At 42.3% G+C, this 135,357-nt stretch overlaps 7 protein-coding genes and 1 non-coding gene across 14 annotated transcripts; 4 read left to right on the top strand and 4 right to left on the bottom strand.

Annotated features, from left to right (window-relative positions):
- Positions 1 to 10,240: 10,240 nt before the first annotated feature.
- Positions 10,241 to 11,485, bottom strand: MAS1 (MAS1 proto-oncogene, G protein-coupled receptor). The gene has a single exon (XM_052785900.1). The coding sequence runs from the start codon at positions 11,452 to 11,454 to the stop codon at positions 10,465 to 10,467; it is 990 nt and encodes a 329-aa protein (XP_052641860.1). The 5' UTR covers positions 11,455 to 11,485; the 3' UTR covers positions 10,241 to 10,464.
- Positions 11,486 to 35,400: 23,915 nt separating this feature from the next.
- Positions 35,401 to 48,056, bottom strand: PNLDC1 (PARN like ribonuclease domain containing exonuclease 1). Of its 6 annotated transcripts, none has more exons than XM_052784831.1 (19): positions 47,957 to 48,056; positions 47,372 to 47,429; positions 47,177 to 47,250; positions 46,178 to 46,211; positions 45,931 to 46,054; positions 45,131 to 45,219; positions 44,739 to 44,839; positions 43,359 to 43,435; positions 42,354 to 42,491; positions 41,351 to 41,420; positions 41,010 to 41,095; positions 40,727 to 40,782; positions 39,586 to 39,650; positions 38,663 to 38,716; positions 38,404 to 38,446; positions 37,730 to 37,829; positions 37,073 to 37,248; positions 36,802 to 36,900; positions 35,401 to 36,230 (listed from the first exon to the last, which is right to left on the bottom strand). In XM_052784831.1, the coding sequence occupies exons 1-19, from the start codon at positions 48,030 to 48,032 to the stop codon at positions 36,158 to 36,160; spliced, it is 1,593 nt and encodes a 530-aa protein (XP_052640791.1). In that variant the 5' UTR covers positions 48,033 to 48,056; the 3' UTR covers positions 35,401 to 36,157. The 6 variants fall into 6 exon arrangements, 5 of the variants coding, with proteins under 5 accessions (XP_052640791.1, XP_052640792.1, XP_052640795.1 ...); XM_052784832.1 differs by having other exon boundaries at positions 39,586 to 39,647; XM_052784835.1 differs by lacking the exon at positions 47,957 to 48,056 and having other exon boundaries at positions 45,931 to 45,998; positions 47,372 to 47,426.
- Positions 48,057 to 48,763: 707 nt separating this feature from the next.
- Positions 48,764 to 51,575, bottom strand: MRPL18 (mitochondrial ribosomal protein L18). Its single transcript, XM_052784830.1, has 4 exons — positions 51,409 to 51,575; positions 50,490 to 50,670; positions 49,233 to 49,467; positions 48,764 to 48,973 (listed from the first exon to the last, which is right to left on the bottom strand). Exons 1-4 carry the CDS (start codon positions 51,470 to 51,472, stop codon positions 48,902 to 48,904), a joined length of 552 nt encoding a protein of 183 aa, XP_052640790.1. The 5' UTR covers positions 51,473 to 51,575; the 3' UTR covers positions 48,764 to 48,901.
- Positions 51,576 to 52,367: 792 nt separating this feature from the next.
- On the top strand, positions 52,368 to 60,955 carry TCP1 (t-complex 1). The gene is made up of 12 exons (XM_052784828.1): positions 52,368 to 52,538; positions 54,092 to 54,177; positions 54,912 to 55,040; positions 55,334 to 55,431; positions 55,775 to 55,885; positions 56,581 to 56,762; positions 57,400 to 57,526; positions 57,858 to 58,033; positions 58,781 to 58,904; positions 59,744 to 59,936; positions 60,251 to 60,414; positions 60,654 to 60,955. Exons 1-12 carry the CDS (start codon positions 52,466 to 52,468, stop codon positions 60,865 to 60,867), a joined length of 1,677 nt encoding a protein of 558 aa, XP_052640788.1. The 5' UTR covers positions 52,368 to 52,465; the 3' UTR covers positions 60,868 to 60,955.
- On the top strand, positions 53,387 to 53,522 carry LOC128141671 (small nucleolar RNA SNORA29). The gene has a single exon (XR_008235137.1). It is a non-coding gene; the product is annotated as a small nucleolar RNA SNORA29 (small nucleolar RNA).
- A 185-nt stretch (positions 60,956 to 61,140) lies between the features above and the next one.
- Positions 61,141 to 69,671, bottom strand: ACAT2 (acetyl-CoA acetyltransferase 2). The gene is made up of 9 exons (XM_052784829.1): positions 69,522 to 69,671; positions 69,282 to 69,416; positions 67,828 to 68,009; positions 66,832 to 66,949; positions 65,914 to 66,057; positions 64,718 to 64,840; positions 63,839 to 63,993; positions 62,011 to 62,121; positions 61,141 to 61,384 (listed from the first exon to the last, which is right to left on the bottom strand). The coding sequence occupies exons 1-9, from the start codon at positions 69,568 to 69,570 to the stop codon at positions 61,217 to 61,219; spliced, it is 1,185 nt and encodes a 394-aa protein (XP_052640789.1). The 5' UTR covers positions 69,571 to 69,671; the 3' UTR covers positions 61,141 to 61,216.
- An 8,239-nt stretch (positions 69,672 to 77,910) lies between these two features.
- WTAP (WT1 associated protein) lies at positions 77,911 to 107,118 on the top strand. Of its 2 annotated transcripts, XM_052784826.1 has the most exons (8): positions 77,933 to 78,131; positions 82,126 to 82,163; positions 82,246 to 82,301; positions 90,129 to 90,187; positions 91,954 to 92,081; positions 98,821 to 98,999; positions 103,828 to 103,982; positions 105,895 to 107,118. In XM_052784826.1, exons 2-8 carry the CDS (start codon positions 82,134 to 82,136, stop codon positions 106,476 to 106,478), a joined length of 1,191 nt encoding a protein of 396 aa, XP_052640786.1. In that variant the 5' UTR covers positions 77,933 to 78,131; positions 82,126 to 82,133; the 3' UTR covers positions 106,479 to 107,118. The 2 variants fall into 2 exon arrangements, with proteins under 2 accessions (XP_052640787.1, XP_052640786.1); XM_052784827.1 differs by lacking the exons at positions 103,828 to 103,982; positions 105,895 to 107,118 and adding an exon at positions 99,211 to 100,076 and having other exon boundaries at positions 77,911 to 78,131.
- Positions 107,119 to 110,482: 3,364 nt separating this feature from the next.
- Positions 110,483 to 120,777, top strand: SOD2 (superoxide dismutase 2). Its single transcript, XM_052784824.1, has 5 exons — positions 110,483 to 110,620; positions 111,767 to 111,969; positions 116,285 to 116,401; positions 118,739 to 118,918; positions 120,261 to 120,777. Exons 1-5 carry the CDS (start codon positions 110,592 to 110,594, stop codon positions 120,404 to 120,406), a joined length of 675 nt encoding a protein of 224 aa, XP_052640784.1. The 5' UTR covers positions 110,483 to 110,591; the 3' UTR covers positions 120,407 to 120,777.
- The last annotated feature ends 14,580 nt before the right edge of the window (positions 120,778 to 135,357 follow it).

Here is a 135,357-nt window from a genome sequence, read left to right as displayed (position 1 = left end):
AATAATGAATCAAAGTTGCAACACAGCAAGGATAGCTATGGAGCTGCATAAATACTGAAATATACATTGTAAATACAAATACCTTTAAAATAAAATTGTAAAATAAAAGTTTGCAGATTCCAATCCTGTGCAAAGCATGCAGATTCCAATCCTATGACTGTTTCCATTTCCTATATATTTTCCTTAATTTTTGTAATCTGGGGGATTCAGTGGTTACCTCAAGATCCATGGAATTTCTCCCATGTTTAAAGCTAAGTACATGCATAAAAAATGTCAGGAGCTATGTGTCAGTCATTTTTGTATCCTAAACTATGTTTTGCAAATAGGCAGGAAGGAATTTCGTTCTGAATATCGTTTATAAATAATAATTTAAATATTTACCACCCATGTTTAATGATATCAGCATCTCAGCTAGCTGGATACTGTGGGACAGCGTTAAAATATTCTGAAATGTAATCTCATAATCTTACCTTTTCCTTTTCCTCAGGAGGGGCTCAGCATGATGACTGCTAGTTATGTTGCAGTAAATCCCAGTATACCTGAAACTCATGCTGAAACTTCCAAGTTAGGGATGGTTTTCAGTAGGCAGTGTATCATGAATAGGTAATGAATACGTAGGTCCTCTAAGATTCTTCCTTGCAGCTTGCCAGGTGTCAAATGTCACATCATTTCGTGTTCTTCTGATTCACAGTCTTGCTTCATGTGGCCAGTATCAGCTGTGCAGTACAGGCTGGCTGAGAGGCAGCTCGTTTCTACTATTACTGTCTCAGTTCCCTTAACACTCATATCTGATCTCTGTCTTTTCAATAAATAGGAACAAAAACTCTTTCAGAATCCAGAGCTGGTTTTACATTTGATTGTGGGAAATTCTTTGTCCAGTGAGATTTGGACAGTTTATTTCTAGCTGTCTGTAAGCTGCACTATAATAAAATAATTATCTTTATACTTCGTGAAAACTTCATAAGGCTCTTCCATGGAGCCGTGCTGTTCTTCAGAAAGCACAGAGGCACTGCTCACTGGGTTGTTCTCTCTTCTTTCCCTTTTTCTTGCTCACTACACCTAAACTTTAGTCTTCCTAATCTTACACCCATTGCCATTATTTGTGAATGCTCCTTGTTCTTTTTGCTCCTCATTCAGTCTTTCACCATTTCTCTAATTCTTTCTGCTCCTTTTCCTTCCTTTTTTGTTCTGCTTCTACTCTTCCCTGTTTCTTTCTAGTGTTTTTCAAAGGCAAGCTCTTGATAAGAGCTACCTCCTGATTTGTTATGATGAGTTATCCTGCTGTATAACAATTTAAAATAAGACTGTTGAGGCAGACAGTGCCTGCTGACCTTGTTTTGCAGACTTAGGTTTAGGCTTCCCTATGCAGTTAGAGATATAATGACACTTCCTAATCTAGCTGATATTGTTCAATGAAACTGTAAAAGAATATCAACTTTGTCTAAACACATTGAGCTTATTTGAAATCTTTGTCTTGTTGGGGAAGTCCTTACATGTTGTACTCAGTGTATGCGCTGAAAAGGGCACTGTTTTGTACTGTGGCTTAGAAGATTAGAAGATGGCCCTAGTCAAGGCCGTTCCTGAGTCATTGCCTGAGCAAGTCTATAGCAGCTTTTCTGTATTTCTCCATTTCTTTTTACATCTTTGGTCTAGTTTTCAAGGAATATGACTCTTGGCTATTTATGCTTGGGTCAGAACTCAATATTTTATAATGGTGAATGATCAGATTCACCAGCTAGGGCCTAGGTTACTTGGTGGACTTGCACCAAGTAGAGCAAGAACTGTAAAATACAAACCACTTCACCAGAGTAAACCAATGGTACTTTCATTGGTAGTCAATGAAATTTCACTAGCACAAGTTTTTTATGTCAGAGGAATATGATTTGATTTCTCTGCTAATCCTGTTTCATTTGAAGCACCTACTAGAAATTTATCACAAATGATTTAACCTCAAAGCACCTTACCAAGGCAGTAAATGTGGAGTGAAAGACTTCAGTGTTTTAAACCGTTACCCAGTCCTGGGCGCTTTTACTTCAGTGTCATTCTTCACACTTCTGTCTGTTCTTCCCCCAGGAGCTTTTGTCTCTGTGGTCTCTTGTTGACAGCCATCTTTGAGCTAGCCACCATCCTTTGGTTCTGTGACCTATGCTGATGCCGGACGGGCATCCAACATGAACTTGCTCTTGCTGACCTCGCTGTGTTCCCAGAGAGCATTCTGTCAGATGAACAGATGTAAGTGTGGTGGTAGCAAACACGGCCCCCACTTGCAAGGCAGGCTTTGGAAATGAAAATGTCCCCAAATGTATTTGTTATTTCGGAATTATTTTCTGACAGTTCCCTCTATCCCCCTCCTGACTTACATTTGTCAGCAATCTCCCAGGCTGTTATCTGTTGTCATTAACCATGTACTCCAAAAATATCACCAGCTCTTTCCAAATATGATAATCTGTCATGTTTTACTCTCCAGTAACTTGATTTTTCCAATCACTTTTTAACTTCTGGAGATGAAGTGTTTCTCTTCCCTGCATCTGGGACCTCATCTGTAACATAATTATCACAATGTAAGTTGCAGCTCAGCACAGAAGGATGTGATAATGGGAAAAGATAACCTCCTACTCCCTCACCTACAGTCGCTGAAAACGGTCATGGTTCATCTGCTGTGAGAAGTGCAAGCTAGTATGAGATATGTGAAGACCACTTGCCATGGCAAAAACCTGCAGGTATCTCTTGTGGAGCTGAAGTGAATAAATGAAACTTCTTACATCTGGAAGACTTACTGCTCCATCATGTTGTATTTTTATTCTGAGACAATAAGCAACTTTTTCTAATTCAGGAGTTATTTCACCTAATTCATGAGTACTATGTATGGCAATAAGTTGTCATCTGTTCCATCTTGATTGTCACAAGGTAACTGATTGATAAATTTCTGTTTTGCTTCATTTTTCCTGGCTCTGTGTAGTGTGACTTCTTTCCCTTGTAACTGAAGGACACTAAAATGAGAATGTCATCTTCAGCATCACACTTAAAAACTGACAAACTTCATATACAGCAGAGGAATGACCAGATCAGTTTTGTTTAAAGCATCAAGGCTCAACCTACATTTTCTTTCTTCATATTCCTCTACAATATGTGGTATACTTTATTCAGTTGATTCTTCTATCACCCTGTCTTGCTAGAATATATTTATATATTCTGAGAATATATACTGTCCATGTATACACATTTGTTTTCATAGCCACATTCATAAATATGTTTAGGCCTATATTAGATGTCTTCTAGATATGCATTTTATTTCCATTACATATGTCTGTAAAACATTTTAAGATAACTGAAGTAGAAGAATAAGAAATAAGGTTACATATAAACTCATTTAGAAGGAAAGTAACAATCTGTTTCTTTGATAATAGATACCAGATTTCCCTGTATATTTTATATTCACAAGTTGTTGGAGGAGATAGTGTAGAGAAAAATAAGTATCAATAGCAATGTATATATGAAGGCCCAGTTAAGCCATTACAGGATTAACGCCAAATAACAATATTGTATAAATGGTTCAATTAAAGAGTCGCATTAGATTATAATAATAGATTGCACATGTAGATCACAAGACAAGAAAGAGATCTCCAAACTGCACTGTTTTGAATCTATAATATCTCCACCTGAGTCAGTGGAAGTAATCCAGATTTTCCTTACCTTTTTTCGGTCAGAACCTGAGTTAAATGAACAGAACACATGTAAATAAAATAATGAATGTACTGAGAAATATGCATCAGATCAACATGGAATGATGCTTTGGGAGGTGACATCAAATCCAGATGGGGAAAAGTACAGATACAATTTTCTCAACACTGAAGACTGCTAAGAAACAGAGGCTAGTGTTGTGCTTAAAAAGATACATGCTAACAGATAAATGAACCAAAAGAGAGCTGATAATGAAGAATATAGTTAGTGAATAGAGCTATATTTACAGAGGACCTCAGCCATGCCAAGGTTAGCAATAAAGACGTCATTCATTGCTCCAACACTGGCCTCACTGGCCCAGCCTGTCCCCTGGCTGGGGGCAGGTGCCTTCCAGGCCAAGCCCAGGGAAAAAATTATCAAAATTAGCCAAAACAAAGATTGCTGGTTATATATATTTATTTTCACCAAAATAATTACACTTTGCTGTAGTATGTAATTGAGTATCTTCAGTGAGCTTAGAGTATGTGTTCATCTGAAAATCTTCGCTTGTAATAAAGAGAACTTTTTTCCTATAAATAATATTTAAAAGTTGTATCTGAAGCACATATGTCCCTCTTTGAGTCAAAAAATAAATCCAGATAGACCAAAGACAACACAGAACATAAAACACCCTCCTCCAGTGCATTTAAGCAAATGTTTTCTTCTTCTGAGATAGAACAGTGACAGTAGGGTGTTCACTCCATCTTCTGCACATAGCTGTTAAAAGTTTTACGTCTCTTTGTAGACTCTTTATACATAAAAATACTTGCTTCTGTAAATATTTTAATTTATTCTTTACCTCAACAATCTCTTACCTTTTATCATTAAAATTACTGTTTATTTGCTATAATGTCCAATTGTCAAGGCCCATACTTGTCTTAAAGTAAATTCTTAATGGGATAAATAAATACTTAATTTAAAGATACTCCTGTTCCAGAGACAAACCCCCCAAAACCAAACCAAAATTAGTTCCTTAGTGTCACTTCGTGCTTAGTGATGTTAGAATGATAGAATTAAAGTAAGAATTTAGTTCTCCTACCCTTGAGGACAATCCTTCGGAGTGACCATTAAATACTAAGATACAAACTATAGAGGAAAGATACGTAGACAGTGTTAGTGGTGAAGTAATTACAGCAAATTGGAGAAACTTTAGGATAAAAATCACTGTGACGAATTAACATGTTAGTCTAGATTTCAAACCTATGGACTAAAATTCCAGTTGGAATAAGAAAAATACATTTTTTCTGTTTTCTATATCACTGACTGCCTAGCTGAGGTGCTGAGGGAGGTCAGAGATGCTGTGAAGGCAGAGCACGGGGCAGCAATGTGAGGCGGGGGCTACCCCATGGGAGAGTGACTGTCATGTCAGAGCATGGGGCTAAGGCAACTGTTTCAGATGGTCAACGACTCCTGGTGAGGAGAAAAGCATCCCCTGACTTGACTAAGTAGCATATAGGACCTGGTTCAAAATGCCACTGTCAAAACATTGCTGCGCAGTAGCTACTATAATATATCCAGATCCTTGCAGGAGTAACAGAATTGTGGACAATTGCACTCAATGCCAAGAAAGGAGCTCCTTAAAAGTGAGGAGGTTTTTTTTTTAAAGAAAAAAGTTGAAGGGGAAATAGCTAATAGGAGGTACAACAGAAATCTGTTCAATCACAAGTGGCACAGACAGGCTGGTTGGAGCAGATTGTTCATGGTTTTTTTCCAATATAGGAATTAGGGGCATTAAAAGGTCTAGAACGTGGCAGCTCAAAACAACCTGAAGGAGGATATTTTTCAGGAAATATTTAATTAAGCTGTGAAACAGTGTCAAAGACATAAAAAACTTGTATGGCCTCCAGTGGAGGTCATATGTATTTGTTGAAGAGAAATCCATTGAAAGTTACCAAATACAAAGATTTCTAGACCAGGAAGCTGCTGAGCTGATAACTGTTGAAGGCTCAGAGAGGACGAGAAGGAAGTGTGATACGTATTTGCCCTGTTTCTTCTCCTCTGTAGGCATCTGCTTGTGACCACTGCTGGAGGTAGGATTTGGGGCCAGGTGGACACTGCCACATCCACTCCCTGTCCTTTCCTACCCTCCGTATTTCTGAAACAACTGAAGCAAGGATTCGAGAGATGCCTACTATACCAGCAGCAGGTCCAGACTGTGTATTTAATTAGGCAAGAGTCCAGTTTGGAAAAAAATAGCTTGTAATCATATAATTAAAAATTGAATGATTATATGCAAGGCAGAAGTATTAGAATCATGCAGGCAACCTCATCTCAGTACCTCTTCTGTGAATTTGGAGTTTTGCACCTACAATAATTTTCTTTGAATGTGGATCCCGGTGCTTTATCTTTTAGGCTTGTAGGACTCAACTGGAAGAGCAAAATAATTCCATGTGGACATCATGTAAGTGCCTGGGCAACCAAATGGAAAGCAAACTTGCCTTCCTGTTGCATAGGTATCTAGAAGCCCCAAGTAGTGGATTTTAATAAATGATTTCTGCACGGAGTTAGGAAGAGAAGCACCAAAGTACACACATGGCAGGCAGCATATTGTGGCAGCTACACACAAGCTCACACTGATTTTGTGCTTTCCCTTGACCGAGGTATCGTCAGAGAATATCCTCCGCTGACCAGTGTCTTCACTGCAACATCAGCAGGCTGTGAATGCCGCTGCTCGAACTAAAGGGGTAACTGAAAGCTGCAGGCAGCAGCTGTCCTTTCTGCTGGAAACCAGACAGTGCTGGGGAAGGAGAGGTGGGCATACAGCTAGGTTTCACCCTGATACCTACTGGGGGTACCAAAGGGGTGCACACCCCACCACCAGGACTGGAGTACGCAGTCCAGGTCTAGCATAAGAGGCTAAGGGCTGTGGGTATTTGCAGGTCAAGAAAGCAGCGCAGGGGAAGAATTGCAGAATGTAGAGGATGAAAGTCAGCTAAGGATTCAAACCGTCTCTCTGGGCGCCATCTCATCAGGCATACATGATGCGGGGAACTCAAGGAGTCATGTACGATCCCTTGTACTGAACCTCTCTGTTCACAAAAGCCGGCGTGTGGATCACCTTCCCCCTGAGACTGGCACAGCAGGAGGACTTGGGAAGGAGTCTCTCCCAGATGCACACAGAGCTGAGCATCACAGGCTCATGGAGGATGAAATTACCTAGGACCTTGCTGGAGATCTATCTAGGATTTTTTGGAGGACCCTGCAACTGAACTGTCCCTTCTATCCTCCCCTCAGAAAGCGACTTGAGACATTATACCAGGAAATGCTGTGCACTTGTAGGTTGTTCTCATGCTAGGAAAGGGAGCAAGGGGAGGTTTTCTTCTACGTCAGCAAACAGTACAACTGGGAAGTATTTCAGCTTCCCTTAGAGGATTTCCCAGGCTAAGCTCCAGGCTAGAAGTAAAACTGGGTAGTATGTTCTTCCTCACCCCTCTGCTCTTGCTGTTACAAGGATCATTCACAAAGTCTATGAGTTATAGAGGAAAGCTGCTGCATAAACTCATTGCATCATTTTGGACCTGAACCTGTACAGCAACCTGCCCCATGTCATCCTCTCCACCCAGGGGGTAGCTACAACAGCAAAAAACCTCTGTGCAGTGCCAAGGGAAGTGACTTCCCTCTCTGCATTTCTGAGCACGCTTTTATATCCCACAACATTCATTAATATCAAGTAGATCAGAAGTGTGGTAAAGAGCGTTTTAATAAAGTAAGCACTATACTGGGCATTTCTTCCCCAAATAATTCCTTGTCTTGACTGCACAGCAAAACTGAGTCCTTATTGCCCTGGACATGACAAGAGATAACCAAGAGAGAGCTGCTGTTCTGAAGTGTCTATAGTGTAAATGTGAAGGCACAACACTGGAAACAAAATCATCCTCATTTTATAGGAAGGAAAGGGAAGGACAGAAAAATTAGATGCCAAGACTGCATTAAAACAGAACCCTCATCTCTAAACTCCATGGCTAGTACTTTACCCACATGACAATCTTTCCTGTTCTGCACCACTATAAAGTGCCTATTAACACCACCTGATCTGCACACGGTTATTTCACCCTCTCCCACAGGTGCAAATCATTTTTAAAAATGCAAGCTGGTGAAGAATCACATTCTTGTTGTGCAACAAATGGAGTGTCACATTTTTCCTGTTTTTTTTTAAATCATGGAATAATGTGCTTATCAGTTCCCCTTGTACTGCAGCCTCTCTGCACAGAGAAGAGTCATCAGGTGCCGTGATAAAGAAGAAAGAACATCCCTAAGATATTTTTATCTGTGGATTGGGAAAGATTAATCATTTTTCAACTGCTAGCTGCTCATTTTTATTCATCCTTCTGGATGTCCATCTCAGGCTGAATGTTAATTTTGTCTGCTCTGTGAACTGATTTATGGACAGTTGTCCAAATTCTGAAACATTTGAGGGCACAGCCAGACACAGGTGAAAAGGGGTAAGAAGCTAAAAGTCCTAGAGCACCTATTCAGCTCACGAGCATCCAAATTGCTGTGCTGCATATTATTGCCTCTTCAGATCTACTGCCCTGGCTGCATGCATAATGATCCTTAACCCAAACCTGTCATAATAATCTGGGCATGTTTAAGCACTGTAAATAATATGCCTTGTCTCACCTGTATCACTTTGAGAGAACTGGGTTACGTGCATGGTTACTGTGGAAGCATGTTTTGAACATGCTTCCTGCAACTTCGCCCCTCTCTCTGGTTCTCCATGTGATTATTGTAAAGGGTCTTGAGGTAGGGGTAGGGAATGGCTTTAGAGAAGAGTCTGGGGTTTTCCTGGGCTATTATCTACTCTAGTATTCAAGTTTATGGCATTTATCAGTGTTGACAAATTCCCCGTCAGCAGCCCAGCCCCCAGCGGGTGCATGCACACGTGCCACACATATGTGGACATCACACACGCTCATTCCCCCTGACCATCCCAGGGTGTCCACAGACCTGCTTGCCATATCCTCCACTCACCATCGACAATGGGGAGCTGCTCTGCTGATTTGTCGTTCCAGCAGTACAGTAGATCACTGCCCTAAGACAGAAGCAGACTGCACTCATCTACCACCTGAATCAATAGAGGTGACTAGCCTGGGACTGGAGCTTCAAAGACAAAAACTGGGACAAGTAGAGGGGCTGTCATCGATAAAGGTTTTGATGGAGTGAGGTAATTAGGAAGATAAAAGGGTAACCTGTTCCTGAGTGTTTTCTGCAATGACGCACTGCAACACTTTAATGTAAGGAGAAAGGGGCACGTGTGGAAGGAATATTTATCCTTCTGAGATCTCTTCTCTATGTGAATTCCCATCCAATCCTCAGTCATAACCTACCATATTCCTTATTCCAGGACTGGCAATCTTTCAACAAAGGAGGGGTACGTTGTATTTTTCTTTCCCCAGTTAGCTATTAAGTGTGCCAATGGAAACTTGGCGGGAAGCTGAAGATGCTGCTTCTGCCTGTGGCAGGAGGTCTCAGTTCCTGCTGAATTTGGAGCTCCATGGGGGCCAGAGGCAAATGCATCTCCCAGACATCTCTTTGAAAGTGCCACAGCTCTCTGACTGCCCTGACCTCCCATATTCTGTGTCTGTGTGATACCTGACCTAGCCCCATCCCCTCCTTGCTGTTGTCTTCCTCTGTGGTCTGCAGCTTGGTTATAGTTGGGCAAGTGGTCCTGGGAATTAAACTGCACAAAATACCAGCCCCGGTACCCTGGCATACAACAGAAGGAGGGAGTCAGTTGGAACGGGGTGGCTGGGGTGTAGCCCCAGTCATGCATTGTGTGAGGCACCTTTCTTTTTTTCTGTTTGTCCAAAACTGATTGTTATAAAACAGAGAGACCACATGGGGAATATATGTTCTCCAAAGAACAGGTAAATAATAAGGAAGTGGCTGGGACAGCAAGTGTTGGGACTTTCTCATAGACTCCTTGAACAACTAAACCTACAGGAACACTGACATTTTGGGGATGAGCCAGCCCCACCCTTCATAATTAGGGCAAAAGCCCTCTGTGAGTTGACAACATCCCTATGCTGCCAGCTACTCCTGTGTGTCAGGTACCGAATTATCCAAGGACCCAGAGAAATGTTGATGTCACTGCAAATTATGCAACATATACTTTGAAAACAGACTCTGAAGTAGCCCGTTAACAACAGAAGAACTTGACCATTTCATATACACTTAAATGTCTTGCTAGACCAAAGCTACACCATATGTTTTTGGGTATGTATGGGGACTTACTCTCATACGTGGATTTCTTCCTCTGTTTCCCCCAGGGAGCAGCTCTTTTGCGCACTTAAACAAGCTGGAAACAGTTGAAACTAAATCCCAGTATGTAACACGAGTCCTACGTTTAGTGGGTTTGACTTTTAAAAATGCAAATACACACAGGCCCTGATGACTTCAATAGCATTTATGGGTGCTCAGTGCTTGTATAAATGTCACACTATTTATAACATATTTCTGTGTCCTTTTTTTATATTCTCTGTTGGCCTGTCTCTTTTCCACTGTGGTATCTTTGACTGACATAGTCACATCAGGATGTAGCATGTGTTTGAATAATTAAGAAAATACAAATAAAAGTTATCTTTATTCTAGTCCATATTTTTCCATTGCTCAACCACCAAAGATAACAGTACCATTTCACCACTGCTTTTTACATTCTATGGAAGAAAAATGCTTTTAGTTTTGCAGTGGTTTATTAAACCTTCCAAGTCCAATTATTTGCCCCTAGAGTTTCCCCCCTAACCTTTAGAAAATTGTTTCAGCTATATCCAAACTCATGCCAACTTCCTGGCTTCTCGGCCGCAACCCATCAGCGAGTGCTCTACTAAGAACCACTTTGAGGCTTTCCTTGAACCTCTTCTTCTTGCTGCTTCCTACGAAGAAGTAAACAAGGGGGTTGATGCTACTGTTAACAGTGGAGAGAACAACGGTGACGTGGTTCTGCTGGCTGAGCAAAGATGACCAGTGGTGGTAATTCAGAAGATACAACAGCCTCATAGGCATGGCAAAGATGAGGAACACAATGACTGTGGCCACAATGATGATGTAGAGCTTTGACGAATGAGGTCTCAGGGAGTTACGATGAATCCTGATAACCAAGATCAGGCTGGACAGAATCATTAGAGGAATGAAGATCATGAAAGTCAGGATCCATGTGAAGATAAGCAGTGCTTGGCAATGGTTACCGTCGTCGAATTGTTCCTTCGTTGAATCATCTTTGCATGTTAAGTATTCGGCTACTGTCATCAGAAAAGACAGAGTCCACAGAATTGCACACACAATTGCCGATTGGTGCTGTGACCGGTGGCATCGGTACCAGATGGGGTAAACAATAGACAGACACCTCTCAATACTGATGGCTGTCAGGAGATAGAGACCAGTATTATATCCAAGAAGGAAGACAATAGATAGTGTGGTGGTTATATAATAGTAAAAACCATATGCGAATCCAAAACCAGCAATGTACTCAATTGACAGAATAAATGTACAAAGCAGTAAGGAGAGATCAGCAATGGACAGGTGTGTGATGTACGCAGTGAACGGGTTTCTTTTGATCTGGAAGCAGAGGCACCAGAGGACAATTCCATTTTCACAAAAACCCAGGAAGGAGATGATCATAATTACCCAAAGTGGGGTCAATATCTCCCAGACCCTTTCCTGTGTAGAAATGTTTCTGTGCATTGAGATGTTCTCTGTGCCTTCGCTGGGATGAAACGTTATGTTTGACTCATCCATGGGGAAAGCTCAAGTTTGGATAGCACAGCTCTTCCTTCTGTAAATATGTATAAAAATATACTGTGAGCATTGTGTGCTCCTCCCCTCCCCCTTTTCTTTCTGTTTTGTGGGCCCTCAATTTCTGGCCATATCTGAAAGCCTTAGCAAAAGGAAAACCAGCTTTGATATACTGATGCTAGCTGAAACCCAGTTGTGACTACTCTTGGCAGTGTTAAAGATTGCTAAGCCCATCATGCTAGCAGAAATCCTGAGCTTTCTTCTCTATGGGGTTCAGCATGTAAGTGCTAAACCGCAGCTAAAGAGGTACTCTCAAAGAGCTCTTGGACAAGCAATGTCTCCATCACATTGCAAAATTTCATGATGTAGTGGTCACAGATAGCACTGGTGGTTCTTGTTAGAGCCCTATAATGATCCCAGACAGGTCTATTCAGCTCCCCCTGAAGCTAATGAGTAATGAAGCTAATGAATTCTAAGTTAAACATATGTATTTCAAATGAATTTGGCTTATAAGTTTTTTGTTTTTAAAAAAAATTGATACCAACATCACTTTTCCAGGAAGGGCTTTAATTAAGTAAGTAAAAATAATATGTAGTTACTCAGCACTGTATTCCCTCCAAGTACAGAGGTGGAGGGAAGGCGAAATGCCACTGTTTTGAGACAGTCATTTTTTACCAGCTTTAAGTGTCATTTATCATAGCGTAATATAATTTAACCATGGTTACACACTCTGAACACTTAGCACAACTGCAAATATCCTGCAAACATTACAAATCCAACCCATCGCAAGGAGTAGATGTTCAGGTCCCCTGCCATTGTTATAATGGTTTTAACTGTTGTTTTGCTGAGTTATGGAACGAGTTCTCCTTTTGTATGTCTCCTTTTATCTCATAACAGAGAATTAGCAGCATTGGCTTCAGCTGATTTTCATAGGAATATTTCATGCCCCCTTCCCTGTTTACTTCCCAGCTGCCCCTGTGATGATACAGAGTCAGGACCCTTGCTGATTTACTGATGTTAACAGGGACTGTTGACAATAAGCTTGCCCAGCTGACTTGGTTCATCCATATAAGCAGCCTTGTTCATTAACATGCCATAATGAGAATTTACCCATATGCTCAAGCAGTTAACAAAGTCAAATGCAAGGTAAAGAAGTTTTACTAGGACAACTTTTGCAATGATGACTTAAACAGAGCCATTCACCCCAGTCATAAATTTCTTCGCATGAGCCCTGGTTTTCCTGGGTTCAAAACAGGTTCTTAACACAGGCCATCACAGTCTAAAAAAGAGCATTCAGTAAACAACCTGGGAAGCCTCAGGGCTTGCTGGCATTTGAACCTGCACAAAAATGTTAATGATGATCCCACCTGCATGTTGACCATGCCACCGTCTGAGACGCAGTTGGAGGGAACAAACAACATAGCTGGAAATGTGATAGAGAAGTGAGTGTGAATGCAACAAGTAAATGCAGTGACCAGAATGAGTGGCAAGCCTCCCAAAAGCAGTGTTCTGCAAAAACTGCAGAGAGAAGGTGCTCAAACACTGTGCTGCTGGAAGTGTAGTAAAGCTTTGCAGGAGAAAAGGAGAGTAGAAGCTATCTACTTCAAGAGTTAAAACAAATAGGAAGGGAAAAAAAGAATGAAAAGATTCAAGTATGAAAAAAGGACTCAAAGTATGAAAAGACTCAAGAAAGTTCTTGATTTGTATCTCTGTATAAATGGAGTATTTCTCTCTGGAGAGTAAAACAAAGAGGAAAAAGTTTTGGACTTACTAAGGTCATTCCCACATGAGAGCATTCAGAGATGAGAATGGAAAGAATCCTCTTCTTCCAGATACATCCATGGTCTGTTCAGATTTCCCTGAAGTTGTTGAAGAACTTCCTTGAAGAAGCTGAAGGTTACCTTCTCCAACCATTTGCCTTTGGTAAGAGGGGGAGCAAATAGTGACTCTGACCATGACTCCCTCAAAAAGAAGTGTGCAATTCTCCCATTGCTCCAGATGTCTGAGGCATGCCAAATAAAGGGCCCCAGGCTCATCATCTGAGGCTGTGCTTCAAATGGCATCACTCAGTAACTGGCAAGTCATCTAGCTGAAAGCCTGGGAGTTAACTCTTGTGGGAACTGAATGGCAGTATATGGAAAGTTGTCCTGAGCTGCTACAATACCAAGAGACATAGTTTAAACAAACAAATGTGAAGTGAGTAGGAAATCTATTTGCAGATGATAAGATCTGAAGGAAAAATCTCAATTTAGAACTGTGCTACCATGTGCCATCTAAAATAATGCAAGTTGATTCGTAAATTTTTCTTACGTTTGTTGAAATGAGAAAACAAGAAAGTGAGAAGGACAGAGAGGGAGAGTGAAAGATAAGAAGGAAAGAAAGAAAGGAAAGAAAGAAAGAGAAAAGATAGAAAGTGAGAAAAAGAAAGAGAAGGAAAGAGAAAGAAAAGAAAGAGAAGAAGGGAGGGAGGGAGAGAGGGAGGAAGGAAGGAAGAAAAGAAAACTAATTCACAGAATGAAGAAAATGGACAGAAAGAAAGAAACCACAGAGCAAAGAAAATAGCCACATTATTGTGTTAGTCTCGTACATCCATTCCTCTTGGTAAAAACCGTATCTTGAGATTACTCTACCGAAAAAAATCCAGCAATGCGAACCAAAAATCTGTTCTTGAGATTTAAACAGTCTCCCCTGAAGAGTTCAAACAGGCCTAGGAGCAGATAAACTCTTTGAAAAGTCCCCTGAGGATGTCCCTTGCTTTTGCCCCAAGTATTAGGTTGTTTTTATATTCAGATATTAGCAGAACTAACATTCTTAGCCAAAAAAGGAGAGAGTTTACTTGGTCTTCTCCTTTAGATGTTTCACTAAAACTACCAAATCCCCAAATGGGAAAAACTACTAACTAATGTGAGAAATAAATGACCCCAAAGGGAGGGTCAGAGTAAAGTTAGGAAAGAAACAGAGTGAAATAAAACAACTTCTAATTGCTTTTTGTTGGCTTAAGCTGTAATCTACCTACATTCAACAGCTATGGGACCAAAAGTTTCAAGCTACCTCTGAAAAAGAAAAACACCCTGTTCCTTTCCCATAAAATGAAATATGCATACAAGTGAGGAGAAGAGTCATTGCAGGAATACATTAACATTTCAAGATTGACCAGGTACGTGGGTTCGTAGCCCACTCAATCTGTTGCGCAAACACAATCCAAAATCAGGGAAGCCCCGGCCTCCATGTCTCCATGGAGCGGGTGGTTTCTGACAACTTTCTCCTACGCACACAGCACCTCCTTCATGACTGGTCCCTGGGGCACCATCAGTCATCACCTACACGCCAGGGCAGCAGAGCGAAACCTGGTCTTGAGGGGAATAGGTCACAAACACAGCTTATCCTTGGTGACTTCAAGAGTAACAGGAAGGTTGAATAGCACAGGGTGATCCCACGCCTGCTGACTGTTAGAGTGTTTATATCAGATGCTGCCAAGAGATGGAGTGGCTATTTCTGAATTGGTTTAACTATTAAGACCTTGAACAAGTGGGCTACAATAACAAAGCACGGAACCCCAACAGATCTTGGGACTAGAAGTCAGTATCGACAATAAAGATGTGATGGACAATATGGATACTCTCTTAATTTCACTCTAAACTGAATATACAGCAAGATGTGACATGAATGATAATTTACCCTAGAACTTTTCTCTCTGACACTAACCTGGTGGGAGAGAGCAGCTTTGCAGTGGATGTAAATTGAATGTGCTAACACTTTCAAATATCCTGTATGTACGAAGCTAGCAGAGTTACCTTTTTATTATTTTGCTTTGAGCCTTTGAATAATTTCATGTTCTTATATCTCCAGTTCCTGGAAGTAGAAGGGAACCTGAAAAGAACTCACAATTCATTCTTTAAACACAACCCAACAACCTAGGATTTATAAACCCAATTAGAGGGGTTTATTGTGGTCAATACAGGTGCCAGTATATAAAAGAGCCTCTGTGTACCTGGGAGTCAGATCGCCTAATTATATACTTACACAAGTCATAAGAAAAACCCCTAAGGGATGAGCTTTGGCAGCACTTTCAGGCAGTGCAATTTTTCCTGATGGTCATTCAGTCATTACTGCTTTCCAGCTGAAACTCACTCCATAATTATTCAGCTCAAACAAAGGTTAGGAGTTGTGCTTAGGTTTCAGAGGAGTGTGGACTGAAGAGTTGGGCTCAAACAACTAACAGAGGGCTGAGTGGCATGCTGAAAAACAGAGAGGTTGTAAGATGACCAAAGCCCAACCGGAGGGCTCTAGGGTGCCATGGAGAGCAAACAGAGGACTCTGGGGCACACTGGGGACAAATGCATGGGTCACAGGTGTCTTAAGATCCATTAAGGCTCACAGATACTAGAAGAACCAGAATGACTTATAGTTACTCCTCAATAGGTGATATGAGAATATCGTTAAAGTAGGAGTTAGGCTTAGGGTAAACCTTAGGGTTAAGGTTACCCTAACCCAAAACCGACCACAGAACTTGCTAGACATTTTTACCTTACTCGTATCAGCCATGATCCTAGCATATGCCCAGTTCCCTAAAGGGCGGTAACTGGGGGATTTTGTTTTATAGGCAACAGGCATGAGAGCTGGATTTATTGTTGGCTTCTGCAAAGCAAGGTGAAAGTACATGTCACCAGCTAGTTTTGAGGCCAGCAGGGATCATCTGTTCATAGTTAAAAGTAAGGTTATGGTAGGAGTTAAGATTCAAGAAAACAGAAGATAAAGACTAAGAAGACTAAGTCCAGAATCAGGGTTAGGATGAAGACTCCTTGGCGGCTGCTCAGTTGTTGTAAGGCCAGTTGTAGAATCCTGTTAATGTTTTGTTGAGAACAGTATGGAATAGCAGGCTCCAAAAGCAAGGATTGCTGCATAATCCTGAGATCCTACTGAAAGATTTTGACAACTAAAGTTGGTAGAGGTGAATTAGTGGTATTTTTTTCTGGGTGGTTAAGACCTGCTGCGTGTTGTTTATGAAAGTGGATTTAGGGCCTGTGGCAGAGGGCCTGAAAACTAGGTGTGCTCTGAGAACCTGTGAAGAACCTTACCTGAGGTGAGAATAAGGCAGCCAGTGAGAGATGGGCAGTTTATGGTTACTGTTGGGGCCATACAGGCCCCTAAAATAGTTTGGTAAAGCCATTTTCAGATTACTTTTCTATTCTTTGTCAGAGATGGTTTTGGATGATGCGTGCATTTTAGGTTCTGCTCTGAAATGGCTGATGAGAAAAGGGTAGTTAACGGCAGACAGAAAGCTAGGGGTAGATGGGCCCAAAACCAGTGTGCAGGGCTCTGGAAACCTGCGGAAGCAAAGTGAGAAGTCTGGCCCGTTACCCCGTTGCCCAGACTGGTGGCAGGTTAGAGGAATTGTTTACAGGTAACTTCACGGACTGACTGTCCCGTGAGCATGGGAGGCTTCGGAGGTGTTCCTGCTCCTGGCTTGCGCTGCACCTTCGCTTTCCCCACCGGCACGGCTGCGGGTGGCACGCCAGGGCCCAGCGCTCCGGGGCACGCCGGGCGGCAGGAGGAGCAGAGCAGCGAGGTGTGTGCTGCCCGGGCATGCTTCTGCCGGGGCTGGACGACTCCAGGCTGGCTCCGCTTGTGTAACCCCACAACCGGAGGGGGAAATTGGCCGGTTTGGGGACAGAGGCTGTGCAGACGCATTCAGACGATACCAGGTGGCCGCGTTTACCCGCCTGGCTGGGGCAGAGGCGGTGTTCTGGATCTGAGCTCGTACCTCGGTGTCCTGTCACAGTGCTGGTGAGGAAGCAGCCGGGGGGCAATTGCGGGGAGTTTCCCAAATCAGAGGGGTGGGGAGGGGAGGGAAGGTACCAGGAAGTGAGGAGCTCTTAGTGATGCTGTGAGCTTGGGAGAAACTAATATAAAACAACAGGGTTTTCTATTGCCCATCTTTCTGTGGTTTTTGGGGGGGGGAGGAAAAAATACAAAATTTTAAAAGTTATAAAAAATTAACAGAAAAAGTATTCCTCTGCAAGGAAAAGAACACATATCTTTACTAAAACCCACAAGTGTTCACCTCTCAAAGAACCTCCACAACATATTTCTGTATCTGTTGGTTTAGAAGAAGTGTCCTTTGCAAGAGGTAATGTGTTCCCGCTCTCTGCCTGCCTACTGCCAAGTCGTGGAGAGGGGGAACCTGGGCCTTAATGAAGTACAGAGCAGCTGTTGTCTTTCTTCGCAAACCAGCCTCGCTTCTTTCTGTACTCTGATCTGCTCTTGGTTACGCTTCACCTATCTGAGTCTTTGGCCATTAGCATTCAGTTCCCTGCAAAGCCTCACTAACATTTTGTTCCCTATCTCCCTCTTCATGAGAATTGCCATGAGTCCTTTACAAAATCTCACTTATTCAGAGAGCTCCTATCTTCACACTGAATGTGAGGAGGTCTCCTCTGTCCTTCAGTCCTAACATGCGTCGCAGGTGGCAGCTCTTACCTTGGGGACAGTGGGGTCTGCTCCCAGCAGAAATCCACCCTTGCTAAAATCATTCTGAGTCTTATTTGCCTCTCGGGCCAGTCACCGGTGGTACAAACGCTAGCACCAAACCTGGCATCATCACACATCAGAAGAGAAAATACACTGCACCTGCCTGCTGGCAGCCCCAGCGGCTACCAAGCATTAGGGCCACCACTGCTGTGCAGTGTAAGACAATACAGGAAACTATTTTCAGTCTACATTTCCATTTTATATATGTAAGACAATACAGGAAACCACTGGGGAGAGAATAAGATAAGAATGGAAGTAATAACTTGGCATTTATGATTAACTAGTATAGGCAGTTTAGACCATTTTAGCTTTAGTTGTGCAAAGCAGAAGTTACAGGATTAGAAAATAGGAGAGATGCATGACAGAGATGAGTCAGAGCGTTCCATGACAAAAGGTTGGAAGAAAAAGTCTGAGTGACAAGTAGCCAGTAAACTCAGCTTTTACTTCATTTAGGTTGAGATAAGATCGTGTGGTTATACCCAGCTACCTCATATAGACTAAGACATTTTGTATTACTGATAAAGTAATGAAAGAAGGGTCTGGCACCATGGTGCTCTATCCTTCAACCTGTGTTGTTTCTGGAGGTTCCCATCAACAGATGTCCAAATCCTTCTCAGAACAAGAGTTGCTGGTCAGACTAAGTTATGAGAAGTGCCTGCCATAGTAAGAAAGACTGCCCTGAAGTAATCTTTACTCCTGATTGTACTAATCTGCCTGTCTTCTTTCTTTTACCCCTCTTTTTATTTTTATTCTGTATCACATATTCATCACCTACATGCATTTCCAACCTATCACAGAAGTTAGCCATTATTCTTTATTTGCTCTCTGCACTGCAGGGATAGGTGGTTAAGTAAAATCCTTGATGCCTGTTACTGTGAAACCTTACTCTCTGGTTGGGTTCACTGAACACTCATGATTTTTCAGCTGAAGTCTGGTGGTCCACCTATCTCCCTCCACTCTGCTCCTACACACAGGAGAAAGAGCTATGGTGCTGAGGATCCCTTGTACTGGAAAATTATTTAAAAGGATGATAACTGCTGTATGGAGGCACCAGTACTTCAAAAAATCAAGGTAGATGACACAGGAATTGTTGACAGCCTTTTCTGAACAGTCTTTGGACTCAGCCAGGGTAAGTCTGTGACTCCTTAGGGCAACACCTTTACAAGTCATCTAATGGCATGCTTGCAAATGTAACTTCTGTGTATGGATGTAATTAGATAATAAGCAGTAAACAACAAGAGCTTTGTAGTGACATGACTGAAAGAGCTGTATATTGCTATATGATGCTGGGATTTCATAAAGGAATTTCCATCTGAACTGTGAAAGTGGTCTAAAAGTCCATGGATTAATTCAGTATTTTAAAATCAAAATTTCATTGTGGATATCACATTGGGGTTCTGCAGGGAAATTGTAGCCCAGTTTTCTCATGTCTCATTTGTCCTTTATTGGACTGAACCTCCCACAGTGCACCATGGAATAGGGCTTTGTAATACAATCCTCTTTTCTCTTGCTGTCCAATTGGGAGCCTGACTGACAGAGATGAACCAGAGCACACTGCATCAAAACATCATTTCAGAAGGGAAATGCTTCTTTCTACTTTAGAATTTTTCCCAAATGTTGAATTTTTAAAATGAAGAATCTCAAGTAGCCAAACATTTTCCTTTGAGTCAAGTTTTTCTATTATTTTTAAACTGCTTCTAATACTAGTCTCTTTTCAAAGACAAAATATAGACTCAGAGATAATTTGTATTTTTCAAGGTGACCCAGCTTGAACGCAAGTGCAAAACAAGCTCATGCAGAGAAGGTCACTGAATGAAAACAATGAACTGTCTGTCTTTTCTATCAAGCATATATACCTGGAGTGGATCTAGAATCTTAAAATATCAAAAAAAGCCATTATATTTTCTGCAAAAGGATATTTCTGAAGTGTAGCAAGAGTACAAAACAGTGATTCTGAGGGTAGAAATCATGAAGCCTGTGTCTACTCTGTCTCAGACTTCCTTATCCTCATCAAAATTCCTCCTCTGCAAAATGGGAGTAACATGGGAGCACTGGGAGGATAACTTCAAATCTGTGAGATGCTTAGCTAGCATAGTAATATAAATATTAAAAATACAAGGAATTCACCTACTACTTCAACCTTACTAATACAATAAGAACAGAGTTTGATTCTATTACAGAAAAAACAAGTGGTCTTGGCTTTTTTTATTTTTCCACCTTTTCCAGCTTTCTCCTTTATACCTCTAACAGAAATGGGACAAGATGCTCAGCTGTGGTAATTCATCACAAAGCCATGGAAATCAGTACCAGTAAACCAGGTAACAATTCAGCCTCTGCCCATGAACAAAAGCTGCTCTTCAGGACTCCAGGTTCTGGATTTCTAGCTCCCACAGCGATGTGGTGGTACATCTTGCCAAAGCTTCAGCGTGGACATTTATATTGGCTGTGTCATCAGTTTGCTTCCAGAAACAGTATTGACTTGTCCTCTTCTATTCATAGGTTGGTTTGGTAACAGCATTTGCTCTGCAGAGTTGAGATAATGCAAAATAAGTTAGGTAGTGAACAACAGCCAAGTGAACTGCAGCTGGAGATAAAGAAACTGAAATTCTGCATTTTTTAGGAATTCTACTTCTTCCTGCATCAAAACATCAGGTTCCTTCTTCCTCTGAGGTGGAAAGGTTAAAGACACCACTGCATTCTCCCTCCCCGTAACAGGGACTTCCAGCAACTAAAATGTGTTCAGACTCACTTGAAGTCTCAGTATTTTGTTAATAAAAAATATTTTCCTCAGAATTTAGATGCTCCAGGGACTATTGCTGCCTCTATTTCCTGCTGAACACATTTCCTAAGACTATGGGTTTTTTCTTCCTTGTCATGCTTTCCCTTTATCTTTTGATGTCAAGGACACACGATTTTTCTTGCCCTATGAGCAACACACCAGCATTTCTGTGTGGCTCTTGGCCATGCAATATGTGCTGCTGGCCACAGTGGAGCCAGCAGCAGGAAGGGCTTCAGGGCACGTCCCAGGTGGGCAGTCGTGTCTGCTTGTGCACCCACGGTGGGATGGAGTGGGGCTGAGCTGGCTGTGCAGAGGAGAGCCGGGGTAGCACAGAACATTCAGGTTACCACCAGCCTCCTAGCCAACACAGTCCCAGTAAAAACCACGGGATATAGCCCTGGCAAGGAAGCACTTAACTGCACTTTAACTGCTCACGAGGCACTTAGGTTAAAAAGCTAGAAGCTTGGCAGCTCTGCATCATCTGTCCTGTTTCTCTGCCTCACTGTCCTATATTTTTTTCTCCCTGGCCTAATCTTTTAATACCTTGTTGTGGTTTACATGCACCCACGTTCCCGCTGATAGGAATATACATTCTCATTTAGGAGCAGAGTTTACAAGCACGACTCAAGGCACACTTAATACCCATAACATTGAGTTTTCTCCACCTACGCTGTCATGTGGACTGTTCTGCCGTGGTACAAAGAAATCAGACTCTGATCTGAGATATATTCTCAGCGAAGCTATTTCCTTAGTACTCCTCCAAATATGGATCGATGGAATGAGTTAACGAGGTGTCAGTCACAGAGCTAGACAGTGCCTCCTCATCAGGCTGAATGTACCAATACTCCAGATGACTGTATAGTATAAAATATGCATAATATTTATACATATACACATATCTTGCCAAAATTAAACTTACTACTCTCCCGGGTGAAGAAGGGCTTAGTTTCTGGTGGGTTTTGGGGGGGGACAGTGATGGGGGAGGGAAGAATCAGTAAGAGACTAAAATATAGTTGATGGTATAGAAACCATATTAGTCAATTAAAAAAGCAGGTAAAGAGATTAGTAAAATAACTAGATGGACTGTATCTCTTTCTTTCACTGTAAAGTTTTGGAGACATTGTGATAGCTGAAGACCAAAACCAGAGCTGTCTTTTGACACTGCGGAGAGATTGAGTGCCATCCTTCAGAGCTGCCAGGTGATTCCAGGGACAGAGTCCTGAAACAGGTGCCAGAGGGGTAACAGGCTGACCCTTCCTTTTCTCACAAATGATATACTAGAATTAATAGGGGAGGAGCAGAACTGCAAAAGTACAGAGCAAGGAAATGGTCTCAAAGCCGTAAGCCCCTGGCAAGTCACCACCGTTCTGGACCAGCAGCACCTCACTGGCCCTGCAGACAAGGCGCAGACGTCCAGCACCAGCGCAGAGCCACCATGGCATCCTTGGTGTGCACTGCCTGCCCTGCGTGCTACCGCCACGGCTTGCCTTGGTGCCGGGGACCGTGCAGATGGATGACTTTCTAAAGCTGGTGTTAAAGGGTCTACCAGCAGTCGTACCCCTGCACAGTGATGATGAGGGAGGTCACGGCACTCATCTTCTCCTGCCTCCATGTGCTGGTGATGATCTGTGCGTGATGGGGAGCTCCAGGAGAGCTGCAGAGGCAGTGGCTGGTTTCCCCAAGAGCCACACGTAGCACCATGTCAGGACAACGAGGCAGTGGGTTTCATCCCTCACATGGCAGAGGAGTCACTGGAGTCTGTGTCTCTTGGATCATGACCATCGGTTTGATGACTGAGCTGTGACAGGGGAGGCAATATGGGAGGATGCTGGCCAGGACCTGTAAACATGCATTTTTTGTTCCTGTCACCTGTGATAGTCTCCACGTGCATCTACTAATCCTATTTTGGCAGAGTTTAACTACGGTACAGAATTTGTGAGCCTAACAACAGGGAATGAGCCGCAGGCTATAGGATGCTTCTTGATCCCAGCTAACTAGTTTTACAGGGGATTCTTGCATCTTCTCAGCATCTTAAGCCAACTGGTATGTGTACCTGAGGATGGGATCAGGGTGGAGCCTCTGAATAGGAAAGCTTTGTATGGTATACAAACCTCTAACTCTTCCGAACGGCAAGCTCAATTCAGCACGGTGTGAGCGCATGGCTTAAATCACATCACCTAAATTCAAGCCTGTGTTGAGGCACTTTATTCGATCAAGGCTTAAATGCTTCAGTCTTCACATTTTCATCAGCTGGGAGGAAACAGCTGAGGGGGTGGCACTGTCTGTCCCATAATTGCAAATGCAAATCTTCCTCGTGACGATCATTAAACTGTAGGTGCGGGTTTCCTGAAGGCATGTCGTGCCAGGCAAAACAAGGCCAGGCTTTTCAAGCATTCATCCCCTTATGTCAGTGGTGAAACAGACTTCCCGGTGGAAACATGTGATTGAGTAAGCCTAATTATACCTTCTGGCCTCCAAGAACAGGCCTTTATGTTAATGCAACAGGAGATACATTCTCTGCCCTAATTCACAGCCGAGAGCACTCCCTGACTGCAGTAACCGGGATGATCTTCCAGAGTGGCAATACACATATGTTCACTTGTTCCTCGCTATCTCAAATACACGCTTGTATCACAAGCAGATAGCCCCTTGTATAGCTCTCGGACATGGCTGTTGTAGCCATTATGCATTTGTGCTTTGAAAAGCCTTCCTTTCCATACAAAACGTTGCATAAGGGTCAAAATTCTTCTGGAATAGGCACAGGTGGCCCCTCCCTTCTAGGGTCATTTCTTTCTCATATGCCAACGCCAAGTTGTTTCTTTCAGATGAGGATTTGGAAACACTTCTGGGGAAATGAGGGGAAGCATTTGCTTTTTGGGCCTCTGCCCTGGTTGCTTTTACTCTTGGATAACTTCACAATCTAATGGATGTAGAAGCCAGAGATACCCTCCTGGGGCTAGGCAAAGGCCTGGGCTGCCAAATTGTCTGTTTGACAGCTGATTTGAAAACAAACAGACCTTAAAATAGTATTTCTGCCATTGCATTGGCTTCAAACTTTCAGCCCTGTGTTGAATTGGACCAAGCAAAAGGAGCAGAATAAGCAGCGCTAAAATGACTGTTGTGCCTCCTTTGTCCACAGCTTTTTTTTTTAATTTCCTCTCTTCTTCCTTTATGCCTGTTTCTTCTTTTTTTTTTTTTTTTCTGGTCTGCCCTTTCTCTCATCACCTATGTGCTCTGCAGCTCTCCCTTGAGACATTAACTTCCTTCTTGTGACCACCTGAAGTGCCAGACAAGGCTTGAGAGGTCGGGAAATGAAAAGAGAAGAATGATGGAAGGGAAAATACCTCTAAGGAAAAAAGCCACGTACTTCTTCATTTACTTCAGTGCAGACAGAACCCTCAAAGCACAAGTAAAACTAGTATGGAGATGGCGCATCTTCAGTATCTCCCTGCGACATCCCATCATTGCACTTCTACCCAGCAGGTCTCCACGCTCAGTCTAATCACAACCTGCTTCATGCCTGTCTCCTGTCACACCACCAGCAATAAAGCTCTTCCCTCACTACACGCTCATTCCAAAATCTCCCACTGGCTCCAGGGGGCTGCCTTCACCCCCTCTTACAATGTGCTCCTTCTACCTCAGACAGACGATTTATTTTTGTCTGATTATTTACATGAAGTCTTTATTTGGTACAGGTCTTCCAGGACACAGAGATACACATGAAACAGGGAATCTCAGAAGTTTCTTTGCTTTCCTAATTTAGGCAGAAAAGAAAACCTTCTCTTCCATCTTAACCCTTTAGATTCACTGAGCATTGAGGAAGTGTTACCTTTTCGGAGGCTTTGTGCTGTCCCTCTAGTTACGACGTCAACCCTGGAGCTTGTCCGAGCGCACGTGGTGACCCGCTTCGGCTTTGCCTTTTGCTCTTCCTCCCACACGGCTCATCTACAGACCGTGGGACGTCACTAACCTGCTTGGCGAAGAAGTCATGAGCTGGATTAGCCAGAGTTCCCCTCGCCACGAGCATGGTGGCTGCCACTGAATGTGTGCAATTCTTCACAGGCACAACCACCCATATTCTGCAAAAAATTAGCATGCTGGCATTATTCAAGATAAAAGTAATTATTTTTAAGCCTGTGTCTTAAATATTTTAATTACCGCAGCAGCTCCCATTGAAACCTCCAGCAAAGCACACCCCTTGGCCTGACTGGGAACAGGACCCAGCCTGAAACTTGCTTGAATCTTGACTTACACTTTTGTTCTGAAAAACTGAGGAAAACTCCCTGTGAAGCACATTTTTTTCCTCCCGTTAGGAAATGACATGGTTACTTATGTCAGACATTATCTAAAAGTGTCAGAGCACCTTGGCCTGGCTGACAAAATCATATCACCTCTAGCATGATAGTGCATCTGGGCTGGAAACTGATCTGGTCGTCAGAGTACCACAGTTTCTGGACAAGCTGGAAGAAGAATGGGCAGAAAATCCTGCATACTTTTAGGAAGGAGTATGATCAGCTTAAATATGGGATTTTTATTGTTATTACATAACAAGAAATTGGGCTTTGGAAAGTAAGACCTCCCTTCTAGTCCTGCATTCCCACTTACTTCAGCACATTAATGATCTCACTTCAGTTTAGTGCAAAAAAAATCAGTATATTCTCCTTTGCATCTGTTCTGCTCTTGGGAATTCTGGATTCAAGCGTTGTTTCTGCAGCAGTAGTACTAATAAAGTCTGCTTATTTAGCTTTAATCTAGTTCATGGGTATGTCTGGGACTTTCCATTCCTGTACAACCAGTGGAGCCTTCAGCATCCCACTTGCTTCGTTTTGCAAGTCTTACAAGCAAGACAGTTGTCTGAGAAAGAAGGCAGCCATCTCCTGTGACTCCCTGGAGACCAGAGCAGCTTTAAACAACTGCAATAGCAAGTGTACGCCCTTGTGCCTGCAGTTCTTCCTTCAAGGGAGCCGAAAAAGCATGTGAGGCTGCCACAAGGCTCACGTTCTGCCCCAGCAAGGACAACATGGGGATGGTAGGTGTGGGTGCTGTAAGCGTAAAACAAGAGTCTTAGCAAATGCCTCCTGGCCTACTTTGCTTATGAAAGAAGAAAAGCAATTTGAATTGTAATACTGGTTGGCTTATTGTTTTAAATCAGTGCCATCTAGTACTCAAATTTTTCTGGGTCTTTTTAATTAATGGGGTATACAAAGAAGTATTTGAACAGCCTAAAGGGTTTTTGCCATTTCATTCAAAACTCAGAGATCAAATGCACCAGAATAAAGATTTCATCCCAAACTTAAAATCTATCTTCTTTTTTTTCAGTTTTCATAGTCTCATTTTTAAAGAGCGATGGTAGGGTTTTATTCTTATTTATATACTTTTAAAATGCCCCTGGGCATTCCTTGTTAGCTCTCTAAAAGCAGACCGATAAGGCGGTGCTTCGCCTTTGTTGACAGGAGATAACCCGGGACACACTGGGGTAGGTCACGGTGGCAGAGCTGAGCACCCAGCCCTTCCTCACAACGGCCGTATGGAGGCTGTGTCTCAAGGCAAGGAGACACAGCCTCAGGGAGCACAAGCCTGTGACACAACCAAGCTCTCCCCGTTTTCTGTCGCATATAGGGAACGATTGAAATCCGGACACCAGAGCTGGAGGGATCAGTGGTGCACTCCTGGTTAGATCCTTGGAGACAAATTACAACGAAGTTTATGACTTGTGAAAAATGTAGGCCCTAGTCCCACAAAGCATGGAACATTATCAGCTGTTATTACCATAAATGAGGTAAAAGATGCTTGGTACTTTGTACTTGGTACTTTTTTCCCAAGCCTATACAAATATGAACAAACTGTACTAGAAAGCAAAAGGTGCAAGATTGAATGATACCGTGAGTTATGTATATATACTTGTGTATATTTAGGTATTAACACAATGCATTAATTGCCATTTTAACACAGAGGGACATAAATAATTTTGATCAATGACTTTGTGCTCTAAAAAATTACAAACTTTTTGGTTACATAAACAAGACTTCATCTAGCTGTGGTGATTTTTTTCTTTGTGATAGTTATGATTTTATCAGATTGGTTTCCATGAAAAGTACTTAGTAGCTGACGAAGCGCATTGTAATACAGATAATTTGCTAACATGGTCACATTTGCTGGGTCTTTATCACAAGAGAAGAAGCATCCTTCATTGCTTTGCGGCCGTGGATTCCTAATACTCATCCACAAAAGTAAGATCCGTAGGCCCACATCATATTTATTTTTTTCTAGTTCTTTCTTTGCATGCAGTGCTATTTAAAAGAGAATCTCTGCTGTGCCATTAGCTCAATACTGTCACCTTGGACGTTTGCAGAACTTGCAGAATTTTATTTCTAACCTTTGCAGAAGTCCTCTCCAACGAGCAGCTTTCTCTCTGCAAGAAACTATTTTTACCTTCCCCTTTTCCTGCCTGAGCTGAAATCTTTGTAACCTTGCTGTAACGGGGAACTGGGAATCACTCAGTAAAAGAGCTGTGGTTGATAGAATATGCAGTACAAAATGTGTATTGGCTTTAAGCCGGACGTGTCTGATAAACCCATTGCTCTTTTGGTGAAGTAGTTTTTAATTAAAGTAACATTCAGAGACTATTCTGTTCCTAATACGTTGGATTCATGAGAAATTAAGTTATTTGCAATGTCTCTGAATTATAATACCTATGAACTTTTAAACTATTTGATAATAATATGATGATATTTTTCCATCAGCTTCAGTAGTACAAACGGCAGAACATGTCCCACTTGCTGAGACAGAAAACAGCTCTCGGCTCAAGTGACACCATGACAGAGTCGAACACCATGTTGTCCCTCCTTACAGACCCAGCAAAGCCGAACGAGACCGAATCCAAGGGCTGAGAAGATGGCATGTTATTTCTGAAGGCATTCTTTGTCAGGTGAGTACTTCCCACCACCACTTTGGGATTCAGCGGGAATGGTATCATCCTCTGGTTTCTGTGCTCCAGGATGAAGAGGAGCAAATTGACTGTGTATGTCCTAAACCTGGCCATCACTGCTGTGACCTCCATGCCAACACTAATGACCTGCAGTCACCCGCAGTTTCAGGGGAGCTTCTCAGCTATCTCGACTTGATGCTGGGCATCGTTTTATCTGCTGGGTACAATGTTGGTCCCTTCCTTTTGACAGCTGCCAGTGCAGCTCGGTGCCCGAGGGTCCTGTCCCCCACACGGCACCGGCGCAGTCAGCCTGAGCCCCTCTCATCCCACGCGTGTGCTCTTCTTCGGAGCCCTGCCCACTCAGTGGCATGGGGGATTTCACCAAATGAAGGACTCACTAGTTCTGCTCGCCGAGGGCTCTGGGAGCACCAATGCAATAACTATCTTCACTTCTGTCATTAACTACCTCATTTTTACCCCTCTCGTGGTTCTCTCTGGTTTGATCTTGTTCATCACTGTCCAAAAGAGGCCTCCGCAGCAGGGCCCCCAAATGAGGCCTGACGTCCCCGTCGTTGTCATTGTCATGGCATTCTTCATCTTCGCCGTGCCCGTCAGACTCGCAAGCACTGTGAAACGCAGACTTCCTACATCGCTGCCGATCAGGCTCGTTTACATTTCTGCTTCATTCGACATCACCAACAGCAGTGCAAACTCCCCCCGGTCTCATTCTGTGTCGAGGGATGGAGGAAAATGAGACTCGGGGAAGCTGTTCAGAGAGCACTTCGGAGAGCCTTAAAGGATGGGACAGGGAGGGCAAGGTGAGAGCAGAAACAGAGCCAGGACAGGTTGGAAACCCAGGAGTTCAGTCACAAGATCCTCTCGAGGGATGCATTCTGCAGGTGGACAAGCTTTTCAGACTTGTGAAGACTATAAAGACAGCAAGTCACTACGTGAGATTACCGAGGAAGACTTTGCTGTCCTCAGCACAAGCGGATTTGAAGGGGAGGCAAAACAACCTGCGGGTGGTGTTGCCAGACCCGTAGTGTGACAAAAACAAAATATTTTTCCATTGGCAAAGAAAAGCAGTTTTTGAAAAGTTAAAGTGAACTCTCCATATTATTTGTTTTTCAAAAAATTGCCCAATTTTGGTGGTGAAAACTCCATTTGTAGGTGAATTTGGGATTTCTTGAAAAAAAAACCACTAAATCCTCAAAACTTTAATGAGGCAGAGCATTTCACACCTCAAAAAATGCAGCGCAAGCGGCTACAGGACGGAAAGCTGCCACTCAGGTATTGCAGGAGCGAGGAGTGAAGGAAGCAAAAAACATTGAAACCACCCTACCGTTCAAACCACCCTTCCCCTGGCTAGAAAATTAAAATCACACAGGGTCCCTGCCAGAGTGATTCGAGGGAAATTTCCTCCCAGCCTCCCAACTGAACAAGTGAGTCACTGCGCAAGATTACTGAGGAAGGAAGACTAAAGGGGACAGGGAAACCAGCTCCAGCACAGAGGGATGAGGACAGGCAGGCTGCCCAGCACCGGGGCACTGGCACGGGTCTGGGCTGGCTCTGGTGCCCATGGAGAGCTGGGTGCAGAGTGGGGCAACCGTGGCTGTATTCAGCTGGCCTGGGACACCCACCTGGGGATAAGAGACCTGCGAACAGAGAGCAGAACACCAGCCCGGAGCATCATCCCTGTGCTAGAAAAAGTGTTGGAGGCGGGGGAAATCCATATTTATAAAGAAAGCTGCATTTATTTTTGTACTTCGGAGCTGGAGGAGGAGAGTAGCAGGAAAGAAACACTGACCCTTGCTGCAGGTTGCCAGCTCCTCGCGTCGGCTGCTCCAGCCCTCTTGCCCGTCTCTGGTGGGCTGCGTGGGCTTCGTGCTGATGTGGCAGATTAGAGGGTGAATGTGCAAAACCCTGAGAGAAGTGGTAACCTTCAGCGAGGAGGAAGTGATGTGCAGGTGAAAGTGCCAAAATCTCCAGCCTTGGGCTGGAGCCCAGTTTCACCCTGCAGATCAGCAGTAGCAAACCCTTGTGTACCACCTCCAGCTCTCAGTACTCTCCAAATCCAACTTCTTCTCCCATCTCCTCTCCCCTGCTGAGGAGAAGCAGAGCCCGTCTCTCTCCTACACTTGCTGACCCTGGGACCTGTTGGGGGCCAACAACTGGGAAGAAAGTGCGGGACCAGGGTCCTCTTGTACTCTTGCCTTGCCAGCAGCGAGGCTGCTAATCCTGGCACGTGTGCCAGGAGTTCATGACCACTGCTCTAGCACAAATGCTAATAAAAATAGCTGACAGGCAAGCACATCCTCCTTGGGAACCGCCTGCAGCAAGGGGACGGAGCAGCGCTTTGTGCAGCAGCAGCCCTGCCTCCTGCTCCACTGACACCACCCACCGTGGGCCAGCAGCCACCAACAGACATGGTTTGTTCCTCCAGGTGCCTCCTCCTGCAGTACCACCACTGGAAACACACAGGTAAAGGAGGCTAAGCTCTGTAGGGAGCGGGTGTGGGATCCGAGGTGCCAGCCAGACCGTGCAAGTATTCGCGAGTCTAAAGATGGCAACAGGTGCCGTGGGATTAGGAAGAGTTCCAGTCGCATTTCTGTCCCCCATCGCCGTGCCTTTCTCTTGGGCTAAGTTATGGGTAGGATATTCATCAATGCAAGCTGTGGAGCAAGAGCATCCCCCTCCACAGGGATGCCTCTGGCTGCAGACAGCCCCCGGACAGCCCTCGCTGAGCGGCCAGCCCCAGCCCAGCCCTGGAGGCTGCCCAGCTGCTGGAGGCTGCAGGACCGCAGGGGAGGCCCAGGAGCCCGGCACGTCTCCTGTGGCATCGGTTCCCATGACCCAGCAGCCCTATGGAACAATTACATCAAGCTGCTTCAGTCCCACATCCCAGGGGAGGGGGCAAGCCCTGAGCACTGCGGGCAGCTGTGGGAGCCTGTGGGTTTGCAAATCCTCGTGTTTATGTAGGAATGGCAAAGTCCGCTGTACACATTTCATGCGCTGGACGGATGAGTTCCAGTGGGTGAGTGAACGACTGCCTGTTTTGGTTACGCTGGCTGCACTTGTAAGCAAACAGCTTGTTAGACAATGAGAAATTAGAAATTATAGACAGCATGACCTTTGGTAACCAAAAGCTGGAGGCAAAGCAGAAACTTCTAGCAGCACCTTTTAGAGCAAGCTCAGAACATGCCACAGCTCTGTCCGATCACTAGTGCCAAGTTTTATGGGAGAAATAAAATAGTTTGTATTACTTCAAAATACAGACTGAGGATTGCCAATTACTCTTCCACTGCTTAGAAACCCAGGTGAACTCCAGCGGTGTCAGTGGGCTGGACTGGGTCCAGACTTAGAACTACTTTAGGATTTCCTCATTTTGTGTGTGCCTGGGTGGTGTTGAATAACCCATTTTCATGTTTTAAATAGCACTTTTTTTTTTTTTTTTTAACTGGATGTGTTTCTGCCAGGACACCATGCATTTCTCCTCCGTCGTAACCATTACCTCTTGCAGATTTCCATCTCACAGGTATTTTAAAAGCAAGCCTAATTTACAGAACTGGCATTAGGTTCTTTGCCAACAGACTTGCTGTTGCCATTTTCTTTTAAAGCTTGGCTGCAGAAGGTCTTGTATAGGTCTGTGGGTTTACACACTTGCTCCAGAAACAGGAGAACCAGTATCAATCACTCCTGTGTCTGGCGGGGGACCTTGGCTGTCCTACGTGAGGAGAAGGGGATGCAGGAGCCCCATCTCCATCTTGCCTTTGGTAAAATATCTGTCTCTTCATCTCTATATGCTCACCTGGCTGGGGAGAAGCTGCAAGAGGATTCGACTACTCGCCTGTTTGTTAGGATGCCAATGGGAAAGGCACATCTGAATCCCCCCATGCTGAGTATCTGGGTCTCATTCCCCTGCCGAAGCTGCAGGACAGCGGTCTGAACGTCAGGCAGGAGCGCTTCTGCATGCAATGCCTGCGCTTAAAAGTGAGCAACTCCGGCCCAGGAATCCCTCAGAGCTGGGACCGCCCCGTGCTCTTTCCCTGAAGATAAGCCCGAAGGTGCTCACACAATACTTGAAGTACTGGTTTTGTTAAAACCAATTAAAACCACAAACTTGAACAAGGTAGTTTCTGCAGCAGGGAAAGCATAGATGAGCTGGGTGAGACACGGCATAAACTCTCCCCACACATCCTGGCAGCGCGACTCTTCTCCACTTTTCATGGCCTCCTGCCTTGCAACAAACTCACAGCTCCTCAGGGCCTCCAGAAGAAAATCTTCCTTTCCATCCCCTCTGCCAGCCTATGTTCTCCATCATTGCTGAACCTCCCCTTTCTGCCTGCCCCAGCCTGTGCCCTGCAGCCACCCTTGACCACCTTCTGCCCCACGAGCTCCACGTGTCTCGGGGGGCACAGGTAGGGCTTGGAGGCAGCTCGCCTCCCTCCCTGCTGCTCAGCCACAGCCTTTGTAACAAAATACACAGTGCTTACATATACTCACCTGGGCATCTCTCCACCAGTGCTCCTAGGGATGGGTGGGCTAGCCCAGGCAGCAGCTCTGCGAGCCAGCCATCTCAGTTGTCAGCCGTCCCCACCACGAGACACGCCACACCTCCAGCGCAGCTCTAATCCATTGCTTTTGGGCTCCTCCAGCAAACCAAGAGATAGACATTTGTGCTCTCCCCAGCATCGCTGGTCTGTATCTCCTTAACACACCTGCCTTACAGAGACCGGGGCCGACTGGGCCAACACAACACTCCCCTTCTGAGGGTCCCTTGTGTCAGACTGGGTATAATCACCCCCTTTCCTTAAGTGTAAGGGTTGTTGGAAGAAATATGGCCACAGCATTTCATGCACTGCTCCCTCAGTTAGTCTTCTGGGCAGGTGTTCTCCAGTGGTAGAGACTACAGCAACCACTGGAGAGGGGCTGTTGTGTAAAGCCATGGGAAAAAAGTGAGATAAAACCAGAAAACAAAAGTCAGATCTGCTGCTGCATATGGAGAACACCACAAAAATGTGTTAACAGAGCAGTTGTACAGCAGGGTTTTCCCACGTCAAAGGCATATGGAAATTTCCTCAGTCGCTTCATCAGCACACAAAGTTCTGACCCAGCTGCGGTGCTGCAATACAGCCAAAGCCATTCTGGCTTGTTAGGCTACCTCACATCAAGGGGGTGAGCGATGCCACCACTTTGCACCGGGCTGTTTCACTTGATTTGTCCAGCAAAACATATGCAACTTCGCCACTCCAAGATGGACCAAGGTTTTCAGCTATGATGTATTTTGAATGAATGCATAATATTAAGAGGAATCGATGATTCACACCATTAGAAAACACAGGAGTATATAAAATTTTCTTCTACATAAAAAGAATACCTTGCCTTTTAAGAGAGGTAAATCCTGCTCTCCTCCAATGCCAGAGTATATCTGGCATATCACCACTGAAGCCACGAGCAGTAAGAATGACATTTGAAGGAATATTTAGAAATAATTTTGCCTTTTCCATGTATAGATCCATAGACATTTTTGCATAATTGAACAGTGTTGTTTGTTGGGTTTGTTGTTTTGTTTGTTTGTTTGTTTTTTTAAATTAATGATAAAAATAAAATTTCTCAACAACAGTCTGGTATGACAGTATTTCTTTTAATCTGAGACAATGCTGAGCTCCTCCATTGCAAGACTTCCACTCTGGCTTTCAGCAACAGGAGGTGCCCTGAGAGGCTTCCCACCAGAGTAGAGATGTTATCTCAAAACCCACATATTTAATCTTGAACATGTAGAAAAAAAAAAAAAGTCAATGTATCAAAAATCAAATTGTTCGTGGAAATAGATATATTCTGATCTGCAGTGCTTCATTTGCAGGGCTATACTTTTAATGCACACCTTCACAACTTGAATTCTAACATCTTGTTTCATTGATGGTTGGAATTCTCCTTTCAAGCCTTACAGCTGAAGTACAAGTTTCTCACAGTGCTGAGAAGCAGGTGTGCTGTAACTGCTGCTAGGGACTTTGCTGTGGTTTTATCACTGTCTTAGGGAGCCAGGTTTGGTTTTCTAAGCTGCCAGCCCTCAGAGTCACTCAGCAACTTTGACATGCACCTCTTCAGAGCCAGAGTTACAAGGCAGGTTGCACCACCCTGAATTGGCTTCACAAGAATCAAAAGCACCCCCCACTCCTTGCAGAAGACATGCAGGAACAGGCATAACCTGAACTACTTTTGATCCTTCCAACTTCAATTAATAACAGCTCCCTAGTCTGGAGCAAAAGCAACAGCTGAGGTCAGAATGGCCAGATTGGCATGTTCAGAGAGATTTTGTCTTGATCTACAGCCACTCAGAAAGACTTGTAAATCTGTTCCCACAGCTAGAAGTTGCTGCTCTGATTTGTTAGACTAGCCGCCAGCTAACTCATTTCATGGGAACTGACTGCTAGTACATCTGATTGATCTCTTTAAAAGGCTCTGAGCAGCGAGTGACCCTAGGTTATTACAGGCAGGCAACTTGTTTCTGTAAATTCTCCCCTAGGAGGGAGATCAGAACATACTCAACCCTCTCTCATTTCTTCTTCGTGTATTTACTCTGCATGTAAACTTACCTGATTTATAGTAGGAATATCTAGTAGATCTACAGCAATTGTAGTTCTCCCAGCTCTAATGCAGGCAAGCCAAGTCTCTCATTTCACTACACTATGTTGCTACATGAGGTCCGTCTGTCCCTTGGAAAGGGGGAAGGCATGGTCAGACCCATGGGATATTTCTCAAAAAGGGGTGAAAGGATCTCTGCTGTCTTCCGCAGGGAAGTGTTTTCTCTAGAGGATGAACCAAGAGACTAGTACTGCAGGGAATTAATTCATTATTTGTCTGCGTGCCACTTGAAAAAAATGGGAGGAAGGGAGCAAAATTTAAAGACAGAACAATTTTTTGGCTCCTTCAAAGTGCATGCTCCTTTAAAAACTCCTGTGCTTCTCAAAGGTAACAGCATCTGTATCTTCACGATCCCCAGATTATAAAGATTAGATGCAAGTGAGGCTGCACCTCCCCACGTTTAAGCCACTAGCTGAATATGGACCCCAGGGAACAAGGGTATTATGTTTCCCAGGTCATAAGCCAAAAAGAGGGTTTTTATGGGAAAATGCATGCTACTGCATGTAACACCCAGTGAAGATATTCCCAATCTACACCACACACAGAGCCTGTGCTCTCCTTGACACAATGGGGGTGTCTAATGATGCTGAAAGACAAAAAAACATTACAGAATAAACAGGAAGATAGTTACACTGGTATTTGAAGCAACACTGTGACAGAGAACCCCGTCACTGGAAGGGGTTACCAAAAAAAACCAAAAAAAAACCCAACCAAAAAAAACCACCCATCATCAAGAAGTCAGTTACTTAGCTGGCTTATGAAATAAGAGCTGTTAACCACAAGCTGCGCAGAACTCGAGAACCACATCTGAAGATACACTGCCCTTTTCTCCTAAAGAGCAACAAAGCAGCAAACCGTTAGCAGCAGAGAGCATGTGATCTTCAGGCACAATGCAATATTGTGCTGCTGCTTTAAGGTCCCCTGCAGCAACTCCCATTTTACAGCCCATTTAAGGCAGATTCTACATATTAGATGATCATGGGCCCCATCCAACTAGGTCTGACTGATGAAATCTAGGGACCATTGATCAGCAGGTTGTTTTTAAGAAGAGAAGGAAATTAATGAGAAAAATTTCTGAAGACCACAGTCCCTGGACTGACAAATACTCTAGCTATATCAGAGAAAATGATCAACAAAGCATGTCTTATGATATTTTTGGATAAAGGACTGCTCACATGCTGTGCGCTAGAAGCAAACAGAAATGCATGCCAACTCACCTGACCTGTGTGTATTCTACAAATTGGAAGCTGATAAATTCTGCTTATCTGTGTCTATCCTCAGCTCCACTGCCACTGAAAATACCACTGCCTGACACTGATAGCACTGCAAATTATTTACTATTCCCCAGAATCCTTCATGAGCCCCAATAGTGGTTTCTCCATCAACTCTGCCCATTTTCATTTGGTAAACAGTGATGTTTCCCCTGCTCTACAACTGAAGCTGAAAATAGCCTCTTTCATTTCATAGTTTCCCGAACTTCATCAGAAATGTGTGTTATGCAGCAGCACAAGCACTGGGAACAAACAGGGCGTTATGAATCGCTGTGAGGAACCAAGAGAGGATCAAAGTAAATTAGGCATTGAAAGAGCCATCTCTCCCTCTTCAGGAGGGGACTATGCTTTGAAGAGATTACAAAACACCACAAATTGGAAACCAACACATCCTCTTTAAAAAAACACATTTCCAAGAAAGCATTTAAAAACACTATTCATAGCTTTTTTTTTTCCTTCATAATTTATTGAATGAAATGAAACAAAACAAAACATAGACGAATACAAAAAGTAAGATCTGCATTCCTCATGTCTCATCTGTAAGGCAGTCCTTTAGAATGAACAGCAAGGAGCTCCTCCGAGTACAAAGGCCAAGAGAGACCACAGTGCCACAATACTAGAGACTCTAAAGGGCAAGCATAATAAAATGCAGTTAGGCTACCTATATTTAGGACTTAATTTTGTTCTTATTAAGCACTGAGATTCTTTTCCAAAATGTGTCAGGCCAGAAATTCACCCTTCATGAGCATTGCTGTCACCACCTCACAAGAGGGGTGCACTTTGAATCTGGAATTCTCTCCTACTACCAAGCCTTTGACTCTGCTGTACAAAAAACACATCCATCCCACACCTGGGAGACTCTGCCTCTCTCTCCTCAAGCTTATTAAAGCTAGCATTAAAGCTCATTAAGATAACCCTCTGTCTGTTATAATAGCACATACACAGTTTTGTGCTATCAATGGGGTAACATTTCCCAGTTAATCAGGATCAACATTAAAGTCCAGTTGCCCAGGGCTGAAAGCTCACAAGTAGCCACCCAGCAGTTGGCAAGTGAACCTGCTTCTGAACCCCTTGCTCTCCTGAAGGGGTGGCAGAAGAACATTGCAAAAGAGCAGCAGACTCTACTGTGACAGGGCCAGGCACGCTGAAAGGAATGCTTTTCCCCCCCCTCCATTCCTGTGATTTCCCTAACTCACTGCAGCAGGCAGTTCACGTGTGGAGAGTGTCTCCAGTGGCGATAGACAGAAATCCGCAGATGAGGGTGATGCTTATAATCTCGCAGAACAAGCCTGACACTGTAATGAAAGCAGATATCACAAACCATGGCTTGCAGGCTGCTTATAGCATCCCACAGCTCGGGACAGGAATCTCTTTATATAAGAGTTGTCACAGCAGAGGGAGAGTGGGATGAAGACTTAGACCAAAGAGGATCAAGGGACAGGAAATTAAGACTTTCTGGTGACTTACTGCTTAAATTTATTGGACAGCAGAATGAACTGGTTCTTTGAAAGCCGTCTGACATCAAAGCGACAAAGAGCTTTAAACTCTTGGTAAATCTGCCTTTCATTCAGCCCTGGCCAGCCTTGGACATGGACAACCAAGAGAGGGGGATGTCGGCAGGGAGCATCTTCCCCAGAAAAATTCTGGAAAATGTACAATACCAAGACATATCCGAGTTCGGAAATACTACAGAAGCACTATTAATATAATCAGAAAATATGCAAAACATAACATGTAAATAAGACAGGTTGTACAACACAGCTGTTGGTGTAAAATTATTTTTCTTTTGACCCAAGATTCTTCTAAACATGAGTCATAAAAGCAAACTGTCATGACTACCATGGAGAAACCACCAGAGAAATAGCAAGCTCTCTTACAGAGCAGAGAAAATTAGGGCAACATAAACTGACTAATGCCATCTTACAGAATAACACTATTAAAACATTTCACAAAGCAGAAATTCAACTCATTTGCCATTTCGAAAGGTCAGTTGTGCCATTTGTATGAGCTTCTCCCAAGGTGGGCTCAGGCACTGGTGGATTTTTCTCCTCTCATGAAGCCATCTACTAGGCTACTGACCTACACACCCCACAAACTGGTCACAGACCTGCAATTCATACGCACAATGCTTGAAACACCACCTCGGATGAAATTCACTTTGTTCAGATACTCGGCTAACACGGTGAGATACTGAGAGAAAGAAGGATCAGCCTCCACTGCATCACTACATCAGAAAACAAAATGGAACAAAGTTTTGTTTCTCCAGTGCTGCACTGATGCACAGTGTCTCAGGAGCAAGAGCTCCTGAAGCAGCTCTTTAACTAGTGACAAAATAGGTATTTCAGCTCTTGGTATCTTCTACAGAAGTCAAAAAAAACTGCAAGCAAAGGGAAGGGATTTCAACAGTTGCCTCTTAGGAACTTAACTGAAGGCACTGAATCACACAGATTTCAAAAATGGAAACTAATGGAAAATTATTTGACCCTTACCCAAGTGAACTGAACTTGAGAGAGCTTGTTCAAGGATAAAGGAGTCATAATGCCATTTCCCAACCTCTGAGCCATCGCATGGCCCCCGATTTCTTTTTTTTAAATGTCAGCTTTGACATAAAGCTACTACTTTCAGATTTATAAAATAAAAATCTAATTAGAACAGTGACCTTTCCAGTAACACTTTCTCTTATCCAAAAGGAACGCCAGCCTGCAAAACAAAAAGTCACCCAGAGCAAACTGACGACTGTTTTCTGTAGGACCCATCTATGTAATGTAATTTTCAGTAAACATTTAAACATCACTCACTCTGTAAATCTGCACAGTAGCAAATGAGCTGATTTCAGAAGAACTAGAAGGAGGAATAATGAGGTGGCATTAGAACAAAGCTAAAGAAATGTAACTAAACAAATGGAAAGCAAAAACTCACTAAAGTGCAGCTAAGTTACTAAGAGCAACAGACTGTATATAAACAAATATTTCTTAACATCAAATAGAGCTACAGAGCAGGAGAAGAATTGCCAAGTCCCAACACAAACTCTGAAGAAGTGTTTAAGAAGCATTTTACCTGACCCACAGAGAAATGCGTCATAGCCCGCCTCGTGAGGAGATTTCTTCTCAGCTGTAAGTGTCCAACACAGTCAAAAAGGAGTAAACACATTCAGCACGCTGTGGAAACTGCTCCACTGCAAAACCCTAACATTCATAAGACCCACTGTTGTGGAGTTTCCCCCCCCCCCCCCCTCAGCTCTATTTCCTTCCTCACCCTGAAACCTTTACAGCCCACAGAAAGTCTATGCTTCTACCATGCATTTTAAAACGATACCAACAAAAAGGCAGCAGTTAAACAGATGGCTGAAAAGCTTAGTGAGATGCACATTAAAAACTTTTAACTTTCATGAAGATCTAAGCCAAGTTGTGTTGTATACGTTATTGATGGTACGGGAACCATTTCAAAACACAGGAGGCCCTGCACTGCAGGACACCATGCTGCCAGAAGCCAGGAAACATCTGCCTTGTAGCCAGTATCGCACCATGTACTGAACACACCCTCCTGCACACACAGCACCACTAACCCTGAACATAAGCCACTGAGCTCCTGCTACTTTCTGCGATGTCACTGCCACTAGCTCCCACTATTTTCCATTCTAGGACCACTGTTTCCCACCTCCCCTTGCCCCTTCCAAGAGCTACTGACTCTTCAGAGCCCCAAGTCAGGCTCAGTTCAACCCAACTTAGCTTAAATGTCATTTGTGCTAGCAGCCTGATGCAAACCTGCCCTGCGTTACCCTCGGCAGCTACCAGGGACATGCAGAACACATGACGTTTTGGGAGCCCAGGCTCTGGGTCTGGACAAAAATGTGTATTGGCAGCTCAGTGGAAATTCAGCAGACCCACTGGCACTGATCCGTGCTTTGCATGTGGACATCCACAGAGTAAAACAAAACCCTTTTGAGCTACCTGACTTTGAAGATTTGCTTACGAACATACCATATTTTGAGCAGTCACTTGCAAGAGCTATCACGGGGCACGTTGGATCTTTGGGATCTTTGCTGCTGAAGACAAGTGGATGTGTAAGATTTTTGTCTTTCCTCATTATGTTAGAGACAAGTTACTCTTCTCTAGTGACCTGGGGCTTCATTTCAGAAAAAGCTACTGAAGACTTTAAAAGGAACTTTGGTAGTATTCTATGAAAATGCTACGATACTTAGCTGAATAGTATCTACCAGTTTTCTTCCTGAAAACTAACTCCTAAATACTTCCTCAGTCTCTTCCCCCAATCAAATCTTCTAAGCAGCAAGTCTGCTCTAAATGCATACAAAAAATGCAAACAGAACTAAAAATCAATGGAAAACTCCAAGGAAAGGGGTTGACTAGATTGTTCTATTTGAATGGGGAACTCTGGAGGGCAGATTAATAAACATATACCCATGGAATGACTGAAATAAAAGACAGAACAAACAAGTATAAAAACTTGTGAGAATCTCCAGTCTGAAACTGCTAAACCAAACAAAAAAACCCAGAATCCCAGTACTGTTTTTATAAGCACTGATTTTGCATCTCCTTCTTGGGAGCAGAGGGTGAGGGGAAAGAGGTGAAATTTTCCTTTTCTTAGCAAAATTGACATGAAAACAATTTATCCACAGAAGAGGTGTAAAAAAAGAGAACTCTTCTACCACATCATGGCTAAGCTCATGAGATTTGGTATCTTCTCGTGTCCTCCATTTGAACATTTTATTTAGTTACCGCTTTGGGCTCAATGCAGCTCTTTCTTGGGAGCCAGCATTTGAAGTTAGGGTATATTTTCACTAAGAACTGAAACTCACTCATTTCGTAACATGACATAAGCAACATACAACTCTAAAGTTGTATGTAAGGCTGTCTACAAGCCAAACTTGTGACCAGTGAAGTAATGGTGGTACAATATGAGAAGTGACTTAGAACAAATAATTTACTGCACAATTACTTTATAAGATGAACAAATCTTTTGCTCATAAATTTAGAAAGACAAGAGACCAGCTGAAAAACATTTGGGAGGAGGGAAAGTATGAACATAAGAAGTGACTGACTTTGAAATATCTTTCCCAAGAAAACAAAAGGATTGCTGAAGGCTTTATAGCCCACCACTTACCTGCACAAAGCTGCATATACCTCCAAAAGATTAGATACTGGAGGAAACTGACATTTCTATAAAAGAAGAACATGTTAGAAAACCAACCAAGACAGACCTCTTGGTAAGTGAGCTCATTTACTGATACTACTGATTCATTAAATGAGATCTAAAATCAGAATGTCTCAGGGCAACACTGAGAACTGGTCACAGTTCTGTAACCACAGGGCACTGAGGAAAGACATCCTCTCTTTTGGGTGAAAGACAAGCCTTAACTCCAAACAGAAAGACCTTTGCATCTCACCTTCCAGATGGATTTTGTTACAGTCTTGGTGTCTATGAGGACAGGAAACAGGTTGTGAATGTTCCTTTTAAATTCCTCATAGCTTTCTGAAAGCAAAACACATGTGGAGAAAGACATCGTAAAACTGAGGAAAAGCCAACGGTATTTCAAATTAATAAGAAAGACAGTTGAAGTCAGAGGAACGATGCACCGCTCCAGCAGTTAGAGCTCAGAAGAGGCTACCAGCACTGCTGCTTGCCTAAGCACTGTGGGTGGCTGGGGTGGCAAATGACCACTGTGCTTACTGTCCCACCCCACTGCAAAGGTAGCAGCCTGGGGAAAGCAGCTATGTACAGCATTACCTGGAAGGGGCTTGTAGAACTTGTCATGAAGATGCATAAGGTCCATAAGCATGTTGTGTCCCACCAGGGGCTATGGGAAGAATATAAACATAACAGCCCATTGGAGCATATTTTTGAAGAGAGCTCAGAGATAACCCAATTTTAGGCATGCTCAACAGCTGTAATCCTTTCCTCTGGTGGACAGCATCCACACATGCTCACCCAAAAGTCATTCAGGCTGCAAAGCTCACAGGAGGACTACTTCTTTCAGAAAATCAGACTTGTGGACTCTCTGACGAGGGTATTTTTTCAGCAGCATTCTAGTTTGAGTGGACCTAAGGAGCTAGGTGGATTCTCAGTTCAGCTGAACACTGGTAAAATCTTCCAGCGATCAGATTTATAGGCTCACTCACAAGGGGAGGGACAGCCTTTGCCTGCACATCACCCATAGTCTTCTGAAGCTGAAATTCATTCAATAATCTGCATACAGAACATAGGAATTTCCACGCATAATCAGAACAATGGTCCATATGGTCCAATAAACTGGTCTGTCATATGCTGAGAAGCATAACTTGCCCAAAAGGCAAGAGTCTGCTCAGCTTTCTTAGATGGTGACTTATGCTGTGTAACACAAGGATTTTCAACATTGCAGACTCCTGCATTTTCTCAAGTGACGTAAGAAACACGTTGCAGAATGGGTTCTTGCTCCCTCTCCCTGGGCTGCACTTGGTTTGTAGGAGTAATAGAAAAGTAACACAGGGAAATCTAGTGTTTGGATCCATAATTCTGAGCATGCTTTGGGACCTGGTCAGTAAGAAGACGTAATGTTTAACACTCATTTTTTCTAACCATGACTGCAATCTAAGAATTCATCTCATTTTTACTGACAACCAAACAGGATGATCCCACTGAATGAGTCAAGTCATTTAATACAAATTACTACTTTATCTTTTATTATCCCTCTACATCCAGTGTAGCAAATCCAGAAGAGATGAAAAATGAGAGGAGGGAAGAGGCGTTTTACCTTCTTGGCTTTAACAAGTGTCTGGAAGAGGTTGGTGAAGCCCCGGGCAGACAGGAGAATGAGCTCCTTCTGGCAATGGTCATCAGGGGAGTTCTCCAGAAGCTGACGATGCTGTGGACTCACTTTTTTCACCATTACCTGAAAAGAACAGTCATTGGGTATCTCAGCCTCCCATGCTAGTTGTATGCACATTGCTTACTGGGGTTCAGTAATGCTGAGGACATGTTCAGCTTCTAGGCTATGAAGGATGAAGAAATAGTGCATCAGGATTGTCTCACTTCTCTTCCATATGGAGATCAGTGCTCCAGTAACAAGAGAGACCTGCTCTAAGGGTGTCTTATTAACGCTTCTCTTGTTAAGAGGATGGTTCCTACCACAGGTTTTTTCAGAGCACAGATGGACACAATTCAATTTAACTTGACACCAATATGCTAAGTTCATGTCACCAAAAAACAGAAACAAACAGCAGTCACACAAACTGAGTCCCCAAAGGCTATGCCTCAGGTAAAAAGGCTGGGTAAATACATTTAATTCAGAAAATATTGCGCCAAATGTAAAATAGCAGTAGCAAATAGCAAAACAGCAAGCCATGTAACAGACAGAGTAGAATTCTTCAAAGCAACTACATGGCAAAAGTCAGCAAAGGACAACCACAAAAAAAAGGCTAAAAACTGTACATTCTTGTGGAAGTATTGAAGGAGAGATCTAAAAGCCTGGAGACACAGAGTGCGCCCCTCCGGAAGTGCCCCAAGGACAAGCACTTCCAGCTCAAGGTATTTTGTGGCTACAGGACAAACAGAAACCAAAGTTACTCAGTTTTCTGGATCCCTTTTCTTGGGATCCCACAATCAACACTCCCCAGAACATTCCTTTGTCATTGTCTTCTCCTCCTCCTGGACCCTATCATTAAAAGTACAAGCAACATTTCAGAGTCCCTGCAAGAATGCCAGTCTTATGTGTCTAGATACAAACTCTCTTTTCAAAAGATCCACATTTCCATCTCACCTTGTCTCCAAGAGGCTGTGTCCAAACATTTGGGAGGGCCTGTCTCAGAACCAGCTGAACTTCAAACATCTGAGAGCCTGAGAAAAAAAAAAAAAAAAAAAAAAGTAAAAACTTCAGAGGTGCAGACAAGCCTATTTAGGAAAACATATTTTTCTAGACAGAAGGATTGACCAGATGTTTATCCCCCAGTGTACAGAAAATACTCCTGAATGTATGATCTTGGTACATTACCATACACAATGACAGAAAAAAAAAAAAGGCAAAACAAAAAAAAAAGTCACAGTGAGAACTTCAGGCAAATGAGCTTTTGTGAAGACACAGAGAAAAGGAAAAGACTAACTGAAGAGGGAGAAAGGCTACTATGAAAAAGACTGTCTGTGGTTTTGGAAGGTTTCAGAGCAACACACCCAGAAGTCAAGTATAGGAGAGGTACCAATGCATTTTCCCCCACAGCTGATAAGGAACTAACCCAGTCCTCTTCTGAACAGCATTCAAAAAAGACACCTTAATCAGTCTTATTGCTTACTTAAATAAATGTCTGTCTTGTCACAGGTGCTCAACCATTGCCAGACCCTGTTAAAGTATCAGTATCATATCTACTACAGCTAACGTAGCAAATACAAAACACAGCACACTCCCCACCCCCTGTATTTCACACTCTGCAAAAAAGCATCAACAGACAAAGGCTTAAATACTTTCTGTCCTTCCTAACCTTCTCTGTATTTTACTCCCTGATCTAGAGGATTAAGATTTGGTTTCTGTGAGCAAACCTAAAAACTATTCTCTGCTACAATTCCCTGTCCCTCAACTCCTCCAAAGCACAGAAATTCCTCAGCTCTTCTATAGTGCTCCCAAAAGCTAACACTGTTCATGGCCTGTTCATCCCCACTGGCATATATATGTGTCTCTATGGGGCTCCTTGTTGCTCCACATGAGAAGAAACAAACTCTGAAAGGAGACCCACCTTTCCCTTCTCCAAGGGGAAGAAAACAAAAACCAGATCACTCAGGATTTAAAACAAGTCAAAAGTTGTCCTTATCCAGTGTAACTACAAATTCTCCAGCTGCTGCTCTGAAGCAGCACAAAATGGAAGTCAGTTACCACAAAGCACACTCCAAGCACCTAAACATCCACTACAGAAAGACCCACCACCCCAATGGAGCAGCAAAGCAGAGTCCAGAGATGAATGCCTGACAGGAACTGAGGCGTAGACAGGGGCAAAGAGTTGTAAAGGCAGGATGGGCACAGATGGTTTCACTCTCAACAGAGCAGTTTAACAGAACAGGCAGCAAAGGACAGTAGCAGCCCCAGAGGTTCAAGGGAAGTGATGAAGTCACTCAGAGCGCACAAGGTGCCTAAGGGAGATACCCTGTTTCATACCACTCAGATCCTGCAGAATCATAGTCTCCTCTTCCTCTGCTGCACCTATCCAACAGGTCACTTCATCAATAGCCTTCTTCAGCACATCCCTGTCCAGGGCACTAAAGCAGGATCAGGGGGAACGAGGCAGAGTGTGAGAAAAAGCTCTTTACAAATGGAGCCTTGTGCCTTGCTGTGGGAATGCAATAGCATCACTTCCCAACATTCACCCAACTCTCCAGATTGTATCCTGTGATCTCAGTCTTCTTCAGACAGACCACAGCATGCTGGAACAGCTGGCGGTGAGGCATTCAGACCAATACGCTTTAATATTTCGAAAAAATGTGATCTGAGTGAAGGTGAGCTGTCAATACAGTCAGTACTGAGGATCCACATCTCTGACTAGTGCTCACCTGCTGACTTTCCAGCTACCCTCCAAGAGATGCTGGCTAAGGATCTTCTCCTGTACCTCATTCATGTATGGGATTCCATCTTTGAGGAACTGAGGGGGGAGGGGAAAATGCCAGGTTAGTTACTCTCCTCTAGACTTTCTTGCAGCAAATTAGGGAATAGCAGGTTAGCCAGGTTCAAGACTAGCATATACTTAGAAGATGCTGGTGTTCCTCATTCTCAGAATATCCTCTTCAAAAATACAACTTGCAGGTAACGCAAGATGCGTTCTTACATAAGGGAAGACGTGTTTATGTATGGAGGAAAGAAAAAGATTTTTGTCAACTGTAATCAGGTTTTTTTGCTCTGCTTTTACCTTTCCTTTAATGATATACTTCAAGTGTAAGGATATCACAATTCCTGTCCAAAATTGCTAAACAGTGCTCTTACGCGATGACATAGTCTGAATTTTATAGGAAATGTGGCAATACATAAGCTGCAGGTAAACTTCCCCACCTTCATGGCTAATAAAGACTCCCACTGGGTTCTGTTTAGTAATGCCTCAGCTCACCAGAGACAGGTTTTCTTTTTTTGAGGTGGGGAAATCTGTCTTAGGCTGACAAAGATGTGGTTATCACCTCTACGGCCGTTCAGAAAAACCAGCACTCGCTCTCCCTGTTGATAATGAACCATATGATGCATTCATGCTTTAGTAAGATGCTATTTACCCCGGAAACATAGCATTTAGGGATACTAATCCTAATTTCTCCTGTAATTGCACAGAATTCCTCTGTTCTAGATTTCTGGCAGAGAGATTACATACCTTATTATAGTCAAAGCCATAACGAGACAGGAACTGAATGCTAGATGCAGAAAGGGTAAATTCAACATCTGTAACTCCCAGCGTTGAGGGAAAGAGAAAAAAGTTGTATGAATGCACCACATACCTACAATGAAAAGAAAAATCTCTCTAGAAGATAATTACAAGAAATAACTCCTCCCAAGAGAATTCTGCATAAAATCTCAACTGCACTGTCTTCATTATAACAGAAAACTGCTTTTTTACTTACTTGTTTGAATTTTCATTTGAGAATATTGCCAGCCCTGCAAGACAGAGAGAAACCTCCATTGAAATGGCAATGTTTAGCTGGGTATCTACAGATACTGTGAAAATTAGGTAAGGGATGTAGGGATGCCCTGATGGAGTATGTGTTTTCCACTCACTAATGCCACAGTGCAAATCTTAACAGCAACTGCTGGACCACTCCCCAGCTCCCCGAGAGCTGAACAGGGACAAGCTTCTAGTGCCAAGTGGGAAAAGGACTCAAGCCTGATTAAATAGCAAATGGATTGAGCAACAGGTGAGAAGAGGCAAGTTGGTGACAAAAATCTCCAACTATGCATGCACAGGTCTGTGGGTCCAACTACACTCCAAAAGCATTTGGAAGGAGCTAGGCACCACAGAGGACTGAAACATGTTTTTTACTACGTAGGTTCCTTTTTTTTCTATTAATCCCTAAAAAGCCTAAGGCTTTGAACAATATTTTGAACAGTTTTGGAGCTGGTTTCTTGACCTCTAACTGGTTCTTAACTGTCAATAGCCCTCCACCACCACTACAGGCCTGTTCTTGCATTGATTTTTTTATTATTTTTGGAATATCAGAAATACTAGCCTTTGTCTCTCTGATAGTCACCTTACTCATACACTGTATCAAATGACACAGCCATGAATAGGAGCTGCTGTCACCTATTTCTTGCTTGCACCCTCTGTTTTAAAAGCCCTGTATTTGTAGCTGCAATCTTTAAATATGAACAATTTCAGACCAGCAAAAAGTATACAGCCCACCTGACTTTAAGTTATTTAAAATACTAAAAAGTTGTTAGTATTAAACTTCAGAGGGGGAAAAAAACCAAAAACCAACAACAAAAAAACAAACTACTACAGCAAACAAATGGCTCTGTAACGAGTGAACCAAGACCAGAGCTACCTGCAGGGCTCACCAGCTGGCAAAACGCCAGTTACCACTGGGACCTTGGGAAATTTTTTTCTGTGTCAGAACAGCACTTACCAAGCTGAGTAACAGTGAAGCGCTGAACGCTCTGCCTGGCCTTCAGGTACCGCTCCGCAGGGGAATCAAACAGGCTATGAACAAAACCAGAATTGGGGGAAAGGGAATGGAAACAAGAAGGTTTGCAATGCACAGGTTGTTCTCACAGAGCTAGAGCAGCAAGTCTCCCCCACATTTCAAGTCCAACAGCTTTACCTGGGCTGGTTATTTTGTGGGAAAGTTGAATGTAAGCCAGTAAACTCCATATCAAGGGCTGTTGAGGTGGAAAGAACACAAAAAAACCTTAAATATGAAGCATGCGTTCCACCAGCATCAGGACAAGGGTTTCCAAAACACCTCTGTGTCAAACCCAGCGGTAGCAAGCTCAAGAGAAAAGGCAACTGACCGCTGTGGAGTCTCCTGCTCCCTCATCCCTGTGGCAGGGTGAGGTAAGCCAAACATCCCCCCGGGAGGGGCCCGACCCACCCTCTGCAGGATGTGTGTGCCCCCCCGGCCCATAACTAACACCCAGAGCCCCCAACCCGCCCAGCCGAGGCCAGCACCGCAGCGACGGCTGCCTTTCCAGCCCTCTGCCGCCCGTGTCCCGCCTCAGCCTTCGCTCTTCTGGTGCGCGCCAGCGCCATCATCCGCTACAACACACCTCAACGCCCGCTGCCGCCTCGCCCCCTACAGCGGGCAAGGGCCTCGCCGCCCCGCCTCAGCCACCGCAGGGCGGGCCGGGGCCAGCGCTAACGGCCCGCCGACCCACCACCGGCCGCCCCCCACCCCGCCGGGGCTCACCCAGGAAGGCGGCGCGGCGGACGCGGCCCCGCAGGCGCGGCAGGCCCCGCTGGAAGTCCGCCGCCCCCACCTCCATCGCCGGCCCCCGCGCTGCCCTGTGCGCGGCCCCGCCGGCGGCGGGTCGTAACCCGGCTTTAAAAAAAACCAACACAAAAACCCCCGGCGTAATTAACGAAAAAAAAGGCAAAATAATAAAAAAACCCCAAGCATGGGAACCCGCGGTTGACGGTAAGGGGGGAGGGGGCAGCGTCAGGCCGCGCGCGGGGACGCTGAGCTAGCAGCCGCGGAGGTTCGGCCCCGGAACAGGAAGGGCTGCGGGGGGCAGGCACCGCGGGGCTCTGCCCATCCCTCGGACAGACGGACGGACACACGGCTTCGGTCTGGGGCCAAGCAGCAGGCGGAGGCAGAACGAGGGGAAGGGGCACCTCGCTCCCTGCCGCCGCCGCCGGCAGTTGCGCGGCTTCCCTCCGAGAGCTGCGAGGGCGCAGTAGTTCGAAGGTTAGGGTTGCAAGAAAGCTGCAAAGGTGGGTTCGAGGAATTTAATTTTTACCAGGTTTGGCGCGTAACTTTGTTACAGTTCTAAACGTTCACCTAATGACTGCACTTTGCTAAATTAGATGGGCAGTGTACAGGGATCAAATGTCTAAGCATTTCCAGAGGTCAGGTTAGAACAAACACAAAATCAAATATTAAAAATAAAATATACCTTAAAATTACTGAATTTTGAAGTAAATGCTGTTAACTATGGTAACAATTTATTCTAGCCTTAAAGGCGTTGATAATTTTAGAATCAAGAATATGACACACTTCTGTCCATTTAAAAATATTTTATTGTAAGATGCCACGTTCCACCTTTTTCCAGCTCTGGACCTTCACTGTGCCGGCACACACACACCTAAAAAAGCGATCGTCGTGCCTTGGAAAGCTTTCCCAACGGTCTCCATTTTACTGATAGATTCTTCGTGGCTCACGCAGAATGACACCACCCTCCTGCACAGCTTTTTCAAATTCCTGAATCTTGTTTAAAAGACAGAGAGACAAGAGTAAATACAAAGAAAAGCCATCAGCACCGAAGTATCAGTGGGGACACGTTATGTGGAGGGGCAGAGGTTAACAGCCTCACTGAAGCACAATGCCAGGAACTGCAGTTTGTCAAAGCTACCCTTTTGAGTGTTGCAGGAAGGGATTGTCAAGCCACATAAGAAAATTAATGGTGAAGAGGAGTAAAATTAATGCTTAAAAAGGGCCAAATAAGCGTAAGGAGATGGGTACTTGCCGAGTCACAACGATATTCCCAGGGGATAACAGCTTTAAAGTTCACAAAGTTGATTCCTGCTTCCAAACAGCGCTGTGCCATTACACGGCCAAGGTTTCTGCATGCTGTTACTCCCTTGGGACTGTAGAGATGTCTCTTTATGGCCCACTCTCGGGTAGAGGCAGATACCACAACATCCCCATTACAGCGCTCAACAAAGGCTTCTACGTAATGCTGTGTCTGCTCAAGCCGTAATCTGAGTGAAGGAAAGAAAGAACACGGGATTATGATGTCTTTTCCAGTTGTATGGAGAGAACACATTCAAATGCTTAAACATGTAAGTAACTCACTTTCTGAAACAAAATTGAATGTACTAGAACTATTAATATAATAATGAATTCTGGATATTGCTTTTATTATCTAGGGTTTTGCTTGTCAGGACATAAAATAGGACTCATATTACCAGTTCAGCAGAGTGAAATTCCAAGAGCAACTTTTCACCAGTTACTCAGGTGCACAGTCCTACCCTGCCTCATGCCAGCACGCGCACCAAACCAAGCACTGTCCACCTGCACAGTCCGGTACAGGTGCTTATGAGCTAGGCCAGGGGAACGGCTCCAGCGGAAATGTAACTTCAGGTTCGCTACGCAGTCTCTGAAAGGCTTGTGCTTACACAGCAGTTAACAACTTGTCAGGATCAGCAAGTGGTCAAGCAGTACTTCATAAGCCGTAACACATAACCACAGAGTACTAGGAGCAACTATTTCTTATCACTTGAGACAAAATCAGAGTTCCAGGTATGAACAAACTGGATGTGGATCTCCCCTCAAGAACAAAATAATGATTTTGAATCCTCAGCTTAAAATGAACTTATTTTCCAGATGACAAGCAATCAGCATTTTCTTAAAAAACAAACAAAAAAACCCCCCAAACTGACTATTACAGTGCCTCAAATAAAACAATGATGCATGGTCAACACAGGACTAGGAGAATCCTAAATTAAACAGCAGTTGCTTAAGCAATATTACGGCTACCTTAACAATAGACAGAAAGATCTTCAACATGTATGCTAACTTTGACACGATGCTAGCCTACTGTTCTCTGAGCACAAAAGATACCTGTTGATTAAGAACAACTAAGGGGGCAACTGATTCAACAACTCAAAAAGTGCACTTTGTAGACATTCCACCTGGTGGGTTTCTGGGGTTTGTCTTTGTCTTGTTTATTTGTTTGTTTTCTTTTGGAGTCTTCATTTGTGCTGGTGACTTTCTGACTCACCTATGCCAGAATTCACGCTTTGGCCATGTTGTCTTCCAGCCACGCTCCTTCCTAGCGAGGGCCAACTGCTCCAAGTTCCGAGGATTCCTGTTAGTGAAGTCTGGGGCAACAACCTCATTTTCGCTCGTGTCCACTTCGGTCTCAGTTTTGGGAGTGGCTGTAGTTGATGCAAAACGAAGACCTTGGGGAAAAACAGAACATAAAATCCCCCAGACTTAAAGAAAAAAATATAATGCAGACAGTAGAACGAATACAAGACAGAATGATGCAGCCTGTAAAAGTTAGCAGGGCAAAATCTGTTTTTGTTTTTGGTTTTTTTTTTTAAACACTTAATAGATAGATTACCAGAGCTCAACCTGTTTCTGCAATTCATGAAGTGAACTGTAAGCTAAAAATGAAAAGCATATTAACACTGGTTCAAAACTCACACATGAAGTATAAACTCATGCATGACCAGAAGATCCCTAGGATTAAGGCTTTACAAAACACTGGAAGTACAGAAAGAACCAATAACAGCGCTACCAAATAAGAAGGTAAAAATCCTCTATGCTGTCAGCCTAATCGTCACTAATTAACCTAACAAAGAGGAATCTGGAGTTAGGCTCGCACACTCACTCTGCTACACAACTTTTCAGTCCAGAGAAGCAGCGGGAACCGCTCACCAGAGCGACGGGCAGTGTGTCTCCTTGTCAGACCGCCCGCCCCGGCCGGAGACGCCCCAGCAGCGGCCCAGTCCCACAGTAACCCGAACGGCTATTACAAGCGGGAGCCCGGCACCGACTGGGGCCTGCGCACGGCGGAGCAGCCCTGGGATCACCCCGGGATCACCCCTCCGCCAGCAGCACGGCGCGGGGGGGCGGCGCGGAGCCTCCCTGCCAGGAAGGGCCGGCATGGCGAGCCGCAGAGCGGCTGAGCTTACCCGCTCTGCGCGCCTGGAGCCCGCCGGCCGCCAGCAGCAGGCGGCTGCGGCTGCTCAGCGCCATGGGGAGCCGGTGCCCGCCACGGCCTCGGGCGGCAGTCACCTCCCCCCCGCTCACGGGCAGCTGAGTGCCGCCATCTTGGGGAGGGCGGCACTTCCCCCGGAAGCCGTCCTCAGGGACTTCCGCCCGCAGTCGATGAGGTCAGGCAGAAGCGCCCGCCTAGCTTCTCCTCGGCAAGCTGCCCGGGGAAGGGTCTGGTTGTGTCTGATGCGTTTTACAGAATAAAGTGGGAAACTTTTCCCCGACTCGGAGATGGTATTTGATTTTCCCGTTGGAAAAGGGGCGCGAGGAGACACCGAGCTGCACAGACCGGGGCAATGTGTCCTGCAGCGGGCCCAGGAAGCGGGCTCCCGGCTCCTCTCAAAAGCCACGGGATGAGAGACCAGAGCCGCTACAAAAAGCTGCCTACTGTTATTAAAAGCAAAACTGCGCCTTTTGCGCTGCAGACTAGGGATCTACCGCTGACTCGGGCACAAGCAGCGCCGGAAGGTGTGCGATACCGCGGAGCCCCACGGCGGCGGCGGGCGCTGAGCCGCCCAGCCCGCTGCCCCTTCCCCGGCCGCTGCAGGGTTATCCCGACCGCTTACAAGCGCGGCACCCTCAGCCGAGGGGAAGGCGGCGGCAGCGGCCCTCCTCCGCCCCGCCCCTCTGAGAGGAGAGAGGGGCGGGGCGCACGCGCGCGAGCCCGCGCTACCTTCTAGAACCTGCTGGAAGCCTTCCTGCCCCCCCACCCCACTCCCCCGGGGCGTGGCGGCTTTGTTCAACCGCACCCACCAATCGCGGCTTGAGGCTGGGCCGCACCGCGCGCCTGGATTGGGCGGGCAGGGCATGGCCCCGCCCCTCGTGCGGGCGGGGCCGTCCCCTCTCCCTCCACCAGCTCCCGCGTGGTGGGGGGTGGGGCGGCGTGTACCCAGCGTTCCCTGCGGCCTTTCTGGCCATTCCGTGGCTCCGCGCGCTGCCGTCTCGCTGGGCTTGGCGCGGCGGCCGGGCGGGAAGATGGCGGCGATGGAGGGACCCCTGGCTGTCTTCGGCGAGCGGACCAGCGGCGACGCGATCCGCACGCAAAACGGTAACGGCCGCGAGCTGCCGGCGGGGGCTTGATGACTCGTGGAGGGAGGGGCGGCAAGGAGGTAACATGGCGCGGCCGTTCCCGCCGCCATGTGCTCACCCGCCTCTGCCCCCACCCGGGAAGGGTCTCGCCCTGCCGCTGGCTTCCCTCAGCCCCGAGCCGCTAGGAGCCCGGGGGGTGGGGGGGTGGCACTGCTCTTTCTCCGCAGCGCCCTGGGGGAGAGGAGAGGCTTGCGCCATCCCGCGCCTCTCCCCAGCGTCTCGGTGGCGAAGTGATCCCGCGTCCCCCCTCGCTTCCTGGGGAGAAGCATCCAGCGGGAGGGGGGGCGGCAGCTGACCAGAGGCCGGCTCGGTTCCGTCCCGAGCTCGTAGGGCCTGAGCCGGCAAGGCCTGCAGACTGGTTGAGGAGGCTTGGTGGTGAAGGCGCGGCCGGGGAAGCTTACTGGTCAACAGCACAGGGAAATAATCTCTTTCTGAAAGTGGGGACCGTCCTCAAGGTGGGTGCTTTTAACTAGTTCTCAAAAACGTTCCACGCTTCTCAGGGTTTTATGCCGAGTCCCGGGGGAAGGCTGCAAATTCCGAGACTGTTCTCAGTTTTTGAGTAGATAAGAGACAAAGGAAGAAGCTGAAGACCTGCTTCCTGATGATCGCGACAGTCGCGCAGCTCTGATGATACTTGAGGTGGAACACTTAGAACGAGAATTACCTTAGCCTACGGTTGAGATTCTACTTGATAATGGCACCTTTGGTACAACGGTTATTTCTTTCAGAAAGCTGCCATTACTTCTCCAAAGCCAAAGAAATAGTTACTTTTGTTTGGAGTTCAGAGTGAAGGTCTGAGTGGTAACTATTCCCATTATACTACCACTTTTTCAATTTCTAGATTAAGTGGCTATGCTTGTGGGATAAAGGAAAACTTGCCATGGTCTGAAGGAAAAGGTTGATTGTATCTTTTTCCTATATGAAATTGGCAGAACATCCTTTATAAAAGCCACTGTGTTAGATGTTTTATGTTACTTTAGTTGAGACTAAAAGGTCTTTTTTCACTTCCTTGATTTAGTTACAGAAGAAGTGTTTTATTTCAGTCACGGACCTGGTTGGGACAAAAAGATATGTTACTAATTGATATATGGTGATACCATTGTTCTGTATCTGCCTAGAACTGAGGAGTAAATAAGAGTGAAGTTTCATGCCATGAGTTGCTGCTGCCAAAAGAAACAGTGCTACCAACCTCTACTGAGCTACCACCACTGCTCTTCTGACCTCAGTAGTGTCTTCCATCTTACCAAGCCAGCAGAAAACTATTCTTTTTTTCTGATGAGTTAGCGTTGCCGGCTTAGTTAGCTGAACCAGCTTGGAGGGAAGAGTGAGGTTTGGCACAGATTGTATTTTTGAGTAGCAGCAAACTATTACTAGCTTAGCTAGGCTGAAACCTAATCCTAAATTAGGTCACTTTATCTCAAGTTTCTGAATTGCAGGTTCTTGTCATATTTTCTTGTAAACCTGAATCACCTTCAAGTTGGAAAGATAAAACTTTTTCTTTCATTTATTCAGTTACTGCTGCATCTGCTATTGCCAATATTGTGAAGAGTTCTCTTGGGCCAGTTGGTCTGGATAAGATGTTGGTGGATGATATTGGGGTAAGTAAGCTTTCTTTAAGAAGTGTCAGGAGGACTTGTATTCCTGTGTAAAAGTGCTTCCGCTTAGTGTGCTTCATAGGTTTAATGTGCACATGCCTGGTTTTTAACATGGTTCTGAGACAGGGTAGGAGGAGAACTTTGGTAAAATTGAGCATTGGGTAATGTGCGCTACATCATTTTAGTTAATCTGGTACTGTAGTTTATGTGGTACAGTTTTTTCTTTTCTGCATGTAAGTTCTTGTCACCACTTACAAGTATTGGCCAAATTCACAGGAATTAATATCACCATTAAAGTCAGGCCTTATGGTGGTGTTGACTTGTATGTCCTGGTCTCCACATTAGGAGAAATAATGAAAGAATTAAAATAATCCTATAACAATTTTAAAGCAGTATTTCGTATTTTAAAATATTTCAAGCAAATGAGGAAAGTTTGCCATTTTACAGGCTGTTGTAATAAAATACTGTGTTAGAGGGTACGTGCAAAATGTTTGATGAGTTTCTGTAACAAAGACTTTTCTGATAAAATGAAAGTGCAGGTTCTGCACTGGTAACATTTCTGTTGTTAGAATGGGACTCCTGTTTAAAGACAAGTAGTAAACATTTGGTATAAATAGTTATTTTATGGACATTTGTGAAGAATAATTAACTTTCATTTGTATGAATCTTATGAAACACACCAGTCAAAACATGATAGAAATATACTTTGTATTACACATTTGATTTCTGAAAATTAGGACGTGACCATTACTAATGATGGTGCAACCATTCTGAAGCTGCTAGAAGTGGAACATCCTGCTGCAAAAGTTCTTTGTGAGCTGGCAGACCTGCAAGACAAAGAAGTTGGCGATGGGACAACCTCAGTGGTACGTAGAAAGTTTTACAGGCAGGTACACCAAAAGTCAGTGTTTCATTATCACAGTGCCGCTTTTGATTTATCTGTTATGAATCTTGATGCAGCGTCGAACAACTATACATACAGAATAAAAAAACCTTGCAGTTGACTGAATGTAAGCAGGTATAATTCTAGGTTGCAAGTACTTGTTTCTGCCAAGTAGACGTTGGACAACTATTTGTGATTCTACTTTCTACTTAATGGCAATAGATAGTTATTTTGCTTGTATGGAATACATGTGTTTAGTGTTTGTATTTCAAACAGGTAATTATTGCTGCAGAACTTCTAAAAAATGCAGATGAGCTTGTGAAACAGAAAATTCATCCTACCTCCATTATTGGTGGATACCGACTTGCTTGCAAGTAAGAAACTAATACAGTTGAAGTACATTGCATTTTTTTAAGGTACAATAAGTGCATGCTTTTTGTTTATTTCTGTATTTGTGACTGCGTTAATACAGGCTTCTTGGTGCAAAGTGGATATGGTGTTTTGTTTTGGGGGGGTGTTGGTTTGTTTGGTTTTGGGGGGGGGGTTCTATTTTGTGTTTCTGTAATCCCATAAAAATGTCACATTCCCATCCTAGAACCTGAATTTATTTCATCCCTGTGTTCCTTGAGGTAACATTTAGAAGGGCTGAAAACATGTAAGATTTTTGTCTTTTTGTGGGGGTGGAATTCTTTACCAGTTTTTGTCTTTATTCTACAGGGAAGCAGTTCGCTACATCAATGAAAATCTTATTATTAACACAGATGAATTGGGCAGGGAGTGCCTAATTAATGCTGCTAAAACATCAATGTCCTCTAAAATTATAGGAATGTATCCTTTAATTTGATCAAGTTAGTTAGGTGAGAGGGATTGGAGAGCTTGAGTAGCTAGGCTAGTTTCCTTCACAGCAGTTTTTATGAATGGGGTATGGTATGCAAGCTGTTGTTTTTATAACAGGGGTGTGAAAAATACTTCACAGATACTATTATGTGGCATGGGAAAACATGTTCAGACTCATCCAATTTATTTAAACCTGGTTAGGCACGTAACAGCAGCTTTAACAGTATATTGTTTCTTAAGACATGGTGTGTTAGTGAGGCTAGATAAGGAATTGTGTGAATGGAAGAAGCTGTTAGAAATGTCAAGTACCTGGTGAGTGAAACTAGAGGAAAGAAGGTTGCATTTTACTCGATAGTCACAGAAAAACCTGCTTTTTTTAGCTTTTGCACTAACAAGGGAATGCAGACTGACCATAGGATAGGTGTATTTGTTAAGGAACAAAAGGTGCGTAAAATGCAAACATCACGTTAGCCTGTCCTAATTTTCTTACCAGTGTTTCAGCTTTAAGAATTACTTGTTCATTTAAGGCAATGGTAAAGAAAGCTAGCACTTCCATGCCTTTCTGGAGTTTGTTTTTGGGAAACAGTTTTTTACTCTTAGTTTGGGCACTATCAGTGACTTTTTTTTTTTTTTCTTCAGCATAATACTAGTTTTCTTCTTCAGTTTTAACCTTAACAGCATTTTAGTGATGGTGATTTCTTTGCTAATATGGTGGTGGATGCTGCATTGGCAGTTAAATATACAGACCAGAAAGGTCAGGCTCGGTATCCAGTCAACTCAGTTAATGTTTTGAAGGCACATGGTCGCAGCCAGAAAGAGAGCATACTTGTGAACGGTTACGCTCTGAACTGCGTGGTGGGCTCACAGGGTAAGAACGTGCTATGTTTCATAAAGCTTTTATGTGAACTCAGTCCTCTTAGTCTTTCTGCATGGATCTTCTTACTGACTGCATTAGTAGCAAATCATGTGGGTTTTCAATTCCAGAACAATTAAACAAAACCACAAAAAAACCTTACTGCTTCAGCAGTGGTTTCTCGGCTAGGTCTGCCAGCTAGTAGTGATCTGCAAAGTGTTGGTGAGTGACTGTAGTTTCCCTAGCTCAGTTGCAGCATAGTAATGCTGTGATCTTCTGGAACATAAATGCCTCCCTTGTGGGGAGCCAATGTCAGGTTTGTAGGGAACAGTTAACGTTTAGCAGAGCTGTGTTGTGATTAGGTAACCTAATGGATGCGAGGCTGTCAGCTTTACGTGGTCATTCACGTTTTGGGGGTGGGGTCTGTAAAAATGTAACAGAGGTTACAGGAGAGACTTTAAAAAAAAAAAAATCCTTTCTGTGAAAGTCTATTAGGATTTTTCTGTTGTAGGGCAGAACTGGAAGTGAAGAAGCAAACTGAATGGAAACCTGAAATGTGAAATTAACGTTAGTTTTAATCTCTAATGCTAACTTGATGTTCTGTTAACTTGATTTGACAAAATCCTTTTTCTTTCTTGTTTCCTCGCATCAGGTATGACCAAGAGAATAGTTAATGCAAAGATTGCATGCCTTGACTTCAGCCTGCAGAAAGCCAAAATGAAGCTTGGTGTTCAGGTTGTTATCTCAGACCCTGAGAAGCTGGACCAGATAAGGCAGAGGTGTGTGGAAGCTTGAGTAACTGAGACAGTGGGGTTTCACAGGCTTGTTTTGGTCTCTTCAGTTGAGGTGGCTTGATGTAATTTTTGCTGAGTGCAAGAGGTAAAAATGTCTTAAGTGTTAACATTTCCCAACAATACCAAATATTAATGGTAGAAGTCTTTAATTTCTGGAGGCAGAACTAGCATTAAGTGAGTTTTCAAGAAATCCAAGTATGTTTGTGCAACGGTCCCTTCTTGCAGAGCTCTGCGTTAAGATTTCAGAAAATGGGTTGACAGAATGTGATTGTAGATTTTTAAATACATTTTTATAAATTTGTCTTTATCCTCTCAGAGAGTCGGACATTACCAAAGAAAGGATCCAGAAGATTTTGGCCACTGGTGCCAATGTTATTCTCACCACTGGAGGTATTGATGATATGTGTCTGAAGTATTTCGTTGATGCTGGTGCTATGGCAGTACGAAGAGTTGTAAAAAAGGACCTTAAGCGGATTGCTAAGGCATCTGGAGGTATGTATATATGAAAGTATCTTTTTCTTTTTTTTTTTTTTTTTTTTAAGTAAAGGCTGTTGTTAGGGTATTAGTAACTAATTTTCAAAATATGGCTTCTTAACATGCAAGCCATGCAAGCGGAGGATGAGTAGAGCTGAGCCACTCTTCTAAGGTTTTAACTTCACTGTTGCTTTTAAGGGACTTCTGTCAAGGTAGATGAGTACTGTAAGAGTTGACTGCTGAAGATTTACAGTGGGGAAAAAAAAAATGGTGCCTTGCACTGGGAAGACTGTCCTCTTGTGGAAATGGGAGCCAGAATCTGTAGTTACTTAGGAGTCTTTATTAAGCATACATTGATAAGCCTCTGTTTGGAGAGTTGTGTTAAGCACATTGTTTTAGGAGTTCTTAATTTGTCTTGAACTATGTAATCATTAAATACAAACTGAAAAAAATTCTGGTTCTTGACAGATTTTATCTGTCAATTCTTAAATTTGCAAGAAAGCATTTTCATTACGGTAAAGCACAGGAGCTTGTACTAGCTGTGGAAAACTACATGCTGTAGAAGTTGAGCAAAAAGAGCAGTATGGATTATAAACTGTGGAATATTGAATTGCTGAGAAGTGCTGTTGAATGTAAGAAAAACCTGCTTAGGCTGCTTTTATTTCTGTTTTCAATTCCTATTTTTCTTCCTGTGTGCCTGTTCTGGGAAGTCGGCAAAGGATGTGCTGTAATTGAATGCTAATTTCACTTTTTTGTTTGTTAAAGCAACCATATGTTCGACCCTTGCAAACCTTGAAGGTGAGGAGAGTTTTGAGGCATTAATGCTGGGACAGGCGGAAGAGGTGATTCAAGAGAGAATCTGTGACGATGAACTGATTCTAATCAAGAAGTAAGGATCCTTTTTAAAATACTCAGTTTTGTATACACTTTCTACTACGTTTGAGATAAAATCCCATTTATTTACTTCCATGCTATCTCAGTGGTTTGAGTAGTTATATGCATGGGAAAGAGTATACAAGTCCACTGCAGATTAGAGTGAAAGTATCAGTATTTAATCTCTTTTGCTGGGGCTGGACACCTGTTTCATCAAAGGGTATTTTGGTTTTTTGTTTTTTGGGTTTTTTTAATGGGTAAGAAGAGTAACAATTGCTAACTGTCCACATGCATGCTATTTTCCCTTTAAGTTTTTAGTATGCCATTGCAGTCTGCTACCTGAAGACTTGAGTATCAGCTTGTTTAACAAGAACATAGCTTGGATTTTAACTATTCCACGGCTTCAGTATCCCTTCTCAGTGTTCAACTTCCTGTATTCTCATTTGTGTATGAATGAAATAATCTGACCATGGAACTTGTGTGGAAGTTACATCACTGCTTATACTGTAACACTGGCAGTCATCAGCTCACTTGATGGCTATGCAGAAGAGAAATTTTAGTATCTAGTTACATTTCCCCCCTATTTGATGGGAAAACGTCTTGTCTGTCATACTTCTGTCAGGTAGCTTTCTCTAAGACTAAAACTCAGACTAGGTTCTTGCCTATTAGAAATTAAAATACTAAGTTACAATGTACATATCCTGGAAGGGTGCGTAACAATATTAAGATTTTCTTTTAAACGTTGGAAGAATCTGGCTCAACTGAACTTGGCTTTAGAAGAAAAATTGTAGCAAGAAGAGGTTTAGTTTATATTCTGTTCAACACAGCTAACTTCTGATTCCTTTTTTCCCCTAGTACAAAGGCTCGTACTTCAGCATCAATTATCTTACGAGGAGCTAATGACTTCATGTGCGATGAAATGGAACGATCTATACATGATGCTCTCTGTGTTGTTAAAAGGGTATTGGAATCCAAGTCTGTTGTCCCAGGTGGTGGTGCTGTAGAGGCAGCACTTTCAATATATCTTGAAAATTATGCAACCAGCATGGTAAGCCTTGCACAAAGAAGTAACAGTGTGCATGTGTTAAACTAGGACAATGTGAATTTTCAAGCAATTATTTTCTTCTTCTAGAAGTGGGTTCTGTGGTTCATGAAAACCTAATCATCTTACAGAATGCAAGCTGCTTCTTTAAAATGGAGGATGCGTTATTCTTTCTCTGATAATTAGGCTAGATGTTCCTTTGACAAAACAATAGGTTTTGCATGTCAAAACCCCTACCTGCTATTGACACTCTTGATCATGGCTGTATTGTTTCCTCTTTTGTTGCAGCAATTGGTTTAAAAACTTTTTCCTCTTTCTAGGGATCACGTGAACAACTTGCAATAGCGGAATTTGCAAGATCCCTCTTAATAATTCCAAACACATTGGCAGTAAACGCTGCTCAAGATGCGACGGATCTTGTTGCAAAGTTGAGAGCGTTCCACAATGAGGCTCAAGTTAACCCAGATCGCAAAAATCTGAAATGGCAAGTATCTGTCTGTAGGAAGGCCAAGTGGGTTGGTGACTTAGATGGAAACTTGTTCTGCCTGTTTACTGAATCATGATTTGCATGTAAAAAAAGGGTGTAGGTTATCACTGAACTTTTCTCCCTCTGTCCTTCAGTCCTACGCATGTGTCACTGGGACCTAGTAGTAGTTAGAAAGCATACTCCCAGCTGTATTTCTGCTGCTTCTACCTCTCCATCTGACTATTTCTTATTTGCAGGATTGGTCTTGACTTGATCAATGGGAAACCTCGTGATAACAAGCAAGCTGGTGTCTTTGAACCAACCATGGTTAAAACTAAGAGCCTGAAGTTTGCAACAGAAGCTGCAATTACTATTCTTCGAATTGATGATCTTATTAAACTGCACCCTGAAACTAAAGAAGAGAGAGGGTGCTATGAGGATGCAGTTCACTCTGGAGCACTTGAAGAATAACTTAGGTTTTATTTATGTTTGTTTAACTTACACTTCCCACTCTTGTAACTGAGATGTTAATAAAACAAGTGGTCGAATGCTGCTGCTATTTTCTTGTGAACAAATTAATTTTTGGAAATGAGGTTGGTACTTGTGTTGAGAATTTAAGCTTTAGTGTCTGCTAATAACTGGAGTGCCTGCAGCAGCCACTAACCATTTTGTCAAGGCAATGACTGAGTGGCAAAAAGTAATGGAGTAAGCTTATTGTTTAATTTTAGGCAAAACAAACAGATGTGCTCCTTGATTAGAAGTTTATTAGTAAACTGTTTCAAAGCTAGTTAACACTTGCTATTCATTCATTCATTAACGTTCATCTCTCGATGCACATGGCTATTCCCATTCCTCCTCCAATACAGAGAGCAGCAACACCACGTTTTCCACCTGTTCGTTCCAGCGCATGTAGAAGAGTAACAAGGATGCGACAACCAGAAGCACCAAGAGGGTGGCCAAGAGCAATAGCTCCACCTTGGATATTAATCTAAAAAAAACCAAACAAACAAAAAAAACCCCAAATGCCAATATAGAATACTGAGTTAAGAAATCATTTAACTGGCTTAGTTTGGTTTCAAGGTGAATGACTTCACTGGATATAGTCCTTGACTGTGAATAAGCCTGAAACTGCTACCCCCATTTCAAGGAGAAATTGGACATGGATGCAACAGCTGTTAGTATTTCTTCTGAAAGGGGCCCATCTTTACTCCCTGAAGATAATTCAGGTGATAATTGAGGCTTATTTAGGGAGGGGAGGGTAATGCCCATGCTTTTTGCCATCACTGGAAGGATACAGTGGCAAATACACTTCCAGCAGCAAGTTCAACTGCTGAAGTTAATTACAAGTATGCTCAAGCAGTTACCTGGCTTTGCATACAAATGCGCTGTAACACAGTTGTAGGCTGTTCAGCTAGGAAAGGATGTGCCTGCCAGCAAAGCCAGGCTACAGCAGTGTACAGAAATGCCTACTGGCATTCCCATCCTTTTTGCTTATGGCAAAGCAATCGCAAGAGGACCCTCCTCGCCTCTTTGGAATACAGTCCAGATGCACAGAATGGAACAACTTCAAATTACAGGAGGTAAACTAATTATGGCCTCAAACATACTCGTTACCTTTTCTGGATTTACTTTCAGTTCTTTTGCTATTGCAACAGACAGCGATGCAAAAGCTTCATTAATTTCAAACAGGTCAACTTGTTCCAGAGTCCAGCTGGCTTTGTCAATCTGAGAAAACAAAATATATAGAGGCTTTATTACCTTTTAGGTCTTCCTCAGCACCAGAGGAAGATTTTTGTAAAACAAATTTGGTGATTTGAAGCCACCACTTCTAACAAGTTGAAGGAAACAAATTTTTTATAGCCAGGGTTGATGACAGAATTCTTGAAGACAACAGACAAGATTTCAGTGTTGGCAGAAGTCAGTACAGTGTGCTATAAAATGCTGGCTGCTCTTAAAAAATGTTGATTCATTTTACATACATAGTGGTGCTGCAATTGTGGGAATCAAACTGTATGTAGCGCCCTTAATAGAACAAGCACTGTTTTCAAAAGTAGGTTTTAACAGATATAAGAGCAGGTTTTTCAGGACATAAGTCTGGTTCCATCAGATTTTTACACAGGAAATAGTGAAATGACCATTAGTGATGGGTGTCAAGTGTAGTTTGTCCAGTAGAGACAGTATGGAAACCATTCACCTTCTGGGAAAAGTCTTTAAGATTTACTATGTTGTTGTAATGCTAAAATGCATGTCCTAGTCATTCTTTCACTGTGAAGTGCTACTATGAAATTCTGAAGAGATATACTGATAATACATGGAGGGTGTGAAGTGTCTGATAACACACAAAGTTTACATCATGAAGTAGTGTGCCCTTTTTCAAAGTACCTATAAAATTACAGGTACTGTTAAATACAGGTTGTCTGTTCTACAAGTTAAACTAAAACTGTGTATTGTGTATACGTTTATAGCATTCTTGATGTGAAAGAACAGTTTGAGATCTGGTAAGAAAAAGCTTCAGCATTACAGTTTTTCTCAGGAAAAGCCACAGAGTTTGGGTGAGTTCAAGTTAGGCTTCTACGTTGCCAGAACATTTCAGAGATGAACAAAAAAAGGCCTTCACAGTATAAATAAAACTAAGAAGGAACACTAAAAGCAAATCTATCCTTATCAGCTGTACAAGAGCTCTTTTCATGCTCAATTTCATAGCTGTTTTAATATAATCAGCTGGGGTTGCCATGGGCTACGTCTATATTAGCAAGCAGTGTGGTGCCATAGGGGCTGCTCACATGGGGCATTTTATTTGAGACCCTTGTCCTGTGGACTGAACGCAGAGCGCATCAGTGGGTGCAATAATGGTCTGAGCACGTTAGATGTGGTTCTGGAGTGTACCTTCTTGTTTAGTTTCATCTGAAAGGAGTCCAATTCGCGTGCTCCAACCCTTTCACATGGCAAACTAAAACACAAAGGGCACCATCACATTTGCTAAGGCAGAGGCACTCACTGACCGTTCTCTCAGTGTTGTACTATTGCAAATACAACCAGGCAGTGATCTGAAAATTAATCTGGCCAGACAGCATCAGAACCATATCGTGGCAGGACCAAATCATCCCCAAATTAGGTTAGCATACACATCCATGAGACGATCTTTAGCCTCACAGGTTATCTAGGTGGCCTTTCACAAACCCGCCTAGTTTATGCTCTGAACTCTATTCATAGACCTATACTTTTTTTTTTTTTTTTTTTTTTCCAATGAGTAAGCACTAGCCTGGTAGCACTAGAACCCTTAATCTTACATTTGCTCCGCTATTTTAAGTCTTGTTTTCACTTAGTTTATTTTTTCTACTGAATTTTCCTTAGAATATAGAAAAAACAACTCATGGCCAGGAAATGAAAAGTAATTACAAGCAAGAGTTTTTAAATAATAGATACATAGATAATTACTTACAGCTTGCTTTATTGCTGAAATGGGCCCTACTCCCATTATAGATGGATCTATGCCTGTCTGAGCCCAAGATACAATCCGAGCCAAAGGCATAAGACCTCTCCTAGCAGCTTCCGATTTCTTCATTAGAATTACAGCTGCAGCTCCATCATTTATACCTGTGGAATGACAAATTGTATGCATTTGTTTGGGTTTATGGCTTTTACTGTACCACCTTTTCCTGCTTGTTCACATCCTAGACAAAACAAAAATCGCAAATCTTTTATTGGTTTAGGTCAGTATTGTTCAGATCAGCCAAGTCTGACCTCTGACACAAGCACTTAAAATGGGTAACATATCTATATTGCCGTAAATGTGACATGTTTGTGATTTCTCTTTGGAAACCAACAGGTGTAAGAATTGAGGCAAATGTGAAAAAGGACCACATCAGATTTATTAGGTAGACTGGAAGAGGCAGCATGAGGACCAAGGAAGAAGTTTCAAAGCTGCTTGAGGCAGGAGACTTAGTCCCACAGGACTAACGTTTTTCAAATATGAATTGTTAAGTTTTCCTTTGTCCAGACCTGCAGTATTAGAAACCACTAGACAGCTAGTTTTAGAAACAGAGGATGTAGTTTCTATTTGTTTCAGCCTACCAAATATTGCTGCTGTTGTCCAAACACTTGTATTGCTTCATAGAAAGCAAGCAAAAGACAACTCATTGTTAAAGAATTTCTCCACCACAGTTATATTCAAGTTCTACCTACATTGTCAAACACATTGCCATTTCCTGCAAGATATATTCAGCAGTAACCACACAGCAGCCTAACCCCTCACAGAGACCCTGCCTTGAGCCACAAGCAGCTACTGTTTTCCATTTTGGTTTTAGCCAGATGGACCAACCTGAAGCATTAGCTGCTGTTACCGTCCCAGTTCCATCTGTCAGGAAACAGGGCTTTAACTTTGCCATTGTTTCCAAGTTGCTCCCATGTCGAGGGTGTTCATCCGTTTTAACTTCTATAGGACCTGCAAAACAGAGCGTTATACTTGCAGGAGGGTCCAATCACATGGACACATGTCTCGAACAGAAAGCCACCACAAACAACAGGCTGATTGGGAATATATGCCATATTCCTTTTAACCAAAAAGCCATCCTTGTGTCGGAGATATCTTCTGACTCAGTGCAGTTTAACCAATTGCTCTAACCCTCCAGCTGCTTCTAGCAGGACAGACAGCTCTGGGTTTTCTGAGACAAACACTAACAACTAAAATATTCTCTAGTTGTACAAAAGCAGATCTTATTCTTGCTGTTCCTAAGCCAGTAGCTTCTCTTCCAAGCAGAAGGCTATCTCCCAAATGATACTTGTAGGAATCTTGTTGCAAAGAGTAGTCAAGTGTCATTAATTATTATTATCTAAACTGGTACCAGGAAAGACCTTCATTCGTTTGTAACCAGCCTAATGCCAGAACTTTTCCCACAGGGTCTATTCAATGTAAATGTTGAACAACTGATTCTTGATTTCTGTTTGGAAAATTCAGTTTTTGCATCCACCTCACAAGGAGCTGGGGGAATTCCCCTGCTCTAGAAACAGACCTTTGGCTCAAGCACCATAATAGGTCTGTTTATATCCCTAACAGACCTAAAGAGAAGCATACCTAATATATGTAACTTGACCTAGTTAATTAACTAGTAACCCTAATCATTGTCTCTGTGTATTTTACTAGGTGGCAAGGTTTGCCTGATCAACGTGACTGTTTTAAGTTTGGTGCAGCAGGACTCTAACGAAATGAAAAATGCTGATTTTTGTACCTCATCCAAGCCTAGGTTAAGTCAGCAGTTTGCCTGCGTAGTAATTACATCTCCAATAAAACATAGTAGTAGTATTTGAAGAGAGCTACATTTAGATATTCCACATTTGCGTTGCTTCTCTCTTATCTAAAAAATAACCACTGAAAGGTGAAAAAGAGAGCAAAAGGCTACACACTTACAGAACAGCTTACAGAAAAGGCTGTGTAAGTGGGAAACCATCCACTGCTTATAGGAGACATAGTAGAAAACAGATTTTTTTTCTGTAAAATCATTATCCATTCGCACCTACCTTTTTTAGAAGGTACAAGAACAGGAACAATTTCTTTTGTAAAATAGCCAGCTTTCTGTGCTGCCTCTGCCCTGTTTTGTGACTGTACAGCAAATTGGTCTTGTTCCCCTCTGCTGACTTGCCACTGATTGGCCACATTTTCGGCTGAAATAGGAACAAAATGCAAATTGCCATCAGGAAATGCTAAAATTTTAAGTTATAAAATTGTAAGCAAAAAGGTAGTCATTAATGTTTGCTGTAGCAAGCAGCCAAGCTTGTTGAACAGTTTTCATTCTGATTTCCTCATTTTGTTTACTCATGATTCTCTACTGTATTTTCTTTGGAAGGTAAAAATTTCTGTGTGGGATCTCCTCCCACCCAGATGGTATCTCAAGTTAAATACAAATGCAAACAAGCTTTTCTAGTTTATTGCTTCTCTGGACTACTATGCTCAGGTCTCTCTACAGCTACTTCAGAGGAGGGAACGGTTTGGAAGTTATTCTGTTTCATAAGCAGGGTCTGAAAAAGCAGTTGGCTGACTATCCTATCCAGGATGCAATAATCTGAAGTTGCAGAACCATGTGTATCCACAGTACACTTTACGCAATTCCTGCCAACTGTAAATCTGTGCTGCTGAATGCTTCAGTTACATACAGGGATTATTTTGCTTATTTTTGCTGAAATTAAATAAATTGCTCAGATGCAAAAGAGATCCATCGAGATTAGCTCAGACAGAAAAAAACCCAGTAGCTTTACAAACAAACCAGAAAATGCCTTCAATGCCTTTCAGTATTAGGGATTTCTTTCTTTTTCATGACTACAACTTAAGGGCAGCTTGAAACACCTTATCTGAAACTTCAGATTTCTGAAATTTCCTGTCAGTGAATTCTTCCCCCCTTCCCAGTTAACCATTTCATTTTCTGGACTGTCACCACTTACCTGTTATACCCATATGATACTGATAAAATGCATCTGTAAGGCCATCAAGGATTACAGTGTCCTGCAAGGAAGCCTCTCCCATTTTCACCCCAGCTCGCATGTGAATCACATGAGGTGCCTGCAAGAAGGTATTGTGAAAGGAGTTAGATGTTTTATATCTCCAGCGCACAATACAGCCAGAGAGCTGAAGAGACAGACCCCTGCCATGTGGCTGCAGGTAGCTACCCCAAATCCCAGCAGTCTCCCTGGCTGCCCGCTCTGTCTCTCCCTCCGGAGTCTGCCAGCTAGTGTGGTCTCTTTGGCCTGTGCATTTCCCCAGCAGCAGATCACCAGGCAGCAAGTGTTTTCTCTCCACAGACCAAATCAATCATCCCTGGGGCCGTATGGCCGTGGGTTCCCCATCCTACCAGTCACCTCTAGGTGGTTCCCAATTGCATTCCACTGCCAGCCAACACCAACATCGTTCTCAGCGCAGGCAGCAAGCGAGCCCTGGCAGAAGAGGCCACTCACTTGTAAGGCATCAGATCACCAGCCCAGAGCTATTCCTCGGTACAACCTTGGGCTGAAAACCTTGAAATAGAAAGCCCTATGCTTCCTTTCACAAATTGCTTGGTGAACAATAGCATTTCCACTTATTCCTTCTTGGGGCTTCTTGCAACACAAAAAAACTGTCTATTGCCAGCTGTCACAAGCAAATCACCCACCACAACAGGGCTAGATGGAAATTAAAATGGAATTCTAAATGCCATGTGTGGTGTGTGTTTGCATGGCGCCTTTTCAGTAGCTAGAGTATCAGGCCTTTTTTTTTTTAAAAAAAAAAAAAAAGCTACTGAAGTCAATTGTTGCACATGTAAATTCATTCCCAAGTACAGAAACTAAAGCTACTCTTTCAATCTGCCTTCAGAGAGTTAGCCTAGAAGCACAGGGTTTCAACACAACTTAATGCTGTTTGCTCCCAGCAAGTCAGTGCAATGCAAGTGCAATCGTTTGCTTTACCTTGCTCATACTTTCCATGCCTCCTGCGACCACGATGCTGGAGTCTCCTGTCAGTATGGACTGAGCAGCCAGACATACTGCTTTCAAGCCTGACCCGCAGATCATCTGGCAGCTCCAGGCAGGTACAGAGTAAGGGATTCCCGCAGCAACACTCGCCTGCCGGACAGGGTTCTGGCCAGCACCTGCAGGAACAGGCAGCATTTTTCCTTTGTCTGTTCTTAACAAAACAAATGTCGGCCTTGTCACTTTTCACAACAGGTACCCCGACTCCACCAAAATTTAGCGCTCGCTCCTATTTTCAGTTGGTAGAGAAGCTGGTGAGAAAAGTTCCCAGCAGTAATCTGTAAACAGGAGCTCAGTTACCTCACTCACGTATATTGTTGATCAATAAAATACCTGCAAGGTCAGGGACTTGCTACTGATAGTTTCATATCTGCAACGCTGCTTTTGATGGCAGGTCAGATGAAACACCAACTTCAAATTAGCACTAGCCTGTTGTATGTGTATAAAGTGAGAGCTCATTTAAATTGCTACTTGCTGAAGGGTTTCTCTGACATCTTCTGTACATCACCAGCAGACAACTTTCCCTAAGAGTTCCTATGGAAACCAAAGGCACAATTATGCAAATACAGTCCCCAAAGCTTCCATTCTTTGTTGTAATACTGATGGGAGAGAACAGGAGCGCTATATTCAAAGAAAACATTCTTCATCTGCATCTCCCCAGGCCAAAGTAATGCCAGCTCTTTGTATGCAAAGAAACAGATAAGGAGAGCACATCATTCAGCGAGCTAAAAATATCTGGATCAGCTTTAAGTAAGACAAAAATATTTATTTCCTTTATTTTCTTCCACCATCTTTAAAAATACAAACCTGCCCTATGACTCTACTGGTTAAACATTACCCTGGCAAAAGCAGGGGACCGTTCAAAACAAACAATTCCCTATCAATCAGCCGCATTTCCATTTCCAAATCAAAACATTTGTCTCGGAGCAAGTGGCATCACAGATCTGGCAGGTCAGTCTTGGGGATAAACACAAATGCAGGCCTCGCACCTCAGCGTTATCGCTGCTTAGGATGTTAAATTTAGGAGAGGAGATGACCAACGCGAAAGAAGGGATGCTGTAACACAGAGAAGAAACCGACTTTCACACGCAGACTGTTAAGCTGCTTTGGGGATCTAACCCCCCGCCCCGAACTATCCCCCCGCCGCATCCTTCCCAAAAGCCCAGCAGCGGCTTTGGTCACCCGGCGCGCGCGGAGAGGCGGCCGAGCCGCCGCTCAAGCCCTTTGTGAACGACGAACCGCGCCCTTAACGGCCAGCACTCGCGTCCCGAGCCACAGCCACGGGCTCTTTCCGCGGGGGAGCTAAGGAGGGATGTGGCCGTGGAGAGCAAGAGCCCACCCCGCACCCCCCGCCCGCGGGAAGGGGGGGATCCCCGCCGCCGCCCCCCTACCTGCCGTGAGGACCTGCCCCAGGATCACCTCCGACACCTCCTCGGCGGCCAGCCCGGCCCGCCGCAGCACCTCACGGATGACGGCGGCCCCCAGCTCGTGCGCCGGCAGCGCCGACAGGCCGCCGTTGAAGGAGCCTGGGCGGACACAGAGGGAGAGAGCTCAGCACCGGCCCCGGGCGGGAACGCCCGCCGCGCCGCGCCGCGCCGCACCGCACCGCACGGCCCGGCCCGGCCCCTCACCGACGGCCGTCCTGGCGGCGGAGACGAAGACGACGGGGTCCGCGCTCATGGCGGCAGCGGTGGCGGGCGCGGAGCCGGCGCTGAGGAGCAGGAGCGAGAGCGGCGGCCGCGGCCGGAGCCAGAGGGAGAGCGGAGCCGGCGGCGGGGCCGCCCCTCGCGTGTTGCCGGTCCCGCCCCCTCGCCCGCCGCCGGGCGGGAGGGGCCGCTGCCGGCAGCGGGGGCGGGCGGAGGGGTGAGGGGCGAGAGGAGCGGCCGCGCCCGGGGCTGCTGGGCCCTCCGGCGGGGGGCTCGGGCACTTCCCCCGGCCCGCCGGAGCCCCCGGGGTCTGTTCAGCGCCTTCTGCCAACTCCCGCTCGTACTCAGTTTAGCTTTTTTACAAAATAAAACGCGCAGATCGAACGCTCCGTTATCAGATGGCGGCTTTAAGGGCCCTTTGTTCATTGCACGGTGGCATTTCGTCGGATGTACGGGAGCAGAAGAAAACCCAACAGAATAATAATGATTTAAATCAAACTATACAAAATTGCCTATCGCTGATCTCCTCGGCAACCATTACTGACGCCCAGAGACTACCAACACCCAACGTGGACTTTTTTTTTTTTTAATTTAACAGAAGCCTAACATATATATATAATTTTTAGCATAGGCGGTGGTGTGCCTTCGGCCCAAGAGCCCTTCCCGTCCGACCCGCACAAAGAAGCAAGGAGGGGGCTGCTCCCGGGCCGGAGGCGAACGCTGCGAGGGGAAAGGCAGCAAGGCCGAGCCGGAGCTCCCCGGCAGCCAGGGAGGCAGAGGCTGGACGGAGAGGAGGCGGCAGCAGCCACGGCGGGCAGGCAGAGATGTTTCTCTGTGGGGAAGTGTTGCTGGGAAGCCTAGAGGTGTGGGGTGCGGAGCAACAATGTTAAGGTATTTGGAGGAAGAAGGGACAGAGTAAAGGGAGGAACCAAGAGCATAAGTCAAAGAAAGTAACAGCAGGAAAAAAAAAAGGATTGATGGGGCGAAATCACTCTATCTCACAGACTAGATCTTCAGTCCCTACTCCTTCCTGTGCCGAGTCCTGTGCTAACTTGTCTGCAGAACAGATACTCAGCCTAACAAACAGAAGCGCCAGCCAAAGCACCGCATTGGAGTTGCAACTGAAGGCCAATAAGATGGTTAGAAAATGTGCTGTCACCCCTACCTAGCTAGAGTATCAACAAAGTTGGGAGATACATTTTTTTATCCATGCAGTAAAATTTAGTAGGATCTCTCTTGGGTGGTAGAAGAAGGACAAATTAAGTCCTAGAAAAGCACATAGGACATGATGACAAACACTGACAAACTTAAATGACTTCTATGCACCGATACACTGGTGATCACATTCTGCATGTTGGCTAATCTGAACTTGGTGGTATTAAATCTGCATGCATAAAATGTATCTGAACCCTCTGTGGGGAAACACTGAGCAACAGGAGCAATACAATACCCAGGTTGGATTCCTCTGGCTCCTGTCAGTCGCTATTCTTGCTTTACACCGTAAAAAACTACAGCATTACTAGATAGGAAAAAACCCACGTCAGCTACAGAAAGCAAGACTGTTCGCCTAGATTTCACTGATAACTCTGTTAAACCACACTGGTCAGAGTAACTCCAGCACTCTGAATAGGTTTCTCCTTTTAGATATTTCAGTCTGACTGAAGGATAAGGCCAAAGGAGGGAACCATGTGCCGTAAGATTTCTTCAGTTACTTTGGGGTTTCCAGCTTTTAGCAAGAGAAGAATCCCCTCAGGTATCTTCAGGAAAGGGAACCTCTGGAAAATCCCATGGGCAGCCAAATGCTCGGGTGGACTGATCTACCAGTCTCCTAAGGATGCATTAATTGGCAACAAGCATGCACTACAGCTTTTCTTTAATGATGCTGTGCACTCTGGGCAGCTGGTAACACTAACAAAAACCTCAGATTAAATCTGGATGGGAAAAACATGGTTGGTGTCTTTTCAAAAGACTCATCAGTAAGTAACTAGTAGGTCTACCATGCAAGCAAAACTCAGGAATATATGATTTTGAGAAATACAGAGTGATTGTTTTAGAAAAATATTGTACAGTTCCGGAGCAACCTGATATGACTGCAAGTAGTCCCTGCACCTTTTCAAAATTCAGTAGAGAATGAGTGATATAGACGTATGAGGACAGCACCAAGTAACCTAGTTTATCAACTGTACCATATACCAATACATCATTCTTAATGTAATATTTGACTGTTTACAACTTAAGGTCATCAAGGCAAATACAGAATCAATAATGTAAGATGAGCTCAGATTAACACTAAATGTTAGCAGGTGTGCAAAGTCCAAAAATGACACTACACCTGAAGTAAGGCTTACGGACCAGATGCCCTTCTTTTTAAAACTTTACAAATATCACCATAAATACTGAATAGAACATAAAGTGAGGCTTCAGCCCCTTCCCTCCCCACACTTCACCTTTAATCCACTAGCAGACGGAAAGAGTGTGAATGTGAAGCAGTCCTAGGGACTTCAGGCCAGGTCACCCCAACAAGCCAACCTGCTGCACCTTTGCTCTCAGCCCCAAACAGCGGGACTGTTTTGCAACCCAACACGAGTGACGGACCAGGCTGCAATGTTGGGCCACCCTGAATGACAGAGATGAATGAGTTTTATCTTGGCATCTTTATCAGACTTGCAGTATCCTATTTAACTCTGCTTGGACAATGTCCAGGATTGAGATCCAAATGGATAAAAGGGACATGTAAAGGAACAAAATAACACAGCAATTGCACAAAGGCAAATAATTATGAAACATGTATGGTACAGATCAAAGTTATTTAAATGTAGAAAAAAACCCTATTGAGTGTGACTAGGCAGCTGTGCTTTTAAATTCAGTGTAGTCAATGAGCAGCATAATACTCAACAGCAAACTACTGCCCTGTGCTGGTACATTTTACCACTTCTTGGAAATCTAAGCTCTGGGAAATTAAGTAAGTCAGTAAAAATTAGGACGTCAATTCAGAACAGACAGCTTACTTGCTATCAGTAAAAGGCTAAGGCTATGTTGCGCAAAGTTTATTTATTACCTTTCTACGAACACAATGAAATGGACTCGTGCCTTATCTGAAATACTCAAAGTGCAGATTCTGGCATTTTCATTTGGTAATAGTGGCTCAGTTTTATTAGAAATAGGCTAAAATTTAGAGCGCTTGAGTGTTCGCTAATTTACTCTTCTACAAAAAATGTTTTCTAAATTTAACCTTTACAGAGATCAGTGTTGCTACCAAAATGTTACTAATACTGATAAGAGTATCATGTTTTTCCTTGTTTCTCTTGTGTTTTTTATTCTTTGCCAGCAGCATGGAGCACACCTGACTACTTTTGCAGCAGTGTGCATAAAAACCGGCATCTTCAAAGAGAGGAGTCAAACCTTTCCACAGTAATTATGTAAGACATCTTATAATCCTTGATACTTTGGGCGTCCATAGTTCTCATCTGAAAGCATTTAAGAGGCATTCACCCTTTAGATACAGGTTTTCTGTGCTTTGTCTGTGTTTGGGATTATTTTTATTCCTGATAGGGAATAGGAATTGTTCTTTGATTGGTCTAAGCAAAAAGCCAGCTTTTTGCTCTTTGACAAAGCGACAGCAAAGTCACCCTTTCTTTCTCTCCTTAAAAAAATTAAATCAGCTGCCAAAACAAGTAAGCTCTACAACAAGCATAATTTCCTGAAAACCAGAGCCTTTTTCAAGTGGAAAAGATCTGAGGAAGCCTTTCCCTTTCTCCACATACTGTGACATCATGTCAGGATATATAGGGCACTCAGGCTTGCTGGGCACCTTTAGTACATTAAGGCCCTTTCTCAGGTCTAGAAGGACAATTCTTTCTTTTTCCAGGTTTTCCTACCAGTGGACTGACACTCACTTGTCTATGGGTAGGTTCAGCACGTAAAGTATGTCTCAAAGAACAAACTGTTTTCCCAGCAGGGATGAGATTTACATTTTCTAAAACTCCTCAACCTCAAACTTCAACCTGACTGATTGGGTCCTTGGAAATCAAGTTCCTGATGGGCAAAAATGTTCTTGGCCATGTTAAGAGTGATCTGTGTTTTCCTTGAATCTATTTTTATCAGGGAAAGCTCCTAATCTAATCAGTGTTCAATAAAAAATGCTGTCTTCCCCCTCAGACTGAAAAACCTTTGCATTATTAAAACCATCACGGCCTTTCTATGGCTTAAAAAAAGGTAAATACCTGGGTTTATATCTGTAGCAACTATATGCACACCTGTACTTCAAATGCAAGCTTGCAGTATTTATCAAGCAACCCAAAACTGAATTTAACTAGAGTTACCATTTGCCTGTAATTGTATCTTGATTGATTATCAATCAGGGGATGTCTTAAGGAGAGGCTCGGGAGTTCACTCACTGGTGTGGTCAGCCCCTAAGAGAGACAAACTTCCTGACCATGGTGTTGCACACACCAATTCACAGCTGTGCAGTAGCATCGCAAGTGCTGCCATGTTGGAGACAAGAGTTGCAAATCAAATTGGCTCTGTGGAGCTGTACATTATCATACTGCTGATTGTATATGCTTTCATAGAGTCATATAATATGTAAAATTGTAAAAATTACTGGTAATTAAAAGAGAAGCCCTTATAAGAGCTTTCTGAAGGAGTTTAGTAACTTCTTGCTTTAAAAATGGAAGAAAAATATGTGATAATTCCACTAAGACCCTTAAAAACATCTTATCAGGGGATATAAAGAAAGCATTAAGCCTGCAGCCTAGTATTCAGGAAGCTTCTGTAAGAGAGGGAGAGTTCATGGACGTCAAATTTGGGCTTTTTGCTGCCCAGATCTTTACCTAGTAGTTACCTGAAAGACTTCTCTGTATCACTTTCTTCACAGTGCAGCAATCCATACATTTTACCTTTCCCCCACACCTGTAGGGTACAGCAGCCTTTTCTAGTGCTCCCCCCGCCCCCGAGAGCTCATTCTCTGCTCCAGCAGCAGATGTACTGTGGTTTTGCCTTCCTCCATCTCATGTCCTTACAAGTCAAGAAGAACCTTTGCAGGAGCTGATTAGCCTTTCTTTAGTTCCTGAAACCTGGAATTGAGCAGGTAAGAACAATTACAAGCCTTCCAGTTAATGGATAATTAAGTTAATGAATAACACACTGTCATTCAAGGAGCCTAAAACAAGAGACAATATGAACAGATTTAAGACAAAAATGAGAACCGTTTCCATTAATATCCCCTGAGCAGGCCCTGGGCATGAAAGCGGCGCTACAAGGAGGGTGGGCAGTGGTGTAGGAGTGCAGGGGGCTTACTCTAACGCCAAATGATGGTCTCATCAGGACATTCTTCCTCTTTTTTAATCAACTTTTCCATCAAAGCCAAACGTAGAAGGGTGTCATGGTTTAACCCCAGCCAGCAACTAAGCACCACGCAGCCGCTCACTCACTCCCCCCCACCCAGTGGGATGCGGGAGAGAATTGGGAAAAGAAGTAAAACTTGTGGGTTGAGATAAGAACGGTTTAATAGAACAGAAAAGAAGAAACTAAAAATGATAATGATAACACTAATAAAATGACAACAGTAATAATAAAAGGATTGGAATATACAAATGATGCACAGTGCGATTGCTCACCACCTGCCAATCGACGCCCAGTTAGTCCCTGAGTGGCAATCCCCCACCCCCCCAGTTTATATACTAGATGTGACATCACATGGTATGGAATACCCCTTTGGCCAGTTTGGGTCAGCTGCCCTGGCTGTGTCCTGTCCCAACTTCTTGTGTCCTTCCAGCCTTCTCACTGGCTGGGCATGAGAAGCTGAAAAATCCTTGACTTTAGACTAAACATTACTTAGCAACCACTGAAAACATCAGTGTTATCAACATTCTTCTCATACTGAACTCAAAACATAGCACTGCACCAGCTACTAGGAAGACAATCAACTCTATCCCAACTGAAACCAGCACAGTTTGCTTTTTTGTTGGTGCTTGGACAGATCGTTACATGTCCTCTCATCTGAGGACAAACGATGCTGCTGGGGGTTATGCTAGCACCTATAATTTGAAAAGCAAATTTACTCCTGTTATCATGCTGTAAACACAACCCAATGCAGGTGTCAACACGTTTATTCCAGTAGCACCAAAAAGTCCCAGGTTAGTTCTCATTGCATTAGGTGAAGTGCAAAGAGAATAAAAGACTATTTCACTTAAATGTCCTCTTCCCAAAGGTATCAGATGACTGGTTAACAAATTGCTGCACTTATTTTCGCAAACAAAAATTCTAAGTGTAGCCTGATAATACACATGTTAATTTGAAGGGACAGAAGGAAGGCAGGCCAGAATATAAAACTCTCCAGACTGATTCTGCTTGTCTCTAGATGTCTCTGGCTGGCTGCCTCTTGCTCAGCTAGCACTTTTTCCACAAATATAATCCACACATGTAAAGATGAATTTAAAATAACTAAGTGCTGACAAGGGGTAAAAACTGCAGGAATATTTTCTACATGTTCATGAGCACAAACAACAAGCACTGGTGGAAGGTTTACGGTCCCACACCTTACGGTGTATCTGAGCTAGACCTTTATCTGTACTATTAAAAAGATATAAGGGAGGCCTAGTATCTGAACATAACAAAAAATAGCCAAGTCCCAGGCAAATATTGGGATATCTTGTGTTTAAATCGCCACTGATATACAGAAAATGTTAGGTAATTTATATACAGAATAGAAATACACAGAATAGAAGCAGCACAGTATATCTCTGCCACCTTTTACATGGAAAAAGTTTTAATTTGTTGTCCTGCTTGGCTGATGTGCATTTTTAGTATTGTAATGTTTACATTTGCACATGGGGAAATCAAGTCAATTTGCTACATTCATGTACATATTAAGGACTACTTTGGTATTTCAGTGCCTCTTCTATGCTGCCATATCCTGTGATGGCTTCATCTGTTAATTAGTATCTTGAATGCTTGAAACAAATACCTGTAAGGAGGAAGAAAGCAGAGGCAGGAGCAGGAAACCCCAAACAGTAATCAAAGCTTATCTTTTTCAGATTAGAAATGAGCTAAGTCTTCAAAGGAATTAATTCAAGCCCTCTGTCCTCGCGGTCACTAATCACACGATCCTTACCCTTTTATGGGTAACCATGTCAAATCACTTGTAGCGTGGCTTGGTTTTCAAAATCCTTCAAGTTCTCACTGAAAAATCTGTGTATTCATATATATATGGACGTGGGAACAAGTACATCGGAATCTGTTCTGTAGCGAATGTATTATTTCTGCTACCAGCGAGAGTCATGAGAGATTTCTGGAGCATCTTCATCAGTGATGTAGTGAGTGACAATCAATTACAGCTGTGCAACCCAGCTGACAGACTAACTTAGCCTACAGAAGCTTTATGACTTTGCTGGCAAGAGGGGAAAAGTATTTACTTGTCCTAATAGCATTGCTTGAGAAATCACGGATAGTAAGGATGATAAATTTGATTTTAAAGTAGCAGCTCAGTGCTAGACTGCAATTAAGGGCAAATGCTATGCTCTATTCTTTATTATTGCCAAATGGTAAAACTGAAGCTTAATTTCTTCAGAAGCAGCTGGAATTTAACTCCCTTTTCTTTCATGGTTGATTGATGGCACTGACTTGCGCCGGCACCGCCGAGCTCGGTTCACCCGAGTGCAAACGTTCATTCCCCGGCCTGGCAGACGGGCAGGAAGCTCCAGAAGTCACGTCGAGAAGCCCGGCGCCCATCTTGCAGGCTATTAACTGCTGCGCGCAGTTTTCCCTTCCGAAGATGCCATCTTTTCCGTCAGCCAAGCAGCTTGCCAAGCAGCTTTCCCAGGAGCTTTCCCACGAGCCCTCCCGCCGCCGCCGCTCCCCGTCAGCCGGCTTCACGGCGGAGGCGGCGCGGCCGAGGCGGCGCGGCCGCAGCGCAGCCCGCTTGCCCGCCCCAGAGGGATTCCCGCTCCCGCCGGCAGGTAGCCGCGCAGCGCCCGTATCCTTCCGCCCACCCCAGGATGCGCCGCGTCTCGCTACGCGCCCCGCCCCTCTGCCTGTTTGACAGGCTTTAAATCGACGTGCAGACAACTCCAGGAAACCGCCACACAGGCCAGGCAGGCGCACTTCGGCACGGCCCAGCCGGCGGGGCGGGCGAGGGGCGAGCTCCCCGGGGGCAGAGCCAGAAGCGGGCCGGGGCCGAGCCGCCCGCTGCTGAGGCGCCCGTGCCGTACCTCGCCCGTCGCCCCACTGCGGCGGCTCCCGCCGCCCCGCGCTGGCTGCGCGCGCAGCCCCCCGCCCCTAACGTGGGGGGCGGCCCGTGGGCGGGGCGGCCGGGCGCTCATTTCCTCCTTGGGCGCCATTTTGTAGCGCAGAGAATCCGCAAATAAAGAGCGGGCGGGAGCCGCGCGCTAAAGCGAGCCCGGGCGGGGGGGGGGGCGCGGCGCGGCAGCGACGACGACGTCCCCGGCACCGGAGCGGCGGTCGCCGTAGAGCTGGTTGCGGTCGCAGCGGTGGCGGCAGGCGCGAGCGGTGGCGGCGTTTCGCCCTCGATGTGACGGGTGCGGCCCAGGCAACTAGTGTGCTGGGAGAGCGAGGCCTCGGCACCGCGGGCGGGAGGTGAGTGGCCGCGCGAGCGCTCCTTCCCGCCGCCGAGCCCCCTCCCCTGGCACCACTATCTTCCCCCCCCTCGCGGGAGGTAGCGGGGCCGGCGGGAGGGACCGGGCACCTCGCGGTCCCGGGGCGCCAAACCCCGGCAGCGGCGGCTCCGTCCCTCACCTCCCGCGGGGGGGGGGAGGAGCGGAAGCACTTAGAGCCATTTTGTGCGAGGCCCCGAGCCCGGCCTGGCTGCTCGGCTGGGATCCTCTTCCCTCACCCTTCGGCAGCCGCCACGCCTGGGCACGGCCGCCGCCACCCCCACCCCACCCCCCGCTCCCGCCGCGGGCGCGGGAGACGCGTTTCTCTCTTGTTGAAGACGAGCGAGGGCGGCCCGGCGGGGCGGGCAGTGCCTGAGCTTGGCGGGGGGGGGGGGAGGGTTTGGGGGGGGTGGCGGCGGCGGCAGCAGCCGCGGGGTCTGTCAAACGCCTGCGGCGAGCCGGCCGGTCAGCGGCCTGCAGCTGCGCCTGGCCCGCCGCCGGCGGGGTCTGCGCGCAGGAGGCGGGGCTGCGCGGCGGGGCCTCGCCGTCTGCGGGGGAGTGTGTGTGTGTGTGTGTGCGGGGAGGGGGGGGGTGGCGGCCGCGGGACCCGGCTTCAGACCGCCGTTGCTGAGGCGAGTGTGAAGTCTGCCTAGTCAGGGTGTTGTTTTGAAGCTTTTTTTCATATTTCGAGAGCCTGGAGCCTGTGCCGGGGTTTTCCCCACGGAACTCTTTTTCATATCGTTAAAATACCTGGCGGTTACTTCAGGTGTAACGAGTAAAGCCGCATACCTGATATTATTTAATTACTTTGTTTCTTAGGGTTTCTTTAATCCTTAAATTCTGTGTTTTCCAAACACTGTAGCAAAAGGTATACAGACTACTGGAGTTCCAAAAATTAAAATGCACTTTCCATTTCACCTCTCTTCATGTTTAAAGTGCCATAAAAGCCTAAAACATGATGAGATTACATAAAAAATTTCTCCAGTGATCATAGCGATGTTATTTTAAGTATGGAATATGGTTTTTGTATTGCTCGTTGCCAGGAGCAGATACGTGGAAGGAGTGGCACATAGCAGCCGTCGTTTCCCCAAAATCATGAAAGTGCCTAGCTAGGATAGTACAGTTAAGCTGTTCGTCATATAAATTGCAAAATATAATGGTGTTAATTCTAGTCAGTTATACAGGAATGTTGTTTATGTTGATTCTTTCTATTGTAGAAAATATCACTTCTTCATGCCCGTGCAAAATATTTCTGATCTGCGTAGGAGAGAGATCATCTCTTTTAGAGGAGAGTAGAATGATGAGAAGCACCTCTTGCTGCACAGTACTTGAAAAGTTACTGTGTTAAATTCAAAGGATGAACATTTCAGTTGTAATGTTATTGCCTGTAGCATACAAATTCATGTGTTAACGAACAGAAAGCTAAAGCAAATCACAGTGACAACTGATGCTCTTAATGTTTCTGAAAAACACTGAGCACAATGGTAGAAATATATAGCAGTAATAAATTTGTAAGCTTTTGGTAGGTTACTGTAGGTGCCAAAAAAGCAGTTGCATGAGAGTAGTGAGGTGAAGTTCATGCATACAGAAAGAGTGCTAGTGTTTATCTGTAGATATGATCAATCTAGCTTTTCTAAAATAACCTGTAGAATATTTTTAGCTAGTGGGTTTGGTTTTTTTAGTGTACAGTTCTATCACTACAAGTCTTACTGCCACCTACTATAACAGTAACTTCTGTAATGCAGTGGCCTGTAACCTCAGTCTTCATCACTTTTGTGCTCTTGTCTGAAAGGAGGAGATGGCTTTGTAAATGGTGGTATGTTGGGTGTAGAGGTTAGAGTTAGGTAGGTTTGGTGCTGCTGTAGAGAACTGGGTGCTGGAATCTTGCACAAAGTCAGACGGTAAGAGGTAGACTACCCTTAGATGGAGCATCAGCCTTTGATTTCTTTCAGTCATGATTGTGGCAGCAATTAAGTGTTTGTCATTGTTTTATGCTGCTGCAGGGTTCACAAGCCAAATCTTTGGGGAAACTCACCTTTTTTGGTATTTGTATGCTTCTGGTACTTTTCTGAGGAACACACAAATAACATCGTCTGTGCACAGTTTAATCAGTGTTAGCTGTAGTTCTGTGGGATATCTGAAAAGCATGTTTCTGTCTGTCAAGGACTTAAATTTTGCTGAGATCTTTAAGACTTACTTCCAAACACTGAAGGAGTTAAAAGATTCTAAAAATCTTTAGGAAAACTATAGTGAGAGAGGTAGGCAACCTAAATACAGGGGTCATGAGCACTCCCCCTGTGATCTCAAGTTATTCTGTGTTACTTTGGATGACTGAGTTGGGCACCAGCAGTTTGTATTGATAGCCTCTTCGCTTGAATATATTTAAGGTATGTTTTCAGTATAACAGTCTCAAATAAGGAGCTGCATCCAGAAGTTAAAGCAAAATGCTTGAGTAACTTCTTGTGTGCGAGAGGGAAGGTGGTGGGGGTGGGGGGACTCAGGCTAGGGAAGCACTTAAGTGCCTCTGTGTTGCTAAGACTAGGAACAGGAAGCTGCCATTCATCAGTGAGATGCTTCTACTGAATGTTTTTGGAAACCTTTCTGTGGGTTCTAATGTCAGTATTTATTTTATGAAAGGCTTATAAGTTGTTTCATCTGTGCACTGTACTTGGTGTGGTGTTTTTTGGTAGGGTTTTTTGGGTAGGTTTTTTTTATTATTTTTATTTTTTAACCAGGGCCTTGTTCGGTAAAGTGCTGTGTATTTGTCAATGGTTAGTGTAGGCTGAAGAGGCTCTACTTCATTTGGTGTGTATTTGTTTGTCTTACTGACAAACAATTTTAGGATTTTTTTGTCTTAGGATTTGGAAAAGTTAAATTAGTTCATTGGGTGTTGTCGTGAAAATACCTAGGGTAGTCTGTGAAAGTCTTTTTGAGAAAATATTTTTTTAACTACTGAAGAGCATTGTTTTTGTGAAGCTAAATGTTTGCGGCCAAGGAGCTGACACATCCTTTCCCTGGTATATGTGCATCGCAGCAGTTTTACAGGCTTGTTGAATCTTATATATATATATGTGTGTCTTATATATCTTACATGAATCTTACATTATATGCAACTTTTCTGTTGGAAAGCATGTTGCAAAGATGCATTCCTCTGGCAAACCTTGCATTCATTACTTGTATACTTATAATCTTTGCGGACTCAATATTTTTGATATAATCATAGTTGCAGGAAATATTATGTATTATCCTTTTGAGGTAAGGAAGCATGTCCTGTAACTCAAGGAAGTGTGAATATTTAACCTAGCGCAATGCAATCCTATTATGCCAAATGCACACAAGAGGAATTGAATTTGATGGTGTATCCAAGCCATCTATTTGACATCTTTTCTTAAAAATGTTCATAAGGGTTTTAAAATAACTGTTTAATACTTCCTGTGTATCTGAATCTTAAAAGTAAGAGAATAAGTACTCGGAAGAACATGTTATTTTGACATAACCCAAACATTAGTGGTAATGTTCACAAATGACCAACATTTTTTCCAAAGAGATACCAAAGTAGTAGTATAGATTGCTTTCCTCAGACCCTGATTAGCCTCTACCTCATAAAATACAATGTTAAATAGATGCAGGCACATAGGAAATGTCAGTTTGATCTAAATGTATATGGACAAAGTTGGGTGGTTTTGCTTAGTTAAATAGGAAGAATTGATTACTGTTAGGCTTTTTAGACATCTAAAGGAAGTTTTGTGAACTTTTAGAAAAAATGTCTGTTAGCTTTTTATCTAGATTACAGCAACAAACTTGTCATAGTGTTTTGTACTCTGGCTCTGTATTGTGTGGAGCCAGTATTTCAGTAGTGTAATACTGCAAATTAAAAAAACAAAAAAAGGGCTAGAAGTACAAGTTTCTGACTTTTCAGTATCTCATATACACTAGTAACTACACTAAATAAAACTCCTTTTTTTCTGCCCCTTCAGAGTTCACAATGACGAATGAAGAACCTCTCCCAAAGAAGGTATGTTTAAAAATACTTGTGAGATTATCCCCCTGGGTAATCATGACAGCTTGGTAAGTGTGCTTTTCCTTTTGCTCCATAGGTTCGACTTAGTGAAGCAGATTTTAAGGTTTTACCTAGAGACGAGCTCATCCTAAGGTAAAGTAAAAAGCAGTTTTTCCATTTCAGCATTTTGGTGAACTTTTAATGGAAGATGTGTGACCTCTCTCTTCCATTGCTTTTTGCATCCTTGTTCTGAAAAACTGTTTTATCCTTTTCATGGTATGTCTCTTTTGTAAAGTTCTAATCTTGTCTGAAATCTTTTTATGTATAGTTTGGGGGGGAAAAACACTTTTTCCAAAGAGATAAAATCCTGAACAATATTTTGTAATACCCGAGTAGGAATTTTTTTCTTCACTTGTAACTTTAGAAGATACGGTTGCTTACGTTCCTTGCTAGATGGCAAGTTATTTTTAAACATCAGAAAAATGTCAACTCCTTGCTCCTACAATAAGTTTTAGGTTTTCTTAGTCTGCACAGTTGTCTTCTCAGCATGTTAAGATATTAACAGTAAAATGTTAAAACGAAGTTTTCATCTCCTAGAACTTGCATAAAGAGGAGCCTGGCCATCTTTTTCACCTTTTAGAAAGCTTAGTGTCACCATGGAAAAAATAATAGGCAATCCTGTCACACAGACCACCTGCTGAAAGAAACGGACCCAAGCCACTTGTCTCTGTATACCTGAATTTCCTGATTTGTAAACAAGGAGCTAACTAAACTAGGCATATGTGGGTCATCTGTTTATCTGCTGGAGTAGTTTGTGTGTGCATTTTGGTAAACTTTAGTTCTTGGCTTTTTGTACACTAAGTTAATAGCATTATTAGGGTCTCTCAAGTTAAATACTTCTATTCCATAGAACAAAGACTAAACTGTGTAGAAATGTGGGGCTACAAGTGCAACACTTAATGTTTATGAGCAGCTACTCCCTCTTCTGGGCAAACTATCCTGCCAGCTACTTCTGGGATAACAGTTCTTTCCAGGGGAGTCAACATAGTCTGGCTTTGTATGTTTAAAACTGGTTTCTGGCTTCCTCCAAGTATCTACTCTTTGGGGTAGTAAAGGATAATGTATTTAAACAGTAGGAAAAAAATGCTTCTTTGATGTTAAGTGCTTTAGGCCTTGTGAACCTTCTTATGAAAGCTTCTGTGCTCAAGATTATCCCTGGGAAGAGTGAACTCCTAAGTCTGTAAAGCTGTGCCCTTACTTCCAGCTAGAAAATTCCTGTCAAAATATTGAAGCATAGATTTTGTGCAACTTGCTTTCTGACTGATAGTGTGAAAACAAAAAAAGGCTTCCAACTGTAACCAGTTTCTGTAACTTGTGATGATTAGTTGCTACCATAGAAGAGATCCATGTCCAGTATATATTTAAGTGGGAATGTGATGGAATACACTCAAGGAGGTAAAGTATGTCAGCAGCTAAACTGTGTTAATGAAGAGATGGGAGGGAATTTGCCAATGACAGCTGTGTTGCTATCGAATCTTCTTCTTAGTGTAGACAAAGCAACTTCTGCTCTTAAAGAGGCAAAAAGGTTGATTTAAGGGGAATAATTGTCCATTATACCCAGAAGTGGAAACTTAAATGCCGTTTTGGCCATGACCATTTTATTTGTTTGCCTTAGGCAGTCCTACGAACACTGTTGTTTTTTCTTTGAATGGGGTGCATATTTAATGGATTTACTGTAAGTTCACCTTTAATTGTGATTTCACATAAAACTAGCAGTTACTACACTAACTGCTGGCTTTGTTTGTATTTTGGAATAAAATACAACACTATAATAGGTATATCATGTTTTAATCAAAGGCATCTCTACTACTTTCAAACTTAGAAAAGCATGTGTTGGCCACTACTGGATTGTCTTAAATTAGGATTTGGAATGCATTTTTTTGGGGTCCATGTTTTGGCGGGGCAAATGCTTTTTAAGATACAGGCATGTGTCATCTGCTTTTGGTCTTTTAGGTAATATATCATCATTGCTGTACAATTGCCCTGATAAAATACATATGTAGAAAGTATTAATTATTTTTTATCAGTTCCTGTGCCATGAATCCCAATTTCACTGTTCTTCTTCATGAAGTACATAATTTAGATTTAGTCATTTTAACTTCTGTTGACTAAACATGAGCAGGATCAACAAGATACCTTTCAGTCTGGCCTTTTGGGAATTTCTGCTTGTCTCATTACTTGTTGCTGTGGACTCGTGTCCTTCATCTTTGCCCTCCCCTTTTTAATGCAGTAGTTACTTAGCTTCTGTGTAGGTGTAGGAGCTTCTGTGAAGAAAGAAGAGCCAGGGACACGATAACAAAGCACTCTGTGGATCATAGCTAAAAATCTGATCAGTATTGCCCTGATTGTTTAGCCTAGTGGTTAGTCTGTAAAACACTGAAGCACCCTGATTTACATGAGCAGTTCTGAGGAAATACAGTGCTTTTACTGAACTTCAATCAACATGGACATATAACCAGTCACTTTTGGAACGGCTTAGGTGCAAATGCTGGGTGTGCCCTACCCCCCAAGTGCTTATCATTTATTCCCGGAAAAAGTGAACCCCAAAGCTCAGCATAAAAAAGGAGTGCTCCAAGAAAAATAGTGGGATTTATAGAAGTATTTTGAAGTGATGGAGTCTTAAAGTCTGCTTAATATTTTTAGAGAATGGAGGGAATTAACTAACCTACATAATGCTGCTCAATTACCTTCCAGTTCTTGTGAGACTGTAAGTGACCCCTTGAATGTAAATTGAATTCAGGACTGTCTTCCTAGTTCTGTGTACAGCTCTGTTTCTGTTCTTTAGTGCCTTTGCAAGTAGCACTTTAGCGAAGCTCTTCAGATTGTCAATGTTTAGCCATCAGATTACTGACACGATCTACTAAACAGCTCAAGAAGCCAATATGGAGTGGAAACCAAACTGACTGCAGGAAAAAAAGCTGGCTTTTAGCCTTTGTCTTTTTTCCCACTTGAGTTCACCGATGAGCTGCCTGAGTTGCCTGCAGATGTACCAGAAAGGGCAATATGGGGCAAGTAGGTCAAGGCAACTCTCACATTTGCTTAAACCAGTGCATCTCTTAGATTACATGTGTGAAGAGGAGAGCCATCTCTTGGATCTTGGGAAGAAAAGCTTCAGGCTTAAGGTCTGGCCAGTGAGTTCCTATAAATCACTGGTTGGTTTAAAGAAGCTTTTGCAATTATGTGCAAATTCTTAAATAGTTTAACCCAAAACTGGATTTTTATGTCACTGTAAGTGTTGATTTTATCTATGTCTATTAAAAAAAGTTTAAACTAATGCAGGTATTATGTGTAGATGAGACCTGGTAGAAGGGATATATCATCTTCAAGTAAGGCAAAACAGTTTCCCAGAGGGGAAAGCTTTCCTCCTGTAGTTGAAGATGTGCTAGTAGCCATCTTCACATTTTAATTCTGACATAAGGGCAGGGGGGAAGAAAGAAAGATATTTGTTTGTATCGGTACTGATTTTTTTTGAACATGTTTCTTTTACTGAACTTTAGAAGGTATTTAGGGGCAAAAATCTTTTCCTTGAAGAGCCTGTAAAGTGAGTTAGCTGGAAAACGTGTGAAGTATGTAATTTTTAGGAATGCTATTTATATGGAAACTTTCATAATTTATCAGAGGTCTTTTAATGTGTTCTGGTGTCTTATGGGGAAGCTGCATGTTTTTATGCAGAGGATTACAGTATTGCTGGATACAGTTTTCATTAAAGTTTCTAACTGGATCTGAAATAAAGACCTACTCTGTGGCATATGGTGATACCAGTGAGTTGACGACTTCTGTTTCCTGATAGCAGTAGGGCCTAATGGAGGCTTCAGATCATACTTGCTTTTATGCCCTTTTTTTGTGTGGTGGGGTTGGTTTTTTTGGTTGGTTGGGTTTTTTGTTAATTTGTAGCTCTGAACCCTTGGACTGTCCTGGAGTCGTGCTTGGTAGCTGGGATTTCTAGGTGATAGTACATCCACTGCTAGACTAGTCTCAGCTTCTGCTGTCTGGTTTCAACATGACATGGCTGAGATGCCACCACTGAGCAAAGGCATCATTACAACATTCCACAAACTTGCTGTCCTTGTCACCGCTTTCAGGCTCTGTGTGAAAACTTAGCATGTGAGATTCATGTGATGGGAATGCAGGTTCACCTCAGCCTTGCATGTCAGCAGCTGGGAGTCCATATTACTGAAAAAAGCATAGAAGCAAAACTTGTGCATGGAGATTCAGTTGTAAAATGTAAGACCAAAGTCGTGCATCTGGAAATACTGCCCTTTTATTGTTCGGGTAAAAACAGATTTTCTGTGAGAATAGTTCATTTAGAGAATGGCGTTAACAGACTCAAACACCATTCATGTAGTCATTTGAGACCTAGAAATACAGAGTTTTACACCTGTCCTGTTTGTAGTATCATCTGGTCTTTTCTACCAATGTAGACATAATAAACAGAGAAGGAGGAGTAAACAGATAAAAGTTAACAGTGTTAAGAGTTGGAGCACCAAAAATATTGTCAATGATCTTCAGCATCTTTGGTTTTTTTAAAAAGCTTTGTTCTGTCATAGTTCCTTCCTTTTTATTTTGTTTCGTGTAACTTCAGAAGCTACAACTTTGTAGCTTCAGATTTTCAAAGATCAGAATTCCACTTTAATTCCCTCTGTTAATGATCTGTGCTACTACTGTAAACAAGGGAAAATGATCATAACAAAATAAGCTGGAAAGACAGTGTTTAGGAAAATAGATTATTAAAGGCACTGAGCAAGAAAAGTTACAAGAGGAGACAATTTAAAAATTTCAAAAGGTGTTTAAAGTCTTAAGTCAGGAAATAGACACTTAAGTGAAAATGAAATTATCAGGGCCATCACAAGACTGTGTTTAATATACCTAAAACTAGTCTAAGTGTGTGTGTATATATATATAAAAAAAATCTTTGTTTTTCTTCCTTTAACTTGGTTTCATGAAAGTTTTTGAGAAACTGTTTTGTTGATATATTTGGTAAATATTTTGACATGTTAGTCCTCAGGATTACTGAGACCACTACAAAAATATGTACACATCAGATGAAGAATCACAACTGCAAGTTCAATTGAAAATGAATCAGTCCCTTTTCAGTAAGGGCCTACTAATGTATTTGTTTATTTTTGAGCCAAAGTTATTTATAAGAATGGTTTACTTCATTAATGTGAATGTTTTTAAATTTTCACTATTTTACTTTTTGTTTTGATGCTTTTAGTCTATTTGATTGTCTGTTTTAATTTTTTTTTTAAATCTATTGCATGAAATAAGCAATTGTCTCCAGTTGCTAGCTTTCTGGTTTGCCTGAAGTGAGGTGAAAACCAGCTCAATTGCTAGAAGAGAAAATTGCTTCCGAGATCTTCTGTAGCTGTAGCAAAATTGAGATGCAGTGCATGTGTGCAAAAGTAAAGCTACTGTGGTAGAAAATGTTCAAGTTTTAAAACTGATGGCTTGATTGTTGAAGAGTTCTCTGACTATGTCAGTGTGGTGGTCACAAGTTTATTCCGTACAATTTCGTAAACTTGTGTGGTGAGTTGACCTTGGCTGGATGCCAGGTGCCCACCAAGCTGCTCTATCACTCCCCTCTTCAGCAGGACTGGGGGGAGAAAATAAAATGGAAAAAAACTCACGGGTCAAGATAGAGGCAGCTTAATAAAGCAAAAGCCATGCATGGAAGCAAAGGAAAACAGAAGATTTATTCTCTTACTTCACATCAGCAGGCAATGTCCAGCCATTTCCCAGGAAGTAAGGTTTCAGTGTGTGTAACAGTTGCTCTGGAAGACAAACATTGTAATAACGAATGCCCTGCCTCCCTCCTCCTTTCTCTTAGCTTTTATTGCTGAGAAGACATCATGTGGTATGGAATATCCCTTTGATCAGTTTGGCTCTGCTGTCCTGGTGATGTCCCCTCCCAAGATCTTACCCACCCGCAGCCTACTGCTGTGGGGGTCATGTTGATGCTGTGTGAGCACTGCTCAGCAGTGGCCAAAACACTGCTGTGTTATCAACACCTTTCTAGCCACTGATGCAAAGCACAGCAGTATGAGGGCTGTTGTGAGGAAAATTAACTCCATCTCAGCCAGCTAGACCCAGTACAACTTGCTTGAAGATGAATTGCAACAGTCTTCACCAGGTTTTTGACAAAACATTATGTCTGAAGAGTCATGTTTCTAGAAGAGATGGCAGGCACATGACTTGAGAAATCCATCATATGGCCCAGTGCATGCTGGGTTTTCTTTTCCAGGAATTCAGTTTTTGCTTAAATACTAGCTGTTGTTGAGAGGTGACTTAGAGGTATTATTTCTGATGTTCTTGGTGACCATGGGCTGGGTGGTGGGGGGGGAGGGGGGAGTTTGTGGGTTGTTTTTTTTTCTTTTTCCTCCCGTGGTGGTCTGTCATGTCAACTAGTGTTTCAGGTCTTCATTTCACTTGCTCTTTGTATAGCTCCTATTACCGGGGGGGAAGGGGGGTGGGGTGGTATTATGATTTTGACAGAATTACTGTTTTCAGTCTGTAAGATGTAGCTTAGAAGTCAAGTAATCCTGCAGCTGTATTTGAAGACCAACTCTAATTTTATGTAATTCTTTCATGTAAAAATTAGGTTCTTTCTGTTTTGCTATTTAGTAGACTGTTTCAGTTTTACTTTTGAAGGATTGAAATCTCCTGAACTAACAGAACTTCTAGTGGTCAAACAGTGACACTTTTCTTTCTAACGATGCTCTTTTTAGAGCAGAGAGATAAGTTAAGGAATAAGTGGGAACACAACTTCTCGCTTCTACAGAGCTTGAGAGTTCATTCATGCTCATTTCATGTTCAGCTGAAAAGATGTAAAATTTTGTTGCTGCTAGAAGGAAGAGATCTTGTGCTTACTTTTGCTTTTCCCAATGATGTGTTCTCATTTGCTGTTGCAGACCTGATGCTTTTTAGACCCTTTAACAAGCTGTTTGAATTCACTAAATCGTCAAAAATGGTCTAGAGTTAGATTTTATTGTTTTGATTGAGATAGTGATGTTGGTAGATTAGGGAGTTAAAATAGAGCAGTTACAATGAGTCTGGCATAAAATAGGTGTCAGGGAGAAGGGGTAGTTGGGAGGAGGGAACAGAAACCTTCCCCTTCTATAGTGGTAAGCTATTAGATGAATTTATTTCATGATGTGGAATTGTACCACCATGAGGAAGACATGTAGTTTGGAGCAAAGTATTTATTTGAAAACAAACAAACAAAAACCCCCGAAACATCATCCTGTGAACTTTGTTGGTAAGGCATGTCATGCTAAGCTTGACTGCAGACTTTATTTGCTACTGATTTGATAGTTTGTATCAAATGCAATACTGTTTTTAAGTGTGAGGTTTTCTGACTGTGTATGAATTGCTGAAATAATGTGTATTCAAAGAGTTATTAAACTGTTTTGCTTCTGGTTGATGAATATAATCAGAGTATGGTCTTGATTTGAATGAGCTGGTATAACTACTTAACCTAGACTGCCAATTCTAGTGTATTGTAATACATGTCTGCTTGGTAACAGACTTAATGTTGTCTGTGTATTATGGTTTCTGTTACAGAATTCTGTTTGAATTGTTCTGCTTTGAGAATGAGATGAACCTTAGGTACTTTACACAGATAACTAAGTGTTTGATCCCAATGTTTGTCCAAAATATTACAATAAGTTTTAAGATATCAATTTTAAGTGTAATGCACAGCTACCTTTTTATCCTTTTGAGATGCAAAGTGGATTTAACTTTTTCCATGACTTAAAGCCCCTTATTTTAAAACTGGAATTGCCTTTTATGCAATTGTGTGATTCCCTCTTGAGATTTTCTGATTACGGTATGAAAGTATACTCTGAAAGTTTAGGAATGAGATGCCTTGATTTAATAAACTAAGCTTCAGAAAATTCTTTTTTCTCTTTGTCTCTGCAATAGGTGGAAACAGTATGAAGCATATGTGCAAGCTCTGGAGGGCAAGTACACAGACCTTAATTGTAAGTTAGCTAAGTTTCAAAATGGTATGAGTTACCTGAATGTTTGTATAAAGCAGAATGTTTGAGTAATGTCTGTGCTTTCTAAAACTCTTGGAAATGAGATAATAATCTCTATGTAAGTTATTTGTCAGAAAAAAAGTCCCTGTTTTTTCTAGTGTAAGTTTTCAGCCTTTCCCAACTTTCTCAGCCACTTATTTTCCTTTGCAGATCTTACACAGTATCGAAAAAGTCTATTTTTGCATCTGTAGGACCATCTGTACCTGGACTGCTGGAGGGAGGGGGGGAAGTCTCAAAACATAACCCCACAAATAGGTGTATTTTCAGGACTTCTCCATTAGAAAGGAAATATTATCCTCTACCAAAATACTCCATGAATGTTTGTGCCTTCAGTAGTCTCACAGGATTCTAAATCACATGGGATTTGTAGAGGTGAAGGTCTAAAATGTATCCCCAAGTAATGTTTGATCTGATTAGGCGAATTAACTATTTGATTGTCGGTCTTGTGTGGTCTTTAAAACTTGGTCTGTACTTCAGTGTTTCAAAAGAGAATATGGGAAAAACATCCTACTCTCAAATGGGAAAAGCTGAACACGTTCTGGAAGTGACAGAATCACCTATCCTAAGTCACTTTTAAAAATTGTGTTGGCAGCTAGAGATGGGCTCTTTCCTGTTTTCCGCTCACATTTCCAGTTTAAATACTTAAAGACTTAGTACCACTGAGTTTGAAGGGTATTTTTCTGTCAACCCAAACAGATGTCCTCTCTTTTCTTTGTTGTTACATCCCTCTTCTACTGCCACCCCATAACGTTTGAGTTTTGGAGAGACTAAAATATAGCAGATGGAAGCAGTTGATTTTATTCTAGTCTCAAACTGTCCTAACATAGATAAATAAGTTGTTTTAACATTCTCAGTTTCTCAATTTTTGAAACCCTAATACAGGCTGTAGTAATCAGTATTATTGAATTATCTGCAAAGAATTACTTTGAAATAATTGTCCTGAAGCAATTTGTGATGTTCTGAATTCACATTTATAGCCGATTGTTCTCAAGTAATTAGAAAAAAATGAAAATCTTAATTATTCCAACTTTCCATTGTTTTACACATGACAAGTAGCAGGGTGAATGTATACTGTTTGTATCAGGCTGCTTGCATGTGTTCCTGTTTGAATAATTTGGAAATGTGCTGTGCTGCCTTCTCTCGTATTTTGTATATAAACTTTCATAAATGTTCATTGGTCAGAAGAATTCTAGTTGTGACTGAACTGCCATTTCTGAAGTTCTCCAGTGTCTTACTGTTTACTCATGGAGTGTTGAGACCAGTTTGAGGATTGACCACAAATAGCACCGTTTTACAGACTGCAAATGATTTTTTGCCAGATTTCCCCCTCCCCTACTCTGGCCTCAGCATTTCTTATAGATAATGGGATAGTTCCAACTTCCTGAGTTTCAGACTGCAAGTTGTAATAATAGTTGGTTAAACAAGCAATTTAAAAGTTATCGCCTATATAAACATGAAAACATTTTCAAAAGTTTAGTAAGTTTCAAGGAAGGATCAGAAAGATATATTTAAAACCAACTGTTGTCAAGCTTTTCTAATAATGATATTTTGATTTTTTTTTCTTATTTATGCTTATTATAGTCATGCTTATTTATGACTCTCTTGCTGTTTATGAATTTGGTTTTTAGATTCTTTTAGCTGTCTTTAAAAACTGTTCATGAGAGGATGCTATAAAATGTATGCTTTTTGTGTGTTATTACTTATATTAGCTAATGATGTGACGGGATTGAGAGAATCTGAAGAGAAGTTGAAACAGCAACAGCAAGAGTCTGCCCGAAGAGAAAATATTCTGGTGATGAGGCTGGCAACTAAGGAACAGGAGATGCAAGAGTGTACTGTAAGTGTTTGGAGGGGATAAGTGTTTTCAGACTATTACAAGAGTATCAGCTTTTGAGCCAGTGCCCTTCTGCTAGGTTTTTTGTGTTATCTATAGCAACACGTTTTCTGTGCTTAAAGAAATGGCAGGGCACTTAAACATTCACTGAATTAGTAAACATCACTTCTTAAAGTTCGCTTTTTTTAGTAATAGTTACTTCAGTTGATTTTCAGCAGCAGTTGTGCTTGGAAGGACTTTTGCTTCAGAACCAAGGTAGTTCTTACATGAGCCATGCTTACTTTCATCTAGCATTTATCAACTGTGTGTATTTATCAAAAATGTTACTTCTGACTATCATCGGATGCAGGAACAAATTGAAGTGTAAGGATAGGATTGAGTTTACAGGGTTTCATTTAGGAGGCTTTAGACTGATATTTAAGTTGGATTTGGATAACAAGGTATTTATAAGCTTCTGCATCTGTTTGGCTAGGTAGGGGAAAGAGCTACTGACTTTTTCAGAGGAAGTTCTTTCAAAATTTGGCAGGTCTGCTTTTTGGGGTTTCTAATGTTCTTTATACTAAATACCTTTTTTTGGTTACTGTTTCTGTTTCTCTCTCCTTTATTTTTGTGGGTTTTCTGTGACGCTGTTTTCTTCTGTGTTTAGTTTTGGTTTCTTGAAGCTATCTTCTACCACTTTTGGACTATTGATCTTTTTTGGATTACCTTCTTAACATAATTTTCACCTGCTGCTTTAATTTGGCAGCTCCTGAGGGAAGATTGTAAAAAGCTGCTTATTGCTAGTTTCTGTAACATACTCCTGAGAGCTTCTCTCATGAAAAATACAAGCTCTGTGCAAAACTAATAACTAGTTATTGTAGCTTTCCTCTGTTATTTTCTTTTAGCCTTCCTTTCTTTTTTCCTGTAGGTGTTCAGAGCTGTCAAGGTATAGTAGTGTGGCACTTAACTCTGTACACATTGTTTTCACTGCTCTTAAGACATAAGATGACTTTAGTTCATAGTAAGCACTGGTAAAAAGAGGAAAAAAAGAGGGGGTAAAGCTTACTTTGCAGTGGCAAAAAATGAATCGCAGAATCACTGAGGCTGGAAGAGTTGTAGTTTGTGTAGTCCAACCTTGCCTGCTCAGAGCAGGGTCAGTTGGACCAGGTTACTAAGGACTGTGCACAGTCGGGTTTTGAGCATCTCTTAGAATGGAGACTCCAAAACCTCTCTGGGTGACCTGTGCCAGCGTTCAACCACTGTCACAGCAAAAAGCATTTTCTTATGTTTAAGTGGAATTTCCTGTGTTTCAGTTTGTGCCCATTGCCTTCTGTGCTTTCAGTGGGCACCACTTAGAAGAGCCTGGCTCTGCCACCTTAACTCCCTCCATCAGGTATTTATGCACATTGACAAGATCCCCCTGAGCCTTCTCCAGGCTGAACAGCCCTAGTGTTCTCAGCCTCTGCTTGTATGTCAGATGCTCCAACCCCTTAATCATCTTCATGGCCCTTTCTTGGCCTCACCCTAATATGTCCATGTCTCTCTTGTACTGGGGAGCCCAGAACTGACCCAGTACTCCAGATGTCTCACCAGTGCCAATTGGAGAGGAAGGATCACCTCCCTTGACCTGTTGGCAGCACTCCTCCTAATGCAGCCCAGGATGCTAACGAAGATCTGTTCTGGTACTATACCACAACACTTCCCTAGTAGTAAGACTACTATATTGATCCTGCTTCTCTTGTTAGTTTTACTGATAAATTCTGTTATGAGGAACAGCAGTAATAAGAGGTTTTTTTTCTTTTGAACTTCTGAGCACATAGCTGAAACAATAAATACTAAAAAAATTAAAAGAAATGTAAGTTTTTCCACCAAAACCAAATTTGTTTGTACTATTTTCACCTTTCTTCCTCCCTATTTCTAAAAGAATGAGTTAGACAAAAATTTCAAGTATTTAAGGCTGTGAATTTTGACAAGATTGTGAAGGCTATAGGATTTTTGGCTGCACTTCATTACAGATGTTTATAGCTGTGATGTATAGGCATTCCAGAACATCTGTTTAGAACTTCTGAACAGCTTTTATTAATTTCAGTGTACTTAAAACAAAAAACCCAGGGGAACAACCCACCAAAAAGACACAAAACCCAAACACACCCACCCAAGTGGCTTATATTTTTCTAGGTATTGACACATGAATAACATCAAGGATGTAATCTCCTCCGTAGTGCATAGAGATAGGAAGGTGCACCCTTGAAGAAGGGGGGTAAAAGCTATAATGGAGACATTGGCACCTTCAAGTGTTTTCAAGTTTAAATGCGTGTAGTTTCAAGAAGCTTTGGAGGACTACTCGACTTTGTATTAGATAGTGTTTTTTCCAGTAAAGTAACAGTAGCAAAATAAATCACATTGGATGAGATGCAAAGCTAAGCTATGGGTTGCTAAATCATTTCATAAATGAACAAAAACTGTTCACCATATGGTAAGTTATTTGACATGTCTAATTTTTAGTCCATAAAATAACATTTATTTTTAGCATAGTTAACCATTTTTTGTAATTCATATTTACATGTAAAATATACCAGTGACAGTTATTTATATGTAAGCCTTCAATGTTTCCTGTCACATCTTAATTAGAAAGACTGAGCATCTATGGCATCAAGTTTTTTGAAAACTACAGATGAATATTTACCATATTACCAATGCTTACTGTTCATATTACTCTTAATGTATTTTTGGGATGTTTTACACTTACAAAGTTATCACATTCAGGTCACATTCAAATGTAAATTGATAAAAACTTAAAAATACCATACCATATTCAAATGGTAGTAGTTGACAAAGACATAAGTGAATTTTCTGATTACTAATATGTAAAACACCTTGCTAGTTAAAATATACTAGCTCTGTTTTAAAATAAGGTGTGATAGACTTTGTCTTGGTTGCTGTTTTAATTTGTACCCTTCTTTTTTAAAAAGATAAAACACAGCAAAACCTACTTCAGCTTATAAAAGTCACCCGTCATCGTTTTGAAAGTGTAGGTGTGCATGTTGGAGTAGCAGTAGCAGAATCATTGTCCTGATTCCATTTCAGTACTCTCTTTGAAGAAACAAAGATGGTAGTTGAGTGCATAGCTCCATTCTCTCTCATGCTCTTTGCAGAGTCTAGCAGCAGAATATGTGGGTTTCTTTTGAGCTAGGAGCTTACTGAGAGTCTGACCGGTGTTGCAAACTTACTCTGCGTAGTTTAGGGTGGCTAACTAAAGGGTTTGATTGAAGTTTAGGTGTTTAATAGCTCATGTGCCCTATTGTCAGCAGCAGCCTTGAGTTACCTTCCCCCTAGCAGGAACAACCCCCTAAAAGAGGTTGCTGTTTTTAGCAAAGTGTGGGTAAGGTATTGGCTACTGTTTCTACATAAAGCTTTGTTTCTGGCAGAGGTGGTGGTGAAGTTATTGCTACTTAGGGAAAGGTCTTAACCCCCTCCCAAGCTGCTGCACAGCTACTGTAGGTCAGTAAGTGGACAGGCATTTGGAAGTATTTGCTTCTCAAATAGGTTTTCCATGGAACAATGAGTGGCAGCTTCCTGTGGGTGCAGCTGGAATACAGTACCTAGATAGCCATTACTCTGAATAGCCTACTTGTGGTTCAGGTTACAGCTCTGTTGTGTTTTTTCTCTTTGTTATGCAGTTTCTTCCCTCCTGCTCCTTCCTTACAAGAAGGATATGTAGTTGTACTTAGATTGCTTACATTTTCTGTTAAGCACCTGCGTTCTGTTTTGTTAAATTCTTCATGTCAGAGGGTCTGTTCTTTGTGGATGTCTTTGGACAGCTTCAGCTGAAAGGATTCAGCTTTTTCCAAGAATGTGAGAAGCAGGGGGTTGAAAATGTTATTGTCTTAACAATAACAACAAAAAAAATCCCCCCCAAACAAAACCCTGCACAGCCTGATGTCCTCTAAATAGACTACTTTTGGTGTTCTCCTGCCTTAGGTGAGAGCAGAGAGAAAGCCAATACCAAGGTTTTTATTCTGTTTGTGAAAATTCATCCCTATTTGTCCATCTGACAGGCTTTTGAAAAATACCAGCTAGAGTTTGCTTTCATGTTTGGGAATATGAACAGCCAGAAGGCATTTCAAGTGTTAGAGCAGGCATGTCCTGGGGTCTAGCATTGGACATGACTATTCCTGTATATTCAGCTCCAGCCTGAAGTTGGTCCTGAATGCGGGCAAACTCTTCTGCTCCCCACCCCTTACCGCCTGGAATATCAATGGGAGGAGAGACTTACTAGAGAGTGGTTAGAGGGAGCAAGAGTGGGAGGCTTGGACTGGCTAAGCAGGAAGAAGAATGGAATAAGGAAGTAGGCAGAAGGGTTAAAGAGGTATGGGCTTGCTTTGGGAGGGGGTAATATTGGGGGGAGGTTGCTTAGGTCTGGGTGGATGAAGAGCCTGGCAGGTGAGAACTCTGGACTTACAACTAGAGAAAGCGCTTGTGGAAGGATGGAGAAAAATTGAGTTGGAAAAACTGGAGGAATAAATGGTCTTCAGGTTTGGGGAAGGGAATAAGCAAGGGTTGTTCAGTTTAAGTAAATTCTTTCTACATTACTGTTTTAGGAATGACAGTTGAGGTGTTATGTGGAGCCTATGCAAATGCTTTCTGCTTGGCCTAGGAACATGAGCTAGAGATACCCAAATGAGAATGTTAAATAACTGACATTGGACAGAATCAGCTGGGTCCTCTTAAGTGTTCTAGTGCATTTCTGGCATGAATGAGGAGCAGGTGGCAGCAATTCTTTATGCTACTGATCCAAGCAATCTGTTACAGTTCTTAGGCTGGCAGTAGAAGGAGGGAGCTGGGCCTAGGTAAGACAAGGAACATGGTCTTTTATTTCTTCAATGATGCCTGTCTAAAAATAGGTTGGGAACCATGTTGCTGTAACATAATTATCTTCCTGGAATACGTTGCCAGCTGGAGTGTCTGTATGTGTGCAGACATCTGTTAAACTAGCTGTTTCACCCTCTACTAGTGCTAGCCCTCACAAAGAATTGACAGGTTGTTGAAATACTTACAGTAGTGCAAGCATCAGAAAGTTGAATGGATAGAAAAGGTATATCAGTAACAATAAATTAAATAGATCTTTATTCAGTGAACAACATATTGTGCATTCATTGAGGCAAAGGAGCCGTGGGGGTAAAATGCCATCCAAGAAATGTTAGGATAATCTTTATTTGGACTTCCTGTTTCTAAGTAGTGGTTGTAGGTGGGTTCTTGAGTGCTTTAATTCTTGAAAATATTTTTATGCAGTGTTTTACTCCCATTATATTTCTTCCTGGACACATAAAAGTTTGTCTACGTAAAACATAAAGTATGATGGTTACTTCAGTGGTTTTTTTGTAAGTAACTAAATATTTTTATTTTGATAATATCAAATTAATGAGAAGTCAATGGAGGTATTTCAGTTATTGAAATAACTTTGAAATCCCTCACTTGCAAGAAAATCCAAGAATTTTTGCTACTTAACAATATATAAATTAAAACATGCATTGTCCTCAGTCAAGAGGTGACTGAGGTCACTACTGCACGTTTTTAAGGTAAATAAAATGTTTGTACTTACACAGCAATGGTGAAGAGAAAGTGTAAGAACCCCGTAACAAAGTAACTGTATATACAGGAAAAGAGTTAAACTGACAGTGCTTTTGACTGTGCTGCTTATTCCAAGTAAAGCAAAGCATGGAGGGAGACTCTCTTCCCTGCCATTTTGCTGGTGATGCCTTGTACTGTTTGTCAGTGAAACTCTGTTGCTATCAAGTCTGGTTGCAAGTTTGTGCATGCAGTGGGAGGCAAAACCCCTGACTTTCAATTAATGTTTCTTTTTTAATCTCATGTAATTTTGTTCACCTCTTGCTGACGAAGAAATGTGTGTGATACAGGGAGTATAATAAATTGAATTTAAGAATGAACACTCTGTGTAGGCTGATGTGATTTTAGTGATTAGCTGGATTCTAAACATGTACTGCTTAGTACCTTTTAAGATTGTCTGTTGTGATGGGATTAAAATATAAGAAACTTCCAAAAAAGTTAATCCTATTTAAATACATAAAAGTTTTGACTAATGAATGCTATATTTATATATTGCAAATTTATTTGATATAATGCAACCAAAATCTGTTCAATTGATGTTAATATTTCTAAATTATTTTGTTTAAAAAATAAATATGCAAACTTGCATCGTAAGTGATTATCGCATTTGCAAAAAAAAGCTTAGAAGTTTGTAAAAACCTTTTTAGTAGTTGCTTAAAAAATATTTTTTGTCAATATTAGCTGTAATATTCCATAATAACTTCCACTGAAGTTACCTGGAAACTAGCTATCTGTTTTAAGTGGATAACTCTTTGCTTCCCCTCCCCCCCAAAAGAGTCCAGGCAGGTATAAAAGATACAAAAGAAAGGGAGGATTCTAATGGTCCAATCATTGCTTTGGCAAACTGACATGTAGAAAACAATTTGAAGTGGGGGGGGTGGATTTAAAAAAAAAAAAAAGCCTTGAAAGTTTGAGCTTGGCAGGTGGTGGGATGGGGGATTGGGTGAATATGCACAGTGATAGGGTACAGGTGGGCAAAAGTGATGTTTATCCTGCCTTTTTCAGGTTACAGTGTTGAAAGAAGGCAAGCTTCCTTGATGTTATCTTTGGAATAACTATTTTTATTTTATCTAAATGACTTTAAAATTTTATTTAATGTTGTACAGCTAACAGTCTTTTTTCTTATTTTATGCAGAATCAGATTCAGTACCTCAAGCAAGTCCAGCAGCCTAGTGTTGCCCAACTGCGATCAACAATGGTGGACCCAGCCATCAACTTGTTTTTCCTAAAAATGAAAGGTGAACTGGAACAGACTAAAGACAAACTGGAACAAGCCCAAAATGAACTGAGTGCCTGGAAATTTACGCCTGATAGGTAAACAAAACAAATACTCCCCAGTCAAGACTTCCCTGACAGTCCCACTACGAGAATGCTATGGTGGGACAGCCAAGTACTCGTTTCCACACCAAGACTCAGACGTTTTGAGGCAAAAGCCACATTCTTATACTGTCCAGCTTGTAATGCTTAATGTAAAACTTACCAGATGAACCTTGTGTTTCAGCTTTTTTCTCCCCCTTTGCTTCAGAGGCCTGACGGCGTCGGACTATTCTGAAGAAATGGCCATCTTCGAAAAAAAAATCTTTCTAGAACATGTAGACATTTGCAAAATTGTTCTATTTGAAGAAAATAGAGGGAGAAACAGAAGTCTTAAGTCTGTGGCACACTGTGTCTACAGACAGTTTGGAGGAGAGAGAACCTAGAGATTATAAATCATGAATTGAACATGTAAAATTCCCGTAAAATGTAGAAGTGGAATATGCTTCGCTCTTAACCTTGAGCCTAGTGACTTAGAGACACTGTAAGTCAGTTTTGCCAATAAGACTGTGGACTTCCTGCTTGTTCACTGAACTGCTGGGTCAAAACTCAATGAGGTGAATTTTGCGTTAAAGAGTTTACTTGCTAACCAGTTTTGAATAGCCATGAGAGTGCTATTTGATATCACAACAGTGGTAGTGTACACATTTGACTGTTTAGCCTTTGGGCTCTCTAGCACTTGATGGAGCCTTAAGTCAATGTTGCTAAATAATGAACTGTTTTCTGGATGGTCGGTAATACTGTGGACGCCTCAAAATTAGGACTGTACGAAAATGTACGTTCTATCTAATTGCAGGTTTAAAATTGTTGGAAGCAATACACAGTTGATCACAACTAGCATGTATAAGAAAAACTGGTTGTGATAAGTATTTCACTGCATGTTTTCATGCAGAAATGAGAATTTTTCGATCTTCTAAGAACTGATCTCAAATGCTCAATACAGAAGGCACACAATGGCAACTGTCTTCAGTGTTGGTGGGGTGTTTTTATTCGTTTGTACACCTGTTTTTTTTTGTATTGCACTTCTATATAAAATGTGCCTTGAAATAGTTGTAATATATAGTTCAAGGAACACTACTGGTTATCTGTTGTATTGTGAAACTCCTGGGATGAACGAGAATTGAACAGGTTGTTATTTCTGCATTGTCTCGTTCTCTGAAAACAAAATCAGTATTTCAACAAAGCAAAAATACTTAAATGCATGCATTTTCCTTGGTGGAATCAGTGAAGGAGCCTTTGCTACTCTATTGATGCCTCTGTTCTGTTGTCCCAAGTTACTTGTAAGAGTAGCAATCCGGGACAGTTGGGAGTGCATGTCTGAGGTGTGTAAAGTGAAATGCAGATTTGGTATAGCATTTGTGTGTTTGTTTTTTTCCTTAGAAAATTGAGTTCTATTTAGTAATCTGAGGTTTTGATTTTCAAAACAGTTGGGCAACATTTTATGACTCAGTCTGCTCCTAGAAAATCAGTTTTAAATTAAAAAAAAAAAAAAAAGGCATCCAGCTGTCACAGAAGGTGATGTATTCTAACTGTTTTGATGTCTTTTATTAAGATGGCATTACGTATTTTTAACTTGGAAGTACCTTAAGTTGGAAGTATTTTAACTGTTTGTGCTTCAGATGATTAATACGGGATTGAAGAGTAGTGTATTTATGCAGGTTTATTTTTTTTGCATGAGTAATGACTTAACAGCAAAAGAAAAGCCTACAGAAAAACTTTACCTTTTTAAAAGTGATACATCTGGAATGATTTTGTTATAGCAGTATCTAAGATTTTAATGATCTAGCATCAAAACAGAGGTAAGACTTGCATTAAAAAATTGTTAATGTGTTACCAAGCCATTTGTAAAGCTCACTATAATGTGCGGATAGAGGCATGCCGTGCAGATTGCTTGTTTAACTTGGAGTTCAGAAAATTATTTAATACATTTAGATACAGGCTGCTTGTTTCCTTAAGTCCTCAGGCTCTAAATGTGTCTGTACAGCTGAGGAGAGACCAAGTAACTTGCCACTTTCTTTCAAGCAAAAGTATCAAAATTTTGTTATTTCTGTAGCTACAACATACCCTAATATGATATGCATCATATAATTTTAAGTCAGTGGTGTGAATGTGCATAATTCATATATGCAGTAGCTGGAATACAGAAAATTACAGTTATTTCCCGGTAAATAATTGAGGCTGTCTTCATTAACTGGGTTAAGATCTTATTGATTTTTATTTCTGGAAGGGTAAAGAAATGAAGACTCATATTAAAGTATTTATAGGATTTTTCATTCTCTTTGCACCCCATCCCCCTGCTTTAATTGCGTTAATTGTCCATCCTTGTATGCAATTACTCTTACTTCATGGCATCTGACCTAGTTTTTGAAAGAGATGATGCTCCTATTTGGATCCCTAACTTGTGTTCTTAGGGTAACATTAACCGCAACCCTAAGCGATGTTAGTTCTGGGCCTTAACCATAGATAAGGGTGTACAGCATAGTCATTGTTGATGTCTGGAGGGAGAAATAAAACGGTATGTAATTAAAGGAATGGCTATGCTAAGCCATTTCAACCATCATTAATCATAGAGTGAGTATACACTTGGATTAAAAATTAGTAGAAATGTCATTTACAGTAAGTCTAGTACAACAAACGCTAGTCTTCTGAAATTTAACCGCTTATATTCTTACAGGTTTTGTTGCATGTATGTTCAAGAGGATTTGTGAAAACAATGCCAAACTTAGTTTTACAGCTCATAGGAGTTATTTTAATAGTTACTGGATTTTATATTCTTGCATGTGTTGTCTTTTTTGTAAATTGCAAGGGGAGGTTACTTGGTGCCGTACTAGTTCAGAACATCTGGAAAAATTTTGATGGGAAGAAATAGCATTATAGGTAACTATGCAAATTTCTATACAGGTAATAAATATTTTACATTTTGGCAGGAGTTAACGTGAAGAAATTAATGGGATTCTAAAATGGTCCCAATTCCAAGGTAACTGGTACTTGCTAATACTACAGTTGACATTGTTTTGTGAAGAGAAAAGCATTAAATGACTTAAGCACTGTGAACTTCTTCAACTTGTAGTGATGATGAATACAGTAACAGGAATTTGCAAATGGCTAAAAATCATTGCGTGTCTGCCTAATAACTTTTGGGATATGTCACATTGGTTATCTCCAAAGTGGTCCTGCTTTACACAGAATGAACATCTCTAAGGAAACTTGCATCTTAAGTGTGCGACTTGGACTGTATTAGGTCAGCACAATTTAAACTTCAAGGACCTGGCATTGGACATCACATCAAGAAAGAAAACAGGTTGCTGCCTTTAGCAGTTTCAGGCTTCCAGGACTTTACACAGCCAGATTCCTTCTGGAGCAGCCCATCTGAAAGATTTGGGAGAGTCAGTCGGAAAATGTTAAATGGGGCAGAGTTGGCAGAACTTAAAAGTTGTCTAAGGCTTGAATGCTTAAAAGGTAGCTGATAAGGAAATTATTATTTTAAATTCTTTTGGTTGGGTATTTTGGTTGCAGGAGAGAACCGTGGCTGTGAATTGTAGCTGAAATTTCCTGTTCTACCTCTTTAATCCTCAAAATTTCTTTCACTCTTTGTCACTTGTTTAAAAGCAAACAAACAAAAAATTAAATGACCTTCTTGGTCTTGAAAAGTAATGCAAGTCCTGCCATTGAATTCACAATAAACCTGTTCAAGTTCGGGTTGTTCTTTTTTTTTTTTCTTTTTTTTTTCTTTTTTTTGGCAGAGCTTACACTTCTGTAGAAAAGAGGACAGCTTCAGTATGTTGCTGAGCCTATTAAAAGGAGAACTGTTTGTGGTTGCTATTCTGACTTTGGCAGACCAAGAATCTTAAAGAACTTTAATTTTTCTCTTTTATGGAGTCAGCTGTATTGCCTATATATTAATTTGCATACTACTTCCTATAATGCTTTACAATGCCATTTTTATCGTGAAGATTAAAGATGTGTGATGTTACCCATTTAGTAAAGAAAATCCTGTCAGTTCAAAATTTTTTTTTTTCCTGCCTGTTTCCCATTTCTTTCAGAAACTGGACATCCTAATGATCATTACTCATGATCCACATTCTGTCATTCTAAAGGAAGTAGATTCCTTAATTTCCTGCCAATTTTTAACTACATTTTACTTCATCCTCACCATGCAAGATGCGGACCATAGAAATCATGAAACAGACTGTGTACATTACTGTCAAATATATAAATTGAGTTGAAAAACAGACATCTAACTTTTTAAAGAAGAGTACCTGGACAGCATTCAAAAGAATGTCTAAGCCTCTTAAAGAAAAATGGATGTCACTATGAAAAATTAACATGGAATTTTATATTTCCCCCCAAGCAACTTTCTTCTCTTCACCCAAATTTAATTATTAAATTTTGCTAGTACAATAAATGAAGAAGGTTTTTGTTTACAATTCAGTTTACATGTGTAATTTTTATGCAGTACTTGATCTTTTGAATTACAAGGCACATCTTTAATCAAATATTTAACTCCATTGAGAATTAGCACATGCAAGATTGTGCATACTGATAATCCAGATGTTGATATCAAAAAAAAGAACAATATGCTTATTCGTATTTGCAGTAATAAAATTTGCCTTCCACTTTATGGGACAGCGACAGAAGATCAACTGGCATTGGAACAGCATGTGGTAACTATAGGGAGACTTTCTGCTATGACAATTATGTTGAGGCATAATGTTCCTTGAATTGTGACATGCAGAAATTGCATCTCCTTTTTGTTTGTAATTGTGATTGAGGAAGATAACTGAAGGTTTTACATTCATTTTGTGATAGATGGCTCTTTCCTTTGCAGCCAAACAGGCAAAAAGTTAATGGCGAAGTGTCGAATGCTTATCCAGGAGAATCAAGAGCTTGGAAGGCAGCTGTCCCAAGGACGTATTGCACAGCTTGAGGCAGAGTTGGCTTTACAGAAGAAATATAGTGAGGAACTTAAAAGCAGTCAGGATGGTAAGGGATTTTTTTAAGAAAATGGAAGTTGCCTTGCACTTCTGTTAGTTTAATTTGCTGATGATGCACATACTGTAAAACAATCTTTGCCAGAATGAAAGGGTAGTATCAAGTAAAATACGACAATTGCTTCACTGGTAGTCTCAATTAAAAAAAAAACAACCAAACCCCAAAGAAAAAAATAAACCCCAAACAGCACTTAACTTTGGGGGACTGGTGGGATTTGCAGCTCCAGTAATGCAGCGTTTGAATTTGAAATTCCCAGATTTCATACTGTAGGTCTTGCTATTTAATAGGGCATGTTTAGGCTGCACACGTTATTGGTGAATTGGTAAGATGAAAGCTGTTAACATTGCATGAAGCTAAGCATGCACTGAGAACAAAATGCTTATTGTTCACTCTGATTTTGAAATTATTTTTTAAAAAAATCAACTTTTTAACAATGCCTAAGAATAAGAAAAATAGACTTGGGGGGGGGGGGTTGCGCTTAGGTAACTCAGATGAACTATCTCATTATTGTGTTCACAGTCCAAATTGTACAGCATTGTAAACCTAAGTTGGAATCACCTATAAACTCTGACCTCTTGTATAATTTAAATGGAGGGGAAAATGCAAATTTAACGAATCTTCAGCTGAGAGTTCTGCATAGAATTGGTGGGTTTTTTGGTAGAATGTTACAAAGTAGGTTATCTTATTACATTAAGTCTTGGAACATGAGCTATTTAGACATCACACAAACCTGGATATGTGTTTGTTTTACAACTGAAGTCTGTAAGATAGCATAGACTTGATTTGGCATTATCTAAGTCTGATGTATCCAGTATTTTTAAGGATAGATTTCCCCCCGCCCATAGGATCATATTTTTGAGAAAGTAGTAGTATAAAATACTTTATCATACCTAGAATTCTTAAGGTAAATGATTCTTTCTGTAATGACGTATTTTTGGAATAGTTACCCTTTTGCTTTTTAACTGCTATTTAGATAATGCACTTCATCTAAATTTATCAAGTTCATAATTGAAGCAAATGTGGACATTTTTAAAATATTTCTGCTTTTGAATGTGGTATAGTGAAGTGTAAGCTCCAGAACTGAGATGTGTTCTTCAGCCCCTATTGCTTCTTCCCATATGAACAATGACGATAATCCTGCAATAGCAGTTTTCCTGATGATTTTTTTCCATAGCAGCAAGAACACTTTAATTTTATGATTTTTTACAGTAATAAGTAGTTTGCATTTTATTTGCCCTGTCAGTATCACTGGTGCAGTTGAATTGAAGACTAAGGGAATCAGTGTTTCTTTTACTGTTTTCAGGTCAAATTTGTTCTGCTCCAAAATGCAGTCTGAATTGTAAAATCCTTGGTACATAAGTACTAAAAACCCCTGTGGAATTAGTTAACAGTTTTGTTGGTAAGAAAGTCTTCTAGTGTCACATTATGCAGGATTTAGAGGATTAAAAACAGTAAGAGTTAAAGCTTGCTTGAAATGTGACTAAAATCTTTTTTCACTGAATAGGCTTTTGTAATTATTAGTTATATTACATACATGGTTCATGGTTAATTTTACAGTATTTCTGCTAAGGTTTTATACTTGATTAAAAGTAGATACACAAGGATCTACTTGCAAAATGTTAATTGCCAGAATTGAGCTGTTTTCCAAATACCCTCCTTTCTTGCCGAGAAGTTAATTTCTTCTCATATATTCTGAGTAACAGTATAGAAAGTATGTAGATGATAAGCATTTCCTCCTTCAGAGGCAGAGTATCAAAACCAGTGCATACCTGATGGCTGAAAAATAGTCTGTTGAAAAATTTCGGCATAAAATGTTGAGTTACAGGATTTTAATTTTTTGTCTGAGATGCAAGCTATATATGGGCTATTAAGTATTTGCAACAAATGTGTTTTCTTTACATAGAATTGAATGACTTCATCATCCAGCTTGATGAGGAGGTAGAGGGTATGCAGAGTACCATTCTAGTTCTTCAGCAGCAGTTGAAGGAGACTCGCCAGCAGTTGGCGCAGTACCAGCAGCAGCAGTCCCAGACCTCCAACCCAGGTACCAGCAGGACTCCATCTTCTGAGCCCACAGACCAGGGAGAGGCTGTGGGTAAAGACTGCAGCCGTCTGGCAAACGGACCAAGTAATGGTAGCTCCTCCCACCAGCGGACGTCTGGGCCTGGATTTTATAGGGAGGGTAGCGGCACAGAAGATGACTTCCCGGCTTCTCCAGGGAATGGTAATAAGCTGTCCAACCACTCTGAAGATAGAACTGGTAGAGGAAGTGGTAGCTACATAAACCAGCTCAGTACTGGGTATGAAAGTGTAGACTCTCCCACTGGCAGTGAAAACTCTCTCACTCACCACTCAAATGACACAGACTCCAATCATGATCCTCAAGAGGAGAAAACAGTGAGCATGAAAGGTAACAGAACTGTGGGTTCTCGTCATGTCCAGAATGGTTTGGACTCCAGTGTAAATGTGCAGGGTTCAGTTTTGTAACATTTTTCTGCAACATTTTTATACAGTGTCATTTAAATTGGGAGAGGATACTGTCCAGAAGCCGTTTAAATTAGTGCATACTTGTCACAATTTTGCCTTTTTGTGGGTTTCTTTTTGCTTCAATACCTCTGCCACTTTGGAAATTTTAACAGTTAATTACGTTGAATGTTGCTAAAAGGACGTTTGTGTAGCTCAAGTTATTTTTATATGAGTTAATGTGAAGTTGAAATGGAAATTATTTCCATAAAGTATAACATAAATGATGTCTGTACAAATCTGTGTATATCTAGAACCTGTGCTGTGTAAGGGCATTCTTACTCATACTGTTATACTTACACCACCTTCAAGATTTGTCATAATAGCTGTGGGTTTATGACTGCCAAGTTTGCCCAGTACAGTAGTTTTATCACTAAAAGATGGACTTACTGAAGGAGTCCTGTAGTAGTTTCAGTGTTAATTACAGTTTTTCCCACCATACATCTGTGCATTTTCTCCTTAGGTGACCGAATGTTTATGAATTGTGTGCATAGTTACTCAGTTTTTAAGAACTGTTGTATCCTGTTTATGCATATTGCTCTGTGACTCCAATATTATCTTACCTGTACTGACCAAACCTAAATAAAAACTTTTAATAATGTAATTTCCTCATTGTTCTGCATTGGCTTACATGGCTTACTTGTATGCACAGTGTATTTACGGTACTTGCTTTTTTTATTGATTTGTTCCTGTGTCAATCCTATCTGATACAGCTTATGCCAAATACCCAAAGTTTACAGGTGTGTACTGTCATACTAATTTCAGGCCAGCCTGAGAGTGCTTATTCTACATGTTTTGTCCTTATTGGCAGACAAGAGGGAAAAAAAAAAAAAAAAGAGGAAGTTAGTAAAAGTAAACCTTAGAGTTGGAACCTGGCTTTTATAAAGATTAAAAAAACCCCCCCAAAACCCCAAAAGCTAGAAGTATCCAACAGGTAAATATACAAATTAAACTACAAAACTTTAAGGGGGTAGTAATTCAGCCTCTTAAACCAGGTATAACTCCTATTTTTTCTAAATGCCTACCTGAGGGAACTGACTTCTTAACATGAGCAGAAAATGAAAAAATTACCTTCAATTAAGCATACTTTTATTGTTCAGTAGCAATCAGAACCTGAATTTCTGGTGCTTTTTTCTATCTACTAGTTTAGTGATGGTAGCACATAAGCAAGGAGATGAAAAAGCACTGGCTTTTAAGCACTGTTCAAAGGGAAAATAAAAGTACTTAGCAGTATACTTTTGGGTAGACTTAAGTCCAGTTTCAACATTTTTCTACCTGTGAATCTTCTAATTACCAGATGACTGACAAAATTATCTCATATGTAGTCAGTAGAACAGTAGTAAATAGCTTAGAGCTTTGCAATTCACTGTGGAAACAGTGAGGTGGTTTGAAAGTAGTATTTCTCCAAAGTTCTGGGATGTACTTGAATTTATTTCAAATTTACATAGTTAGAATAAATTCCTGGATTATAGAAGGGTTTCTGTGGTATCATTTTTAGGTGGCATATTATATGAGAATTAGCATCTGCAGTAGTATTGTCCAAGACAAATGGATGTAATTAAAATACTACTAGCTGCTGTCATCTGTGTTAGAGACATGCTAGTCCATGTACCACTGCTATTTTAGTTTCATAGGGTTCATTTAAATGTATTAAAACCACTTAGTAGTTGTCACTGGAAGTGTAAATTCCATTGGCAATACCTGGTTGTTTTTTGAAAATTACTTTAGCCCTCATTGCCTGAAAAATAGCAGCTAATAGTTGAATGCATGAAAGGGAAGTGACAAGTATCTGTACAAAAAAGTACCAGCATCTGGCACCCAAAGTTTACAAAAATCCCTGATGGTGATCTGTATCTGTGGTTGCTGGTGGTTTATATTTGGGGTTGGTATTGTATTGCTTGATTATCCATAGTGTGTGTATATGTACATCCTGGATCCTGTACATAGTAGAATATAATATTTGTAAGAAGCTTAAAATGCTGATAACAGATTCTAACAATGGCTTTATTTGGTAATACAAATGGTGAAAAGCCTTGTGGGGAAATCTGTGGTTGTGGTTCAGATCTCAGTCTGAAATAGGAAAGCAACTCATGCCAAGAAAATGGTAGACATCTTTTTGCCTAGTGTAAGGAATTAGGAGGGTATAAAATATCTTTGGAGTTACAGTAACTGCCATTAATTGTGCTGAGGTTAAAAAAAAATGCATAGCTTTCAGGTGGTGACAACTTGCTACTTAAATCTGTCAGTTACTATAGGACATTCGTGTCTTAAAACCTCATACAAAGATTTTAATTTTCTCAAGAGTGTGTGGTACTTAATTTTTAAATGGTAAAAAATTAAAGCTTAGCTTGAAGAGCTAAAAAAAGAATTACAAATACAAATTATACCCTCAGACTAGAAGTTAGCTTAACTTGTTGAAAGAAAATAATTGTAAGGCAAGGTAAGCCATTCCTGTTGTCATTCTGTGCTTAGAGGGCATCTTCTAAATAAGCAGGCCAGGGTGTTTTATTTGTTTGATTTTTTTTCAAAATGAAAGCAACCCAGCAACTGCAGCAGTTAATAACAAAATGCATCATATAATTGACTTGCTTTCATGGAACACTTAGTCCAAAGCATTAGTGAATTGCAATATAATAATACATATAGTAATGCTAAAACCTGTAATACTCATGTGCTTGACTGGCTGTCAGTGCCTATTATGACATTTAATAATCCTAAACGTGGTTGGTTCATTTTAACAAAAGATGACATTTTATTGATCACCAATAATTACAACATTCCTTTTTAAAATTAGATACTGCTTAAATCTTGCTGTATATATTTTCAGCATTCAGGGGAAAAATCTTGTTTCCAAACCTCCTGTTGATTTTGAACAATTCATCTTATATCTATTGATAAAGCAGTTATTTTCACTGCTCAGTTTTCCAGAGAGTATTGCTGGCTGATAGGTGAGACTAAATTAATGTCGTTTTCTAGCATCTGTCAAGAAGCAGGGGGATGGACATATGCTACTGTACTGTGCCTCTCTGTGGGCTGAGATTGCCTGTGTGGGTCTCTCCAGGTGGATTTCCTGGCAATTTCCAAGATAAGGTGATTTATTTTCAACAAGATTGTTCAGACCTAACCCCTACTGATTTTTTGTAACCTTTGTTTTTATAGTCTGGTAAATGTGAGTTCTGTAAGATCTTAGAATATCGGTGTTTATTGAAAAAGGCAAAACCCAAAAGATTGAGGGTTTTGTGGTAGCAGAGATGATTTCCATACAATTCAAGTTTTGCCTATTGCTTGTCTTGTCTGCAGAGTGCCTCCTAACTCCGAGGGGAGAGTTCTCCTCACTGACCTTTCTGGAGAACCAATTTTTAATGGGTCTTTGAACTCATTTGCACTAACTATACCAATTATTTTAGCTGATGGGGTTAAGGTACCCAAACAAAGGATTTTCATCAGCACTAAAGGCCGTTGAATTGCTGCCAGGAGGAAAACAGATGTTGGGAAACAAGATGTGCACAAAAATGAGGAACAGGAATGAACCAAAACAAGTAAGTCGGACAAAATAGCTGAAAAAGTAATTGTTAGTGCTGCTGGTCCTGTCAGTAAACTGACAGAAACATGCCTTTGCCGGGCAGGTTTTCAGAGCTTAATACAGCTGCCTGGTGCTGCCCTATCCTCTGGTGCCCAACAGCCACACTACAGGCAGAAGCTCCTGGCAGGCATTTTTCTGCTTGGTAGAGACTCCTCTTAGGCTAGTCCTCCTCAGCGGCACTTCACCTCGGCTTGCAGTACTGAGGGCCTGAGTTTTAAGATAACGGCTTTATATAGTGGTTCTGTTTATAATACTCTGCTACATAGATTGTTTAAAAAAAAAAAAAAGGTATTTCTCTCAATTTGAAGAAATAGAGTGACTGCAGCGTTGTATCAACTGCAACTCGGCGAAGCTCGGCCGGCCCGCCCGCCCTCCGCAGCTGCCCGCCCTCGGCACCGCCCGCCCCGCCATCGGCCCCAGCTCCGCTGGAGGGGGGGGGCAGGCGAAGACGCGGTTGCGCCGCCGGTGTAACGTCCGCCCGCGAGATAGCCGCCATGTTGTGCCGCTTTGCCTCGGCGGGCAGGTGAGAGCTGCGCCGCGGAGGGGTGGGGGAGCGTAATGTCGGTCTGAGCCCCGCAGTGTGAGGCAGGCGGGCAGCCGGACCGCCCTCCGCGGCCGAGCGGTGGGCGGGAGGGGAGGAGGAGGAGGCGGTGGTGTGGTCGCCCCCTCCTCGCCCCTCAGCGCCTCCCCGCCATTTCGGGAGGAAGGCGGTCGCGCTGCTGCCGACTGCTCCGCAGGGCTCGGCGCCGGTGCGGACAGCGGCGCGGCCGGGGGGCTGCTGGCGGTTGTGCTTTCACCCTCCCAGGTTCTGCCCTCACCCTCCGCCGAGGGACTCTTGTCGCCTGACATGCTGCTGCCAGATCCTCTTGGCTTTGCTAGGCAGGGTCGCCGCACTCGGCCGCTTTTCAGGGCCCCGAGGGTTTTGCTCTTGGTTTGTCCCTGGTTTACGCCAAGGTCACCAGCGAAACGTAAAAGGGCTTCAGGAGTTGACCTTCCCTCCAGCCCAGTGGTTCTCCTTTCATCGTGGTCGTTGTCATGTCTTGTGACAAGTGCGAGATGTTAAAATGGGGAAGGGTAACCAGAACATGCGTGGTTTTGTGTTCCGGACATTGTGGCTGCGCTGTCATCATGCAGCGTGTGGTTTTCCAGTACCCACCGTAGGAACAGGGAAGCACACGTGATGGTGTTAATGCTAGAGAGGTTCAGGCTTGGGAACCTGGTCACTGCGTTTTTCAGCCTTTTTATTTTTCTGTACAGAGACCTTGTGGATAGTGAGGGAAGGACACTTCAGGGACATCTCGGCTTCTGTTTTTAATCAGTAAAGATTAGGTGAAGCTTTGAATGTCAGCATGTTACCCGCTGGCTTTCCATTCCTATCCACAGCTTTGCCTTGCCTGCATGCATGGGAGGGTATGTGACTTTACAGTGGCTTGGGGGGCTCCGTTTGCGAAGCCATGTATCTGTGACCTTTATGTGAATTCATCTTTGCAGTTAAGCTACAGAGTGTACTTGGTTTGAGCTCTTGAAAAATGGAAATTTGACTTCTTTACCTAAGATACCACCCCATTTACTTAAAGCAGCTGATCATAACAGTCATGGTTTCAGTCTGCTTCAGTGGTAAAGCCGAAGTACTGAATAAGACTACTCCCTTCTGTTTTTTCTTCTCTAGAAGCAGTGCCAAGTTGATAGCACCATTGGGATGCTTGGTATCTAGGCAAAAGCACACTCTTCCTGACCTGCCGTATGACTATGGTGCTCTGGAACCTCATATTAATGCAGAGATCATGCAGCTGCACCACAGCAAACATCATGCTACCTACGTGAACAACCTGAATGTTGCAGAGGAGAAATACAAAGAGGCACTGGCAAAAGGTTTGTATATCCACAGTCAACAGATGAGATGGAAGCTTGTTGACATAGATGATACAGGAGAAAAAAACAGATAGCCCTTCTTTTCAGGGGAAATACTTTTTTTTAAAAGTTTTGGATTATGTAATTCAAGCTTTTTTTTTTTTTAATAAAGTGAAATATTACTAGGAACAGGCTTTCATTATAAGCTTTAGGGGTGCTGATAATTGGAAACCAGATATAACTAAAAAGCATGAATTCTGTTCTCTGTAGTACTGTAAAACTGGAAGAAAATTTATTGATTGTTGTGGATTTAGTGCTATTTACATTAGTAACTTGAACCAAAGACTGAGTCAGTACGAAATTGCAGTCATTTTACTAAACAAATACTTTGTGATGAAAGGTTAGTAACAAACTTATATAAAGTAAAATTAGTGCACCTTGATGGTTTTCACATCAGATGCTCTGCTGATTCTTGAGAAATAATCTTAGGCCCCTACAAATGGAGATAAGACAAATGTGCAGTTAATGTATACAACACCCAGTGAAGAGATCTGAATTTGGGTGTCAGTTGTGCCATTGGGTCAGATTCAGGGGTCATGTAGGTCACATGCCAGTGTGAGACACTAAAATATGTAGCAAGTCTTCATGGAATTTTTTGTTAAGATCTCAAATTGAATCCTGAGATATGCTGACTTTTATGAAGACTTTACAGTTGTAGCAGGACTACACTGAAACACACAAAATACTTTTTTTCAGATCTTTCAGTTGGACTGATGAAAATGTGTGAAATAACATGTACTTCTTTTTAAGAAGGTGTCCTGGTTTTGGCTGGAATAGAGTTAAGTTTCTTTCTAGTAGCTGGTATAGCGTTATGTCTTGGCTTCAGTATGAGAAGAATGTTGATAACACACTGATGTTTTCATTTGTTGCCAAGTAGCGCTTTTACTGAGTCAAGGATTTTTCAGCTTCTCATGCCCAGCCAGGAAGAGGGCTGGAGGGGCACAAGAAGTTGGGAGGGGATGCAGCCAGGACAGCTGACCCAAACTGGCCAAAGGGGTATTCCATACCATGTGATGTCATGCCCAGTATATAAACTGGGGGGAGTTAGCCTGGGGGGATCACTGCTCAGGAGCTAACTGGGCATCAGTTGTTGAGTGGTGGGCAATTGCATTGTGCATCACTTGTTTTGTATATTCTAATCCTTTTATTATTATTGTCATTTTATTATTGTTATGATTATTAGTTTCTTCCTTTCTGTTCTTTTAAACTGTTCTTATCTCAACCCACAAGTTTTACCCTTTTCCTTCCGATTCTTTTCCCCATCCCACTGGTTGCGGGGGAGTGAGTGAGCGGCTGCATGGTTAAACCACAACAGAAGGTGGAATTATTTTCTGAGTTTTTTTCTGTTGTGATGATCTTTCTAAAGAGTATCAATTTACCTATGAGAAGTAATTACTGTATAGACTCACTTCTGTCTGGTTGCCACATGGCTTCACAGTGTAATTTAACTGCTTGGCCATGGATGAAAGTGAGAATTGTCAGTATCTGAGTAAACTTGAACCCTGTATCCCTTGATAATTGCCAGTGTGCTTGAATAGAGAATGTTCATTACCTATGAAAGTTGAGAGATTTTCAAGTGCCTAAGTAAGCCTAAAAATAACTTATACAGTCTAAATTAATGAACTAAAATGACATTTGATTAAGAATCAGGCAATCATGATTGGCTGCTGTTGTCCTGCAGTGGTGGATCCAAGAAAGTTGTATTCCGGTGATTTAATCAGTGCAAACAGAGCTGAGGAGGGAACATGAACTATAAGAAAACTGTATCTGTTGCTGCTGTTACTAATGCTGTTTAATGACCAAGGCTTCAGCCACTAATGGTGGTGGAATTTCTGGTTAGCAGAAACACCTGCAGTGTTGTGGATCCTTTGAGGTATTTTTTAAAAATACTGTCCTTTGATAGCGTCTCGTCACTTGCTGTTGGAAATCGTCTATCTAGAAGTAGAGGTTAATATTTCCTTAAGGATTTTGTAGGTATTATTTTGCAAATAGATGATGTATTGGTGGTGGTTGTGCACACCAAAGCAGACAAATACTTGCTTGAGATATTTGTGAGTGTGGGGTTGTTTTTTGTTTTTCTAACTGGTATCCCAGCTTACTGTGTGTAGTATTTTGACCCTCATTAGAAAAACTTCTAAGACCAGCCTTTAGGAAAGGGCAAAGTCTGAACTGCCACCTCATTCTCTCAGTATTGTCATTCTTCTTCCATACTTAAAAACTGAGCATGATAAAAAATGTTTTTGTGCTGCATTTCGGTGTTGGGTTACATAGCGTGTCTGATCACTATCTAATATCTCTTCTGGATAACAGAACCTTCTCAATGGCTTTTGTTCAGCAATAGAAAGTAAAGTATTCTCTTCAGATTATCTTTAACATGTTCTTCACCTATCTATGTCTGCTTAGAAAACTCAAGTAACAGTTGTCCTGAGGTGAGTCCCATTGGCTTATGTTGTCAGCTCATTTGAAAATGGGTATGCACTTCTGTGATGGGGTGCAGCAGAGGACTTTGTTTCAGCATAAGCTGGTTCTGGTTGCTGGTCCATCAAAACATGCAAGATTTGCTACTTGAAGGATATAAACTTGAAACTTATTTTCAGTGAAAACTTGTGCCTACCACAGTTTTCCCTGTTCTTTTCTGACTGTCATGTGACCTGTGGTGGTTTACTTAACTGCTCTTAGAAGGAAACAAAGGACTCTGTAGACTGCGAAACTGAGCTGACTGGTCTCTTGAGCATCTCTAAGCTGCCTGTCTTGGTTTACTGAATTGTCCTCCGTGGCTATGTTGAGGAGTGTGGTAAGCTGGAGCAAAGGCCAGGGACTCTGTATACAAATAAATTCAAGGATACTTTCGCTGTAACTTAAGGGCAAGTTACTTTTTTTCCCATTGCCTTTTCCAGTGCAAAGTTCAGAAGGACTGATCTGACAGCACCACAAATACTGTGTTTTAAGGACAACGGTCAAATGCCATCTCTGGTTCTCAGTGGTCCTGAGGAATAGGTTCCTCTAAGGAATAGTGGAATAAAGAGTGATGAAGACATTAAAGACATTCTGGGTTATTTTTGGATTTCTGGCTTGTGATAGGCTGTATGCTCTGGTTGAACTTAAAAGTGTCATTAAGGCATGCAAAATTCAAGGAAAATGTCCCAAAGATGCCATTTGAGTGGGTACAAGAGATGTCTCATCCTTAACCTGATACCTGAATTCAGCAAATAGTGTTTTTACTAACTGCTTTGGATGCTTTGTTCCAGTCCTGTACCTGTCTGTAGTTTCTGAAGCGTATGAGGAGATGCTGAGAACATGGAATCCTATATTAAAACCTTAGTAACAGGTGTTCTACTGCTTTGTAGCTTGCCTCAACGTCTGTGTTAAGATGACTCATTATTGCTATAGGAAGATTTCTACCACTCATTCCTGAGAGAGTGTGGAGGAAACAGCTGCCCCCACTGATTTCTTATTAGAGAATGTATTGGAGTGGTAGAGAAAGCTTCAAAAACCTTTGAAATTTTTCAGTTCTTTTAAAAGGTAAAATAGCATTCAAAACACTTGTGTTGAAGTGGTGCAATACCATTCAGAGGCACAAGGCACCAGTGAATTCTTTATGAAATATGACATTTTGTGGAGCGGGAGGAAGTACAGGGCTGTCTGATCTTGATTTGAGATGCAGGGTTCTGTCATGTGAAGTAAAATCTGGGTCACTATCTCTTCCTGCAAGTACCTCCCTCCAAAAAAACCAAAATGAAACAAAAAATGGGAGGGAGAAGAACATCTTGTTTGTTTATGTGCTAACTGTACTCATCAACTTTCTCTCAAGCACAGTTTGCCCTGTAAATTGTTTAAGAAGTTTAAAAATTCTTAGTTTGCAAATCAGTGAGCTAATGGATGAACAATGTTTTGTCTTGTAGTGGTAATACTGAGTAATTTACACGTGCTGGGTCCTTGAAGTGTTCTGGCTGTATTAGTTGCTTTATTCTGCTGTAGAATGGCAGTAGATCTGATATGTGTAGTATGGGTTGTCTGATAGTTGCAATATTGGCAGATCACATATCTTCACAGCATAAGAAAAGGTCAGAGATAAAGAAATCTTTAATGTAGTTTGTCAGTGACTATCTAAAAAGTGGATAACAGTCACAAGCCTTATGTTTTCCATAGACATGTTATAGGCTAGTGAGACTTAAAGATTTTGGAGATTGATGGAGGCCTAGTGGCAACTTAGTGACTACTGTGGTGATGATGATGTTTTCATTTATCTATGTATTTTTATCTTCTGCATCCTTAGGTGATGTTACAGCTCAGGTGTCACTTCAGCCTGCACTGAAGTTCAATGGTGGGGGTCATATCAATCACACCATCTTCTGGACAAACCTTTCTCCTAATGGAGGAGGAGAGCCTAAAGGTAAGTGCTTGTTACAATGATTTATTGCATCAGTTTTAACTGACCAGTAGAACTGATGATCTTGTCTGTCTTTGAAAGAGTCTTAAAGGATCTTTATTTTTCAGAGTTAATTTGCCTTTCTATATGACGGTTACCACAATTCTCAGGAATTCAGGGTTTTTTGGATGCAAGCCAAGAATGTAAAAAGCTAGCTAAGTACTTTTAATTTCTAAAGCTGATTATGTGTACACTGCAAAATACTTGGCTACTGCTGTATGTTGTCCTTTCCATCTTCATAAGGGAAAACAGTTGTACAAAGCTATGCTAATTAAGTTACCATATGTACTTGGTTCACAGGAAGGGAAGAAATGTGCTGCAGACCACCCAACCTAGTGGCTGGATTTATGCTGCAATTTGAATAGGGATAGTTTAGCAGTTAGAGTCTAAAGGAAGAAATCCCCTTCAGGAGGATAGAGTAGTGATTATCTACAAGTGACGTACAATTAAAGGTAAAGGCCCTATAGTACAGATCTCACAAAAGCTATTGTGATAAACTCGAGGGGTTTTGAATGAGGTTTATGTGCCTGTCTGTAAATTGGTGGGCTTCAGGTGCTTTGTACTGCAGTTCAGCCTTCACAGGTGACATCTGCTTGTGACTTTTGACTCTACCATGGAAGTACAAAGATGCTCTGAAGATGATCTAGTTAGAGAATGGAGCATAAAGTTTTGAAGCTTCGATGCTGAAATTTCAACACACAGTTCTGATACCAGTCCATTTCTGATAGAGCTTGTTGTCAGATGACATTCTCAGAAAAGATGCTTTAAAGCCTTGATTTTTGTTTCCCAATTTCTGTGAAGTTTCTGTGAAAGTCAGAAAGTCTGAAAAGTCATCTTTCAGTATCAACTGAATGGTTCAAGGCTTTTGTAGGAAGCCTGCTAAAGCCTGTCTTAAGATGCTCTTGCACCTATCGCCAAGAGATTTTCAAAACCATCCGTCCAAAGGTGGAAGGAATGAAGAGTTCTCCAACATTGCGCTGTATGAAGTATTCTTACACGTCTTGTAGTTTAACCCCAGCTGGCAGCTAAGCCCCACACAGCTGCTCGCTCACTCCCCTCTGGTGAGATGGGGGAGAGAATCGGAAGGGTAAAAGTGAGAAAACTCGTGGGCTGAGATAAAGACAGTTTAACAGGTAAAGCAAAAGCCACATGTGCAAGCGAAGCAAAACAAGGAATTCATTCACCACTTCCCATGGGCAGGCAGGTGTTTAGCCATCCCCAGGAAAGCAGGGCTCCATCACATATGACGGTGACTTGGGAAGAGAAATGCCATTGCTCCGAATGTCCCCCCCTCTTCCTCCTCCTTCTCCCCGCTTTATATGCTGAGCATGACGCCATATGGTCTGGACTATCCTTTGCGTCAGTTGGGGTCAACTGTCCTGTCTGTGTCCCCTCCCAACTCCTTGTGCCCCCCCAGCCTACTCACTGGTGGGATGGGGTGAGAAGCAGAAAAGCCCTTGGCTCTGTGTGAGCACTGCTCAGCAGGAACAAAGACATCCCTGTGTTACCAGCACTGATTTCAGCACAAATCCAAAACATAGCCCAATATTAGCCACTATGAAGAAAATTAACTCTATCCCAGCCAAAACCAGCACAACATGCTAATTAGAAAGGAGCGTAGACACCTTCAGGTTTTGAGCAAACACTTAAGTATCTGAAAACTACAAGTGTGCTAGGGTGTAGGGGAAGGGAAGTAGTTCGACAGCGCATTGTTACACTAAGCAATCCTAGTTTCTGTTCCCTTTGCCCCAGCACAGTTTATCTTAATAAAAAGGGATCTAATCATGGAGCCTACTTACCCATATCAAATAGACTACCTAACTGTAGAAGCAGATGTAAATCTAAAATCTGAGGGGAGTGCTTAAATATCTCTTATGATGTGTAGGTTCATTATAGTGATATCAAAGATGTCCAAATATTTCTTTGTATGAAGACAAACCACAGCCACTTAGTGTTGTTCTTCTAGGTATGCAGACTAGCTTCTTACCTTCTTTGCTAGTCTTCTGTGGTGTTCACTTTGGTTTTAGACAAGAATGTCAACTCCTGAATGTCCAGTTGATAGCACCCTGAGTGTGTCTTTGAGGACAGCACGCTACTGCACTAATTTCTTTCCAGTCTGTTTGCCCTCTTAAGCAGGTTGGGACAGAACTGTTAATTAATGATGCAACTACTCTGTTTGTCTAGATACTTTCTTTGCATAGAGCCCAAATGCTTCTGATCCTCTTTATTTCCAGGTGATATCTGGAAATTGAAAGATGTTAAGTGCGTGACATTCTGTGATCTTTCTGTGCTTTTTTAAAGGAGAATTGATGGAAGCCATCAAGCGTGACTTTGGTTCCTTTGCAAGTTTCAAGGAGAAGCTGACAGCTGTATCAGTTGGTGTTCAAGGATCAGGCTGGGGGTGGCTTGGCTATAACAAAGAGCAGGGCCGCCTACAAATAGCAGCTTGTGCAAATCAAGACCCTTTGCAAGGAACAACAGGTCAGGTTTCTTTCCCTTCTGCTTCTCTCTTTGTAGATTTCATAGGCAAGTGTATGAGATCTGAAAAGGGGTTTGTGGACAAATTGAATTGAGAAGAAATTGATGGATAAATAGGGCTGGAAAACTGAATATCAGTACTAGCAGAAGTGAAAAACAGTTGCAGTTTTTAAAACAGCATTAGTAAAGCAGGACTTAAAAACTGTGAGGAGCAGTAGGGTTTGACGTCTGTCTAGTCCAAGGGGAAATAGATGGGGCATATTGTGAAAGCACTCTCTCTTAGACAGTAGTTTTAGCTTAGGCTCCTGTGGATTGTTTTTTGAGTAAACTGGAGTAGCTTGCCTGTGTCGAGGAAGATTAAGCTTCTTGCCTTTAGGTTGTTTTCTCTGGCAGAGGGGCTATTCACAGAACTGTCAGTGTAGGCTAGGCAACAGGAGAGAGGAAGGTGTACATAATAACTCCTGTGACTATGTAGGCTGGGTTTAAAAGGGAAGGTTTATAATCTACTCTTCACCAATATTAAGGAAGCAATGAGTATCAATTAAATCAACCTTGGATGTGGATAAATCTTACAGCTAGGCAAGCAGCATAATACTAGCAATGATCACTTTTGAAGATATTTTTACTTGCTTAGAGAGACATGGAAGTGATGATGACAGGCTGGACACCCTCCACAGAGGGAAGAGGTCATGGCCAATAAGAATGCTGCCTGCAGTGGCTTTTCGTCCAAATCATATTGCAGATATCTTTAAAAGATGTTCTGTAGAATTCATAGAGAATGGCAAGGAATTTCATGTATTGTCAGCAGTCCCTGTCTTGCTTCTCAGTAGGGAAAAAAAATAAGTATAGGGACTTACAGCATAATGGGGGTAAACTTTACCCCTGTCCCCCATGAAAACTCCCCATTAAAAAGACAGTGAGAAGGATATTTAGCACAAAAGCAAGGAAAGTAATTAGACACTTAATGAATAACTTGTAATTAAAATATTGCAAGCAAACTGGCATGGCAAGAGACTCCTTCATGGTGTAACATTTCATGAAAATGTTTGCATAACTGTGCAAAAGATGTAAACTTTTCAAAAATGACTGTATCTGGTTTCAGTTATGTCTTCAAGGCAGTTATAGAGTATTCATAGGTGTTCATCTTATTGCATAAACTGAAAGCTAATTTTTTGTGTGTGTGTGTAGAACAAAAAGTTCTGTAAAACGTGCTGGAGAGCTTTTTATCTCCCTGCTGATAGGGACTCAGAAATTGGGTACAACTTGGGGATGCAATATAAGACTTTACATGTAAAGCATGATTTCATAGATTTACAAAATTTATTGTGTCTGGTTTTTTTTACAGGTCTCATTCCTTTGCTAGGAATCGATGTATGGGAACATGCTTATTATCTTCAGTACAAAAATGTTCGACCTGATTATTTGAAAGCCATCTGGAATGTGATCAACTGGGAGAATGTATCTTCAAGATATGCAACTTGCAAAAAGTAGAGTGGAATTCTTGCACAGACTACTAAAATGTCACCACTTCTACTCTGATACCACTCTTGTAGTAGTGCCCGTGGCTTACAAATGAATTGCTCTAATGCAGAAAACACTTAGCTCATCCAACCAAAGCATTTCATAATCAAGCAAAGTGTCTGCTGGTTTAATTCTGTGAGAGGTATTTACTTAGATTTTTGAAGTTTTAAACTGTTGTGCAACAAAGGGAGACACTTTAATTGTTTCCATTGCATGTAGAAACATAGATCACCTTGCTGAAGCTTAATGAGGTAATGGATTTCCTTGTTGCACTAAAATACCTAAGTGGAAACATGTACTAATGTTGCTATAAACAAATAAAACTCAAGAATCTTCTATAACTGTCTGTAAGAGACTAATTTTTAGTAATAGCTGGTCCAGTTACTTTATTTAAAAATGAATGGAGAAGAGAAACACCTTTTTTAATTTGTTGTGTTAGAGGCTATGGAGCTTCTTACATATTAAAAAGATGGGTGAAATGGGAAATCGGCGTTGCTGTGCCTGCCTGACTTGACTGTCTTCAGTCATCCCTACCTGTTCCTGGATCTCTTACGCAAGATTTTCATGTATTGCACTGATGCACTAGCCTTTGAGGTGTTACCTTGGGCAAGAGATTACAGTACTGGGTCAGGCTAAATTGTTCATATAGGAACTGAATGAGAGCATGTGATACTCATTTCATACTAGCCATTCAAGTATATCCTAAAACATCCTTTAACTTAAGGGACTGATTACATGCATATATCAAGTCTAAATTGTCTCTGCATAGCTGTGTTCCCGAAGCAGTTGTAACAAGTTAAACTTAATGCTTGAGGCGGGAATGAAATACTGTCTCGTATAAAGGAGCATGCCCAAAAGGTCTTAAAAAATACAAGAAATGGTTGGCGTGTTTTGGTTTTTTTGCTAGTTTTGTTGCAAGTATTTTAGACTGGATGCTGCTGGGTATACATATTACCTTGTGCGTAAGTTTTCTTTGAGCTTTCTCAGTATGCCTCTTTAAGTTGAAGATGGATTCTCAGGAAACAAGGAATAGGCTTACATTACTGTACTGCTAGGCTGCTGTTTTCAAGTATTAAGTAAGATTAAGGGGAGAAGGAAGAAGAAAGAAATGCCTTTCCTTAGCAAATGGAGGGAGAGAAACTACCACCACCATAGGAAAAGTCTTTAGTCACTAACCAAAGCTGTGTCTGGTGAGATAATCTCAGTTGTGAATGAGAGCGAGTTGTGCAAACGTGGCTTATTTCACATTTAAAGTGTTTTTTTTTTTTTCTGCTGTGGGATATTTTTTCTCTAGGTCTGGTTCTCATCTCGGATATGGAGCTTGAGCTTCTGCTTACGTCTGAATTGCTTCATAATCTTGTTTAAAACTTGTAGCATCCTCCCTCATATCTGTGGTTTGCCTCTGAGGGGGTGAGAGCAGTGATGAAGAAAAGTAAGGTTATTGGTAATCAGTCTGGCAGCTTTTGACTTGAATTTGAAAAAAAAAAAGCCTACTGAAGCATCCATATTCTTGCTGTCTGCAAAATCCTCTGCAAGTCTGGGGAGCTGGTAAATAAAGTCTCTCACAAACTATGCTCAGCTTTTCTTCTTAGAGAGGAAGCCTGGGTCTCGATGAGTAAACACTAGTATTGCATAGATTTTTTTTTTTTTTTTCCCCCAATAGAAGCTTCTGGCAGAATGAATTATACTTCCAAGGTAGCAATTCAAAATGAAATCTTTGCTGTAATCAAAGGTGATCAGTTTTATTTTGAAACCCATCTTCCTAACTCAATGTTCCCAGCCTCTGTCCTTGAGTGTTTCCTTCAAAGCACTTCAGAATGTTTAAATTAATGCAAAATACATTGTGTAGCCCACAATATTCCTGTTGCAAGACTATTGAGGCAAATCCTTTTTAAGGACTTAATCAACTCTGTAACTAGTATTAATATTGTTGATAATTATTAGGGAGAGAAAGGAACAGTATTTACCGTAACTTGTAAATCATGTGTAGCTAGCTATAGATACAAAGCTTAATTTAAGCAAGTTGGGTTGGTATCTGGATTAGTAAAGGCCATTACTTAGGTTTTAGTTGTCAGACTTCAGTTTACTGAAATCCTGCAGATAAGGTGGATTGAGTGGGGGTGAAGCAGTGGCATTTTTTTAGAGGAACAGGTACTTCAGATATGAAGAAGATCCTTTGCTTCTTACTTTCCAGAAGTACCTTCTAAGTACAGAGGAGGCATGTTGTGTTTACACTGGAGTCTGCCTGAAGATGAAGGAAACAGCGGAGTCTTCTTTTTCTTTCCTTATTCAAGACTATATGATATGGTGAAATACTATATAGCAGAGATCAAAAATCCGTAGTGGAGTGCTCCTCATAATGAGTGAATGCTGAGGCAGGGCTTTGTTGGCGAGTGCTGTAATGTGTATGTTGTGTATCTTCTTGGTACTGCATGCTCTTAAAGAACAGAGGGGTAAATGTGCCTATACACTGGTGCTCTGGAAGGGAATGCTTAAGCTATGGAGGAAGCCTGAGTTAACTCCAGGTGGTGAGGAGGTAAATCATGGAGAGCTCCTCAAGCAGGACCAGTCTTGCTGAGGCTTTAAAGCCAGTAGTGTGAGACGCAACACGTGCTGGTAAGGCTCCATTTCTGCTGTGCACCAGGTTAAGAAGCAGCTCTGCTCATCTCCTGCTTACAGTCAGCTGGTGAGCTTATCCTGCTGCCTTGTATCCTGTCTATAAGTCAATTTAGAAAGTCCAAAGCTGCATACAAATAGGAATGTGGAATAGTAAGATGAAAACATACTAAATGTTGAAGGCAAGTAGTAGGAACACTGAAGCAATGAAAATGATTCCATACTTGGTCTGGTGGACAATTATGAAGGACAAACAAAGGTTGGTTGTGTGGTTCATTTGAAGGAAAGGCTTGGTCAAACTGTCTTAACTCCAAACTACAAAAACTGGAAAAAGTCCTAGTGGTTCTTGTGACACTAGGAGCTGGAGTGCGTGCCTGTAATTTAGCAAGTCTGCTAGCAAAGCTGTCAGCTGTCTGGGCAGCGAAAGTACATAAACCTCTTGCTAATCTGTGTTAGGCAGTAAACTTGGAACTGCTGTTGCTATTCAGTACTAGCACTTTGCGTTACAGAAGTTACTGTGGAGGTGGGCAGGTGTGTCTTGAGAAATGGGAAGGTAAATCATTACAGCCAAATGCCCTGTCTGAATGGACGAGTCTAAGACCCATTACTCAAACTAAACTATTAACGCAGATTGTTCTACCTAGAGTTTCCTGACCCTAATGGTAAAAATAGTAGCTGTGTGTGTAAAGTCATCTCCAACCTGAACTGTGCAGGGTATCTCTCATCAACAAGCCTGAAATTACCTGTGGGCTTGATCTGCATGACAGGAACAGTGAGTTTTCTAACTTCAGTGCTAGCTGAATTGGGCTTTGACCTGGGCCAAACAGGTTGCAGGAGAATTGCATCCCGACAGTCCCCTTGAGCCTAGCTTTTGTCAGTCCTTGATTAGCTGTGTTGCTTATGAAGATGCTGTGTACGTATACACAGTTAATTTGTGTATAGGCCACGGTGTGTTAAAATGAGAACTTGGAATAATTTTCAAGAGGGGAACAAAGTGCAGCATTTAACCCAAATCCTCTTGGAAATAATTACGTATTATGAGTCAGAAGAACAAAGTGCATCAGGGTGATCCCATAAGCAATACTTATGGGTGGCAAAGCTGCTGCACTTAGAGACTTTGGTTTGCAGACTACAAACAGTTTTCAGTGGCTGAGCTATTCAGAAACAGATGCAATTGCGTCGCAAAGGGCAATAAGCTGCTGCGAAATGCAAGTGCACGTTTGTGATTTTTTTTTTCTGACCTGTGAAAAGACGTTTGAAGGCTAATACGAATTGCAAAGCATGTGTGTCTCCTTCTGTACTAGAAAAGATTAAAGTAATTTAAGGCCAGCCAAACCAAGCTCTTGCAGTCTTTCTGCTGTCCATCCGTGGTGGGTAATCGGGCTGCTGCCGTGGCCGGTCCCAGCGAGCCCGGAGGATGGCGCCTTCATCCTGCTCTTCAGACAGGAGGGGTCTGTCGAGGTCTTTACTGAGCAGTCAGAAACGGAAATAGATCAAAGACGCTTTTTTTCCTCCAGCTTCTACTTTCCACCTCACGATTATTTATTTCGCCTTTATCTAGAGCATGTATTTAAAAAAACCCCCAAAACTAGTAAACCCCAGACTGTCTCCAGAAAATACTGTCAGTGACTCGGCTTGTGAGCTGCTAGGCTCTTCCAGACATACTAAAACCTCTTTATTTACAGAAGACTTACTTGTCTTTGCTTTGCATTCAAGAATTTAGTCCTTTCTAGTGTAGCAAAATAGGTTTAAAATGCTTCTATGCCATTCTGCTAACATTTTACATGCCTATTGTGTTGACCTTGCAGAAGTTAATCATTACACTAGTATAAAGCAAAAGAGTTGTGTTTGCAGTCGTGCCTAATATTGAGCAGGTAGAATACTGGTAACAGTAGGCTTAACCTGCCTTTTCCTCACAGTGCTTTCTGCTTAATGATTAAAAGTAATGCCTTCAGATTTCATCATAGCTGTTATTACCCCTTTGATTCAAAAAGCAAAGCTGCTCTGGGGGTCTGTGATGGGTGTGTATGTTTAACTGCAGAGCTGAAGCTGCTCCTGTCCTGGAGAACCAGAGCTGTGCGTTTCCCACTAGGTGGGGGTGTATATCTGCTTTACTCGGTTCTCACTAGGGCTTCTGCATTGAGTTTCCAAGAGGCAGGTTAAGAAGCAGTTTGTGTGTTCTCACTGCACAGGAGGGGAACTGTTTGGGCTTCCACTTTCTAAATGATGAAGGTAACCCCTGTCTATGAAGCTACCTGTCAGTAAACAGTATGTGGGGAGGAGGCAATGCTGCTGTGGAGAAGACAGTTTCTTTTAATACATACAGTCAAATACAGGTCTTACTATAGCTAGAGCCAGACGGGCAGAGGCTAGACGAAGGTACTTCTAATTAAAATGAAGATGCTTCTAGGGTTCCCACCTCGCTGCCTCATCAGGCTCTAACTATGTCTGTGTAGGGACACACAATGTCCATGATATCCTGAATGGTCTTTCAAGCCCAGAGACCAGAGATTTAACTGCAGGGGACGAAGTCTATTACATTGCTATAATTAAGCCAAGACTGCAGGCTGGCTACCTGAGGCACAGAGGTTTACAGTTACAACTGTGCTGCTTCATAGGGCTGTTGCTGCCCCAGAGAAACTCTAGCTTTTCACTGGATCTTCTCACCTGAAGAGATGGATGGACAAATTAGCACGGAGCCAAGTCAGCAAACCTGCTGCCTGGACCTGCCAGAGCTGGTGGTGGACCCACATAGCCTTGTGACAGCACTGAAGCAGCTGTGACAGACGTGTCCCACTGCAGTGTTTTTAAGCATCCGTCTGGGTTGATGGCAAATACCTGGAATGCAGAGAACTCCCTACAGTACAGCACTTGGGAAGTCTTGGTGTTAGGGCTATGTGAAATGACTGGCAGTCCCATAGTTGTGGGCTCCTGTTGCACATAAATTTGCAGACGAAATTACAGTTTTCTGAAAGTATTAATTTCTCCAAAACTCTGCGGAAACATGTAAAAGTTGCTGGTTACTGCACTAGTTATTTGCAGACAGGCTGGGGGCTTCCAAAATCTGACTTCCTCTGGGGGAGTTTTGCCCTGCTAGGGAAGGTAAAAACTTTTGAAAAGTCCCAGTCTGTCTTCAGTTGGACTACAATTCCTTAGTCCTTTCTTGGTTTTGCCATCTTCTTTCTGGGGAGGAACCAAGCCTCTGTTTCCCTGGCTTCTCCCTACCTCTGCTGAGGTCCCTTATTGAGGGCCACCTCCTTCAGAGTGAATTCTGCTGTTCTTTTGTTCCTTGTAGCTGTGTTCCTTCCCACCGGCTGCTCCATAGTGCTTGCATCTTACGGGCTTGTCCTTCATGCTACTGGCAATAGAGCTGTAGCTCTAAAAAGTCAGATCTGGAAGCAAGTAGCATGGTAATTCAGCTATTTTTATCCATTAGTTTTGCAACACTGGCAGTATCAGAAGACTACTGCACAAGAATTTCAGTTTTTCCTTGTTTTTTAAGAGAAGGTTAAAAGTTTTCACACTGCTATTGCAAAAATTATCACTGGCACATCAGAAGTCTGCAAACCAGAAGGTAAAGAGAAAGAACATCTGTTAATTTTAAGTGTGATGGTTTGAAGGTAATGTCACAATTCTGAGAAGGGCTGATTCATACTATTTCAGTATTTGGACTTGACAGGAATGGGTGATATTGCAATCCCTGTTATGCCTCTAGAAATTCAGATCTGAGGTAGCTAAAAGCAAGGGCTTCCAGTTTGCAGGCATTTTAAAATTTGGCTGTGGTCAAAACTGGCCAGAATTGAAAACTTGTCAGTGTTTCCAGGAATCCAGAAGCTCCCCAGGCCCTACAGCTGCTGGGGAAGTCTGATGTTCTTGTCTGTCGGGAGAGCTGTCATGAGCTTCAAGCCTTAGGCTTCTCCAAAGGTCACTCAGAGCTGTTTCAAACAAAGCACTTTGGGCTCACCAAGGTAGCGTTTAAGCAAGCTCTCCCTCTCTGTCTCTCTGTATCTATGTATCTGTCTTCTGACCAAATGCTTCACTGGGATATTTCCAGCCACTCTTAGCCCTCAAGCAGAATCATGTTAAGAGGCTGTAGGGAGGAGGGGAAATGCAAGCTTTCAAAGGATGCATCATCAGACTGTCTTTGACTTCCCCCTCCCATAAAAGATGCACGCAAACCTGGCCAACCTGCCAGGAGAAGAGCTTGACTCTTGGGTCCTTTGAGTGTTTGAGTTCATTTCGCAAGACGCTGAGAGAAACTTGTGTCAGAATGAGTTTTACTCTTTTCTTCCATCTGGGCTCCCCTACCTCTGCTTAAGATTTCAGGCCATTTCAAAAGTCCTTGGGTTTAATTACAACAAGCCATAGGGTATTTACAGGGAAGAAGTGATCATGAATTTCTGCTTATTTATTTTTCTTATGAAAGAATAAGGATCACAAAACTAAAACTCTCACCAGAATTTTTTACAGATGGAGGAGTATTATTTATGAGATCTTAAGTGTAGGGCTTGGTCCTTGTTTGCATAACTAAGTAAAATGGGAACAATCAACTGGAATTAGCCTGTCTGAGTGTCAAAAGCTCCAGTGGGAGTTTTCCCCTTGCGTTCATGAGATCCAGGTCAGTTAAAAACAGTTCAGAGCCAGAACTGCTGCTTTTCTGTATTACCTAGCCGGGAATTGGAGTTGTTCCTGGATTTTGCTTTATCTTAAATGTAAGTCATAGCAGTTAAGTGGTGGTTGTTGTCCACCTGCTGATATGCATTGCTGTCCTAAATGCATTCTCTCCAGCTGGTGTGGGACTGTGCAGCGCACATTGCGTGTGCGAGTGTCAAATCCATGTTTTGTACGGGAGAAAGCACAGGATATTAAATGGAACTAAATGTTTTTGTTCCGGATGTGGCTGTCTGGCATAGACACTGTGGGACAGATACAGGTGTGGGCTGGTGATGAGGGTTCAGCCCTGAAACTTGTCCTTGAAAGTAACATCTGCATCTACTGATTCTGGGCTGACCTGCCCAGATTTCTCCCTAGTGAGCTCTGATGTCAGCTTCATTAGAAAGAAGTGTGTTTCTGCGGCCTCAGAGATGTATCCAAGGAGCTAACTCATGTTGGGATGTAGGACTATCCCATCAAAGCCCTCTTTCCTTTGCCTGAGACCTTTGCATCAGCAGCCAGTGTGTCACAACAGTGCAATGACCTTCCTGCTGTATTTGTTACTCCAGTTCCCGAAGAGTTCACTGTAGGGCAGTTTTGCATGGGTAGAAAAAAGCAAAGCTGTTCATGGCCAGCTGAGAACCTGTCCCCATGTGCTGCACCCAGGAGCATGCTTGGAGCCAGCTGCAGAGGGATTCTGTGGACGGCACCCCTGGGCTGGTGCTGGCATCAAGACAGCAATATGGAGAAGTCCTAGTCTGGCTGTTACTCACTTGGAGCTTCTTGCAGAGTCTGAGCTGGACCTGACATCTGAAAATCCTAGCCATGCCATCTGATTATGGATCCTTAGGGATTACAGTTTTGGAGAGGCTAATATGTGTATGTGTCTAAATACACAAATGTGATCATGAGCTTATCTCTGTGTGTGTCATTCTGTTAACCTCTTCTGGGTGTTTGGAGAAAAAAATGGCAGAAAAACCATCTGGTTATGCTCACTGTTGCAAATAAACATCTGGCTGCCAGACTTGAGAGGCTGTGTAATCTCTGCTCATGTGGTTTCCATGCTTTGATTCCCTGCTACGGCCGAGCACCGGAGAGGAACTCGCCCCTCGTGGCAGAGTGCGAGCTGACAATGTGTTGGAAGGACAGAAGGTGTCCACCATTAGACCTTGTTTACATTACCTTGTTTACAGGTTAATCCAAGTGGCTGTATATGTGTATCATTCTCATATTGCTTCATCGCTAAAGCCTTGGCCTTAAAAAGCTATTGCTTGGGCTGGAACTGCTTTTGTGGTTACCCAGATGTATCGCAGAGGTGAAATGCTAGTCCTGCACTATGAATGTCATAAAAAATGAAGGCTTCCTGTTAGGCTCTGAACTGAAATTCAGGAAAAATATGTTTTGTTCCCCCACCCCTGCCAAGGAAATAAGACCTTGTGTCTGTCCCCCTTGATTTACTTCTGGATGAATGAAAAAGGATGGGATGACAGCACTGTTCATGCAAGGAGGGAGGAGGCGGGTGCTGCAGCTTTGCCTCTGCTTTCTGAGTGGGCAGTTTGGACACTCCTCCAAAATGCAGGAAAGCAGCATTGAATTCTTCTTCTGCTCAAGTGGACCTGAACGTATATCTCCCACCAGAGTGCCCTGTCTGCTGTGCCAGGAGTATTTTGGAGGTTTTTTTGAGCATTTTCAGTTCCTGCAGCCGAAATTACTGAAAAGCTTGTTAGCTGGGATAGTCAGGCAGAGGTGACTGCCTCCAGCCCAGTGCCTGAGATGCTTACCAAAAAGAGAGACTCTGGATTTCCAAAAAATGCTGTGGGCAGTATCCTGACTGCTTGAGGGGAGCCATCTGCCCTCACCATAGTCTCATTCCACTAATTGAGCCCCACATCCTCTTTCTGGCTCCAAGCGTTTGGTGACTTCGGATGAATTGGCAAGACATTCTGAATCAGTCAACACCCTGTATTCAGTAAATAAGTTATTTGCTTCCCCCAGTCTTGCCCAAAGCATTTTCCAGCTCCATGAAACTGTTTTCTATTGGCTTGAAAGGGGAACAGGAATGAAATAAATTTATTGACTGAGTCAGAGAACATGTAACAGCAGCTAAACAAGAACTCTGATTTACTGATTTTCGTCAGGATCAAATTTAGACTTCATCTTCTACAGATATTTAGGCTGTGGAGTGGTTTTTGTTTGGTTTTTTTTTCCAAAGGAATTCACAATGAATTTGTTCATCTCAAGTCAGAACGACTGTTGTGGTGGCAGTTGGCAGTGACATTAGGGTTATGTTAATGAGCACAAAATTAAATATAGCACCAAGTAGGAATCAGCAACATGAAAAGTAAGTGAAAAAGAAGAAAGAACTACCTGTAAGACTGCAGATCAAAAGGAGAGAGTTATTGGAAAGTCACAGTGCCAGTTTTTAATGTTATTTTTCTCAGGGAAAAGCAAAAAAAAGAATATAGGCTGAAAATTGGGATAATCACATTCTTTTTTAAAGCAAGAAAACCTCAGCTTCTCTTGGAGAAATGATCAGGTTTTATCCTTCACCTTGACCAGAAAAACAAATGCAGTGGAAGAGGCAGAGAGAGGAGAGAGCCTCTATTTTTTCTTTTGTACTAGTTTGTATGCTGTTCTTGACAATGGTGAGAAACTTGTAAAAAATTTCTGGAAAAAAACAAGGAATCAGAAAAAGGATGTAACTGGAAAACAACAAAAACAAAAAAACCTGTGCTTGTAGAAAGCCTGTTATTTGGTTATCTGTTACAGTATTTTTTTGGTGAAGTTTAAAAGCTGCCCACAGGAGTTAGTATCACCACCACCTACCCGAAACAACCGGTCATCTCCATTGACCTCATCTGTCAAGTTCTCAGCTTGCAGTCAAAGATAATCAAGAATGCCTCAGCCTTGCTAACATTAATCTTTAAGAAAAATATGCCAGATAAGACAGGCCTCACCTACACCAAACAATATCCTATTGCCACAATAACCTTCGTTCTCAACTTGAACTAACATTAAACTAAGCAACATTAATGTATGCATGGACTCTCTGCTCTCCTAGAGGTAGCTGCTCCTTCTCACCAAAGAAAATGCTCCCAGAAGAGCCTGTAGCTGCTTCTGGGGTTTATTGTCTGATGTATCGACAGTCCAGATTCAAACGTCCACCTTTCCTGACTGACGGCAGTTGCACACTCCAGATCACCGTGATTCTGGCGAAGCAGGCAGCTGGATGAATCCAGCAGGCAGCTGTCTGTTGAGACATGATCTACATAGGCAGGGAAGAGCACTTCCAGCAGGAGATGGTATTTATTTCCACAGGAAAAAAATAATCCATTTTACGTCACTTTCTTTGCCATGTGGCAAAAGAGAGAAGGGAACAGGACAGTAACTCCTGGCTGCTTCTTGTGCTGTCTAAAACTGTGCAGATGGTGCTATGCAAATTAAAAAATCAGTTTTTGAAGAAAAAATCTTTTCATCTTTTTACCTAGGAACTCCCTACTGTTGTTCATGGTACACTAACTCAAATACACGAAAAAAATAAGAGCTGTCATGGCGAAGTGACCTGCTTTCATTTCATTCTTGTTGGAGTCTAGCCTTGCATTGCTCTGGTAGGAAGGCAGACCTACTGCTTTCCCTATGACCTTTCTGAGCACTATTTTCTGCTCTTTGTCGTATGCCTTTAACTGGGGCTGTGCTTCTTAGCAGGACCAAATAAAAATCAAATTCAACTTTACCATTAACCAACAGGATGCTCTGGTTTATGAGGACATGTAGGTGTTTCACAGTACTGTGCTTCATCCATCATTCAAGGTGGCCAAAAATGCAAACAAAATTGACTGTAAAAGTTTCTTGTGTTCTTCCTAGTAGGATGAAGTATCGCAACATAGTAAGAATGGAAGTGGTGCTTGATACAGTTGGCAAATAATCATGTGGTACTTTTGGGAAAATGGCATTATGTAGAAAACAATGAGAAAATTGCCCTGAAATATATATTCTGCATTTAAAATGATTGATTTGTATGTCATCTTTCCTTTGCAAAATATTTTTGTTGCCAAGAGCCAGTTGAAAGTTTTTCTACAAATTTGGCACGCCACCTTTATTCTCTGAAATTGGTTTTGAGTTTCAAGCTTTGTGTGGATCCCATTTACAATGAATAATTAATAAACTTAATTTGGTTTGGAACTAATCCAAGCAAGGCATTGCAATTAAAAACTTAAACTGGCCCAGATTCAGGTGAAAATTTCCTGAAGCTAGTGAAACTTTTGATAAAAAATGAATTCAGGAGACCGGTGAGTTTGGGATGTCGATATGCAGAGGTCTAAATTCTGAACAGATACATTTACCTCCAGTTTATGTTAAAATGTTGACATGTGGTATTAATAGCCAGGAGTGTCACGGAGTAAGAAGTCAGCTGCATTTCAGCGATCGTGATATCAGGCAAGTCTCAACACTTCTCTAAAGCTGCAGAAGTCCATGAGGTCCTGCCTGCTGGTCTTGTCCTGCGTCCCCAGCATGTAAAACTTTCATTCTTCACAAGTCCTCTGGGAAATTTCAATTGCAGTTTCCTTAAGAGACAGGATATTGTTATACTTCAGAAGCGACACAACCAACAGAGACCAGAAAAATGCTGCAGCTCCTGCTGCTTTCTGAAAACACAGCAGATTTGTGTGTATTTGGAGACAGCTTGAATATCTTGAGAAGTGTTTTGTATTTTTTCACTGGGAACTGAAGGAGTCGTTGGGGGCCCCATCCAGCAAGATGACAGTCTGTGAATGTCTGATTGATAACGCTGGATTAGAACAGGTATGAGCAAATGGACTGTGTGCTCTTCTTTCAGTACCATTTAACGGATTAAGGTCAAGAAACTTAATGTGGCATAAAATTCTGTTCAAGCAATTACTGTTGGGGCTGTGGTGGTGTCTAGAAGGTCACTGCCTGAACCCTTGGCCTGAGATGAAATTTGTATTAAAAGAACACTCTGTATAAGTAAGTCCCAGGGACCGCTGGCTGTGCGTAGGATGGACTAGGCTGTCTGCTTGCTCCCCTAAGGTACAGCCATAAATATCGCTGTAGTAATGAGAGCTTGCAGAAAAATCTGAGACAGTTCTTCCTCTGAGGGATGTTGACTTAGAAGAAGTTTGAATAGCTATATGTGTTCTCTAATAACGAGGTCTGGGACATCCTGTATTCTTCTGAGGTCCTCTAGTGAATATATTGACCATGTCCAAGGTATTTTTACACAAGAATTCACATCTAGCATCTGGCAAGGGGTATAGGAATGTATTCCCAAAAGGTGAATAGGTGATGCTGGTAAAATACTGCTATATTGACATGCAAGTAAATGCTCTTTTTCTGAAGATACCTGTAATTACAGCTGTAGAGGAACTAACCATGTATTTGTTTGGAGGTAATCAATCATGTTATGGCCTGGCTTATGCAGGAATTTATTTGAAATGGATGATCACAGTGTCTCTTTGTGTTTTAAAGCCTGTAAATTTAATACATTTTTCTTTCCTTTCTCAATTCCCACATCATTTGCTTTACTCTCCTTGTCTTTCTCCCCAATGAGAAGTTGAGTTCTTCCTCTCTCTAGAAGTTGAGACCTTCGATCAAATCCTTGCCTCCCTCTTACTAATGTGTGTAACCCTGTAGATTAGTAGGATTCCTGTGGCTAGTCTGAGCCTCTGCACTGAAGTGGATGGAACAACCAGGTTTTCCAAGGCCAAACAATCCCATATGATACAAGAGAGACTCAAAAAAATGGTACAAGAGAACCTCAGAAAAGGTTACCTCTGTTTTAGAGACAGCAGTAACTAATCCCCATCTGAATCACACTGATGTAACATAATGTATATTTTCCAGTAGAATAAGGAGTTTGGATAGAAAACTCTCATGGGAAAACTAAGGAGCCACAGTACTAATGTAGGCAGGAGACTGAGTTTGCCAAGAAGCTAGGTTATATGTGGTGAGCAATGGGTTTTTTCTGTAGAGTAAAAACTTAAGGTGTTCACAAGCCAGTTTCGTGTTCCCATGCTTTGCTTTATTTAACTGAGCTGCCAAAAGGCATCTCCTATATGGTCTGTCACCAATTGCATGAACATGGACACCAACCAAAGATGAGATTTTTCTTGTAGCTGATCTATGAGCCTGCTTCAGTTTGCCAGCATCCCTTTGTATGCATGGTTGTCAGCCTGGTACTCACAGCTCTCCTTGTCCTGCCTTCACCAGTACTGTGTGCAGAAAGTAAAAGCACCTGCGAGTGATGCTTAATCCCCTGGTTACTTAACACAGCATCCCATTAACTCTGTGGAGAATCTCAAGCCGTTGGGTTTTTTAGAGAAATAAAGTTAAGAGAAGTTAAGGCAGGATATATTGTTACCTGTGAAACATATACACTAGATAGAGTACAAAAGTCGTTTTTCATGATCGTGGTATAACTTCAGTAATGGTTGACATGAAAACCCCAAAGTGGACCCTTTAAAACAACAAACCTATCACCTAGGAAAAAGCTCCACTGCTGCAGAGGGATGGCTGGCATGACAGATGTTCTTTCTTCTCTAGTATGGTGAGTTTCTTCTCTAGTATGCTGGGAAGGGAAGTGCATCCCACCAAAACACTGCCCTTCTTCCACTGCAGGGCACAGGGCTGGGTGTTTACTTGCATCAGCCTGCTCTACAAGAAGTCAGGATGGAGCCTTCTCACGTGTTTTAAACTCATGATTTTTAAATTAGGCTTTTTCTTTGGGCTATTAGGGACGTTGCAGATGCTGCTGTTTCAGCTGATGACTGTGTAGGAGTCCGTAGCAGGGAAGTGTGCTGGCCGACGTGAAAGGCAGGATCCATCCCGAGTGTGTCCTTTTGCAGACCTGTGAGAATTTCATTGCAGCAGGTGACTTTCTGCCTTGGTTCCTGGGAACAAACCAGCAGTCTTAAGTGTGGCCATGCAACTTATTTTGCAGCCTTTCAGGCTACTTTCTCCCCCAGTTTCTGCTGTGCTGGCGATCAGCTATTTCTAGTACCGTGGCCTGCGTTCAGATGCCTTACAACAGCTGCCTTGCTTCAGAGTCATTTCTGTCTCTCTCCACTGACCGTGAAGAGAGCCAAGGTCTGGCAGCGCAGGAGGACACGTTGCCTCGGTCATGTATCCTGCCTTGGTGCTGGTAGATCCTCCTGAGGTGCCCACATGTTCATAGCCCCAGGCTGCCATTGCTGCTTCAGAGCCCTGACCCTTGCTGGAAGGCAGGGGAGCGCAGGGGCATCCTTCCCAGAGAGGGGCAACAGCTGCATTTAAATCCCTTGTCCACGGGGACATCTCTTCCAGCACTGTAGTGATTTCACTACTGTTAAGAGGATCCAATTCCAGCCCTGTGTGTACCTGGTGACTCTCGGATACACGCGATATGTGTGTATGTATACATGTGTCCATGTACTCTTAGACACACAGGAATGAGAGTTCCTGAATCCAGCAGTGCCACGGTGTCAATACAGTGCTGGAGAGGAGTGTGCTCGGAAGTAAACCTTTTATCAAACTGTGTTTTGTCAGCTCGAAGCCCCAGTCCAGCCAAACACTTTAGCAGGTGTGTGATTATAAGCAGAGGAACCCTTGCAAGCTTAAACACCGTGAATTACCTAGCTGGGAAACACTAACAAAGG

Source organism: Harpia harpyja, chromosome 4 (assembly GCF_026419915.1).
Source record: "Harpia harpyja isolate bHarHar1 chromosome 4, bHarHar1 primary haplotype, whole genome shotgun sequence".
In the NCBI taxonomy this organism is placed as follows: Eukaryota; Metazoa; Chordata; class Aves; order Accipitriformes; family Accipitridae; genus Harpia; species Harpia harpyja.
This window is presented reverse-complemented; position numbering and strand designations above follow the sequence as displayed.

What these genes read in the sequence shown, in the direction of transcription:
- SOD2 (XM_052784824.1), top strand. Translation starts at nt 110,592, where the DNA reads ATGTTGTGCCGCTTTGCCTCGGCGGGCAG. An exon ending in CGCTTTGCCTCGGCGGGCAG is followed by an intron (nt 110,621 to 111,766) that starts GTGAGAGCTGCG and finishes TTTCTTCTCTAG; the next exon opens with AAGCAGTGCCAAGTTGATAG. An exon ending in TGGAGGAGGAGAGCCTAAAG is followed by an intron (nt 116,402 to 118,738) that starts GTAAGTGCTTGT and finishes GCTTTTTTAAAG; the next exon opens with GAGAATTGATGGAAGCCATC.
- ACAT2 (XM_052784829.1), bottom strand. Translation starts at nt 69,570, where the DNA reads ATGAGCGCGGACCCCGTCGTCTTCGTCTCCGCCGCCAGGACGGCCGTC. An exon ending in GGGGCAGGTCCTCACGGCAG is followed by an intron (nt 68,010 to 69,281) that starts GTAGGGGGGCGG and finishes CTGTTCCTGCAG; the next exon opens with GTGCTGGCCAGAACCCTGTC. An exon ending in AACAGCAGCTAATGCTTCAG is followed by an intron (nt 63,994 to 64,717) that starts GTTGGTCCATCT and finishes GTCATTCCACAG; the next exon opens with GTATAAATGATGGAGCTGCA.
- MAS1 (XM_052785900.1), bottom strand. Translation starts at nt 11,454, where the DNA reads ATGGATGAGTCAAACATAACGTTTCATCCCAGCGAAGGCACAGAGAAC.
- PNLDC1 (XM_052784831.1), bottom strand. Translation starts at nt 48,032, where the DNA reads ATGGAGGTGGGGGCGGCGGACTTCCAGCGGGGCCTGCCGCGCCTGCGG. An exon ending in CCGCCGCGCCGCCTTCCTGG is followed by an intron (nt 47,430 to 47,956) that starts GTGAGCCCCGGC and finishes CCACCTCAACAG; the next exon opens with CCCTTGATATGGAGTTTACT. An exon ending in GTTCTACAAGCCCCTTCCAG is followed by an intron (nt 41,096 to 41,350) that starts GTAATGCTGTAC and finishes TTTTGCTTTCAG; the next exon opens with AAAGCTATGAGGAATTTAAA.
- MRPL18 (XM_052784830.1), bottom strand. Translation starts at nt 51,472, where the DNA reads ATGGCGCTGAGCAGCCGCAGCCGCCTGCTGCTGGCGGCCGGCGGGCTC. An exon ending in AAGCGTGAATTCTGGCATAG is followed by an intron (nt 49,468 to 50,489) that starts GTGAGTCAGAAA and finishes TCCTTCACTCAG; the next exon opens with ATTACGGCTTGAGCAGACAC. An exon ending in GGGAATATCGTTGTGACTCG is followed by an intron (nt 48,974 to 49,232) that starts GCAAGTACCCAT and finishes CTTTTAAACAAG; the next exon opens with ATTCAGGAATTTGAAAAAGC.
- TCP1 (XM_052784828.1), top strand. Translation starts at nt 52,466, where the DNA reads ATGGCGGCGATGGAGGGACCCCTGGCTGTCTTCGGCGAGCGGACCAGC. An exon ending in GCGATGGGACAACCTCAGTG is followed by an intron (nt 55,041 to 55,333) that starts GTACGTAGAAAG and finishes TATTTCAAACAG; the next exon opens with GTAATTATTGCTGCAGAACT. An exon ending in TCCTCTAAAATTATAGGAAT is followed by an intron (nt 55,886 to 56,580) that starts GTATCCTTTAAT and finishes ACAGCATTTTAG; the next exon opens with TGATGGTGATTTCTTTGCTA.
- WTAP (XM_052784826.1), top strand. Translation starts at nt 82,134, where the DNA reads ATGACGAATGAAGAACCTCTCCCAAAGAAG. An exon ending in AAGAACCTCTCCCAAAGAAG is followed by an intron (nt 82,164 to 82,245) that starts GTATGTTTAAAA and finishes TTTGCTCCATAG; the next exon opens with GTTCGACTTAGTGAAGCAGA. An exon ending in CAAGTACACAGACCTTAATT is followed by an intron (nt 90,188 to 91,953) that starts GTAAGTTAGCTA and finishes TACTTATATTAG; the next exon opens with CTAATGATGTGACGGGATTG.